This window comes from Oryx dammah, unplaced genomic scaffold (genome assembly GCF_014754425.2).
Source record: "Oryx dammah isolate SB20612 unplaced genomic scaffold, SCBI_Odam_1.1 HiC_scaffold_26, whole genome shotgun sequence".
NCBI lineage: Eukaryota > Metazoa > Chordata > Mammalia > Artiodactyla > Bovidae > Oryx > Oryx dammah.
The window spans coordinates 79,431,116-79,568,857 of record NW_024070210.1 but is presented as its reverse complement, the minus strand read 5'-3'; the positions used below and the strand labels follow the sequence as shown (position 1 = coordinate 79,568,857).

Below are 137,742 nucleotides of genomic sequence, written 5' to 3'. Positions count from 1 at the left end.
CGTGTGCACTGATGATATACCTCAGTCAGTTAATGTTGAAGTGATGCATTCTTTGAACTGATCAGATCTGACATTCATGTGGTCTAACCAGAGAACTAAATCTGAATAGGAAGAAGGGAAAGAAGAAAAGCAAATGACAGCCATAAAGAAACCCTGAAATCTTAATTCTTAGCTTCCTTGCCATACTACTATGAAAGTAATTTTGAAACTACATGCTGTGGAGTTCTAACGGTTCCTAGGAGCTCCTCAGAAATCGTGGGAGAAGTGGGCCATGAGAACATGAAGCTCTAGGAACCCTCATTCCCACTTCAAAGGAACCTCACTTGTCTTTTTCACAGGGTGAAAATCCAAGCAAAATTTTGTCAACAATGTTCTTTAAACATTGTTTGATAACTCTGGTGAAAATATTCTCAGAAATTACTCACGTTTTGGTTGGAAACCTCTTTCAAATAGCACCTGTCATCTAGAAGGCCAGGGATAACAAGATTTCCTGAGATTAAAGACTGGACTGAATTAATATAAGATCCACAAAGGCAGGGATTTCTGTCTGTTCAGTTCACTCCTATAACACAAAGAGGCCAGAACAATGTCTGGAACTTGTGATTTCTTTGAAGGCAAGGTCTTGAATAGAAATGGTACAGTAAGGAGAGAGCTAGAGGTCATAAATGACCTACCCCCTTTTTTTTTTTAAGGAAAAAAGAAGAAAAACAAAACCTTGAAGACCTTCATAAACCCAGGACACTTGGCCACCCTTCTCCTCTATTTACCAAAGCACAGGCTCTTTAGCAACATAACCCTGGACAAAGAACCCAAGTGTCTTAGCTGTCTCATTATGATGACATGTTTTATAAGAATTAGGTATAAAGCACTTAGTTCAGTATGTAACACACAGACAGACCTTAAAAAAAAAAAAAAAAAGAGCACCTCCTTTCCCTTGGTAGTTCCCACAATCTAAAAATCTTAAATTAGAAGCAAATGCAATAGCTGGTCCTAAAGGAGAAAGTAGTGGTCCTAACCTCTTGTCCGGTTAGCTCAGCCAGAAAGGAAAAAGGCAGGCTCTGGGTACATCAGGCTTGCTCAGACCTGCCAGGGACTAAGTCAGAGACCCCAGCAGTAAGTGCATCTTGGTATTATCCATAAGAAATTCCTCTAGGCGCCTTGGTTTGCAGGAAATCTCAGATTCAATCTAACACATTTATTTTTCAACTGAGGAAAACTAAAGGCCAGAGATGTCAAGTATTTGCAGAAGATCACATAGTTAACAGAAGACAGTCCTAGACTGTCTCTCTTAACCACTTTCTACCAAGCTATAGCTGACTGAAAGCAGGCCCTTCCCCAGACCAGTGTAAGTCCAAATTCATAGGACTTAGAATCAACAAGGTTTTAGTGATAGAGTGATCCAAATTATATCCCTCTCCATGACACATCATTAATTCCAAGGAATTATTTCTACAGACTCAACTCCCTTCCTATTCCTCTTCTCATTTTCTGTATTATCCAAGGCCAGAGGGATCTCTCACTAACAGAAGTCATTCTTTGAACTTAATATAAGATCTCAGATATATAACTTCTACCAGTCTCCTGACTTGGGCTGATGTCTGTGGGATTTTTATTCTTTTGGCCTGTTGGAGTTTTCTGCCTGCCTGCTCGTTGGCATTATTTCACAAGGTCTTTGTAACTGGCCTTTACTAACTGGTAACTGAAGCCTTTCTTGAAGGAGCATCAAGAAGTCAGAAAACCACAAGACTATCCTGATTCCTCACACTTCTCTTATTCATTCTGTTTTCTCTAGATATACGCTCTCAATAACTGACCTAAGGGCTGACCTATTTTCACGCTGTTTTAGAGAAAAGAAAAACATACAGAGAAGTGGAAACAAGAATAACTTGGTAGTGAGGAAAGGTTCCATTTAATAGTATTTGATTACAGTCAAAACCAAAGGTTTTCTGAACCACTAATGCCATCTGGTGGTCAGAAAGATACATTACCTGCGTGCACAGTCGTGACAGACTTTACCACCCCATGGACTGTGGCCCTCCAAGCTTCTCTGTCCATGCAATTTCTCAGGCAAAGATGCTGGAGTGGGTTGCCATTTCCTCCTCCAGAAGATCTTTCCTGATGCAGGGACTGAACCCCCATGTCCTGCATTGGCAGGCGGGTTCTTTACCACTGAGCCACCTGGGGATTCCCGTTAAGATACATAATAAATCTTAAAATGTCCATATATTTCAGATTATCTGTATTATCACTACAATAAATCATACAGGAACTTGGGGCAACATGGGGGTGAAAGAATGTATTACAATATTTTTTGACTAAATAGCCAACTTCTAGTTTCTGGGGAACATATTTATTAAATAAAACCATATGAAGCCAAACTTTCTTATTCCCCCCAAGATCTCCTCTTTCCCTTTTCCATCACCCTCTCACCAAAAATACCCACACCCAGAGGTTCCAGTCATATAATACATGTGCAAAAGGGGCTTGAATTTGTTAAGTAAAATCAATTTTATTAATAAAGATCTTTCCACATGTCCAGAGTATATGATTAATGAACTCCAAAGAAAAAACCTACATACAGTGAAATTAGAAGTGTCCCGGATGACAAAAATAAATTAAGTATGTACACCCATAATCACCGCCGCCTCCGAAAACCTGAAAGGAAGGGAAACCAAGAATGAGGCAAAGGACAGTTGGGAAAAACCGAAGAGACAGACAAAAAGACCATCTAGAGAAAAGGGCTCCTTAGGAGTGGGTCCCCGCGGCAGTGCTCTGTATCCTCCCAGGATGAAAGACTGGGAGGAGGAAGGAAACTGACACTGGATAGCAGTTCCTTCAAGTGATGCTTTTATATTTACATAAGCAAGCCTGCACAGGAGCTATGGGGATTCAGAGACAGAATCCAGAAGTCTCTTTTGTGAATGATACTGATTTTCATCTTGGAAAAGAAAAAAATAAGGCCCACATCTAAAGAGATTAATGCCCAGTATGGAAGATACACTATAGAGGTTGGTAAGAACTAGAATGGCAAATCCAGAGCCGTTATCTCAATTTATGAAGCCCATGCTGTGCTTGATCACCCAGGTCTGAGCCATTCACTCACCTTTCTTCTTCCGACCTTTCTTAGGTATCTTCTTCCGCTTCTTAGTAGGATTTTGATCCTGGAGATGCACGGAGAAGGGAAGGAATGGCTGTGCGCTTTCAAGTATTAGTGTCCCTTTCCAAGTTCCTCGTGGTAATAAGCCCACATACACTTAGCTGAAAGCATGAAGGTCACCTCCCACCACTGGATCAGCACCTCACCTCGTCAAGATGAGGGGTTCCTCCAGTCAGAGCACTGATGTCACTGAAGTGTGTGAGGGAATGAAGCTGTGAGCTCATGACATTTGCTCGTTTTCGCCGTCCTTTCTCCCGCTTGCTGACACTTAAACGCACCATCATGCTCTCCTCATAGTTAATCCTGCAAGAGAAACATAGACACTGTTTCCAGCATGCTCGGTCCACTGAAGCAGAAAGCTGCAGCCAAGAACCTGGCCCAGGTGTTTACTCAGCCATCATGTAGACAGTTCTCAAGAAATTTCACAGCTAGTCGCTATAGTATTTGCTGAGGTGATACTATACGCTCAGTACTCAATGTTCAATGAAATGCTCTTTGTGCTAAAACGTCCCTCCTCCCCAGAAATGAACTCACAGCCCGTCCACAGGAATATTTAAATTATTACATAAGAAAATCCTTTGTATTCCAGCTTCATTAACAGGATCCCCTACACGGACCCTCTCACTGAAATCTATCGACTATAGAGATAGTCACCTAGGCAAAGTTGGCAAATTTGCGTTCAACAACTGCTTTTCTACTTTTCTTCCCTGAACTAATCTAAAAACCTGATTTTCTTGCTTTTTTCACAAAATAAAGAGCAGGGATAGTGAAACAGAACTTTAGAGCCTTAGTCAGTGGCAATGCATATTTTTTTCTCCATGGAGCCTGGGTCGGGGGGGTGGGGGAACAACATTTTTCCCCTAGTCCCCATAATGTACTTCAAAACTCTAATTCTTAGAAATCATTAACCCAAGTTTAGTACTCCATTTCCTACATAACATGGGTTCTCTTGGAATCAGATTAATTATATTCATTCAAAACAAAAGGACAAGTCCCTATAGCATAGAAACAACTTCTAATGCACCTGTGTTGATCCTCCTGACTCTGGCGTGTAACATGAGGATGCCGAGCATCTCGGATTTCCTCTGGAGCATCTGAGTACTGCTCCTTTAGCTCACGAATGACAGAGCTGCTCAACGCCCGTCTCTTGGCTCGTTCTAGGCGCTTCTTCTCCCGCTCAGCTTCTGTTTCATCTATGTGATTAAAAATCAGCAAGGGTTATCCCAGAACAGAGAAGAGAAACACAATTCACACAGAGGAAGCAGCAGCCACAGTTCATACCATAATGAACTGGAACCAAGCGTGGTGGGACGTATTTCTTAGCTGTTCCTTTTCCAGATTTCTTCCCCGAAGCCCCAGACTGGCCTTCCTCTGCTTCATCTTCCTCCTCATCCTCAGAGCTCAACTATAAGAGGAACATAATGTCCACAAACTTAGGAAGAGTTAGTCAAATAAGTGACAAGGAAATCGAAAGCTGAAGTACCTGGGAAAGTGGGAATACAAACCAGAGGGACAAGGGGGAATCTCTTATTCAACACTCTTAGGTACAAGCTGGGAGTCAACAGTAATAAGAGAAATCCCAGGAGGTCCAAGAGCACCACAAGACTCACCCAGGTTTAGATCCCTCAGGAAAATCAGGGTACTGCAGCCTCTTACCTTGCTCATCATATTGCTGGGATGAGGCTTAAAACGGAGTGGGTCATTCTCACCTACAATATAAGATGCAAGAGATTTTACAAGACTTGGAACTTTTGAATGGTCCCCAGAAAACCTTACAATTTCCCCTACTTACTGAGGCTGCCTGTCACTGCAGTCTTGACCAGTTTGTCAATCTGATACTTCAATTTTTGGTCCAAAGGACGAAGCTTTTCCAAAACCTAAAATGTGGTTAAATTGCATTACATGATCTTCCCCTAAATAAGCACACATCAAAAGTTCCTATTTTAAGCTGCCAGATAAAGCCCCTAAAATATGCAAAAAGTAGAGGAAATGAAAACAAAAATGCTTTTTCTCCATTTGGTTTCCTCATTTAACATGAGAAAAATGAAAAAAATAAAATAAAAGTGTTAGTTGCTCAGTCCTGTCTGGCTCTTTACAATCCCATGAACTGCAGCTCACCAGGTTACTCTGTCCATGGAATTCTCCAGGCAAGAATAATGGAGTGGGTTGCTATTCCCTTCTCCAGGGGATCTTCCCGACCCAGGGAACATGAGAACACCCACTTAAATGAGAGCGATCATGTCACAGTCCTGGAGTTCAGGATTTAGCAACTTAGAGCCCGTAAGATGCCAAATGCTCTGTACCGTGCGAATCTCCACCAGTCTCAAAACTGCAGGATGTCCCTGAAGAGAACCTCCTGAGGCTTTGTCCAGGATGAGATGGCCCAAATCCATGAGGTACATGAGCAACAGCTGATCTTTTACCTCCAACAGGCTGAGACCCTGAGTTGAATCATAAGAGAAGCAGATCCAGTTTCAACCAGAGAATGAGGAGAGAGAGCCTAGGGAAAACAGGATAATTTTTCCCAAATTCAAGTTTTTTCCAAGCAGTTCATGTAAAGTATCTAGAGCAGTCTCAAGGAAGTGGCTATACCTACAACGGCCACAGAGAAAAGTATGCTAACACGATGGAAGCAAAGCTTACAGAATCATGGAAGACAGGAAGAGCAGGAAAATCAATAGTGTCCCCCAAAATCACTACAGCAAGGTTTCTCAAACTCAAGGGCTACTGATCCTTGGGGACAGATAATTCCTTGCTGTGGAGCACTGTTCCACCTACAGTGAACAGAGGAGGACTAGAAGGCGCTCAACAGCAGCCCTGACCTCTGCCCTCTGACCCCACCCCTCAAGTTGTGACAATCAAAAATATCTCCACACAGTGCTGCATTTTAAATTGATTTAACCAAAACAGTCACTATGATTTTATAGTGACTTTGAATCACTATAGTGAAAACATATCACATATAGTGAATACATGGTTTTATCCCCATATGATGAAATTATACATTACAGGTAAAAACAAGGATCTATACCTAGTGACATGGACCTGGTTCTATGTCAACACACTTTCTACCTACGTAGAAAGAGTGAATACTGTGGTTCAAATTGAGGAGGCGAGAAGCATGATACACATATTTTACATGTATAGAAAAATGAAAATAATACAATTAGCAACTGCTATCCCTGGGAATTGAGATGAGGAAAAGGAAGAAATGGAGTATACTATAAAAATGATTTTCCATCAAGCACATATTACTTTTATAACAAAAATTTTAAGTGTATCCCAGTGGTTATCTCAGAATGGTGATTACACTGATTTTTTAATTTTCTTGTGATTTTATGTATCTTTTCAACTTTCTAAAAATTAAAATGTATTACAGGGACTTCCCTGGCGATCTGGTGACTAAGACTGCATTTCCACTGCAGGGGGAACGGGTTCAGTCCCTGCTCAGGGAACTAGGATTTCACATGCTGCACAGGGTAGTCCACCACCAAGGAAGTGTATTACATTACACTGTATTACGATTTACTGATCATAAATTATAAGTGCATTCTTTTAAATAAAAAAGTAACTTGTGTAAGCAGACTTAAGGTATAGTTATAGGGGAAAAAAAAAGTCATTGTGACTACATTAAACAAAACTGAAAATCCACAGCCCTTGGAAGACCTACTTCAGACAGGTTAAATAAATAATCTCTGCCTAAGATAACATAGTAATAGGAGTAGAGCTGGGATTCAAACTCAGTCTGACTCCAACACCCAAGCCCTGGGTATCTGTAAACCAACATGCTTGAGGTCAACACTAGCATGATACAGGAGGACCAGCAAAGCATTTACAGACAGACAAGCTGAGCTCAACTTTTGAATTAGGCATTCAATAGTCAAACATCGGGTAAATTATGACCTTTGTCTCCTCATCTATAATACGTAACATGAGACTCAAATAAGATGGGAAAGTACTTTGTAGCCTATAGAACACCTGATAAAGGTCTTTGATTCTCAAAGTTACTAAATAACTGTTCAATGAATAAATATATAGTGATCTAAGATACATGTGAGCAGCTCATGTCAAAAAGGCATTAAAAGGCATAAAAGCATCATACCCAGAATAAAAACAGCCAAGAATGTGAGAAACAGGATTTTCTGACATGCTTGGGCATTGTCAAGCTTATGAGTTACAAGTGTATGGGTTACAAGCATATAAGACAAAAAAAAAAAAAAAAAAAACGAGAAGCGAAGATTAAAAATGAGAAGAGAACAAAAATGAATGAAGAGAAGGAAATGGCAAAAAGATACATTAAAAATTCATTTAGCTATCTTCCTAAAGCACAAGTCTGCTGTAAATCTCGTGTTTTAAAAACCCTCAATGACTTTTATTAACCTACTATAATGATTTCCATACTTCTGCTGACCTATGGAATGTCATGCTTAAATAATATCTTTAGAACAAAAGTTCAATACATAAAACAGGCAACACAGTTCAAGCAGGGATGAGGTTCCAGAAATCCCTCATTCCTTCTATACTGTCCTGCACCCAGTAATTCCCTTGGAAACTTCAAGACCTTAATTTGAAAATCACTGTATTTAAGATACACATCATTTTCATAGTCAGAATACATCTTTAAATCAACAGTATCTTAGTATGTCACAGATTAACAAGCAGCACTTTTTCTTAGTATACAAAGTAAGCAATATGCCCCCAATTAGCAAAATTTTGGATTAAATGAATACAGTAGTAACTCCTTGGTTGGTCTACAATGCTCTTCATAGAGTGACTACTTTTCCAGTCATATTTTCTAGCCCTGCCCCCAAAACACACAGAAAATGTACAAAAAAGCACACTACATGACCTACCTCCTTCGCAGAATATCATCACGTGTTAGGTCTTCGTGTTTCTGCACATGCTATTTATTTCCATCCCTCTGACCCTTGTTTATTCCTCACAATCCTGCTACCTCCTCTAAGACGCCTAACTCCCTTTGCTCCCTGCTGATCATTTAATCTCACTCCTCAGTTTTCACAGCCGCTCACCATGACTGCTACTGTTTATACCTACTGCTTTCACCTGCCTTCTCTCCTAGACTTCAGCATGGAAACTGCATCTTACTCATCTTCAGAGCTCCAGCACTGAGGACAGGCCACACACTCAGTAAGTCGACAATGGATAGAGCTGTTGAGAATATTAAGTCAGGGGATGCTTACTCTTCAATATGTCTTACCTTCTCTGTAGGATAAGCTTTAGCCTGAACTTTTTTGGTCAGAGTTTGCACTTGTGCTGTGACAGCCATCACCTGAAATTAATCCAAATAAAACCCCTGATCAGAATACAACCAAGTCATGTCTGTGAGCTGGGAAGGACAGAACCTAAACAAGCCACCTAAAAAATACTGATATCTGAGACACTGCCTAAAGTACACCATCATCTTCTTTTCAGTTCTGGGAAAGTACAGGAGAGGCTGATACTTCTTCAAAAAGAAGAAAAAACTGTCAACCTCTTCTTAAAGAGACTGACTTACCAAACCAGAGGTAGGGAATGGGGATGGGAAGTGGTCATGCGTGCACTGTGCCTTTGTGCAGCTGAACGTGCAATGGAGATCTATTAGTATATAACCGTGTATCAGCTGGGCACCCAAAGGGCAAATCACATCACCTTTCTCATCACTGGTTTCCTTATCTATAGGAATAAAGGAAACTGATTCAGATGCTTTTTTTCCCTGAAGTTTCCTATACTCCTTTGGATGCAGAAATCAATTACTCTGAATTGTTGCCTGAAAAGGTTTTCATTAGATCATCCTGCTCTTAAGGTATCTGGTCATGCAAATGCGTACTCAGCCGCTATGTCGTAACCAATTATTTTCGACCCCATGGACTGTAGGCTCCTCTGTCCATGGCATTTCCCAGACAAGAATACAGGAGTGGGTTGCCATTTCCTTCTCCAAGGGCTCTTCCTAACCCAGGGATCCAACCTGCGTCTCCTGCATTGGCAGGCGCGTTCTTTACCGCTGAGCCACCAGGAAAACCCCTTGACCCCAAATCACCAAACTTTAGAAGTAAGGCAAACAAAGTCAGAGCCTATCTGCAACTAATCTATTTCAAAAGGGGTGGCACTACTCACCTGCTCCTGGAGGCTTTTCAAAAGTGCCACAGCATTTGGCAGGTCTGACTCCAACACCTCCTATGAAGGGATAGTAAAGAAAAGTCATTTCTTTCCTCAGAATCATAAGACGGAAGCTGTGGGGTGGAAAAGTCCCCTCTCTCCTTCAAACAGCCCAGACTTCCTGCCTTCCCATTCCGAAGCCCGCGCAGCCTCGCCTCACGGCCGGCCAGCCTCTCACGTTACTGCAAAGGAGCGTTAACTCCAGTCCCGCCTCCTTACTACGGTTGTGGCTGGGAGGACGCCTCGGTAGAACTATTTTTATCACCATCCTTCCCTCGCGCCAATAATCTGCCTCCAGGCACCGAGGAGAAAGGAAACGTCCACAATATCAAGCCAAGGAAACAAACACACGAAACTCACCGGAGCCGCCATCTTCACAAAGCCTGCCCCTTCCGGAAATGTACTTCCTGAGAGCGGACGTTGTCATGATAGACTTGCGAGATCACCGCCGCTTGCAAATCTAAACCAATACGAAGAGGGGCTCTCTCATTTCCGCTCCAAACAGGATGTACGGAAGGAGGGGCCGGATCCAGCCAATGGAACAGAAGAACCGGCTAAACTCGTCAGACTTAGGAGGAGCTTTACCAATATAAATATGCTCTTGGACAGAGCCATATGATTAGTAGATTGAGTAGAATGGGTGGAGTTAAGCCAGTAAGAACTCGGCAATTGGTTGATTGACACTTTTAAAGGCCCAATGGGAAAAAGGAGTTAACTGAGCGAACTGAGAGCGTATTGGCTCTTGGATGCCGCAGTACCCGGAGTCTCTTTCAAGACACTTCCCTTGCGTTGCCTGAGCCTGCCGCTAGGTGACGGGCCTCAGCTTATCTCTGAGAAGGTGGCTACGTTATGGAGTCGCCTTTCCAGGCTGGTGTTCCAACGCAGGCCGTGCTAGATTCTTCATAGACCCGCAAGGCGTTTGTGTGATCTTGGAGAAGTCATTTGATCGCTGAGCTCTTTTCATCTATAAATAAGAGAGTTGGGCCAGAGAAGCCCAGAGCCAGAATTTAGGCACAGAAGATAAGCACATTCACCTCCAAGGTGACCACCTTGGGGCAACGCGTAAAGACCCCCTCAGCTGCCGCCCCCTACCAGTTAGGGGATGTGAAGGGGAGGACGTTTGACAAAAGAAGCCAGTTCAGATTTACGTGACTTGCTTCTGGTCACACAGATTCAAACCCAGCTTGTGCAGACGTAGTATTTCATTATGCGCTGCCTCATCTTTTCTTCATTTCATTTCAGTTCAATCGCTCAGTCGTGTCGGACTGTTTGTGACCCCATGGACTGCAGCACGCCAGGCCTCCCTGTCCATCACCAACTCCCGGAGTTTACCCAAACTGACTGCTGGAAAAACCGTAGCTTTGACTATGTGGACCCTTGTCAGCAAAGTAATGTCTTTGCTTTTTAATATGCTGTCTAGGTTTAACATAGCTTCTCTTCCAAGGAGCAAGTGTCTTTTCATTTCATGGCTGCAGTTATCATCTGCAGTGATTTTGGAGCCCAGGAAAATAAAGTCTGTCACTGTTTCCCATTGCTTCCCCATCTATTTGCCATGAAATGACGGGACTGGATGCCATGATCTTCATTTTTTGAATGTTGAGTTTTAAGCCAGCTTTTTCACTCTCCTTTAAAAAAAATTTTTTTTTTTAAAAATTGTGGTGACATTTATTTTGATAACAGAACAGGTCTCCACTCACCTGACCCTGAGCTAGACCCTGAGTAGGATGAAGCCCAGGTCTGGGTGGTGTGGAGCAGGAGCCCCACCCACCTGCAAATTCACTCTCCTCTTTCACCTTCATCAAGAGGCTCTTTAGTTCCTCCTACTCAATTAACCAGTAGTTTTTATACCATTTATCAAGATTTGTATTATGAAAGTTTTTCCATTTCAACATGAATTTATGAACTATTCAGATCCTCAGCCCATTTTTTAATCAGGTAATTTTTTGTTATTAAGTTGTATGATTTATATTTTGGGTAAACCCCTTATCAGATATATGATTAGCAAATATTTTCTCCCATTCTATAGGTTGCCTTTTCATTTTGTTGATGGCTTCCTTTGCTGTCCAGAGCTTTTTAGCTTGTAATCCCACTTGTTTATTTTTGTTTTGTTGCCTTTATTTTTTGTTGTCAGATCAAAAAATTCCTTGACAAGACTGCTGTTAAGAAGCTTACTGCCTATGTTTTCTTCTAAAATTTTTAAGGTTTCAGGTCTTCCGTTTAAGTCTTTAATCCATTTGGAGCTATTTTGTGTATAGTATAAAATAAGAGTCTAGTTTCATTCTTTTGGGTGTAGCTGTTTAGTTTTGGTAACACCATTTATTGAAGAGACTGTGCTTTCCCTATTGTAGTAAATTAATTGACCAAACAAATGTGGTTTTATTTCTAGCCTCTCTATTCTATCCCATTGATCTATGTCTTTGTTTTTGTGCCATTATGATATTGTTTGGACTACTATAGCTTTGTAATATAGTTTGAAATCATGGACAAAAATAACATTTAACCTATTATCTGGGCACTTTATGACTCAATCAGTAATTATACATGAAAATACACAAGCTCATTGATTCAAAAATCTATTTCTTTGAATTTGTTTTGAGAAAATCTTTCAAAAAAAAAAAAAGAAACTATGTATATATGTTTACAGAGATATTATAAGTTCAAAAACCTGCAAAGGATTAGAGAGTGATTGTTAATGGAAGTGGGATTCTTTTTGAGGTGATAAAAATGTTCTAAAGTTAGGTAGTGATGATGGTTACCAAACTATGAATATACTAAAACAACTGAATTGTACACTGTAAAAAGGTGAATTTTATGGCATATGAGTTATGTCTCAATAAAGATGTTATAATACTACAGGCAATCTAAATATCAAATAAGTAAAATTTCTTATTTATCTCTGTAGCCCACCAGGTTCCTCTGTCCATGGAATTCTCCAGGCAAGAATACTGGAGTGGGTTGACATTTCCTTCTCCAGGGGATCTTCTCGACCAACCCAGGGATCAAACCCTTGGCTCCTGCATTGGCAGGCAAATTCTTTACTATCTGAGCCACTGGGGGAGTTTATATTATCTCAGAAATAGCAAATAGCTCCATTTAATGAGTGCTTATCCTTCCCTGATGGCTCAGACCATAAAGAATTTGCCTGCAATGCAGGAGTTTGATCCCTGGGTTAGGAAGATCCCCCTGGAGAAGGAAATGGCAACCCACTCCAGTATTCTTGCCTGGTGAATTCTATGAACAGAGGAGCCTGTGGGCTACAGTCCATGGGGTCGCAAAGAGTCAGACACAACTAAGTGACTAAACCTTTTCACTTTCAGTTTTCATTGCGTGCTTATTCTATGCAAGGCATTATTCTGAACGCTTTACACATACTAATTCAATGGTTTTTCAAAGTGTGGTCCTTGATCTAGTAGCATCTGGAATACAAATTCAGGCCCCACACCCTGTCCTACTGAATCAGATCTCTGAGGCCAAGGCCTAAGACACAGTATTTTAATAAGCCTTCTTATTCAAGAAGTATGATTCTACAACATGGTCAAGGTTGAGTGTCTCTGTTTTAACTTGTTATTTAATACTCATAATAAACCCATAAGGTGGGAAATATGATTATCTCCATTTGATAGATGTAGTGGAATGTCTGCAGTCATAAAAATTAAAAAATTAAGATTGCAGAAATATGGAATTCTGATGGCTACAGCATGATAGGCAATGGCCGCCCACTCCAGTGCTCTTGCCTGGAGAATCCCAGGGACGGCGGAGCCTGGGGGGCTGCCGTCTATGGGGTCGCACAGAGTCGGACACGACCGAAGCGACCTAGCAGCAGCAGCAGAGCATGATTATGTACATACTGTACGTACACATAGCAGCCCTATATGCTATATATGTATTTTTGTATGTATATATAAAATAGAAACACAAGCACACCTTGGAAAGAAGTTGAGAATTGAAAATAGTTAATGTGAAACCTATATGCAGGTCAGGCAGCAACAGTTAGAACTGGACATGGAACAACAGACTGGTTCCAAATAGGAAAAGGAGTGCATCAAGGCTGTATATTGTCACCCTGCTTATTTAACTTATATGCAGAGTACATCATGAGAAATGCTGGGCTGGAAGAAGCACAAGCTGGAATCAAGATTGCCGGGAGAAACATCAATCACCTCAGATATGCAGATGACACCACCCTTATGGCAGAAAGTGAAGAGGAACTAAAAAGCCTGTTGATGAAAGTGAAAGAGGAGAGTGAAAAAGTTGCCTCAAAGCTCAACATTCAGAAAACGAAGATCATGGCATCTGGTCCCATCACTTCATGGGAAATAGATGGGGAAACAGTGGAAACAGTGCCAGACTTTATTTTGGGAGGCTCCAAAATCACTGCAGATGGTGACTGCAGCCATGAAATTAAAAGACGCTTACTCCTTGGAAGAAAAGTTATGACCAACCTAGATAGCATATTGAAAAGCAGAGACATTACTCTGCCAACAAAGGTCCATCTAATCAAGGCTGTGGTTTTTCCTGTGGTCATGTATGGATGTGAGAGTTGGACAGTGAAGAAAGCTGAGCACCAAAGAATTGATGCTTTTGAACTGTGGTGTTGGAGAAGACTCTTGAGAGACCCTTGGACTGCAAGGAGATCCAACCAGTCCATTCTAAAGGAGATCAGTCCTGGGTGTTCTTTGGAAGGACTGATGCTGAAGCTGAAATTCCAGTACGTTGGCCACCTCATGCGAAGAGTTGACTTATTAGAAAAGTCTCTGATGCTGGCAGGGATTGGGGGCAGGAGAAGAAGGGGACAACAGAGGATGAGATGGCTGGATGGCATCACTGACTCGATGAACGTGAGTTTGAGTGAACTCTGGGAGTTGGTGATGGACAGGGAGGCCTGGCGTGCTGCAATTCATGGGGTCACAAAGAGCTGGACACGACTGAGCGACTGAACTGAAATGAACTGAACTGAATGTGATTGGGTAGGAGATCTTGTGTGTCATTTCTGTACTTGCATAGTTTCAACAAAGTTTTGTTTGTGTTTCAGGAACAGCCCTGCTGAATTGAAAAGTACGTTCATAGAAGAACCACTGAGACCACTATATACAAAACAGATAACAAAGACCTACTGTAAAGCACAAGAAACTATACTCAATATTTTTTATTAATCTATACAAATATAGATTATGTATATGTATATATGTATTATTGAATCATTGTGATATACACCTGAAACTAACATGACATTGTAAATCAATTATACTTCAATTAAAAATGCAAATTAGAAAGAACCATCAGAGAATCTCATACATTCCATTAACATTTTTGTTAGTTATATATATTGTAATATTGCTGAATCTTTAATCAGAGCTATTTAGGCCTTTAAAACCTTGAATTTCCACATTTGAAAATGGAAAAAATATCAATATGCTACTCACTTTTGAGAGTCTACTGAAACAATGTATGTATAAGTAGATTATAATTTATTATGGGCTTCACAAGTGAATGATGTTTTTAAATGATTCTTGCATATATTGTTGGTGATTTCTCTATTAATAGTGGAATAGTTTTTCTGTTTGTTTTTTTGTTTTAAAAGAAGAGCCACTGAGCAGTGCCTGGAGAGGGCAGGCAGGAGAAGTTCCAACAACATTAGAGAGGTGGGAAGGTCCAGCCGGGGGTGAGGGTGCTATGGAGAACCAGTGAGACCAGGAAGTGAAGAGCTAAATTGGGACAATCTGGGGCCAGTATACAAAGTGTCTTTAGGTGCCATTCAGAAGTATTCAGGCTTTGTCTCCAAGACAACATGGAGCCCTGGAAGTTTCTATGAATGATAGATATATTAGACGTGGCACTTTAGAAAATTGAGACTGCCAGTCATTTGTTGAGAAGAGCAGCTAGAAGACTAGATAAGGTGCTATTGCAATTATCTAGACATGAGAAGGAAAGAAGGAAGTAGGACCTTCTGAAGGTAGAGTCTATAGATTAATAGAAATATTGTTCGGTGCCTTTCTCCTGAGCTCCCTTCCCTTTCTCATTTCTATTTCCCAGCTTCTCAAAGTAGTTCCCTGCATTCCCGTGACCACAAATCTAGAATCTCCTCTGCATATGAATCTGAAAACACAATGTCACTTTTCCCAAGAAAAATTATACCACCAATTCTATAACATCAGGTAACATCACCACCACCACACATGCCAACACCACCTTAAAACACATTAATGAGGCTCCATGCCTGGTTAAAATCCAAACTCCCTTGATTTGGTTTATAAGTTTCTTTTTGACCAGCCTTCACCCACCTCCCAGGCTCTTCTACTTTGGTGCTTCCCAGTTACTTCCATTCTTTAGCTACATGGTGCTCAGTCACTCAGTTGTGTCCGACTCTTTGCAACCCCATGGACTGTAGCCCTCCAGGTTCCTCTGTCCATGGAATTTTTCAGGCAAGAATACTGGAGTGGGTTGCCATTTCTTCCTCCAGGGAGAACCCAGGAATGGAACCAGTGTTTCCTGCATTGGAAGGTGGATTCTTTACCACTAACCTGGAAAGCCCTTAGCTACACTGAGTATGTTTCAATTCCTCTCAGGTTATTGGACAAGCTGGTCACTCTGCCCAGCTCCTCCTTTTCTTGACCTACTCCAGCTCAATGAGTAGCTCACTGAGCTCAGCTCATCCTTCAAGTCTGACCTTAAAAGTTATTTCCTCCACTGAACCTTTCCTGACCTCCAGTCTAGATTAGGTGACCTTGCTCTGTGCTCAAGGATTTCTTCCATCATAGTGCCTGCTACTTTCACTATTATAATACCTGACACGCTATTCTGTCACTGCCTGTTTCCCCTCCATAGTAATCTGTGAGCTCCTGAAGTCAGCACTGTGCCTGCCACAGTGGGTTGGGGCCTGAGATTCTGTAGTCCTAACAAACTCCCACTGATGAAGCTATATCAGTCCATTGGATCATGCTTTGAGTCGTAAGACTCTGCACAGTACTTCACTTTTTTCTAAGAGGGGTTAAATAACACCTAGGTCACACAGCTAGCCCGTAAGCCAGGGTTTTGACCACAGGCCTCTCTGGTTGAAACCAATGCTCAGAGCTTCCCTGGTGGCTCAGTGAAAGAATCTGCCTGCCAGACTTGGATCCCTGGGTCAGGAGGAACCCTTGGAGAAAGAAATGGCAACCCACTCCAGTATTCTTGCCTGGGAAATCCCATGGACAGAGGAGGTTGGCAGGCTAACATCCATGGGGTTGCAAAGAGTTGAACATGACTTAGCGACTCAACAATAACAACAACATATTCCCACTTGAGGATGTGTCAGTCCATGGATCATACTTTGAGTCATAAGACTCTGCACAATATTTCACTTTTTTTCTCAAAGGTGTTAAATAACTCACCTAGGTCACACAGCTAGTCCATAAGTCAGGCCTAATTGATGTCAAAACCTATGCTCTTAGTGATTAAGATACGCTGGTAAGTATGTGTGTACTCAGTCATGCCCAGTCTTTGAGACCCCATGGACTGCAGCCTGCCAGGCTCCTCTGCCCATGGGGATTTTCCAGGCAAAAATGGAGTGGGTTGCTATTTCCTTCTCCAGGGGATCCTCCCCACCCAGGGATAGAACCCAAGTCTCTTCCATCTCCTCCACTGGCAGGCAGATTCTTTACCACTAGCGCCACCTGGGAAGTCCTTTAAGATGTGCGGTCTCCCTCTATTTGCAGGAAACAGGACCCCCAGAGTCTGGGACTTAAGGGGGAAAATCGAATCCCTGAGAAGTAGGCAAGCACCAGAGAAACTAAGAGGGTTACCAAGACAGGGCCTTTGCCAGAGGGAACAAAACCAGGGCTCAGTTACCCGTTTGGGGCACAGGGTGGGGCCCAAGTCTCAGGAGCAAGATAGAAGCTGAGTTCCCAGAAGTACGGAACAGCGGGAAGGATGACTTGATAAGGACACTCCAAACGTGGGCAATGGCTTGTTCTACCTGCCCTGCCTGGAGCCGGACAGATCCTGCCTATGTGATAAGGCCACACAGGGGAGGAGAAAAAGCTCACCTCCACACTCTCCTCCCTGGGATCCTCAGCACGGCCTGGAGAGGCTAGGCCTCCCTAGGGCTCGCCAGCATCTTTTGGAACCACTGACCTACCCCCTGCATGCTCCCTTTCCACCTTCTCTTCTCTTGATTTCAAGCCTTCTTCCCACCTCGAGCCTCTACAAACTCCCTGTTTAAACGACAGGATGTTTCAATATTTCAGATCCTTATCCTATGGACCTTGTTCTGTCAGGATTCATAAAAGGTACCTTAAATTTTTCTTTTTCCATCACCTTAACTTTTGCCTTGCTCCCTTTGAATGGCCAGGGTATAGGTGTCTGGGAAGGGGCAGAGCCAGCGATGCTTAGAACTGGCTCAGTCTGGGGTGTTTGGTGGGGAATAGGGGGCCCGCAGGAGTAGCACAGAGCAGGGTGAGAATAAGTGCAGGGTATTTCGGATGCCTCTGGGCTTGTGTTTCCACAGCAGGAATCCAGCCATCCATGCCACACCAGCTGTCGGATCAAGGGCTGCATCACAGTCATCAACTATATTAGGATCTTGGTCAGAACTTTTGATTGGCTTCTGGCTAGAGGTCATTTCAGAACTTCCACAACAAGGGACAGGTACAAGTGTGACCTAAAGAATAGGTTACAGATCCCCCAAACAGAAAAACAACCAGATAAATTTCTGAGCATGAAAAATGTGACAATTCAGAATTGGCTTTGCAAAATAAGTGATCAGACATCATTACATCATTGCTACAGTTGTAGGGGGAGAAAATCTCTTTTTTATAGCAGAGACAGATATGGCCTCTGCTGTATTAGGAAATTTCTCATGACCCCAGAGTCCACCCGTATTCCTGTACTTCTGCCCCCAGGTGGAGTCCCTCTGTACAGTGACCCCTCTTCCAAGAGGAGGATATCCAGGGACAAGGATGAGCTGAGACAGAAAGGGGATGTTTGTTGGCATCGGTTACACATCCTCCTGAGCCTCTTGGATTCATTTTTTTAATTCATTTTGGTCCTTTTTTGAGAGTTTATTACTGTTTAGCTCTAGAGAGACTGGTACTCATTCAAAATGCAAGTTACTTGAAGAAGGACCCCCGGCATCATCCATGACCTAAGGAATCTCCAAAACTACAAACATTTCATGTTTTTATATCCCAGTAAAAGAAAAATCCCCAAACTTGTATTTTACACACATATATAAAAGTATATCTGGATGGATACACTCCAACTATAAACCATGGTTGCCTTTGCAGAATGGGACTGTGAATAGTGGGAGAAGCTTTACCTTGCTTGCCTGGTAGATTTATTGTTTGTATTTTTGAAGTATTAATAACAAGCATACTTTTATAATATGAGAGGAGGGAAAAAACAAGAAGGGAGGGAGGAAGAAATGAGAATGATTTGAGAGACAGAAGAAAAGTAGAAAGACAAAAAAAAAAGAGGGAAAGAGGGAGGGAGGAAGGAAGGAAAGGAGAGAAAGAGATTAAAAAAACAGGAACAGAAGAAAGAAAGGCCTCCTCCACCCTCTCCCTGAATAAGATCCAGGGAATCTCATCTATGTCCCTTATTCTGCAGGAGCAATTGGAGGCCTCATAGGAACAGAGAACAGCAGCTGTTCACCCTCTTTGGCACATTATTCATCATGCATTTATTTTATTTAGATTCATCACAGTTGAAAGAGCTCAAGATAAAAATATACATAATCACTTCTGGCCATTGAAAATATCAAAACAATGAACAATATTTACAGAGACCAGAGGCAAGACGGAAGACAAGGGGAAAACAAAAAAAGAATAGATTGGGCAAGAAAGAAGCAGTAGTTTCAAGTAAATATCGAGAAATAGCAGTCAGCCTAAAAGTCCTGGAGGCTGCTGCTCCCTGTCAAGCTATGACAACCTTGTTCCTTGGAGGCTGGGTCCAAAAGGTCAACATAGGAGACTTTGTCTCCCTTATTTCCCCCAGATGCACACAGCTCTGCACAGTGGCTGTGAAAGGGGTTGCTCAAGACCCAGCCCTTTCAGGACCCATGTCCAGCGCACTGGTAATATGCAGGAACCTTCCCTAATGGCCCTTCCCTCTCCCTGCCCTGCCTCTGCATTCCCACATTTGGAGACTCAAAACTTCAGCTATTTTACCCATGTTAAGTGTTGCCACTCTGGACCTGTGATCACATGGGCCGTGTGTTCATTGATCTGAAAACTCTGAGGACGAAAGGGCCTCTGACTTGCCTCTTTCCCCCTCGGAGCCTAGGTGCTGCCTGGTCCAGAGAGTGTGCAGTGACCTGACTGTCCTCCTCCCGCCACCTCTCCAAGCTCTTCTCCAGTGACAGTGCCAGAAGGCAGGAGGACTCTGGTTAGCAGATGACCATGCAGGCATGCAGGCATGTCTGTCTAATTCTAGCCAAGGGCACGGGGGGAAGGACAGAGCCCAGGGACCTGTGGCCTCTCCGCTAAGAGGACAGAGGGCTAAGAATAGGACAGGAGATTAGGGAGGGATTGGAACTGCATTGTTATCTCACAGGAATGGCGTTTGTTCGGGAGCATTTTTTTCCAAGCTCTTCTATGAGCCACCCCACTCTCTCCTCTGCCCAGTATCTGTAGGAGCACCACCACAGGTCTCTCACCACTTCTCTTTCCATCTGCTCCGCTCTGCGAAAGTGAAATCACTCAGTCGTGTCTGAGTCTTTATGACCCCATGGACTATAGCCTATCAGGTTCCTTCGTCCATGGGATTTTCCAGGCAAGAATACTGGAGTGAGTTGCTATTTCCTTCTCCAGGAGATCTTCCCAACCCAGGGGTTAAACTCGGGTCTCCCGCATTGTAGGCAGACACTTTACTGTCTGCGCCACTGTACTGAATGCCCATCCATTCCCAGCCCCTCTTCCTGTCCCCGGTTCCTCTCCAGCCCAATCCTAATTCCTCATCATAAATTAAATTCCTGCCCCTTCACCTATTTTCCCTCCTTCTCTGCCTGGATCTGCTTCTTTCCACCTCTTCCCATAAGTCCTTCCCATTCATCCTTTTCCCCACCTTTGTCTCCCGCCTGGCCCCTTTGCCCACCACCTCTCCGCCTAAGCTTCCTACACTCTTCAGCTCTGAGCACCAGGTTTTCCAGGCTGCTGGCCTTTGTCTCCCCTCTCCTAACTTTTTTGGACCAGTATTTTGTCCACTTCTCCCTCTGTCCTGTGTCCCCTCTCTCGAAGCTGAACTGGACAAGCACAAGTGGCAGAGGCTGAGGTGGGCGGACAGCCTCCACTCTCCTAACAGCTAGAAGCCATCAGCACCAGACACCAGGCAAAGGACAGCTCTGAGAACAAGACCCAGGACACGCAGGCCATAGGAAACACCTCCCCAAACTCAGCCACAGCTATTCTTAGGAACACAGTACCACAAAAGGGCCTTATGCTCTGTGTCACCCTCCCAACCCCCCCCACCCCACCCCCTACACACACACACACAAGGAGCTACTCTTGGCAGAGGTTGTAATCTCAGAGAAAAGGGGCCCAAGCACGGGAGGCTGGGCTGGAAACTCTGCCCCCTGCTCTGACTTTTCAGAGCCACGAGGCTCTGCCCTTGAGACAAGGTAACCTCCCACCACAGTGCACAGAAGCACAGCTCTGGCACTCTGCTCTCTCTGCAGTCTGAAACCCCAACAGAGCTGAACCTCATCTCTGCCGCCTCACCCCTTACTCCTCCATTGCCCACACACCCTTTCCAGGCTCTTCCCTACTCCCAGCAAACCAACTCCCTCCCCATCTTACTTCCTCCCCACTCTTCCTGCTCAGTAGGGGTCAGGCTCTTTTTGATCTAGTCAGTCCAAAGTCCCACAGTACCTGTCTCTTCTTCCCTTGCTGCAGGTGGAAGCTAAGACCCCAGCTCTGGTCCCTTGAGACATCAAGGAGCCTGACCAGCTCTCAATCCCTGGTCTGGTTCATGGATCTGGGGGGACCTGGCAGTCAGGTTGCCAGCTGCCCCTGAAAAGCTCCCTTGGGAGGAAACAGCAGCCAGGTCCTTTGTTGCAAATCAGACCCAGGGAGGTTGCTCACCACCCTCCCCAACCGCAGGAACCACCTTCTTGATGTGTGTACCTCTTTGTGTTCTTAATGAGTTTCTAATATTTGTGGGGTTTTTTTCTAATTTTTTTTCTAATATTTGGATAGAAGATTCGGGTGTATGTAGCAGAGACAGGAATCAAAGCCCTGCACTAAAACCCAGGCTTGCAAACCCAGCAGCAGGAATGCTGACCAGCATTGCACGGTGGACAGAGAGAGAAGGACTGGCCTCCACCTTCCATCCTCTCAGAACACCAGCGAGAGCCCTGCTCCCAGAGACCAGCCATTATCCCACGGCAGGTTACAGGTTCAGACAGGCAGGGGTACCTGTATTGTCAAGCCAGGAACATCATCTTTCCAGGTGAAATAAAAATTCTGAGGCATAAGCAAGCAGAAGCAGCTGAGTCACGGGTACTACTCATGTTTTCAGATCACTCTGTAGAGCTACACTCTGCCCTCCAGCCCTGGGCTGGTCCTCACACCATGGAACACAGGAGGCCCAGACGTTTCTCAGGCCAGTTGGGGAGGGCCACAGGATGAGAGTGTGACTGCCCCCATATTCCGCTGTGATCTCCCTGCATGCATCTCTGAGGATAAGGAGTGAGCTGGCTGAGCACCCTCCCATTTGCAAGCCCACTTCATGGAGGCGGGCACCTCAACCCTCCAAGTACTTCCGAACCACCCCTCTGGCTTCCAGAAAGAGAGAAGCAAAAAAAGAAAAACAGAACCAGAAAATGTAAAAGGGACTGGAGAACAAAACAAGGGTCTGTTTTATCATCCCCCTTCACAAGTACAGGATTGCCCGATTTTCAAAACAAAACAAATCATGTTATTTGGCCTTTTTCCCCTTCTGGTTTGCTGTCTAATCTCTCAGCTCACTGCCAAGCTCCTCAAATGCAGGGCTCACACCCACTGCCTCCACTTCCTGTCCACTCATCCTTTTCTTAATACCTCTCTGCAGCCTGATCTGTCCTGAGACTGCAGAAGGCGCTTGCTCCAAGATAACCCGAGTTCCTCCTCTCCGCCTCCCTGACATTCAGTCTGCCTTTGGCATCTGACACCATGGCCACCTGCTCCTCTTGAAGAACTTCTTCTGGTTTCGAGGAAACTGCCCCTTTCCTGTGCTCCTTGCCTTCTCCATGCTTTCCAGTCTGACAGCCATCCCCTGAGGCAGTCGGTCTCACGTACCAACCCTGCCCACCAGTCCCGTAATTCTGACTTCATACAAGAGTGCAAACCATCTTCATCAGATTCCCCACTGTTACCTCCAACTCCCCTGAACCAAATGCCCTGTCCTCTTCCTGCTTGTCTAAAAGCCCGCTCCCCTTTGCTGCTACTCCCATCCTTCCCAGGAACACACACTCATGAATCTTCCTTCCTCATTTCCTGCATCCGATCTGTCAGCAAGGCATTTGATTTCTTCCTTAGACACTACCATGTGTAAAACAGCTAGTGGGAAACTGCTGTATAATACAGTGATCTCAACTTGGTGCTCTGTGATGACCTAGAGAGGTGAGATTGGCAGGGGGTGGGGGGTGGGGGGAGCGGGTGGAGGGAGGCTTAAGAGGGAGGGGAAATATATATACATATAGTTGCTTCACTTTGTTGTACAGCAGAAACTAACACAACATTATAAAGCAATTATACTCCAATAAAAAATCAATTCAAAAAAAAAGGAAACTCTTCCAGCCTCGCCCTTTCTTTCCTTTTTGCATCTACTCTCCCCACTCTTCTCCTGACTTTGATGGTTATCCTAGCCTCCTCTCTGGTCTCCTTGCCTCCAGCCTCTTCTCCCTCAGAGGAAGAATGAGACAGGCTAGCAGCTGGGAGAGAGGCATTCCTGGTGAGTTCATCAGTCTGGTGAGTTCACTGGCTACAGATACAGCTCTGACTGTACCACAGGTGTTTTGCAGAGAGGCATACATACCCACCCTGGAGGAGGGGATGAGAACTCCCTCCAGTGTTCTTGTCTGGAGAAGTCCATGGACAGTGGAGCCTGGCAAGCTACATCCATGGGGCTGCAAAGAGTGACTGACAACTGAGCCATTAGCACATATACACACACACGCCCATGTTTGGGTAAAGTGTATAGGCACGTGTGCTTGGGTTCACTCACCTGTGTTTATGTGGGAGTGGAGGTGCGGAGACGGGTGACCGTCCCAGGGAGGCCTGCTGAAGGGGACTTCTGACCAAAAAACCTAGAGAACACATTTTTCCCTTGGGAAAGAGTGGCTGATTTCTCAGCCTTTTGGTTCCTCACTGAGAATTACCATCCACTCCTATTAAATGCTATGGTCTGTCTATATCCTGGGCTGATCCAGGCCTGACGGCCACAAGATGCTGCCCCAGAGATGCCTGTGATCAGAGCAGAGGGCCTTGAGTGGGGCAGTGGGGGTCTGTGCTGGGTCCCCAGCTGGGGTCTGGCACAGCGCAGGCAGCGTGCAGGGCTCCAGGTCTAACAGCACAGTGCTCAGCAGGTGCTGCGAGGGCTTTCTTTAGTTGCAGCGAGTGGGGGCGGCTCTCTGTTTCAGTGTGCGGGCTTCTCACTGCGGTGGCTTCTCTAGCTGCGGAGCTCGGGCTCTAGAGCATCCAGGCTTCAGTAGCTGTGGCAAATGGGCCTAGTTGCTCCATGGCTTGTGGGATCTTCCGGGACCAGGGATCAAACCTGTGTCCCCTGCACTGGCAGGTAGATTCCTAACAACTGGACAACCAGGGAAGTCCTGGTCTTAATAGCCCCTGACTATCCCCATGTTACAGATGATGAAACTGACTCAGGAGGTTCCATAACTGACATCAATCACACAGCTGGGAAACAGAGGGGTTGTGTTTCAAAGTGGACCTTTGTGACCGACTCCAAAGCTTGCCAGCGTGCCCCTCTTAAGCTCTCTGAGGCCTCCAGCCTGGATCCAAACTATTCACGCCCCCCAAGCCTCTCTTTTAGAGAGTTGTGCCCCTCTAAACACTCCCCGAGGGTAAGATCTACCTCTCCCAGCACCCCAAATTAAACAGGCAGGGCCAGCCTCAGCCCCTTCCTTCCAGCTGTCCACTGTCTGTCGGAAAGCAGAGACTCTGGACAAGGGGGTGGGGGCAGGGTGCAGAGGGGCGCAAAGATTTGGAAGCCAGCAGGAAGACAAAAGAATGACAAGAAGGAGCAGCTGTTTGCAAAGGGAAACCTGAGAAGAGCACAAAGCTCAGGCCCTAAGCCCAGGCTCGTGTGGAGCCAGGGTAGGGGTCTCCCCAAGGTCAGAGACTCTGGGGGCAGGCGGATTGGAATGCTGGGCCCCACTCCAGGGTGCGTCCCCCCTCCCATACGCGCAGACAACTGTGCCCTCTTCCTCTTCCTGGCTGAAGACACCTGCCTCTTTCTGCCGCTCTCCTGCTCCCATCCCATGGGTTTGGGGGCTCCTTTCTTATTTCCCTCCTTTCATGCTGAGGCCTCCTTTGACTTGCCCTGGTGCACCCCTCCTCCTCCCATTCCTGGTAGTAATTTTAGCAACTTTTCCTCTGAACTCCCGCTGGCATGTTCACAGCAAATGGCCCCTGCTTGGGCCTGACACTTGATCAGGGTGGTGACAGAGCCCAGACAAAGCAGTCACAATGCTGGGGAGGGGAGGGCAGCAGAGACAGATTACCTTCCTTCCACTGCAGGCCTTATTTGGTCTACCTTGGTGAAGCTGTCCGCCCTCCAGCCCCTCTTTATTTATAGCGTTTTGCTCTGCTCGCCTTTGTCTTATCTGCTATCACTCTAACACAGCCTACACTCTCCCCACGCACCCCCACACAGGGGGCCCCTGGCCCCTCACTCCTCCCACCAGGAATGTGCATGTGAGCAAAGGCACTGGCTCTAAGTTCAGGCCTGGATTTCACGTCTTCAAACAGTTGAGTAGAGCTGTGCGGAGGAAGGATCTTTATGTTGGTCACTGTTACATCCTGATCGACTAAAATAATGCCTGGCACATAGGTGTTCAATAAACACTAGTTGAATGAAGGAGTCAGCAAAGCTGCGGTCTTCAAACTGTAGTGAGTAGAAGGAAGAGAATCCTGATGGAGCTAAGTGTAGGTGCCAGAGGGCTGAAGAAAGAGTGGGGATATTTAAGGATGTCAGACCCTCCAATCTGGCTTCAAACTGGGGCACTGAGGCAACAAGCCTAGAGACAGGCGAGTTCTCTTCCCCCCTCCATAAGCTCTCTTGAGAAGAGTAACACTGTAACACCAGTAGACAGGATCCCCCCAACTCAGCAGGAGGGGAACAAAGTACCATTGATTTACTAACTGTAGAAAAGGCTTCCCAGTTCTAGGCCACAGACGCCCGTGATGAAGATACTGGCTTTGAAATGGCTCGGCTGGCTCCCAAGCATCCTCTGTGCATCTCAGTTGCCGGCATCTGTGTCCGAGCCCTGGGAACTCAGGGAGGGGCAGCCGCTTTAGCTTGGAAAGCTCGAGGGGGTAGATAAAAAGGAACTTTGCCCTTCGTAGCCAGTCCCTGAGGTCCCTACCAGTGGACCTAACCCCTCCGCACATGGCAGGGCCTGGTCGGGACCCTCAGGGTTTGTTCTGCTGAGCAGTGCCTGCAGGGGCTAGCTCAGCGGCTGCACACCGTGACACCTGGGAGCCGCGGCTGCACTGCCCCGCAGCCCCTGCGTTTCATGGTCGGCATCCCAGTTGCCAGCTCCTGCCCAACTAATGCCGCCCAGACTGTGTCGTGGTTACCAGGCAGCCCCCACCGAGGCCCCCACCTGGATCGCCCTTCCCTGCTGCACCCACCGCACCTTCAAAGTACACCTGTGCCCCATCCCCCTGCCTGCAGCTCTCCTTCCAAGCGGACAGTAATCAGATGGGTCAGCCCGCATGCGCTGAAGAGTTGAGGCTGGGAAGGAGGGGGAGCTTCATACCAAACCATCCAGTGGTTGCCTGGACACAGAGCCAGTGAAGCTTAAACACTGGAGGAGCGTGGCATCGGCTGTGTTCTGTGCTCACAGGCTGAGCCCCAACTCCCTTTGCTCCCCTCCTCTGTGGCTGCTCCTCAGGCCCTCAGGAAAGTGGGAGATCTTTCCAGTCCCTCTACCCACCTTGCCTGAACACTAATCTCACCAGAGCTGGAGAGTGGTCACCCCTACAGAACACAAGCCGGGTGCAGGCAGGCACAGCCCCTCCTAGACCACAGCAGCTGTGTTGTCTAGGCCCTGAGGTGGGGCATTTAGTGCCTGTGGTCAGGGCTAGGAAAACAGGCAAAAGGCTCCAACCAAGGACATCTGGAGCCAGCCTTCCGCACACAGTGGGCCCTGGGCTGCTCGGACCCCCAGCCCTCCTTCTCAGGCTCCTTCCCCAGGCTGGGCTCCATCCCCATCTCCTGAGCTTGAATCTTGCTGCCCTGACTGGCTGCATATCTCAGAGAAGGCTTTTCCTCTCCCCATGAAGTGAAGGACTTGGACACATCACTAAGGCCTGTCTGGCTCTGAGGCTCGGTGACCTCACACACTGCCTGGCTGTCCAAGGAAATCAGTGCCTGAGCCAGAGGCCCCATCTCTAAGCTCCCTGGTCGTACGTCTTGCCGTTTGGCTGGGAAGCCTCCTTCCAGCTGCCCCCACCTAGCCCCTACCCTCGGTCCAACTCTGCTCTGGGGTTGCTCGCTCTCAGCCCCATCCCATGTCACAGTTGGGTGCAGGAGCCAGGCCAGGGAGCAGGAAGGACACTAAGCAAGGGACCAGGCTGGTCCTGGGGGCAGGGTCCCCGAGGGCAGTAGTCCAAGAGGGCGTGGAGGTGGGGGACGGCCTGCCTGCGGTCAAGGTGGTCGTGGTCAGTTCCCCCTCCCACCAGCTGTGGAATGTGAGGCCTGGCCTGGGAGATATTTTGGCTGTACTTGGAGCCCTCCCCGCCCCCTGGAATCAGACCCTGCTCACTCCATGCCATAACAATGACGACCACTTCCAATTGTTTCCTAGCTGGAGGGGGGGGGGGAGGGGAGCACAGTTTGGGAAAGGAGGGGGGAGCCTGGGGGAAATGCTTCTAGTGACAACAGTCCTTTCTAAATCCGGCTGGGGACTGGGTGCAGGTGGGGGTGGGGGCGCCCTGCTTCCCCATATATACAGCCCCCGCCTGGCCAGGTCGGCTCCACAGCTCTCTCCTGCGCTCCAGTCTTCTCTCCTTGCTGCTCTCAGGTAGGGGCTGGGAGCTGGCGGCCCTCCTCTGGGATAAGGGCCCAGGTTTAGGAAGGGGCTCCTCCAGGAACAGCATGCTGCTTTCAGGGCTTCATGCAAAGTGTCAGGTCTGGTCACGGAGCACACACGGGCAGGTCTAGACATGTGTGTACATGCCAGGGGAAAGGGGGCTCATGTGTTACAGGGGGGATGTCTGTGTCTGACTGAACATGTGGGACCAGAGGGGTGTATGTGTGTGTGTGTCTGAATGTTTGGTGAGGGAAGCTATGTGCCTCACTGCCTGAGACACAGAAATATCAACTGAGAGAGGAGTTTATGATCAGGCCCGAGGACAAGTAGGAAGCGGCAAGAGGATGGCAGAGAACATTTCGGAAGTCTGTGCATAAAAGCTAGTTCTGTGAGGTTTGCACTGGGTGACTACCCACATTCACATACACAGGATGGCTCGTGTGCGCAGCTGGGAGTCGAGCAGTGGGAGTGTGTGTGCCCCCTGCAAAAGTTGTTCCCAGGGACAGGAACACGGCATCCTGTCTTCGTACCCTTGACACGGTTTCTGTGCTGGGCACAGACTGATGTACAGCTCGCCACATGTCTGTTGTGGAGCGCGTTCAGCTGTGCCATGGGTGTGTCTATGAGAAGATGCCCACGGGGGCTCCTCTCTGACAACGTCCACCACAATTGACCACAGAATGGGGACAGGATGGATGAGAACTGGCTCCGGAGTCATGAGACTTGGGTTCAAGTCCTGGCTCCGCCACTTACTGTGACGTGTTTTTGGACAAGCAAGCTCATGAACCTAGATTTCCTCCTCTGTAGAATGGGGTGAGGACTGAGGAGGAGGACGGGCATGAAAATGCTCTATAGGCTATAAAGCCCCAACAGTGTGACCACTGCTTGTATGTCAGGTGGCTCAAAAAGGCAAGCTTCACTAGATGGGGGAGGCCAGGGCAGGCCATCGGCCAGGAGCAAGGAGTGAGGGGCTTGCTGAGGTGACATCGGGAACCTGGGTGGGAAAAGCGAGAGAGAGAGCGGGACCGGAGAAGCCCGCCACCGCCTCCACCCCTGTTCAGGCCTTGGGGCGGAGGGGTGCCGAAGGGCGGGACTGGTGAGGCAGGGACACAGCCCTGACCAACCTTCCTTCTCTCCAGGCCCCTGCCGCCTTGAGCCCCTTTCCTCTCCAAGGCGCGTGTGAGAAGCCAAGGTAAGGCGAGCCGATCCGAGAAGATACACAACTCTAGTTTCTGCCTCGCCTTAGGGAGCACGGCCTGGTGGCCAGGAGTTCTTACTGGTGACTAGTGAAGGAGTCAGGTAGTGAGGAGGTTCAGAGAGGTGTGTAGTGTGTACAGTTAGGTTCCTGCTCCCAGAAGCCCAGGGCACTCTGCCCTCTGCTAGGAGGGCCCCAGGCTGGACCAAGTTAGCCTCCGCCTCTGCCCCAATAGATTTGCTGGGGCTAGGAGATGAGCTGAAGGAATGAGGGACTCTCGGTGACCCCTGCTGACCCCTGAGCACTGTGATGGGCTTTGGGGCTCCTGCTGCAGGGGAGAAGAGTGGAGGGGAGGGCAGTCAGCTTCTTCTCCCTCCCTTTGCAGCCGCAGCCATGGTGGACGCGGAGATGGCCGCGTTTGGGGAGGCCGCCCCCTACCTGCGCAAGTCAGAGAAGGAGCGGCTGGAAGCCCAGACCAGGCCTTTCGACCTCAAGAAGGACGTCTTTGTGCCTGATGACAAAGAAGAGTTTGTCAAGGCCACGATTTTGTCTCGAGAGGGTGGCAAAGTCACCGCTGAGACAGAGCATGGCAAGGTGGGTGGCGGGGCCAGCGTGAGAGGCCACCCTGGATGTCCCCCCATGCCTGGGTTGCCTGGAGGGGGGTGCCACCAGGATGCACCCCACAGAGTCCTGGTTTTCCCTTCCTCTGGGTAGGGATGTACTCTCTCCAAATAGCCCTTCTCATCCCCAACACCCCGTCTATCTTCTCTGGGCCCCTGGATTCTGTTCTCATGAACGTGGTTCTATAACCTGCCTAACTCCCATCCCTGTTCGTGGGCTGTTGCAGACAGTGACCGTGAAGGAGGACCAGGTGTTGCAGCAGAACCCACCCAAGTTCGACAAGATCGAGGATATGGCCATGCTGACCTTCCTGCACGAGCCTGCGGTGCTCTACAACCTCAAGGAGCGCTACGCCTCCTGGATGATCTACGTGAGTGCACCCCCGGACATCCCTCTGAATCTAGTGGCTTCCTGCTCCATGCATGTCCACCTCCTGGAGCCCAGCATGTCTGTCCTTTGTGCCCAGGCAGTACTTCACTCTGTCATAATCCCTACATCCTTGTGCATGCTAAGCTGCTTCAGTCATGTCTGATTCTTTGTGAGCCTATGGGCTGTTGCCCACCAGAGTTCTCTGTCCATGGGATTTCCCAGGCAAGAATACTGGAGTGGGTTGCCATTTCCTTCTCCAGGGGATCTTTCCAACCCAGGGATCACATTCGTGTCTCCTGCTTGGCAGGTGGATTCTTTACCACTAGCGCTACCTGGGAAGCTCACCTACATACTTGGTGCAGTTCTAATGACCTGAGGGCTGGGATTGCTCAGATGGACTGCGTTCATACAATTTGCTTTCTCTCCCTCTCCTAAGACCTTTCTCTAACTCCAAAAGCTGCCACCCCTCCCGCTTCATCACTGGCAACTCACTTCTTTTCCTCCCCTAGACCTACTCGGGCCTCTTCTGCGTCACCATCAACCCCTACAAGTGGCTGCCGGTGTACAATGCCGAGGTGGTGGCCGCCTACAGGGGCAAGAAGAGGAGTGAGGCACCGCCCCACATCTTCTCCATCTCCGACAACGCCTACCAGTACATGCTGACAGGTGACAGGCCCCAAGTGAAGGGCTTCTTGGGGGCCCCTCCTCCCGAGGGGTTCAGGCCTCTGGGAGAGATGCAGGGAGCTGGGGCAGGGTGGGGAGATGACAAAGCATCCTGAGCAACTCCTGACTTGTCCTCCCCATCTTCTCCCCGCAGACAGAGAAAACCAGTCCATCCTGATCACGTGAGTGTGGCTACTTCCTATTCCCTTCCACAATCTCCTTCAGCCCACCCCACATCAGGACCCAAGCCCCCAAGCACAGACCCCCAGTTCTCTTTCCCTCCACCTTCTGATGCCAGCTCTGATGTCTCCTCTGGCCTTGACCCTGGCCTTCTCCTTGCTCCTCCCCTTCCTTTCTCCTCCCCACCCCTCTTATTTTTCCTGTCCCATCTCCTTCACTCATGCCCCTCTAACTCATCATGCATCTATCCATAAGCCTGGGAACACCATGTCCTCTTCCCCTCTTCATTTTCCTTCATTTTTCCCTTCAGAAACCCTCCCCATTCTTCCAGCTCCACCTGTTCTTTTCCAAAATGGCCTGGGCCCATCTCCTTTGATTGACCTTGCCCAGCCAAGACCATATTGAGTTGTGCATAGTCACTCAGTTGTGCACGACTCTTTGCAGCCCCAAGGACTATAGCCCACCAGGCTCTTCTGTCCATGGGGATTCTCCAGGCAAGAATACTGGAGTGGGTTGCCATACCCTCCTCCAGGGGATCTTCCCAACTCAAGGATCAAACCCAGGTCTCCCGCCTGCCCAAATCCGCTTCTTCTAGCACATCCTTCCTAGTTGCTACCCTTGACCCTGTGTATGTCAGAGCACAGCTGTGTTGCTGGGATGCATATTATCTGCTGGCTTCCTGGTGCAGGGCTCTCCCTGCCAAATAAACTAGGCAATCTTTCCTGACTCGAGGCTTGTGTTCTCAAACAATGTCTGTTCACTGCCTAATAAGCCCGACTGTCCCAACAGTGGAGAATCCGGGGCAGGGAAGACAGTCAACACCAAGAGAGTCATCCAATACTTCGCAGTCATTGCTGCCATTGGCGACCGCAGCAAAAAGGAGCAGACCACAGGCAAGGTAGGCCTACTGTCCTCCAAGGGCCTGTGCCACAGAAAGGGAGGAGGAGGAGGAGGCCTCTCACCTGCCATCCTTGACCTCTGCAGGGCACCCTGGAGGACCAGATCATCCAGGCCAACCCCGCCCTGGAGGCCTTTGGCAACGCCAAGACCGTCAGGAACGACAACTCCTCCCGCTTCGTGAGTGGGCCCTGCCTTTGGACTTGGGATTTGGGCTGGTCAAGGGATGTGTCAAACAGCAGCCCTCCCTCAACTCATCACCACTTTTCTCCATGTCTCCAGGGAAAATTCATTCGAATCCATTTTGGGGCAACCGGAAAGCTGGCGTCTGCAGACATCGAGACCTGTGAGTGTCACAGATCTGCCAGGGCTCATCCTGACCCCGCCCTCACTCTAACTGTCTCCGACTCAGTCTCTCTGTCACTGGACCGCTCTGCCCCTCAGGCTGTCCTCCTCTCTCCCTGTCTCTGTGTCTCTAGTCTGCATGTTCCTCTCCCTTTGAGACTTCCTCTGGTCTGTCTCCATCTCTGTTTCTGCTTGTCCCTGTGTCTTTCTCTGGGACCTTCCTCTGCTCCTGGGACCTCGTCTCCATCTCCATCTCTGTGTGTGATCTCTGTGCATCTGTGGGTGCATCTCTCTCCCTCTCTTGTTTCTCCCTTTCCCTCTGTCCTGTTCTCTACATTTATCATTCCTTTTTCTCTATTTCCTTATACTTAAATCCGAACTTTTTCTTCTTCTCTTTCTTCTCCCCTCCTATTCACAGACCTTCTGGAAAAATCCAGAGTTATTTTCCAGCTGAGAGCAGAGAGAGATTATCACATTTTCTACCAAATCCTGTCCAACAAAAAGCCTGAGCTGCTGGGTGAGTCACAGCTACCAACTGAGACCAACTATTTCCATGGCAACCTGGTCCCCTCCACTTGCAGCTGCTTGTTGACAGGCCCTGGGTTTACTGCACTGCTGGATTCAGTTCTGTGGGATGCAGGACCCCATTAAGCCTTGTCATGTGCTCTTTTGCAGGTCATGTGTCATGGCAGAGAGCCCCAGGGAGGGCCAGAGATTTGTGCCCCCATTCTAACATCTCTTCCCCCACCCCCCAGACATGCTGCTGATCACCAACAACCCCTATGACTATGCATTCATCTCCCAAGGAGAGACCACTGTGGCCTCAATTGATGACGCTGAAGAGCTCATGGCCACTGATGTAAGTGTGTGAGGAACCAGCTGAGAGGCAAGGGGACTGGTGGTGAGGGGCAAATGAGTCCAGTTCACTGGCCCAGAAATAGAGCTAAGACCCTGGCTGTCTGTTGTTCCTTCCTGAGGGCTGGAATGTACCCTGTGACCTGGGTGTGCTGGGATATAGGTGAGATTAGACAGTGACTTGTATTTTCAATCAAAGCAAAGAGGGTTGAAAGCCATGGACAGAGAAACAGACAAGCCAAAAAACAAAGCATTACTAAGGGAAAGGGGTGGGTGGGGCCAGAGCAGGCTGCTAGGGGAAGAACAGGTGTAGACACATATGGGAGAGCCAGGCATGGATGCAAGGGAAGGGCCTAGAAGAGGGACAGCAGTAGAAACATGAGTGGGTCACCCAGAGCAGCTCCAGAGAACAGCCTAACCACTGACACCCGGCCAAGGCAGTCCACACCCACCCAGCTCTTATACTTCCCAGCTTAGTTTTGGGGTTCCCCACTGGGGATGGGAGTCTCAGCACCCATTCAGGAGATAAGATCTCGCTCAACTGCAGAGGGGCCTCATTTACCTTCCATATTCCCTTTTCTGGGGTCCACCACCACGGGTCCTGCCTACAGAATGCCTTTGACGTGCTGGGCTTCACTGCAGAGGAGAAAAACTCCATGTACAAGCTGACGGGCGCCATCATGCACTTTGGAAACATGAAGTTCAAACAGAAGCAGCGAGAGGAGCAGGCCGAGCCTGACGGCACTGAAGGTGGGAATCAGGGGTGCAGGGCCCAGCTATGGAGCCATGAAGCCTCTGTCTGGGAGGAGGCGTCCCCTTTCCAATTCTGCCATCGGCCCTTTCCTTCCAGAGGCTGACAAGTCCGCCTACCTCATGGGGCTGAACTCAGCCGACCTGCTCAAGGGGCTGTGCCACCCTCGGGTGAAGGTGGGCAACGAGTACGTCACCAAGGGGCAGAATGTCCAGCAGGTGGGTCATCTTCAGACATTAAATGGCAGAGGGGCTGGCCTGGTGTAGCCGGGGGAGCTTTGCAATTTACTCTTCCCACCACTCTCTCATTCGGGTTTCTCCCCCACCTTCCAGGTGGCGTATGCCACTGGGGCGCTGGCCAAGGCCGTATATGAGAGAATGTTCAACTGGATGGTGACGCGGATCAACGCCACCCTGGAGACCAAGCAGCCTCGCCAGTACTTCATAGGGGTCCTGGACATCGCCGGCTTCGAGATCTTCGACGTGAGTGGGGAGCCCAGGGTCTGGGAGAATGGGAACTCACTGGTTCACACAGGCAGCCACCGCTGGCCAAGCCCTGGGGAAGGCCGTGGGCTCCCCAGGGGTGGAGACAGCCACGTGTCCTTAGGGGGCGCTCCCTCCCTGCCCTGACTGGAGAGAGGCCAGCCACACCATTGCCAGGCTGGATGCTGCCCCGGGTCAACCCCTTGGGCCACAGAGCCCTGCCTGCCTGACCCACTCCTCCCCGTCCCCGGCCCGCAGTTCAACAGCTTCGAGCAGCTCTGCATCAACTTCACCAACGAGAAGCTGCAGCAGTTCTTCAACCACCACATGTTCGTGCTGGAGCAGGAGGAGTACAAGAAGGAGGGCATCGAGTGGGAGTTCATCGACTTCGGCATGGACCTGCAGGCCTGCATCGACCTCATCGAGAAGGTGCTGCCGCGGCCCCTCTGCCTGAACTCTCCATTCACGCCCCACACACATGAATGCCCCAGAAGAACAGCCGCCCCACCCTTCTGGGCATCGTGATCTAGCTAACAGAAGAACCCCAAGCCCTAGTTTCCAGAGCCTTGTGCTATCCTGGCCACCCAGGACAGGGTGGTCCTGGAGAGCTGAGTTCCAAAGCTTGAGAGTAGATTCGCAGAGGATGGACACTTCAGGGATGGCCTCCCACACCAGTGTGTTTAACGACCCTGGTTTACCCATCAAGGAGCAGGAAGTCTGAGGGTGGCATGGGGAAGCATAAGAGAGCACTTCTTTTCAACCGCAACATCTCAGGGATCTGGGTGACGGAGTAGGGTGTAAAGCACCTATAGCATCCGTGTTTCCAGACTTTCACAAAGGTCCCTTTGAAATCAAAGTGCCACCTTGGGAAGGTTTGAACAGGTGCCAGTCAATAGGTAACTGCTCAGAGCTGAAGTATCAGCTAACAGCCAAAGGGGCATCTCCATTGACACTAGAGCAGGCAGGATCCATCTCCATCTGCTTGAAGCAGGCTCAGTGACGCTGTCCCCTCTACCCTCAGCCCATGGGCATCATGTCCATCCTGGAGGAGGAGTGCATGTTCCCCAAGGCCACCGACATGACCTTCAAGGCCAAGCTGTACGACAACCACCTGGGCAAGTCCAACAACTTCCAGAAGCCACGCAACATCAAGGGGAAGCCGGAAGCCCACTTCTCCCTGATCCACTACGCTGGCACAGTGGACTACAACATCATAGGCTGGCTGCAGAAAAACAAAGACCCGCTCAACGAGACGGTGGTGGACTTGTACAAGAAGTCTTCCCTCAAGATGCTCAGCACCCTCTTTGCCAACTATGCTGGGTTTGACACACGTAAGTGGAGACTGGGACCCAGGGACTGGGAGCAGGTTTCTGCTGTGGTTCTGAGGCAGGTCAAGGGCTAGCCCCCACCACCACTTCCATGTCGGGCTGGGCCCCAGGGTTTACAGACGCAGTGAGAGAATTGGGTGGAGAAATTGGAGCACCCACAGTGAAGACTATGGCCTGCAACCAATTGTGGAGAGAGGTTGGGATTCCTCACCCGCTGCCCTGACTCCGCACATGCCCATTTGTCCCCTTTACTTGACTCTCTTCCACAGCTATTGAGAAAGGCAAAGGCAAGGCCAAGAAAGGCTCATCCTTTCAGACCGTGTCAGCTCTGCACAGGGTGAGTGTGTGATCGGTGCCAACCTAGCCCTGCTCCCCTGCCTGGCTCAGCCCTGACTCCTCCCACTCCCTCTCCTCAGGCCCTTCCTGACCATCTCCACCCTCTCTTCTCTCCCCTGTATCTGCTGGCCTCGGCTCTTACTCCTTTTTCCCCTGGCTTCTTTATCCCTTCCGCCTCCCACAGTCTCCTCCTCCATGTCTTCCCCTAGCCCTCCTTCACTCTCCAGCTCCTTGCATTCTCTCTTTCCTTTCCTTCCCCTCTGCTCCCTTTCTTACTTCTCTTTCACTTTCTTAACTTCTCCCTCTTGGGTTCTGGGTCACAGGAGAATCTGAACAAGCTGATGACCAACTTGCGCTCCACACACCCCCACTTCGTGCGGTGCATCATCCCCAATGAGACAAAGTCTCCAGGTGAGCCCAAGAAGCCAGGCCCAGCCCACCGCTGAGATGCACTGCCCCAAGGTCAGGGTCTTTTAGATCACCTCTTGGCTCCCACCTTGGAGATTTCCAGATCACATTCTTCCCCTCCCATTCCCCAGAGGCTCACACACAGCCTCCCACCCTGGCCCCAGCGCTGCCCTCCATTTAGAACGTGTAGCTCAGGGTAATGTGTAACTACTTTGATGGACATTCCCTCCTAAGTGCCTTATAGCCCTTGATGAGACATGTAAGGATTGTTTTTCCCTTTCTGAATCATAAGGAGATGGAGGAGTTCAGGTGTCTGGGTTCGGGTGCCTGGCTCTGCTAAGTTCAGTGACCTTGGTCAAGTCCCTTAACCTATCAGGGCTTAGAAAATGGTCTATATTGGCCCTGGCCACCACCTATGAAAACAGGCATAAACCATATAAAATAAGGACTGTGAAAGCCTTTTGGTTACTCTCAAATTTTATGGCAAGAAAAAAAAATACTGACTTGCTAAGGTTACAGGCCAGTCTGTGACAGAGCCAAGATCAGAACCCAGAACCCTTGGCTCTCAGCCCCATGCTCTCCCCACACACTTCTCTCCCTTCCCTCCTGCCGCAGGGGTGATAGACAACCCCCTGGTCATGCACCAGCTGCGCTGCAACGGCGTGCTGGAGGGCATCCGCATCTGCAGGAAGGGCTTCCCCAACCGCATCCTCTACGGGGACTTCCGGCAGAGGTGGGTACTGGGCGCTGTAGGGCTCAGGGCACAGGGGAGCCTGGGCAGCCTTGGCAGGACGCGGAAACCGCGAGTGGCCTTGGATTCTGCGGGCAGAGCCAATCACTGCAGAACATAGGTGACATGGGGCACCTCCCTCCCAGGTATCGCATCCTGAACCCAGCGGCCATCCCCGAGGGCCAGTTCATTGACAGCAGGAAAGGGGCAGAGAAGTTGCTGAGCTCCCTGGACATTGACCACAACCAGTACAAGTTCGGCCACACCAAGGTAAAGAAAAGGAGGAAACAAATGACGACAAGGAGACCTCTCTTGTCCTTTTACTTTGTGGCTCCTTTCCTTTTACCAACCCTCTCACAAGCATTACTGAACCACGTGCTAGCCCTCCCTGTGGACCAGACAGCCCTGCTCTCCCATTCTAGCTCCAGTTGCCACTGACCTCCTTCCTCCAGTTCTTCCCTGCCTTGTTACCCTCCCTAAGATAAGCCCCTCTTCGTCCCCCTCCTGCCTGTCCCAGTCATGTCCACACACAACTTCCCTGCAGGTGTTCTTCAAGGCGGGCCTGCTGGGGCTGCTGGAGGAGATGCGAGATGAAAGGCTGAGCCGCATCATCACCCGCATCCAGGCTCAGTCCCGAGGTGTGCTCTCCAGAATGGAGTTCAAGAAGCTGCTGGAACGCAGGTGAGAGAAGTTAAAGGGAGGGTCTCAGGCCTCTAAGGCCCAGGTTGGCTCAGAGCAGTAGAAGGAGAAAGAGCACCCCAGACCTTCAAGTGACAAAGGGCCAGAACACAGCAACAAACACCAGCGGTGGGCGTCGTGGTGGGGGGTGGTGCCTCGCTGTCACAGTGCAGGATGGATGGAGGAGCCAGGGCCTCTGGGCAGGAAGGAGGGAAGAGGCTGTCTCACTGACCTTCTCACTCGGCCCCTGCAGAGACTCCCTGCTGATTATCCAGTGGAATATTCGGGCCTTCATGGGAGTCAAGAATTGGCCTTGGATGAAGCTCTTCTTCAAGATCAAACCACTGCTGAAGAGCGCAGAGACAGAGAAGGAAATAGCCATCATGAAGGAGGAGTTTGGGCGCCTCAAAGAGGCTCTGGAGAAGTCGGAGGCTCGGCGCAAGGAGCTAGAGGAGAAGATGGTGTCCCTGCTGCAGGAGAAGAATGACCTGCAGCTCCAAGTGCAGGCGGTGAGACCCCCAGGCCTCTGCCCACATCTCCCACACACCCTGCACCTCCCTACCTGGGGGCTCCCCATCCTGTGCCCTCCCAGGCAGGGGATTCTGGAATTAACACTTCCACAGGCCTCCACAGAGGTCTCTAGAGAAAGAAAGGGAAGGGTAGAAAGCATTAACAAAAATACAGGTTTTCCATCAGGATTTAACCTGGATCCATAGCTTAATAATTCTGTGACTTTAGGCAAATGATGTGTTGTCTCTGGGTCTCCATGTCCTCATCTCTATAGACAGGGAATAAAGTTGCCCTTCTCACCAGGCTGTAAATATGTAAAGTGCTGGCATCAACAAATACAGTTCCCTCCCCTTTGATGGAGGAGACCAGAGGAAGAGGGCCAGATAAAGAGACTTCTGGTTCCCTTCCTCTCTGCTCTCATTCCCCAGTGCTCCTGTCACATTGCCCTAAAAGTCCTCCCCTCCCTATCCCTCTGAGGTTCTTCTCAGCTGGGGAGATCCTGGGGTTTCCCTCTTACAGTGAAGGTGGAGCCTGTCCCTCCAAGCTTTTGCCATCCACCCCATCCACCGAATAGCTTCTCCTCTGCACCTTGCCCTCAGGAACAAGACAACCTGGCTGATGCGGAAGAGCGCTGTGACCAGCTGATCAAGAACAAGATCCAGCTGGAGGCAAAGGTGAAGGAGATGACCGAGAGGCTGGAGGACGAGGAGGAGATGAACGCTGAGCTCACTGCCAAGAAGCGCAAGCTGGAAGATGAGTGCTCTGAGCTCAAGAGGGACATTGATGACCTGGAGCTGACCCTGGCCAAGGTGGAGAAGGAGAAGCACGCAACAGAGAACAAGGTGAAGGCAGCTCCCTTTGAATCCAGACCAAGTCTCAGGATTCCCAGACCTGAGTGTGGTCCTGGCCCTTGGCCTTGGAGGTCTCCATAGATGTCTCCAGGTTGGTGATGTCTGACCCCAGGGGGGATGGGGTTCTCGGCCAACAGGTGAAGAACCTGACAGAGGAGATGGCTGGGCTGGATGAGATCATCGCCAAGCTGACCAAGGAGAAGAAAGCTCTGCAAGAGGCCCACCAGCAGGCCCTGGATGACCTTCAGGCGGAGGAGGACAAGGTCAACACCCTGACCAAGGCCAAGGTCAAGCTGGAACAGCATGTGGACGATGTAAGTACACTATCACAAGGGTCTAGATGTACCAGGTCCGTCAGTGACTGTGTGCATATGTGTGTTTGGGGGAGTGGGGTTAGAGAGTGCTCATCTCCTGATTCCTTTTAGAAGGGAACTGGGGAATAGACAAGGAGAGGGGTGATCAATTCAGAGTTATGTATCTCATCTTGCTGATGTGATCAAGAGTAGAGATGGGCTTCTTTATTTTACTCTAGGTTCAAGCGTATATGTCTCCGTTCAACCACGGAATTTAGAGGGTTATCTCATAAGAACATGATAAATTTCCTTGGGAATTTTGTGAAGATCCTCAAGGAGGATCTTTGGACTTCTAATGCTTTAGCCAGGATCTGATCCTCAGTGATCACTGCTCCCATAGGTAGTCCTTTGAGTATATCTCTACTGAATCATTCTTTATCACTCTGTTATCATTATTGAAGTATTGGTCCCATCCATAGACTGGAAGCTGCCTTTAGGTGGAACTTGGTTTTATTCAGTTTGGCATCTGCAGTGCCTAGAATGGGGCCTGGAACCCAGTAGGTACTTACAGGATGCAGATGAAATGAAAGTAGCTTTGGGATTTTACCCTATAGTCATTCATTCAGTAATTTATCATAGTTACTGAGCATCCCTCCATGCTAGGCACTCTCACAGTGCCCTGGCCACATTTGGCCAATTCTGGGGAAGTATTCCCAAGTCTTGACACCTCTAAGGATCCCTCAACCCCAGAAAGAATGAGCTCCTAAATTATCAAGTCAGGATACTTCGCCTTAAGGTCACATTGGTCCTTCTCTTCATCAGCTGGAGGGATCCCTGGAGCAGGAGAAGAAGGTGAGAATGGACCTGGAGCGAGCCAAGCGGAAGCTGGAGGGTGACCTGAAGCTGACCCAGGAGAGCATCATGGACTTGGAGAACGACAAGCAGCAGCTGGATGAGCGGCTCAAAAAGTAGCGTGTTCCCTGCCCCATCACCCATCCTCCTCCCCCACCTGCAGCCTGGTCCACTCATGGAAGTACTAGCTGACCCAACAGATCCATCCTCAGAGGCAACAGCCTCATGCAGCTTCCATAAGGGGGTGCAAAACTGTGGGCAGAGCCTCCAGGAAGAGAGCTTTCCTCCCCCAGACACACACATCAAGGCCCAGCAGGCCTCCCTGGCAAAAGTCTAACCCAGATCCCTCCAGCCCTCTCTTCCTGCTGGGCACTCACCCCCTTTATACACAAGTCTCTTTGGAGACCAGTTGCATAACACAGAGGAAAGTTCCACACAAAAGCCTCTCAGGAAAGTCCTTTCAGGTCCTTCACAGAGAGCCCAGAGGACCACAGAGAAACATGGTCAGCCACCACGTGTGAGCAGTGCAGGGTCTGGCTACTTCTTTGTTCAATGATTTTGTGTTTCCAATTCTTATTGCAAGACCTTCCAAAATGTGTAGATCCACATTTCACACTTGGCAAAGAGTGAGTCTGTGCACATATACAGATAATCAAAGATCTTCTGTTGCTTTAGGGTCAGGATTCTGAAAGGCTCTGAGACTCATCCTGATCAACAGCCTCCCCAGAAAGTCTTCACACTTCCCCAGGCACAGTACTTGTTGAATGAATGAATATATGATCCCACTGATCCTCAAACGACCTTTTAAGAATGGTACTTTAACCCCACTTACCAAAGAGGAAAGGAAGGCTTGGAAAGGTTACCAAATTGCCCAAAGTAACAGACACAGAATTAAAGACCATCAAGAGCTAAAAGGTGCCTTTGAATTGGTCTAGTCCAATGCCCTCATTTTACGGACCAAAGAAGGGAGCATCTCGGAGCCCAGGTCCTGTCACTCCACCTAACAGCGCTCTTCCTGTTGTACTTCCTATTGAACTTCAATCCTCCAGCAGGTGTTACACTTTCAAGGACCCTACAACAGCCCTGGAAGCTGGTTGTTGTTTTTTTCCATGAAATCCTGCTCCTCATTTGTTTCATTACCATTTCCAACCACTGGCAGCCCCTCCTTGAGCCCGATCAGCCTTCTGTGCCTCACGGTCCCTTCTTCCTCGCAGGAAGGACTTTGAACTGAATGCCCTCAATGCGAGGATTGAAGATGAGCAAGCCCTGGGCAGTCAGCTGCAGAAGAAGCTCAAGGAGCTTCAGGTAAGGCCCCTGGGCTGGTCTTCAGCCTCCCGACCCTCTTCCACACCATTCTCGCCCAGCATCACAGGCACTGGCTCTGTGTCTGTGAAGGGAGATGCTGGCTATCACAAATCCCCCACGGAACACTTCCAGGAGGGCCGGCTGATCCAAGGATGACATAGGAAGAGATCTGGAAACACTCACCGGTCTGGGGACAGAAATCCCAGCTTCCTAGGTCAGCTGTGGTGTAGCTGGTGACCGTGGGGAGCGCGCTGCCAACCTCTGGATCTATGAGTCCTCCTCTGTTCCCCATGGCTTTTCAGGCCCCTTCAGCCCAGCTGGACTGTAACTTCAGTTCTTACCTCTAGAGTGGACACTGTGTTGGGTCTTTAGCTGTCTAGTCAGACAAACCTGGCTCTCTCATTCCAACTTCAATTATTTTTGCCACAAAACTGCCTAAGCTATCCCTGGAACTATCCCTTTGTCCTTCTTCAAGAGCAACCACTTTCCTTCCCATAAAGAAAATGTAGCATGTTTTGGCCCAAAGGCAGGCTAACTCAACTATCCAAACCATCTCACTGAGGTGATCCTTTTATTTCTACTTGTCCCCTGGGGGCACTAAGCTGACAAGCCAGGAGCCTTCTAGAGCCCTGGGAGGGGGCTCCGATAGAGGGGCCAAGGTGCTGGGTCTGAGCACCCCCTGTCCTGCCCAGGCACGCATAGAGGAGCTGGAGGAAGAGCTGGAGGCTGAGCGCACCGCCCGGGCCAAGGTGGAGAAGCTGCGCTCAGACCTGTCCCGGGAGTTGGAGGAGATCAGCGAGCGGCTGGAGGAGGCCGGTGGGGCCACGTCCGTGCAGATCGAGATGAACAAGAAGCGCGAGGCTGAGTTCCAGAAGATGAGGAGGGACCTGGAGGAGGCCACGCTGCAGCACGAGGCCACGGCAGCCGCCCTGCGCAAGAAGCACGCCGACAGTGTGGCCGAGCTGGGCGAGCAGATCGACAACCTGCAGCGCGTGAAGCAGAAGCTGGAGAAGGAGAAGAGCGAGTTCAAGCTGGAGCTGGACGACGTCACGTCCAACATGGAGCAGATCATCAAGGCCAAGGTGGGCCCGGCTCTCCTCTCCTCTCCTCCAATTCCCTCCACGCGCCTCTGCTTTCTGGCCACATCTCTCTTTGTCTTGTTCAGTTTCCTGCTTCCCTCTTCTACCCTGTTCTTGGACCCTTCCTTTATGCCTTCCTCTTTCCCTGCTCCTTTTAATTGCACCACTCGCACCCCATCAGCCCCCTGCATACACCGTATAACTCTCCTTCCCGTCTCAGGCTAACCTGGAGAAGATGTGCCGGACCCTAGAGGACCAGATGAATGAGCACCGGAGCAAGGCTGAGGAGACCCAGCGTTCTGTCAACGACCTCACAAGCCAACGGGCCAAGCTGCAGACTGAGAACGGTGAGCCCTACCCTTGTCTTCTGAGTTCCTGAGCCAGTCCAGGTTTGGGTATGCACACATCTCTCCAGAGAATGGGACCTGAGGGTTAGGGGAGGGGTGGGGGAGAGAGGAGTGACTGACCCTTGAGAGTTGAGTGTGCTTCGGTGCCTCTGCAGGTGAGCTGTCCCGGCAGCTGGATGAGAAGGAGGCGCTGATCTCCCAGCTGACCCGAGGCAAGCTCACCTACACCCAGCAGCTGGAGGACCTCAAGAGGCAGCTGGAAGAGGAGGTTAAGGTGAGGCCCAGAGTCAGGCCACTTGTCCAGCGTACTGGCTGGCCTTGCATCCACCACTTCTTTCCCAAGAATGAGGCTTGCTGTCTACCCAGTATTTTCCCATTTTCCAAAAAGAAAATGCCCAGACCCTACCATGTGCGTGTGTATGTGTGAGCACACTCAGTCGAGTCCAGTCTTTGCAAAACCACAGACTGTAGCCCGCCAGGTTCCTCTGTCCACTGGATTTTTCAGGCAAGAATACTGGAGTGGGTTGCCATTCCCTCCTCCAGGGGATCTTCCAGACCCAGTAATCGAACTTGTGTCTCCAGCATCAGCAGGCAGATTCTTTACTGCTGAGCCCCCTGGGAATCCCAGGCCCTACCATATGCCTCCTAATTCTACCTCCCATTCAGAGGCCTTCTGCCTTTCTGCAGCCATCTCTGGAGGGCATGGAGTAAGAGGTGGGGATGGGGGTGAGGGGAATGAGGTGAAGAGAGGAAATAAACTAGAGAGGTGTGATGGCCTTAGCTGGGCATAGGTATGGGATGCAGGAACTGTACAAGTGGTCCTGGGATTTGCAGGGCAATCTGAAAACTGGAGAAAGAAACTCAACTGGATCCTATTTTGAGCACTTTGCTGGGCTCATTAAAAAGGGGAAAGAATATGAATTTTTAAAAAGGTCAGGGCTCAAATCCTAATCTGCCTCTTAAGAGCTTGGTGATCTTGGGGAAATTGCCTAATATCTCTGAGCCTCCATCTCCTCCGCTGTAAAATGGCGGTGAGGATGATAAAGCCTACTGCGTGAGAAGCATGAGGGGGATGGGCACAAAGCCTTTTGTAAACAGTGCGGCACTGTATGAATTTTCTTTAACAGTACTCGGTAAACTGTTCCAGGTCCACTAGGGATTTAGAAACAGGTGAGAATGTGGGAGGATGTTGAAATTAGAGTGAGGAGACAAGCAGTGCATCACAGGGTAAGCTGAGCCCACCCCTCGGTGCCGCCCCTCCCAGGCAAAGAACGCCCTGGCTCACGCACTGCAGTCGGCCCGGCACGACTGTGACCTGTTGCGGGAGCAGTACGAGGAGGAGACGGAAGCCAAAGCCGAGCTACAGCGCGTCCTGTCCAAGGCCAACTCAGAGGTGGCCCAGTGGAGGACCAAGTATGAGACAGACGCCATCCAGAGGACAGAGGAGCTGGAGGAGGCCAAGTGAGTCCCGGGCGGCCTGCCTCTGGCAGGGGCCCCTGTGACAGCAGGCCGCAGCCCAGCCCACTGCTCACTGGGGCTGGCTGTGGGGATGGATGCTTAGCTAGCTTTTGACAATGCAGAGGACCCTGCCCCGGCCCCACCTCCTTCTCCTCTCAGGGAAGCTTTTTGCTCGCGTTATGTTTCTCATCCGAATATAAGACGAACAAAAGGTTTGTCTGAGGGCAGAGTGCACCCACCTGGGGCAGGGTGCCATGGCAGGTGAGAAAGGGGGGTGCTGGGACTGCATGTGTCCTCCAAGTCTGCAAGCCTAGAGGCTGGCCAAGGTGGGAGCACTGCCTCGCAGAAGGCCCCCTGGGCGCTGTGGGTCTTCACACCCTGTCCCCCAGACTCTCCAACAGCCTTGTTTTCTGCCCCTGGGCCTGTCCTCAGGCTTCTCCAGCAACACTTCTGAGCTTTCAAAGACTGTCTTCCACAAGACTCACCATGTTTCCCCTTGTCCAAATCCACACCCTCCATCCTCCCCACCCTCTCCCACCACTACTCCCCCGCCCTCACCAACACGGGCAGGAAGAAGCTGGCCCAGCGGCTGCAGGACGCCGAGGAGGCCGTCGAGGCCGTCAACGCCAAGTGCTCCTCGCTGGAGAAGACCAAGCACCGCCTGCAGAACGAGATCGAGGACCTGATGGTGGACGTGGAGCGCTCCAACGCGGCCGCCGCAGCCCTAGACAAGAAGCAGAGGAACTTCGACAAGGTGGGCCCGGGCTGCGGGCCACAGCCAGGGGGCAGAGCAGGCCGGCCGGAGGGAGTCAGGAGCATCCTCCCAGGAGGCTGAGGCTAGGGAAGGCTGGGCCAGGAGGGGGACCTGGGTCCCGGAGGTGGGGCCGGGGCTGCCCCTTGAGCCGCTTCCGTCTGTTGGGTCCCCACAGATCCTGGCCGAGTGGAAGCAAAAGTACGAGGAGTCGCAGTCAGAGCTGGAGTCCTCGCAGAAAGAGGCGCGCTCCCTCAGCACCGAGCTCTTCAAGCTCAAGAACGCCTACGAGGAGTCCCTGGAGCATCTGGAGACCTTCAAGCGCGAGAACAAGAATCTGCAGGGTGCGGGCGCAGGCCGGGAGGGGCGGGGCGGGGAGGGTCCGCACGTGGCGCCGCCCCGCGGCTCCTCCAGGCCACCCCGCACTGGCGCAGGCAGCCCCCGACTGAGCCGCCCGCCCCTCCCACAGAGGAGATCTCCGACCTGACTGAGCAGCTGGGCTCCAGTGGCAAGACCATCCACGAGCTGGAGAAGGTCCGCAAGCAGCTGGAGGCCGAGAAGCTGGAGCTGCAGTCGGCCCTGGAGGAGGCCGAGGTGCGAACACCGGAGTGGAGGAGGTGCAGGGGGTGGGAGAAGCTGAGGGCTAGGCTATGGTCCCTGTTCTCATCTCCCCTATCTTTTGTTCACGGGTCCACCCTCAGAGCCTAGAACAGTGCCTGACACTTAGTAGGTACTCAACAAATATCGTGGAAGGAACGAACGAACCGGTCACTCACTTCCCTTCACACAGACATTTTACCTATTACATCTTAGACAAGATTTCCTGTTTCACTCCCCCTCTTTTCACCCCTGCCTCCCTCTTTGAGCTTTTACATTCTGTGCCTGATTGCCTCTGTTTCCTTGGCAACACCACTCTCTTCATTTTCTTCTTTGTCTTTATAGCTCACTCTCCTCTGTGAGAGCCTGAATCACCTTCTCTTAGGCCTTTTTTTTGCCTTTCAAATTCTCTTTTCTTCTTCCTCCTCCTGCTTCTTTGACTGAAGCACTTACACCACTCTTGAGCTCACTTTGTATCCAGGATTCATGGACAGCCCCCTGGCCCCATCCTGTGCCCTGACTGCCTCAGACCTTCTCTTCCCCAACCCCCTCCAGGCCTCCCTGGAACACGAAGAGGGCAAGATCCTTCGGGCCCAGCTGGAGTTCAACCAGATCAAGGCAGAGATGGAGCGGAAGCTGGCAGAGAAGGACGAGGAGATGGAGCAAGCCAAGCGCAACCACCTGCGGGTGGTGGACTCACTGCAGACCTCCCTGGACGCGGAGACGCGCAGCCGCAACGAGGCCCTGCGGGTGAAGAAGAAGATGGAGGGTGACCTCAACGAGATGGAAATCCAGCTCAGCCATGCCAACCGCTTGGCCGCCGAGGCCCAGAAGCAAGTCAAGAGCCTCCAGAGCTTGCTGAAGGTATATGGTGACTTTTGGAAGCAGGAAGTCACCTCATCCAGAGAGGGGCAGTGGCATCCCATCATCACAGCACCAGCTCCCTCCGGCCCCTGGGCCATCACTGACCCCTCCCACAGGCCCTGCCCAAGCCACCACCACAGGGTCACTGCAGCATCCAGTTCAGCTAACAGCCTTCTGATGGGTTGAGCCCAACTCCCTCTCTCATGCGAACTCTCCTGATGCACAGGACACCCAGATCCAGCTGGACGACGCGGTCCGTGCCAACGACGACCTGAAGGAGAACATCGCCATCGTGGAGCGGCGTAACAACCTGCTGCAGGCCGAGCTGGAGGAGCTGCGGGCCGTGGTGGAGCAGACAGAGCGGTCCCGGAAGCTGGCGGAGCAGGAGCTGATCGAGACCAGCGAGCGGGTGCAGCTGCTGCACTCCCAGGTGAGCAGTGCCCTAGGGCGGTCCCAGAGTGGAGCACGGGCAGGTCTCCGCAGGTGAGTTTCAGGAGACATGCGTGGATGCTCAGTGCTGCTTTTCCTGCTCTGCCCACCCCTACCCTCAGAACACCAGCCTCATCAACCAGAAGAAGAAGATGGAGGCAGACCTGTCCCAGCTTCAGACTGAAGTGGAGGAGGCAGTGCAGGAGTGCAGGAACGCTGAGGAGAAGGCCAAGAAGGCCATCACGGATGTGAGTCCCCCTGCCTGGCCTGCCTACAACAAGCCAGGGTTTTCTTGGACTGGAAGACTTAGACCTAGTATCACTTCTCTCCCGTGTGCAGGCTGCCATGATGGCGGAGGAGCTGAAGAAGGAGCAGGACACCAGTGCGCACCTGGAGCGCATGAAGAAGAACATGGAGCAGACCATCAAGGACCTGCAGCACCGGCTGGACGAGGCGGAGCAGATCGCGCTCAAGGGCGGCAAGAAGCAGCTGCAGAAGCTGGAGGCCCGGGTGCGGGAGCTGGAGAACGAGCTGGAGGCCGAGCAGAAGCGCAACGCGGAGTCAGTCAAGGGCATGAGGAAGAGCGAGCGGCGCATCAAGGAGCTCACGTACCAGGTGCGGGCCCAGCAGCTGCCCCCAGACCGGGCCTTCTGCATCATGGCCTGAAGCCAGGGTGACAACCACCCCAGAGGGATGAAGTGTTCTCTCTTAGCCTCTTAGAGGGCAAAGAGCCAGAGTACAGCCTATGGCTACCCTGTTTCTACTCTGCCCAGCCCTGTTCTACCCTGAATACCCCTGGCTCAGGGGGCAGTCTCTGAGCCTTCTGGCCTTCAAGCTCCCCATCAACATTCACCATCAACCTGTCCCTTCAGGACACACCTGGAGCTCCAGCAGAGCTCACCCAGCACAGATGACCAGAAAGCAAATATGTAACCACATCTTAGCCTGGCGTCATCACCACCAAAATACACCAAAGCCATTGGAATGAATCTCAGAATTTTTCAGTTACTCAGGGAAGCATAGACTTTAGCTTTTGCAGTGTTTTCTAGAATCAGGCTATCAATTAGATTTTGTTTCCATTCCAGTCCAGAAAGTCGCCATCCCTCTATGCATACTTGTCCTTAACCTAGATCAAGTCTATGTCATTTCCCAGCAGTCCAGGAAATCCCATCAGGCCTGCAGTCCCAGAGTTCCTGCCAGCACATGCTGGGTTTATCCTCCGTGGGGCTCCAGGACCCCCCAGGGCCCACTTCCAGAACAAGGCCCATGCACAATTTTGTGTGCAATTTCAGGAGGCCCATCAGCTCCCTAGACTGTTTCTTGGCACATACTATTAAAAGTATGCAAATGTTTTTTTGGTAAGAAATTGTAAGGAGAACACAAGTGTTTGGTGAGGATCAGGAAGTTGAATTGGGTCAGGATATTACCTTCAGGGTAAAGCCGATGAATGTGGGAGGGGCCATACTGCTTCCTATGACCATGCCATATTCACTGCTGCCCCCCCCCTTCCCCACGACCCCCAGACAGAGGAAGACAGGAAGAACCTGCTGCGGCTACAGGACCTGGTGGACAAGCTGCAGCTGAAGGTCAAGGCCTACAAGCGCCAGGCCGAGGAGGCGGTGAGTGATCCTGCTGGGGTCCAGGCCTGGAGGAGGGGACCAGGCAGTCTCATAACCCCTGGCTCCTCACCTCATCCTCCCATCCCCCCAAACCCCCACAGGAGGAACAGGCCAACACCAACCTGTCCAAGTTCCGCAAGGTGCAGCATGAGCTGGACGAGGCGGAGGAGCGGGCGGACATCGCTGAGTCCCAGGTCAACAAGCTGCGGGCCAAGAGCCGCGACATCGGCGCCAAGGTGAGTTCCCCCCACGACAGCAAGCCCCCAGCCCCTCAGACATAGCCCCTCACACCAAGATTCCTTCCCTTCACATACTCCTGCAGCCGAACCCCACAGCCCCAGAGGCAAGGTAACTCAGTCCTCCATGATTTCTAAGGTTCTTTCCCCTCTCACTTTCAATGATTTTGTGATTCCCAGCCCTACGGTGGTCAGCAGAAACCCTAATTGACACATATTCAGTGTGTCCCGACCTCCCCCAACTGCTGTTTCCCCTTCTCTTCCACCTGCTTTGGCCTTCAGTCTTGTAACTCCCACCTAAGATGTACGTCCCAGAGGGCCTTGTCCTTGTTGAGGAAGCATCCCTCCGTTTGACCCCAGGGCCCTTCCCTCCAGAGCCCTCCCCTCCACACTTACCCCTAGGACCCATCTCCCACCACCTCAGGGCCTCCCTTAGGCCACACTGTGGTACTCCCCACCTCAGTGCCCATCTCTGCTTTGCTGCCTGTGCCCATCCCTGCCCAACACCCACCTCTCCGGAGCTAGCGTGGACTGTGTTTCCTTCCCAAAGGGCTTGAATGAGGAGTAGCCGTGCCACATCTTCTTGGTCTGCCCTATCTTGAGGGTGCAACGAAGCTCCCAGTCCCGGGGCCTGGAGAGCTGCCCCTTTGGAAGAAGCAGAATAAAGCAATTTTCCTTGAAGTGAGATCCTGCCTCTAGACTCTTCTTCACAGCCTGCCAGCCACAGGAACATGAGGACATGACCACGGGACGGGGAGGGGGGCTCCAGGGGAGGAGGCCAGACCCAGGAGGCCTCCCTGGGGAGACTGGGAGGCTCCGAGCATCCTTGGTGCAGCACTGCCATGGTCTCCCGTCGCCTCCTCAGCAGATGACACCTCTCCTGTCAGCCCTCTCCCTGGCCCAGAGACGCAGGGGGTTAAAGGAGATTTAGAGAAGCCCCTGAAGCTCTCCTAGAGCACGTGAGCCCATCTGTGCTGACCTACGCCCCTGATCTGAGCAACACTGCCCCCCACTGCTGACAATAGCCGGGCTGGGCCAAGGGGAGGAGGTTTAGTGTGCAACGGTGCCCTCCAAGGCATGACCCACTTAGAGTAATGACCCCCCAGTCCCCATTCGAGGTGAGTGTCTGAGAGGGCACAGGACTGGCATCTGTAGCTCCTCCCCCTTCCAGACCCAGCCTCCACTGTCTCCAACTACCTTCCCATCATGACCAGGAGAACTACACTCCAGCCCACCTCCCATCTCCTCCTGGAACCTGGCCTGTGGTCCAAGACACTCTATTCTTCTCCCTCATTACTTCCTACCATAGCTTTTGGCCTTGCTGGAAGATGGAGGTTCTTTGGCCTGTTTAGAGCAGGTCATCTGAGGGGGAGGCAGGCAAATGAGGGGCTGGGGAAAGTCACGGTGAGCAGGACCCTGGGGAAGGAAGAGGCTGGGGAGGAGCACCATAGGGCTGGAAAGTGGAGGAAGGAGTAAGCTCCCTCTCAACTAAACAAGCCCAGTCCTGCACCTCCCCCAGACTCACTGCCACACCTGGGCTGCTTAGGGAAGGCCTGGACCACGGAGCACGGGGAGTGAGGAGGCCCTGGCCTGAATCCTCCCCAATGTGCTACACATGGCCACTCCCAGCCACCCTGGGCTCTGAGCTCCCAATGCAGCAGCTAGAGTAAGTGCCTGTTCCAGGGAGGAGAGGAAGAGGAAAGAAGGGGAACAGGGAAGGAAAAAGGAAAGACCTAAGCAGGTCTGCAGTGGAGAGAAAGGGAGAAGGTTCAAGAACATGGAGGATGGTGAACAAGGAAACCAACAGAGAGAGAATATAGAGGAAGTGAGATGGGTGCCCCTGAAAGACCCACAGGCTGTCCCATCATTCTCTTCACCTCCTCCTCCACTCTCCCTGCCTAGCACCAGTCTTCCTAGGAAAGACTTGGAGAACAACGAGGAAATACCTGGAGGAAAGAGAGGGACACGTGTGAAAAGGAAGATGTGGGGGATACTCAGAGAATCCAAGCTTCCAGAGCAGAAAACAGAGGCAGAGAGAACAGCCAGCGCCCACGCAGCAGACGGGCCCCCGAAGGAGGGTGCTGAGAGGGGATGGGAGAGGAGACAGAGAGGGCGAGCCTTGGATAGAGAAGCTGGAAGAGCCAAGGGTCTGGTACTGGGCACAGGAAAGAATCCTGGGTCACCCTTAGACGCCGGCAAAATTGAGAAAGCGGAGAATGGTTAGGTTCAAGAGGAGTGGATGAAGACCCAGGAGCAGAATGTGCAGGCTGAGATGGGACAAGCAGAGGGTAGCAGAGGCTGGGCTCAGAGAAAGGCAGAGACGTGTGGAAATACAGGCATGTCAGACTGTGTGATGGGCAGAAATATGGCGCCAGGGAGAACGGGAGCCCAGCTCCAGCTTTGAGACAGGGAACCAGGTAGAGGGGAAGGGAGACAGACACAGAGAAGGACAGACATACAGGGAGCCAGGCAAATGCAGGGCTTCTCTCCTCGGCCCCTTACCTGCGGCAGGAGTGACCAACCGGCACGCTCACCCTCCAGGACTCCTGGCAGAATGAGGAGCTGCTTTGGGAGGACAGAGAGTAGGGATAGATGTGAGAGGGGGGCTCGGATAGGGAGAGGATGGCAAACCAGACCAGACGGGTGGGGCAGAACCCTGGAACCGTGTTAAGCCCTCCCCTCTTCCCCCTTCCATAGGAGACAGTGGGAACCGCCTGCCTACCCCTCACCACCCCCCGACTCCATCTATACTCAGTCTGGCTCGCTCAGAACATAGGGTTCCCTGAGGACAAAGCCTAGTCTTTGTCACCTGGTTCTGACCCAGCCTGACCTGATGTTCCCAGCCCCTTATCACGTCCCCAGGGCAATGGGAACTAGGCAGTGACGCACTGGGCCGCAGACTAAACCCCCAGCTTGCGTACTAGGTCCTCGAGTGACCTGGAGATGGGGACAAGTAGCTTTCATCCCAGGGGGAAATGAGTTGGCATATGCACCTGCAGGAGATGGGAATGTGGGGTGGACTACGGTCCCCCCAAGGACATGGATATAGGGTACAAGTCCCCTGGAGACGGATATGTATTCCTGAGTCCAACAATGGGGCAGTGGAGGGCCCTAGGGAGTTGGAGACCATGGGGGAGAAACCACATAATTGGTGGAAAGCAGAGAAGTCGACCCCCATCCGTCCTACCCACCTCCACACTCTAGAGCTATATTGAGAGGTGACAGGAGATGGTTTAGGAGAGGGAGCTTGGGAGCATGTTCCTGGGTGTGAGGGTGTAGGGAAAGCCGGGGCAGCGGAGTCTGGCTTTGTTTCCTGAACACAATGTCCACTTAGTCATAACAGGCACGGCTACTGTCTCTGAGAGGTGGCATCACTGGAGGCGGGGAGGGGGGCCACGAGGGCCTGAGGCGCTTGGGGACACTCTCCAAGAAGGACATGTGAGTATGAGCCCCACGAGGGTTGAGAGGCGACACCAGGGTTCTACCTGGGGAGACGGGAGCGGACTGCAGAGCCCCCACCCTGTGGAATGCCGAGCTTGGGGCCCAGCTGGTGTAAATCCCGGGGATCGCCAGGGCCCCAGTCAGCCTCAGCAGCACCTGCACCCTCTGGCAGCCCAGGGAGGCGGAAGGGAGCACCCCCACCCTCACCCCTCCTGCCTCAGGCTCCTGGGATTAACGCCTCTCCCACCCCCATCCCATCCCACAATGGGAGCAGAGGGTGGCAGTGAAGGGTAAAAGCTTCTGTGTGCAAATGTGTGTTTGGGTGTGCAAAACAACGCAGAGGAAAATCTGCAAACTGAAGTATGTAAGAGTGGAAAACCCTCATGTGTGTGTTAAGACTGGGCATGGACCCGTGGTGGCCAAGTCTGGACAGTAGATGGCTGGACTGCGGATCTGTGCGCACATCTGCCACGGTGGCATGGGGGAACTCCGTCTTCTGCTTGACAGGTCAGACAGTGGCCACTGTATCAGGAGCGTCCGGGAGGGGCTGGGGGCTCCGGATGTGTCCCTAATGTAATGCAACCTCACGTTCCCAGGAGGACACCTGCCTGCAGACAGGGGAACACACAGAAAGAGAGGGCAGCACGAAATTCTTTTCCTGACAAAGGGAAACTGAGTCAAGCACCCGGCAGTAGATCCCCTCCCTGGGCATCCTGGCTCCAGCTGCCAGGCCCCAGCACCATGGGGCTCCAGGTCCAGAGAGGGTGGGGAGTTGCTCCCAGCCTGGGGCTGTGTGAGGACAGGCCAGGGAGGAAAGCAGGAGGGGAGCCTGTGGCTGGGAGGCAGGGGACAAGCCTCTGGTCTGTAGAAGAAGGTGGCCCTCACCCCGTGTGCTCAACTCACCCTTCAGATTAAAAATAACCAAGGTAAGGGCTTGATGGGGTTGGGGGGGGACAGGGGGGAGGTGGTGTGAGAAGTCCTGTCTTGCCACTATCTGCCCATCAGTCTTTTGGAGGGGAGGAATGTGCCCAAGGACTAAAAAAAGGCCCTGGAGCCAGAGGGGCTGGGGCGACAGACCTTTCATGGGCAAATCTGGAGGCCCCGGGTGTCCTCTTGTCACCTCCAGAGCCAAGGGATCAAGGGAGGAGGGGCTGGGAGGAGAGAGGTGGAAGGGAGGGACCCTCCGGAAGGACTCCAAATTTAGGCAGGGAGTGGGGGCAGCAAAATATAAAGGAGTGTGCTCCAAGGACAGACTGACACTCCTCTGAACCAGGTAAGGTGGGGCTCAGGGTGGGAGCCCCCATCTCGAAGGGAATGGGGTGAGATCAGTCGGAGGCCCAAGGGTTCTGCTTGAACTGTCTTGCTCCAGCCCTGGGAAGTTGCCCCAGACAGAGGGGGAGGTTCCCAGGGGAAAACCAGAAACCTCTTTTCTTCTCCTACCGGCATGTCCTCCCCGGCTTTCGTCTCTTCCATGTGCTTTCTTCCCCTTTGTCCCTCCTTGGATGTCTTCCCTCTTGCAATCCAGTTTTGTTTTTTTTTTTTTTTTTTTTTAAAGGGAGGATAGTTATAATATTGTGATGGTTCTTGCCATACATCAACATGAATCGGCCACGGGTGGTTCAGTTTTATTTTTCCTCTTGGTTTTTGTCAGCACTTGTCACTATCGTACTTCCTGGTCTGTCTCTCTTCCTGCCCCTCTTGGCTGTGTGTTCTAATCTCCTTGCATCTCTGTTTCAAATGCAGATTCCATACCCCACTCCTTGCACTTTGACTAACTCTGCATCTTCTCTTCCCTGTCTCTCCGCCTCTCACCTGCCCCTGGCTGCCCCTTTTAGTCTGTCCCCGCTCGGGTGACTCTCTGGCTTGAGACTCGCAGCTTACTTCTCCCCATGGGCTGCCCCCCTTGTTCTTCATTCTCCTTGTCTCTTCTCTCTGCTCGGCTGTACCTCTGTGGCTCATGGTCCAGGGTCTTCAGGATTCTCTGTGAAGAGGTCACCAGGTGAGAATCACCTCAATTTTCTCCTGGAAGCCAGGTTGCTGGACCAGGGGCCCCTGTCTCTCCTCTGAGTGGCTTAGCACCTTGCCTTAGCAATCTCCAGTCCATTCCACCCCACACAAACCCCTCACCAACTTCCCTTCAGCCTCATATCAGAGGGCAAGAGGGGGCTGGATGCAGGCCAGATGCTTCTCAGCTGGGGAGGTGAGAGTGACAGGACCCAGGTGGTGAGGAGATGTGGCAGGGAATGGGGGCTGCAGAGGGCAAGGCCACCCACTGAGGCCCGGGCCCTCCTGTCTCGGCCGCAGAGGAGCAACAAGATGACCGATGCCCAGATGGCCGATTTTGGGGCGGCAGCCCAGTACCTCCGCAAGTCAGAGAGGGAGCGACTGGAGGCCCAGACACGGCCTTTCGACATCCGCACCGAGTGCTTCGTGCCAGATGACAAGGAGGAGTTCGTCAGGGCCAAGATCCTGTCCCGGGAGGGAGGCAAGGTCACTGCCGAGACAGAGACTGGCAAGGTGCGTGGGACACAGCACAGGTCGTGGGTGAGGGGCAGAGCCACATGCAGTGGGAGCTGGGGGGCTCTGGAGAAGAGCCAAAGCCAGCCAGGGTCCAGGACGAGTTCCCCTCAAGGGGCCCAGCATCTGGGTGAGAACTGACCATTCTTGTTGGATCTGAGCAAGTGTAACCAGGCCACCCCAGGGATGCCCACCCCTTGCCAGGGAGGATGCTGCAGGCAGGGAACCTCAGCTGGTTTCCTCGTCAGAGGGGTTATGTAGCTAAAGAGGGCCCAAACACTGCATCAAATGAAGCTCCCTTCTCAAACCTGCATCCCTCCACTCTGCACCTTAGTTTTCTCCACGGACCAACTCTCCCCAGTGCTCCCCAACCATACCAGGAGCAAATTTTACAGGTGAACACAAAGCAGGAACTCTTGAGCAGAATACTCAGTCCAGGGCTGATGACTAGCACTCAGAAGTCACAGGCCCTGGTCCCTCATGCCAGCTATGAGAACTGCCACCGGTCAACAGTAGCGGCTCTGAACGATGCGCCTGGTAGACTGACTGTCTGCGAGGCCGACTGTCTACACTGGCTGACTGTCGCGTCCCCTTGAGGTGTGCAGTAACAGGCCACAACCACTGGGGGCTTTAACTATGACCCCAACTCTGCCACTAGCAGCCACCATATACTGGCAAATCATTGATCATTTGCTCCACTGTAAAAAAAATGCTGAAATACTTACTCACAGGATCTCATGGTGCAAGGGCATGACAAACTGGCCAGTGGCGGCCAAACCGTTTGACAGTGACCAATGAAGAGTGTAGAGTAGGTGGGTGAGATGTTTCTCCAGCAGCAGCAAGGTTTGCCCTTAGCAACTGATGCCCTCAAGCATGCCCCCAAGAGTCAGGGTAAGATCAGAGAGCTTCTGCCCCTAGACTCTCAGGCAGGGACTGAAAGGTGATGCTCATGGGCAGAGTCTGGGGAACTGGCAAGACACAGGGACTCTAGGGTAATCCATAAGAAGGGACAGACAGCAGGCAGGTAAATTATCTGGCATCATGGGAAGCTATGGGGTAGGGCCCAGGCACTATGAGAAAAGAGCCAGGGGAACAAGGCCAGGTCACAGCCTGTGTTCTGGGAGGAGGTAAGTGGGCAAGGCTAGAGAGGGTCCTGGTAGAAATGTCTGTCCTACTGCCCCTCGCCCCCACAGACGGTGACCGTGAAGGAGGACGAGGTGTTGCAGCAGAACCCGCCCAAGTTCGACAAGATCGAGGACATGGCCATGCTGACCTTCCTGCACGAGCCTGCGGTGCTTTTCAACCTCAAAGAGCGCTACGCAGCCTGGATGATCTACGTGAGTGAGCCCTGCACATGCCAGGCAGTCTTCTGCACAGGGTCCAAAGTCGGCCAGGGCGACTTTCTCAAGGGGAGGGGACTGGAACTCTCCCTCTGCTCCCTCCCCATCCCTGGTTAGCTGCAGGAAGACAGGAGCCAGCTGGCATAATGGGGGACACCTCTGCCTGGCACCACTGCCCATCCCAGGCTCTCCCCTCCAACTTCTCGTGACTGCCCTGTCTCTTGCTTCAGACCTACTCAGGCCTCTTCTGCGTCACAGTCAATCCCTACAAGTGGCTGCCCGTGTACAATGCCGAGGTGGTGGCTGCCTACCGGGGCAAGAAGAGGAGTGAGGCGCCTCCCCACATCTTTTCCATCTCCGACAACGCCTACCAGTACATGCTGACAGGTGGGCTGGCAGCCCTGACGTGTGCCCCTCAACCCAACACCGTAGACCGAGGCCCTGAGCCCTGACCCCTCTGCCTCTCCTCTTTTCTCTTCCAGATCGGGAAAACCAGTCCATCCTCATCACGTGAGTGAGCAGGACCCATGCACAGAGGGGCCTGGTGTGGGGGAGGCCGAGGCTGATTCCTGGGGTGCTAGAGATGGTTGAAGGCTGTGGCTGCCAGGAGCTGGGTACTCTGAGGAGAGCCAGAGTGATCTACGGCGATGGGCAGATTCTGCAAGGAGCTAGGCCCTGGGGGAGGAGATTCAATGGCTAGGACTCTGAGGGAAGAGGGTGCAGTGCTGAGCTTCGAATGGAAAACAGTGGGAATCTGGGTTCTGATGGGTCCCTGTTGCCTCCAGTGGAGAATCCGGGGCAGGGAAGACTGTGAACACAAAGCGTGTCATCCAGTACTTTGCCAGCATCGCAGCCATAGGTGACCGTGGCAAGAAGGACAATGTCAATGCAAACAAGGTGCGAGGTGGGCCGCAGGCTCCGCAGAGGGGTTAGGGGGCAGGCTGACCAGGTGACGCCTAGCCCTGACCTGGGGAACAGTGCAGACAGCATCCCCGAGCCCAGTGCCCGAGACCTTCCCGGCAGGAGACGCATGCTCTGAGGTCTGAATATGGCCCTCTCGAGCTGCAGACCACCAGCAGTCCATCCCATTCCACCCCCACCTTCCCCACCACCGCCTGAGGTGAAGCCCCGCGCTCTGCCCCCTCTGCAGGGCACCCTGGAGGACCAGATCATCCAGGCCAACCCTGCCCTGGAGGCCTTCGGCAATGCCAAGACCGTCAGGAATGACAATTCCTCCCGCTTCGTGAGTGCACCTGACCACTGCCCACAGGCTTCATGCAGCGTTGATGAAAAGAGGGGTGGAGGTGCAGTTTTGCCAACAGTCTCCACACCTGGCTGACCATCCTGCATTTGGTTTTGGGATATCAAGTAACACACACGCCCACTCCAAACCTTCCCCACTCAGCCTAGCCCCCGAGTTCTGAGAACTCAAGGAAAGAGACCCAGAGCCACCAGAGCTGTTCGTGGCAGAACCAAGTCATCAGGCTGACTTGGGTCACATTCTGTGTTTTTTTAATGACTGTTCCCAAAGCTCTTCCACGCTGTAAGTGGAAGAGCTGGAAGGAGGACAGCAGGGCCAATTCCCCAGCCTTCCATCTGTCCAGCAAGACCCACCTCTCCCAGAGCCCCAGGTCCTTCATCTGTGAGACCGAGGTAGTAGTCTTTAACCTTGCTGGTTATTGGGAGGATGACGTGAGATCATATCAGAGGCACAAACAGGATGCATTCTACTTTGTTTATGATACTAAACTGGGGCTCCAAGGAAATCATTTACATTTCCAAAACCATCCAGGGCATTCTGGATTGTACTGAGGTCCAGGATCTCCATCTGTCTCTTTTAGCCTCCTCCCTCACTCTTTGTCCCATCTACCCTCAGGGAAAATTCATCAGGATCCACTTTGGAGCCACTGGAAAGCTGGCTTCTGCAGACATAGAGACCTGTGAGTATGCAGGGAGCCTGGCCCCCTCCTCCAGAGTCCTCCACCTCTGCCTTTACTCCTCGCTGGGCACCGTCTTCTGTCAACATTTTCCCTCCGTCTCCTGTCTCTGTCTCCATTTGCCTTCCGGCTTTATCCTTCTTTTCCCTTTAAACCCAGTCTTCCCCTGTCTCTCTCCACTTGCCATGGGAGCCTTTCACCCCTGACCTCCACGCTTTCGCTGACTGGTTCTCTTCCTTCCCACCTGCCCTTCCCCTGCCTCTCCTCCTCCAGATCTCCTGGAGAAGTCCCGCGTGATCTTCCAGCTGAAGGCTGAGAGGAACTACCACATCTTCTACCAGATCCTGTCCAACAAGAAGCCAGAGCTGTTGGGTGAGCCCCGTCAGGAGTCCCTGCTGCCCCTGGCACCCCCCGCAAGCCCAACAGTGCAGGGCGGACCCCTCCTCCTCCTCACCCGCCCTGCTCCTGCTCACCTGTCCCCTCCCTCCACCTGCACAGTACCTTTCTCTTCCTGCTTCACCTTGGACCCACCTGTGTCAACTCTTGCCTCCCTTTCACACCCTTGTCTTCTTTCTCCTTCCCTTTACTTCTTTTCTCCTTCTCCTGTGTTTGTCTGCCCCTCTCGCCCCCGTCACCCCCCACCATCCTCTCTCCCCGTGTCCGCACCACCCCCCTTTCCTTTTCTTCTGGCCCCCCTCCTTGGCCTTTGCTGACTGTCCTCCTCTCTACCTGCTCCTCCCTTCTCCCCACCCCTTCCCCCACTGCGCCCCACTCCCGTCCCCTTGTCCTCGGCCCTGCCCCTCGCCTGGACAGACATGCTGCTGGTCACCAACAACCCCTACGACTACGCCTTCGTGTCTCAGGGGGAGGTGTCCGTGGCCTCCATCGACGACTCCGAGGAGCTCATGGCCACGGATGTGAGTGAGGAGGCAGTGGGAGGGCTCCGGGGGCTCCTGGGCCACCCGCCCCATCACCCGCTCTGCCTCTCTCGCCCTGCCCCAGAACGCCTTCGACGTGCTGGGCTTCACTCCTGAGGAGAAAGCCGGCATCTACAAGCTGACAGGCGCCATCATGCACTACGGAAACATGAAGTTCAAGCAGAAGCAGAGGGAGGAGCAGGCGGAGCCGGACGGCACCGAAGGTTCGCAGACAGGAGGGCAGGCTGAGAAGGCCGGGGGGCAGCGTGTCTGCCTCTCATGCAGGGACAGCGCTCTGGGAGCAGAGTCTCCTCCATGTCACGTCCAAACGGGGTGCCTTTCAGTGATCCTTAAGGAGCAACATTCACAGCAGCAATGTTGGGACCACGATACAGAAAGCGGGAGGAAACAGAGCAGGAGAAGCAGGTGGTCGGACGGTGGTGCCTTTTCCCAGGGGTGGGCTCTCCCCACCTGATCTAGACTTGAGGCTTTCTGTTCCATTATAACCTAGCCAGACACCACCTTCTGTCCCAAAAGGCTGGATCCCAGAGGACCTGAGGCTTATGGGTGTGCGAGGGCAGGGACACGGGAGAAGTGGGAAGACAGGAGGCACCTCACAGTCCCGCTAGTTTCTCAACCCCAGCTGGACCAAGCAGAAGTGAAATGGAGAGGTTTCCTCCTGTGCCCAAGACTCCACCAGGCCCAGGAAAGCATGGACCTGAGTGCTGAGTATCCCCATCACTAAGGCAGTGTGTATGTGAGGGTGCCCAGCCCTCAGGAGAGCCCCTCACAGGCTCCGTGCCATATTCTGCTGGGAGACAGGAGGCCAGGGGTCAGGACCCAGCTCTGGGCGCTGGCACATCTCCCACATCACTGGGCCTCACCTTCCTCCTCAGTGGAATGGAGCAGTAGCCCTTCCCATCTCCCTCTGAGGCTGATTCGAGAATCCCTTGAGAAGGAGACGTGAAGGTGTAAACAGGGCTGGAGAAACGCCTGAGAATATTCCTCTTGACCTACCTTCAAGGATCCCTTCTCTGTATCTATCCAGATCAAATGCCAAACCTGAGTTTCACAATAGCATGTCACCAGTTATCATAAAACTCTAAAAATTAAACCAAGTAAGTCTCCTCTAAATAGAGATCATGGGGCTTTCCAAGTGGTTCAGTGGTAAAGAATCCACCTGCCGATGCAGGAGACACAGGAGCTGCAGCTTTGATCCCTGGGTCGGGAAGATCCCAACCCACTCCAGTCTTCTCACCTGAAAACTCCCATGGACAGAGGATCCTGGTGGGCTATAGTCCATGGGGTTGCAAAGAGCCAGACACAACTGAGCATGCACACCCACATACAAATAGAGTTCGCAGGTTGGATAGCACATTTGGAGAGCTGAGGGTTGGTGGGCTGACCAGCACACGGTTAGGAACCCTGATTTTCCAGCGAGTCAATTTGGTAGACACATAGATTCACTGTAGAGCATGCCCAGTCCCGGGCTAGATCCTGGGACTGGGGACAAAGACAGCAAGGAGCAGAGGACATCATCAGCCACAGTCCCTGCGCTGAGAGAGGAGAGGATGCATGAGGGCAGGGGGCACGCCTACAGGGGTGCTGGCAATGGGCCGGGTGCATGTAAAGATGGAGGTGAGCTGGCAGCATGGTGGGAAGTCTGGGGTGACGGAGGGGCCTCAGGCACACACTGGCTGTGTCACCATGGCAAGCCCTGTGCCCTTCAGGCCTCAGTGTGCAGCTCTTTAATGAGAGGGTTAGGACCTAGTGGCCCTGGGCAGGGAAGGACAGTCTATGGAAAGTGCTTGTTTCTCCCTTTCTTTCCCCACCAGATGCTGACAAGTCCGCCTACCTCATGGGGCTGAACTCAGCCGACCTGCTCAAGGGGCTGTGCCACCCTCGGGTGAAGGTGGGCAACGAGTACGTCACCAAGGGGCAGAATGTCCAGCAGGTGTACTACTCCATCGGGGCTCTGGCCAAGGCAGTGTACGAGAAGATGTTCAACTGGATGGTGACGCGGATCAACGCCACCCTGGAGACCAAGCAGCCTCGCCAGTACTTCATAGGGGTCCTGGACATCGCCGGCTTCGAGATCTTCGACGTGAGTGGGGAGCCCAGGGTCTGGGAGAATGGGAACTCACTGGTTCACACAGGCAGCCACCGCTGGCCAAGCCCCGGGGAAGGCCGTGGGCTCCCCAGGGGTGGAGACAGCCACGTGTCTTTAGGGGGCGCTCCCTCCCTGCCCTGACTGGAGAGAGGCCAGCCACACCATTGCCAGGCTGGATGCTGCCCCGGGTCAACCCCTTGGGCCACAGAGCCCTGCCCGCCTGACCCACTCCTCCCCGTCCCCGGCCCGCAGTTCAACAGCTTCGAGCAGCTCTGCATCAACTTCACCAACGAGAAGCTGCAGCAGTTCTTCAACCACCACATGTTCGTGCTGGAGCAGGAGGAGTACAAGAAGGAGGGCATCGAGTGGGAGTTCATCGACTTCGGCATGGACCTGCAGGCCTGCATCGACCTCATCGAGAAGGTGCTGCCGCGGCCCCTCCACCCGGGCCCCTGCACCTGCCATCCCAGACGAAGTGGCAGCCCTATCCCTCTACACCCAGGAAACTAGTCCCCAGATCTCCCAGCCTCCCTCCAGGCCCTGCTTCCCCTCACTGTGACATTGTGGGCATACACAGGTCCAGCCTTTCCTTCTCTCCCAGCACCTAGGACCTTGTCCCATATGGTGGACCTGAAGAGAGAGATGTAGTGAAGGAGGGGACTCCTAGCCCCCCTGACGCCCCATGAGAAGCATCATTCGTGGAAAGGACCTAGGCTGAAACTAGACACATTGGCTTCCCATCCTCTCCCAGTTGGCTGAGGATAAGCCTGTCTTCAGGCCCTCTTGTCCATGGAGCTTCCGCAGAGGACACTCCTTGTCCTGACTTGCTTTCAGTGAGCCTTTGCGGAGGGAGGCAGAGCCCGCAGCAACTGATGGCCCCCCAGCCCAGCCACGACCAGTCAGAAATAGGGGCCTCCTCCCCAAAGCTTTGCCTAGTGATCCAAGGCCCTGCTCTTCTGGAAGCCTCGGATTCCCCTGAGATTGTATGGAAAAACATGTGTGGACTGGTGGGATGGGGTGCATACGCAAGCGTGTGTGTGTATGCAAGTTCTGGGGAGGAAGTCTTGGGGTTCACCAAATTCTCAGTAGGATCCCTGTCCCAGGAAAAGTCAAAAACTGCTACACTTTCTGAAGTGCAGGACATCGTGCAGAACCTGAATCCCTCTAACCATTCCTTGGAACACTGTTCCCTGACATACAGGCACAGGTCTGGCCTGCCCTGCAGTCTGACGCCTCCCATCCCTTCTGTCCTCATCCCTCTCTGGGGCAGGGACATCCAAGAAGAAGGGGCTGTGCTGTGAGCCCTGGGGGTAGGGACTGGGAGTACAGGGCTCTTCTTTGGGTCCACTGGGGCAGGAAGAGGTTCCTTAGGCCAGATCTGAATGTACTCAGATTTAGGTTAACTTCAGGAATGTTAATGGGCTTCCCTGGTGGCTCAGAAGATAAAGCATCTGCCTGCAATGCAGGAGACTCGGGTTCGATCCCTGGGTTGGGAAGATTCCCTGGAGAAGGAAATGGCAACCCACTCCAGTATTCTCGCCTGGAGAATCCCATGGACAGAGGACCCTGGCGGGCTACAGTCCATGGGGTCGCAAAGAGTTGGACACGACTGAGTGACTTCACTTTTGGGAATGTTGGCTTCCTGTACCAGGACATGAGGTGGCCACACGGGCTCTCTATGGCCTGCCAGCTACACAGCTGCAGTTTCTCCTCAGTCAGGGTGTGGGATTCTGCAAGCCTGGGGATGTGTTCCGTGACGCTCTCCTCTCCCCCCTCAGCCCATGGGCATCATGTCCATCCTGGAGGAGGAGTGCATGTTCCCCAAGGCCACCGACATGACCTTCAAAGCCAAGCTGTACGACAACCACCTGGGCAAGTCCAACAACTTCCAGAAGCCGCGCAACATCAAGGGGAAGCCGGAAGCCCACTTCTCCCTGATCCACTACGCCGGCACGGTGGACTACAACATCATAGGCTGGCTGGAGAAAAACAAAGACCCACTCAACGAGACGGTGGTGGGCTTGTACCAGAAGTCTTCCCTCAAGCTCATGGCCACACTCTTCTCCTCGTATGCCTCCGCTGATGTCGGTAAGAGGGCAGCCCTCCACTGCCAGAGCAGTTCTGGAGGTGCAAGGGGCCAGGGGCCCACTGCTTCAAAGCACGTGACTCCAAAGGCAGGAGGGGGACTTCCCTGGTGGTCCAGTGACTAAGACTTCATGCTCCCTGACAGTGAGGGGTGGGAGTTCGATCCCTGGTCAGGAAACTAGATACCACATGCCACAACTAAGAGTTCAAATGCTGCAGCTAAAGAGCCCACATGCCACAACTAAGACTGGCACAACCCTAACCCTAATTAAAGAAATAAAGGCAGGAGGGAGCCTTAAGAGGGGGGTGTCAAGAGAGCCCACAGCATCCCATCTGTGCTATTTATGTGGGAGTGTGATTTTCCCCTCTGGGTTATGGATGTTGGTATACGTGTTCTGTGCCTCTTCAAGACTCAGAGCAACTGAAGATCAGTGCCAGAGGCACCCGCGTCACTGCAGCAGGCCTGGCATAGAACTATCCTCTGCAGGAGGCCGCAGTGAATGTGAGAGCATCACTGAATGTACGGTAGAACAAATGAGCCTCCCCTTCAGAGAAGGAAGAGAAAGGGTGTGGATTGAAATGAGGAGGGTAAAATACAAGAAGAAAAGTAGAAAGGGGAAAAATGTAAGCATGGAGAGGGAGGAGAAAGCACTAATGTTATTTTAAGACCTACTGTGTGCCAAACAGTGGAGAGGCAGACTGAAGCTTTGATCTTTTCTAATCTTCTCTATTCCAGTTAAAGGGAATGACTCTCCTCCTCGTGGGAAAACTGAGACTTGGAGATAAACTGTCCAAAGTCACACAGCTAGTGAGCAGCAGAGCCCTGCTCCTGCTCAAAGGGTCTCTGATTTTAAGCCCTGGTTCAACATTCCTTCTCTTGTTATTAGGGGACAGCAGTAAAGGCAAAGGAGGCAAGAAAAAGGGTTCATCATTTCAGACAGTGTCAGCCCTCCATCGGGTAAGAAGGGCCCAGAGATACCAACAGACTTGCGGTGGGCAGACCCAGCCCAGAGCATTTTGTCTGCACCACCCTTAACCTGATGCTCTGAGTCTGGGGAGGAAAGAAGCTAGAGTTATGTGGTTGTTTTGGGCATGTAAATTCTACACAAGCCTGAATTCACATCATAAGTTATGTATCCCCTCCCAATCCCTTAGAGGGTTCTGGTGACCGGTTGTCTGGGGCCCAGGGTCAGGGACTAAAGGGATGGCACTGCGGCTCCTGACCTCCGCCTCTCATTTGCCTCCAGGAGAATCTGAACAAGCTAATGACCAACCTGAGGACCACTCATCCTCACTTTGTGCGCTGCATCATCCCCAATGAACGGAAGGCTCCCGGTGAGCGACGCACAAGGGTCTAGTCTGGAGAGGGCATTTGGCAGCCACTTGTCCTGAGGCTGACCCCCTGCCTCTCCCTTCCTGCTGCAGGGGTGATGGACAACCCCCTGGTCATGCACCAGCTGCGCTGCAACGGCGTGCTGGAGGGCATCCGCATCTGCAGGAAGGGCTTCCCCAACCGCATCCTCTACGGGGACTTCAGGCAGAGGTGAGTACTGGGGTGCCGCAGGGCTCAGGGAACAAGGAAACCCTGGGCAGCCTTGTGGGGAGAGGAGTCTGCAGCTGGGCTCAGATTCTGTGAAAGTGAAAGTGCTCGTTCAGTTGTGTCTGATTCTTTGCAACCCCATGGACTGTAGCCTGCCAGTCTCCTCTGTCCGTGGAATTCTTCAGGCAAGAACACTGGAATGGGTAGCCATTCCCTTCTCTAGGGGATCTTCCTGACCCAGGGAATGAACCCAGGTCTCCAGCATTCCAGGCAGATTCTTTACTGTCTGAGCCACCAGGGAAGCCCCTTGATTTTGTGGGCAGAGCAAATCAGTGCAGAACATGGGTAACTCCAGGCACCTCCCTCCAGGTATCGCATCCTGAACCCAGCAGCCATCCCCGAGGGTCAGTTCATTGATAGCAGGAAAGGGACAGAGAAGCTGCTGGGCTCCCTGGACATTGACCACAACCAGTACAAGTTCGGCCACACTAAGGTGAGTCTGGAGGCCCTTAGGGTGGAGGTGTGGGATACCCAACCACACTGAGTGAAACAGCTAAGAGTTCAGAAGGCAGACCCTGACTCCTGGCTTCCCGTGTCAACCAAGAGTTGGGACCCAGCTTCTTTTCTGTCTTGTTTTTCACATTTCACTCCCAGGTCTAGGGTATGCAGGTGATGGGGCCCTGGGAAGCTCAGCCGGGGTCTCCCACACTCTCTCTCCCCCTTGGCTACCCTTCTCTGAGGCTGCGGCCCTCTTGGCTCTACCCCTTGCCCCCAGGTGTTCTTCAAGGCGGGGCTGCTGGGGCTGCTGGAGGAGATGCGGGACGAGAGGCTGAGCCGCATCATCACCCGCATCCAGGCCCAAGCCCGGGGTCAGCTCATGCGCATTGAGTTCAAGAAGATCCTGGAGCGCAGGTGAGGCTGGAGGGAAAGGGAGACACACTCTCAGAGATGTAAGAGGCAGACAAGCAGAGCCCAGAGGTGTGGGCCAAAAGACCTAAGTTCAATCCTGGCTCCATCACTCATTAGCTGGTCTGGACAAGTGACTTGACCAGTCTGGGTCTCATTTTGAGTTCTTTTTAAAAAAAGAAAATTCCCCATAGGGAAATGAAAATTAAAACGCCAACAAGATACCATTTTAAAACACTAGACTGTAGCCTGCCAGGCTCCTCTGTTCATGGGATTTTTCCAGGCAAGAATACTGGAAAGGGTTGCCATTTTCTTCTCCAGGGGATCTTCCGAATCCAGGGATCAAACTCGGGTCTCTCACATTGCAGGCAGACTCTTTACTGTCTGAGCCACCAGGGAAATGTGTGCAATCTCTTTGGAAAACAGTTTATCATTTTCTTTGAAAGTTGAACAGTTACATAGCTTTCCACTCCTGAGTGCATTCCCACAGAGAAATACCTGCACGTGTTCACAACATGAGACAAAAATGAATCTTTATAGCAGCATTGGTCAAAATAGCCAAGATCTGGAAACAATTTGAATTTTCATCTGCAGGAGAATGGGCAAATAGTAGCATACTCATTTGGGGAATATTATCAAGTAATGAAAAGGAGGGGACTACAACTACATGGTACAATACATTGGAGCCTTAAAAGCATATTGCTGAGTTAACAGAAGCAAGTCACAGAAGAATACATATAGTGTGATGCAATTTTTATAAAACTCAGTAATAATTTTAAAATAGCATCTTCCTGCAATGCAGGAGGTGCACAGGAGACTTCCCAACCCAGGGAAGTTCCCTGGGTTGGGAAGATACCTCATAGGAGGAAATGGAAACCCACTTCAGTATTCTTACCTGGAAAATCCCATGGACAGAAGAGCCTGGCAAGCTACAATCCATGGGGTCACAAAGAGTCGGAAGTGACTGAGCATACATACACATTGTTTAAAAATACATACACATATGGTTTAAATATTTTTGAAAGAGTTAGGAAATGAAAAACGCAAGATTCAAGGTAGTGACTACTTCTGGTGAAAGGACCGGAAAGGGGATGGAGTGAAGTCTACAAGTAGCATCAATGAAGGCAATGCTCTACTTCTTCTCTGGGTGATGAGTTCATAGATAAATCATTTTGCTTCATTGTTCATAACTTACACGTACATTATAGACATTCTTAAATGGAAAATACCATGTTCTTAACATATTTGAGGTTCTTAGGGGATTAGAAACACTGAACACAGTAGAGATGCTATAAGTGGTCGCTTCCATAGCTACTACTACCCCAGTAAGGAAGATATAAAGTGCCCTTTTGTTGAATTGATCAATTAATAAACATTTATGGAGCAACTCCATGCTCAGTGTGGTAATGTTGGGGTGGGGTTGCCTATTAAGGCTGCGAGAGCAGGTCCCTGCCCTCAGGTGCCCAAAAACTTGTTCAGATGTGCTGGGATCCCAGTGCAGCTGGCCCCATGACTGGAAAGTCCTCCTTCACAGTGCGGCTCCCTGCCTCCATGTTCCTTTGCCAGGGATGCCCTGCTGGTAATCCAGTGGAACATTCGGGCCTTCATGGGGGTCAAGAACTGGCCCTGGATGAAGCTCTATTTCAAGATCAAACCACTGCTGAAGAGCGCAGAGACAGAGAAGGAGATGGCCACCATGAAGGAAGAGTTTGGGCGCCTCAAAGAGACACTGGAGAAGTCGGAGGCTCGGCGCAAGGAGTTGGAGGAGAGGATGGTGTCCCTGCTGCAGGAGAAGAACGACTTGCAGCTCCAAGTGCAGGCGGTGAGACCATCTCTCTTTCCCCCTCCCCTGGATCCTAACCCATCTTATCATCAGGGACTATGAGTCTCCAAGCTTCAGCTCTCTTTAAGACTCTGGATCTCTCCTCTCTTTCATCACCAGCTCTCCTCTCTGTCCTGTTCTCTCAGGAACAAGACAACCTGAATGATGCGGAAGAGCGCTGTGACCAGCTGATCAAGAACAAGATCCAGCTGGAGGCAAAGGTGAAGGAGATGACCGAGAGGCTGGAGGATGAGGAGGAGATGAACGCTGAGCTCACTGCCAAGAAGCGCAAGCTGGAAGATGAGTGCTCTGAGCTCAAGAGGGACATTGATGACCTGGAGCTGACCCTGGCCAAGGTGGAGAAGGAGAAGCACGCAACAGAGAACAAGGTGAAGGCAGCTCCCTTTGAATCCAGACCAAGTCTCAGGATTCCCAGACCTGAGTGTGGTCCTGGCCCTTGGCCTTGGAGGTCTCCATAGATGTCTCCAGGTGGTGATGTCTGACCCCAGGGGGGATGGGGTTCTCGGCCAACAGGTGAAGAACCTGACAGAGGAGATGGCTGGGCTGGATGAGATCATCGCCAAGCTGACCAAGGAGAAGAAAGCTCTGCAAGAGGCCCACCAGCAGGCCCTGGATGACCTTCAGGCAGAGGAGGACAAGGTCAACACCCTGGCCAAGTCTAAAGTCAAGTTGGAGCAGCAGGTGGATGATGTAAGTAGGAACAACCATGCTACCTTTGTGTCTCTCAGGTCAGAATTTTGCAGGCAATGCCAATGGCAAGGGGTTTGCAATCCCTAAAAGTAATTTCCATCCCATCCGGGGCCCTTTTCTTCCTCCCCATGCTAAGTCGCTTTAGTTGTGTCTGACTCTTTGCGACCCTATAGACAGTAGCCCACTGGGCTCCTCTGTCCATGGGATTCTCCAAGCAAGAATACTGGAGTGAGTTGCCATGCCCTCTTCCAGGGGATCTTCCTGACCCAAGGATTGAACCTGTAGCTCTTGCATTGCAGGCAAATTCTATACCACTGAGCCACCTGTGAAAGCCCCTTTCTTTCTACAGTTCTTCACTAGGCTGGGTCTCTGAATCCTTCATGTCTGCCGGGATGACCCTGCTGGCTTGACTTCCAGTCCCACTGGACTTTGGGTTTAGAAGGGAGCAGAGGGGGATGTATTGTGGACCTCAGGTTTTCTACACCCTGTTCATTTTTACTTTTTCCACCAGCTGGAGGGATCCCTGGAACAGGAGAAGAAGGTACGCATGGACCTGGAGCGAGCTAAGCGGAAGCTGGAGGGTGACCTAAAGCTGACCCAGGAGAGCATCATGGACCTAGACAATGACAAACTGCAGCTGGAAGAAAAGCTCAAGAAGTAGGAGCATACGGAGGCCGGGAGGGGGTCCTGGGGGTGTCTGGCCTGACAGCTAAAGCTCAGGGTGCTGCACGGCCTCTGGCCAAGGCTGCCCAGGGCACAGTGGGAGCAAGCAGGTCAATCACAGCCCTTCCCCTGCCTTCACTCTTGGGGGCCAGAGGAAGAAGAGTGGTCCTTGCATGCAGAGGCAGGAGGAGAGGATGAGGGCAGAGAAAAGAAAACCACCTGTCACCTCCTTCTTCTCCAGGAAGGAGTTTGACATTAATCAGCTGAACAGCAAGATTGAGGATGAGCAGGCACTGGCCCTTCAGTTGCAGAAGAAACTGAAGGAAAACCAGGTGAGGTTCTTCTGGGTGTGGCCACCGGGGAGCTCAATGGTGGTGAGATAGGTAGGACTGCAGGAGCTGCTTAGGGTTCTAGACAGTATCTAGGACTCTGAGCTACCCAGAGGCCCTGTGAGCCCTGACTTCCAGGCACCTGGGAACATCAGCCTTCCCCCATTAGACCAATAATGTCTTATTTCATCTGGGCTATTTGGGGAGGTGGGTGGGGATCATACTTACTAAAACAGCTTCTCTTGCTGAGCTATACTCTGCCTAATGGGTTTTCTTGTGCTTAGTAGCTCAGTCATGTCCAACTCTTTGTGACCCCATGGACTGCAGCCCACCAGGCTCCTCTGTCCATGGGGATTCTCCAGGCAAGAATACTAGAGTGGGTTGCCATGCCCTTTTCCAAGGGATCTTCTCAATCCAGGGATTGAACCCAGGTCTCCCACATTGCAGGCAGATTCTTTACCGTCTGAGCCACCAGGGAAGCCCAATGGGCTTTCTGCCCTGGGAGCATTGGTAGGGCTTGGTTCTCTTCTAACCCTTCCTCTGGTGCTGCTTTCCCCTTGTGGGGGTGAGAAAAGCCTTCATGGAGCCCCTTCTCACAGGGAGTTCTGTTCTTATTCTTCCCAGGTACTTGCCTTGCCACTAACTGGGGCTGAATCCCCACAGAGCACTTGAGTCAACTCCTGAGACCTTGAGCAAGTCACTTCCCCTCCTGCACCTCAGATTCTCCTCTCATCTGTAAAATGGGACTAATGATCCCTGCCTTGCAGAGGACCGGAAGAGATACTGTATAGGAACACACTTTGCCAACCAAGAGGCTATATATACATGTGATTTTAGCATAGCTCAGGTTACAGAAGTCAGCCAGCCCCTTGCAAGATGTTCTTTTGTCTGCCCATGGCTTTCTTATCCCTCTGCAGGAGGAGACTGAATTAACAGCCAGAGTCTCCCGTGCCTTTCATGCACCCTGAATTTTAATGCACTTTTAGTCCTGTGTTTGTCAGAAGAGCCCTGGAGGCAAGGGAGGCAGGTACTCTCCTCATTTCAAAGTTGCATGACCACATCTGGACACAGTGACTCCTAGGCCAAGGGGACTCAGCTATTGACCCCCTCATTTCCTGAAGAGATCGCAGCTGGTGGAGAGGGCCAATATCCCCTCCGCATTCAGGCTGAGGGTCCAGGCCGCAAGTGACACGTGAACACAGTTCCACTCCTCTGGGGGCTGCTCAGGGGCTGTCCTGCCTTCAGTGATGCTCTTGCCTCCCATCTTCCTGGGTGCCCTTTCTGGGTTTTAGCCAGAATATTAGAACATCCCCAGGTTCTTCTACCCTGGGTCTGGGCAGCCTCTTGGACCCAGAACAACAGTGCAGTTATCCTCACCAGATCCCGGCAATGCACTGTGGCTCCTTCTTCTTCCTGTCCAAGCTCTTGCCCCATCCTGGGAGCAGAGGTATGGTGGTCCTGTCTCTCTTGCTCCCAGGAGCACCCCCTCCCCACACATACACATTCCATCAACACCACTCATAACCACAGGTGAAAGGACCCCACTGAACCTCCCTTTTGCTCCTGGTTAGTCAGATCAAAAGGTAGATGGGCCAAGGCTAAGGCCAAAAAAAATGAGGTGGGAACATGACATAGAAGAGGGCATCCTGCTAGCACTCTCCTGGCCTGGAAGGGAACAATCAAGCTGGAACCCAGCCATGGGCATAAATACAGTAAGCTCCAGAGAGCTAGGAATAGGTTGATTAGACTTGGTAGTTAACTCAGAAGATTATAAAAGTTTTTGATTGAGGCATACTGTAAATATTTGTAAAACACAATCACCAGCTTTCCCATCTTATCATTAGCAGTCTAGTGAATCTGTGGAATTTCTGAGATTCAGGATCTCACGGGATCTCAAGATCCCTCTCTGAACACAGATTCTCAGGATTCAGGGCAAGAGATGCTCAGATTGGGTCTGAGATGCCCCTCCAGGAAATGCCTTAAAGGTATGACTTCACCCAAACTCTTATTGGTAGTCTGTGCATTATTAGATGTTTAGCAGCCTCCCTGGCCTTGCCCACTAAATGCCAGTAGCAACACCTCCTCTCCAAGTCATGACAATCAAAAATGTTTCCAGACCTTGTCAACTGTCCTCTGGGGCACAGAATGTCCCCTGGTGGGAACCACAGCTCCGCAGGACCTGGGCATCTTGGCCAAGAGCCTTCTAGAGCCCTGGGAGGGGGCTCCAATGGAAGGACCCAGATGCTGGGTCTGAGCCCCCCTTGTCCTGCCCAGGCACGCATAGAGGAGCTGGAGGAAGAGCTGGAGGCTGAGCGCACCGCCCGGGCCAAGGTGGAGAAGCTGCGCTCAGACCTGTCCCGGGAGTTGGAGGAGATCAGCGAGCGGCTGGAGGAGGCCGGTGGGGCCACGTCCGTGCAGATCGAGATGAACAAGAAGCGCGAGGCTGAGTTCCAGAAGATGAGGCGGGACCTGGAGGAGGCCACCCTGCAGCACGAGGCCACGGCGGCCGCCCTGCGCAAGAAGCATGCCGACAGCGTGGCTGAGCTGGGCGAGCAGATCGACAACCTGCAGCGCGTGAAGCAGAAGCTGGAGAAGGAGAAGAGCGAGTTCAAGCTGGAGCTGGACGACGTCACGTCCAACATGGAGCAGATCATCAAGGCCAAGGTGGGCCCGGCTCTCCTCTCCTCACCCTCTCCTCCCTCACCGCAGCGCAGGGTACCTTCCCTCCATTTCCTCTCTCTGCCATCGCTCTTATTCTCACTCCCTTCATCACCCTCTGGTCTCTCTCCCTCTCACCCTTGCACCCACCTTGCCCTCCCTCTGCGTCTCCGTCTCACCACCTCTCCCTTCTTTAATTCATGCACCCTCTTCAGATTGTGCCCCTCCAGCCCCACCCGTCGCCGCCCCATCCCCCCGCCTCTGTGTTCTCCCCCACCTTGGCCCACCTGTCCTTCCTCCAATCCACCCAACCCTCCCACATTCACCCCTCCTGTGTCCCATGCCATCTGAAGGCCAACCTGGAGAAGATGTCCCGGACACTGGAGGACCAGGCCAATGAGTACCGGGCAAAGCTAGAAGAGGCCCAGCGTTCCCTCAACGACTTCTCCACCCAGCGAGCCAAGCTGCAGACGGAGAACGGTGGGTGCCCCTCACCAGGCCTGTGCCTGCCCCGGGACAGAGCATCAGTTGCCCCCCTCCCTAGCCCACAAACCCTCCTTCCCACCTGCAGGTGAGCTGTCCCGGCAGCTGGAGGAAAAGGAGGCACTGATCTCCCAGCTGACCCGAGGGAAGCTGTCCTACACCCAGCAGCTGGAGGACCTCAAGAGGCAGCTGGAAGAGGAGGGCAAGGTAAGGCCAGCTGGGTGGGCAGTGGACGGGACTGAGAGCCACCCTGGGCAAACAACCTCAGGAATGGAGGCTGGAGTGAGGCTGGAGACTACAGATAGGCCTCTGAAATAGAAAGACTTTCAGGCCAGGTTCTTCTACTCTTCAGCTAAGCCACACCCAAACATCACTCCTTCCCTTAAAAAAAAAAAAAAAAAGTATTTGGCTGCACCAGGTCTTAGTTGAAGCATCTTTACTTGCGGCATAGGGAATCTTCTTCTTTTTTATTTTTTGCATGTGGAATCTTTAGCTGTGGCATGTAAACTCTTAGCTATGGCATGTAGGATCTAGTTTCTAGACCAGGGGTCAAACCCAGGCCCCCTGCACGGAAAGCACACAGTCTTAGCCACTGGACCACTTGGGAAGTCCCCCTCCGTTCTTATATGGGAAGAGGTGGGCAAACTGGGAAGGTACCTCAAGACGTTGAGATTCCACGACACCAGCCCTCACCCTGAAGGAGGCTGAGATTTGATTCAAGGTCATAGATATGAAAAGATCCGAAAAATGGGGAGAGGGTCTTCCCTCCCACCTTCCCAGAAGCTGAGCCCACCTGCTGGTGCCACCCCTCCCAGGCAAAGAACGCCCTGGCTCACGCACTGCAGTCGGCCCGGCACGACTGTGACCTGTTGCGGGAGCAGTACGAGGAGGAGACTGAGGCCAAGGCCGAGCTACAGCGTGTCCTGTCCAAGGCCAACTCAGAGGTGGCCCAGTGGAGGACCAAGTACGAGACGGACGCCATCCAGAGGACCGAGGAGCTGGAGGAGGCCAAGTGAGTCCCGGGCAGCGCCCCCACCCCAATTCTAAGACAGGAAGGAGCAAGCGGACCTTGGTGGAGACAGGCAGAGTGGGCGTGGGAGGCAGATTTAAGAAGGAAGACAAGAAGTGGGGAGAAATGTGGTGGGCAACAGAGGTGCTTGGGAGGGAGCCTGGATCCTGCACTCTGGTGACCCCTGGCTGGCCCCGACTCACATCCTGTGACGGGCGAGCTTTTGGCCCGGGTTATACCTGATGCTCACGTATAAGACGAGCAAAAAGCTTGTTGGTCAGAGGAGCTATCGCCGATCAGCCTGGGTGGGGAGGGGTGGAGACTGCCACCCAGAGGCCGCTGCGGGTAGGAAGGAGACTGTTCTAGGCACCCGCAACCTTGGCTCCCTGGAAGCTGGGCTTCCAGAGCATCCCAAGGAGCTGTGGGGAGGGGCCTGGTTCTTCTCATCTGGCAGTTCTGGGAGGGGTGGTCCCAAGGCACCACCGTTCCCAGGTAGAGTCACACACACACACCCAACCACCCTGGGCAGGAAGAAGCTGGCCCAGCGGCTGCAGGACGCCGAGGAGGCCGTCGAGGCCGTCAACGCCAAGTGCTCCTCGCTGGAGAAGACCAAGCACCGCCTGCAGAACGAGATCGAGGACCTGATGGTGGACGTGGAGCGCTCCAACGCGGCCGCTGCCGCCCTGGACAAGAAGCAGAGGAACTTCGACAAGGTGGGCCCGGGCTGCGGGCCACAGCCAGGGGGCAGAGCAGGCCGGCCGGAGGGAGTCAGGAGCATCCTCCCAGGAGGCTGAGGCTAGGGGAGGCTGGGCCAGGAGGGGGACCTGGGTCCCGGAGGTGGGGCCGGGGCTGCCCCTTGAGCCGCTTCCGTCTGTTGGGTCCCCACAGATCCTGGCCGAGTGGAAGCAAAAGTACGAGGAGTCGCAGTCGGAGCTGGAGTCCTCGCAGAAAGAGGCGCGCTCCCTCAGCACCGAGCTCTTCAAGCTCAAGAACGCCTACGAGGAGTCCCTGGAGCATCTGGAGACCTTCAAGCGCGAGAACAAGAATCTGCAGGGTGCGGGCGCAGGCCGGGAGGGGCGGGGCGGGGAGGGTCCGCACGTGGCGCCGCCCCGCGGCTCCTCCAGGCCACCCCGCACTGGCGCAGGCAGCCCCCGACTGAGCCGCCCGCCCCTCCCACAGAGGAGATCTCCGACCTGACTGAGCAGCTGGGAGAAGGAGGGAAGAATATGCACGAGCTGGAGAAGGTCCGCAAGCAGCTGGAGGTGGAAAAGCTAGAGCTGCAGTCGGCCCTGGAGGAGGCCGAGGTGAGGGCCTGGCTCTGCCTGGACCCCTGCCTCTGACCCTCTCCTGCCCACCTACCATCACCCTCCTGTCTCTGACCCCCTAGTCTCCCTCACCTGGGGGTGATGGTGACCGAAGACAAACTCTATTAGATCATTTTCTTAGTCCGGAGTCATATACCCAGTACCCACTACTACCTCCAAAGCCAGAGTCTGCACAGAGGAAAATGCCACAGCTTGATCATAGGTTTTTCTTTCCCACTGGGTTTATAAAGTTGAAACCTGGCCATCATAACAACTCCTCAGACAGGGGGTGGGAGTGTCAGCTCCAGAGTTAAACAAATCTGAGTTTGAAACTTGGCTTGAGGACCTCCACTGTGTCATTAGGCAAGTTCCTTAACCTCTCTGTACCTGTTTTCACATCTGTAAAATGGCATTAATTGTACATACCTCGATCCCTGAGTTAGGAAGGTCCCCCTGCAGAAGGGAATGGCTACCCACTCCAATATTCTGGCCTGGAAAATTTCATGGACAGAGGAGACTGGTGGGCTACAGTTCATAGGGCCACAAAGAGTTGGACAAGACTGAGTGACTAACACTTTCATATTTTCATAACATTTTCAGTTCAGTCACTCAGTCGTGTCCAGCTCTTTGCGACCCCATGGACTGCAGCATGCCAGGCTTCCCTGTCCATCACCAATTCCCAGAGCTTACTCAAATTCACATCCATTGAGTCAGTGATGCCATCCAACCATCTCATCCCCTGCCGTCCCCTTCTCCTCCTGCCCCCAATCCCTCCCAGCATCAGGGTCTTTTCCAATGAGTCAGTTCTTCGCATCAGGTGGCCAAAGGATTGGAGTTTCAGCTTCAGCATCAGTCCTTCCAATGAATATTCAGGACTGATTTCCTTTAGGATTGACTGGTTGGATCTTTTACGCATGACTGTTATGATGATTTAACAAGGTAACGCACTTAAGAATTCAATATATATTAGCCATTGTTTACTGTTCATTTTTAAGAACCTGGGACTTCCCTGGTGGCTCAGACGGTAAAGAATCTGCCTGCAATGCGGAAGACCTGGGTTCAATCCCTGGGTTGGAAAGATCCCCTGGAGCATGGCAAGCCACTCCAGTATTCTTGCCTGGAGAATCCCCATGGACAGAGGAGCCTGGCGGGCTAAGGTCCATGGGATCACAGAGTCAGACACAACAGTGACAGTATAGCACAGCGCAGGGATAGCCCTGAGATTTGGGGCTTCTGACTTTTTTCACTATAGGGTGAGGGACTTGGGAAACAAAGAGAAACGTTTGAATTTATAGTTGTAGAAATCCTTTTCTATGCTATTTTAGATGGGTCAGGAACATGCAATGTTAATGTTGGAGCGTCTTGGCAATTGTGAGGTCAAAACATTTCCTTGATGAAGGAACCCCAGGGTATCCAGCATGTCCTCCCCCACAGCACCCAGGTGGCCTGGGATGCAGGTCCTGCCTCGCTGCCTCCAGGTGACACCTTGCACCCTCTCGGCCTCCCTCCCTGACGTGCCCTGTGCCCTGCGGTCCCTCTCCCCTCCAGGCCTCCCTGGAGCATGAAGAGGGCAAGATCCTCCGGGCCCAGCTGGAGTTCAACCAGATCAAGGCAGAGATTGAGCGGAAGCTGGCAGAGAAGGACGAGGAGATGGAGCAGGCCAAGCGCAACCACCTGCGGGTGGTGGACTCACTGCAGACCTCCCTGGACGCGGAGACGCGCAGCCGCAACGAGGCCCTGCGGGTGAAGAAGAAGATGGAGGGTGACCTCAACGAGATGGAGATCCAGCTCAGCCAGGCTAACAGGACAGCCTCAGAGGCCCAGAAGCATCTGAAAGTTGCCCAAGCCCATCTGAAGGTAACAGAAGTGAGGGCTCTCAGAAAGGGATAAGTAGGGTTGCTCACAGGAATGGTGAAGGCCCGAGGAAAGGGTCCTGGGCTAACAAATATGAGAGTATGGGGGGCACCAACCTCCTGGATTTGGAGGCTTGAAGGAGGAGAACTGATCAGGCCCTGGAGCATGTTTTGGACCAATCCCGCCTGTGGGCCTGGAGACCTGAATGTGTTTCCTGAGGTTAACACGAGGTTTGTCACTATAGGGAGGGATGTATCAGATCCCAAATGGAGAGGCCCTGATGGGGGCCTTCCCACATCACCCCTATCCCCGGCAGGACACCCAGATCCAGCTGGACGACGCAGTCCGTGCCAACGATGACCTGAAGGAGAACATCGCCATCGTGGAGCGGCGTAACAACCTGCTGCAGGCCGAGCTGGAGGAGCTGCGGGCCCTGGTGGAGCAGACGGAGCGGTCCCGGAAGCTGGCGGAGCAGGAGCTGATCGAGACCAGCGAGCGGGTGCAGCTGCTGCACTCCCAGGCGAGGAAGCTAGGGGAAACCTGCTGAAGGCCAGAGACAGGGTGTCTAGTGAGGTTCTGAACTAGATGCCCAGAGAAAGCATATGTCCAGCCAGGATCATACACTATTTCTTCTCTTGGACCAGCTTACATCTGTCAGTCATGGCTGCAGAACTACTACCTTGAGAAAGGGGTCTAAACGTAAAAGCCAGCCTCAATTTGCTCTATTAATGGGATTTTTGGAGTTTAAAGACAGCTTCCCTTGTGGCTCAGACAGTAAAGAATCTGACTGCAACGCGGGAGACCGAGGTTCCATCCCTGGGTCAGGAAGATCCCCTGGAGAAGGAAATAGCTACCCACTCCAGTATTCTTGCCTGGAGAATTCAATGAACAGAGGAGCCTTTAAGGCTAGAGTCCATGGGGTCACAAAGAGTTGGATGACTGAGCAACTAACACACACATCTATTTGCAAGTCAGATTCTCCACAGAGCACCATTTTTCTGCAATCCCATATACACTGTTTTCAGCTATATTCAGCAATGAGTTTTTATGTCCATCTTACTGCACTGTCCTGTGGAATTCTGTTCCATAATCTAGTACATATGGGAATGACATCACCCACTGACATCCTCTCTTCCTTACCTCATTACATTCTTTCTATAACTACAATCTCTTCCAGGATACAGTCCTTTTAAAACAGTTGTACCTGTTTTTCTTGGAACTCCCTGCAGGGAGGGATTCCCTGGAATTTCCTTTCATTCCCCTACGTAGACATGTTACTAAAGAGCTCAGGAGTGGAACTACAGACCCTTTCCTGCTTGAAGTCTTTAGAGCTGAGTCATTTTACATATAATGTCTAGAGTACATATATTTTCATTGGAAAAAAAGAAAGCAGGTACAAAACAAGGAAAATACTAAAAGCAAGACATGTTTTTTGAAAAATGACTAGTTCTAATTTTCTCTGGATAAATGTGTAGAATCATGTAACAAAGTATATACATCCAACAGTTTTCCTTACCCTTATCTAGAACACCAGCCTTATCAACCAGAAGAAGAAGATGGAGTCAGATCTGACTCATCTCCAATCAGAAGTGGAAGAGGCAGTTCAGGAGTGCAGGAACGCTGAGGAGAAAGCCAAAAAGGCCATCACAGATGTGAGTCACTGCACCTTCCTGCTTCCATGAAAGACTCAAACAAGGGCTCTGGATTCAGGCCAGGCCACTGTGCTGTAACAGCAGTTACTCTGCCCTTGTGTGGGCTTGAGGGCCTCCAGGACCAAGTGTCAGGATGAGAAAGAGGTGGCCCTTATGGGAAAGAAGAGGCCCCCCAACCCCGGGCCCTGTTCTTTTCCACTCTCTCCCGTGTGCAGGCTGCCATGATGGCGGAGGAGCTGAAGAAGGAGCAGGACACCAGTGCGCACCTGGAGCGCATGAAGAAGAATATGGAGCAGACCATCAAGGACCTGCAGCACCGGCTGGACGAGGCGGAGCAGATCGCGCTCAAGGGCGGCAAGAAGCAGCTGCAGAAGCTGGAGGCCCGGGTGCGGGAGCTGGAGAACGAGCTGGAGGCCGAGCAGAAGCGCAACGTGGAGTCGGTCAAGGGCATGAGGAAGAGCGAGCGGCGCATCAAGGAGCTCACATATCAGGTGCGGGCACTGGGGCCACGCACTCAGAAGTAGACGTGAAAACGTATCCCTTGCCCCACCCCCTGACCTACACAGGCCCCACGCAGAGCCCCCCTGCCACCTGCCTCTTGAGAACCTGTCTTGGGATTAGTTTTCTTTCACATTCTCTGAAGACAGGTTGGCTTGAGTCTGAATTTTTTTTAGCAAAGGGAGAATCTGCTTCTACTTCTTGAAAACTCCTGAACCAGCATTTTCCCAGATGTTTAATAACCTGAAGTGCTACCATGAAGGCTTCAGAACCGTCCAAGGCATCTTTCCACCAGCCTCAGAGGCAGGGGCGTTGTGTGGCATTTAGTGATAAAATCAGGGATGGGAAAAGACTCAGATCTTCCATGGAACTCCTAGGACAACAGATAGAAGGCCTTAGAGAAAGAAAATTCCAGAATGGTCTAAGCCTTCCATCTGCATAGCTCAGAGCTTTTGTTCTTGACCTATTACTTCCCAATATGCCTGGGTAGGAAGGACAAAAAAAAAACGAGGTGTTGGTTCATTTGACAGCTGGATATGAGAGGCACGGGAAAGAGGTACAAATGAGAACTGCAGGTGTGTTGTGTGGGTGTAAATAGAAACAGCATCCTAGCAGAAGCAGTGATCAGGAGTGACCAAGTGACATACGAACCATTGATCCTGGTGCTCAATACCTGACCAAGAACAATATATCCTGGGTTATGATAATTAGAATGATCTGGATTATGATAATCCCTTCTTTCTGCTTTCCTCCTGAGTCCTCTCTGGTTACTCTAGACCCACTGCCGAGAGCATCTGTGGTGCTCCAGATTAGATCTGGAACAGCCCTGACGTCTCCACATTATCAAATGAAGAAATCTCGTTTGGTTCCAAGCCTTTCCTCCTGTTTCTCACTTCAGGGCCACAGCCCTCTTTACTTTTTAGATCCTGGTGTGAGAACTCTGCCATGCCCTTTGGCCTATACGTCTCCTCAGAGATGAAATTTGTGCACAACCTCTTTGGCCTGGCCCATGGGAGGGAGGGGCAGCTGAGGCCTGGGAAGAGAATGGGGTCGTGAGGGAGGGAAAGATGATTGCTCTTGCTCCTTCCCCCAAACTGGCCTCCTCCACCCATCTGCCCCCAGACGGAGGAAGACAGGAAGAACCTGCTGAGGCTGCAGGACCTGGTGGACAAGCTGCAGCTGAAGGTCAAGGCCTATAAGCGCCAGGCCGAGGAGGCGGTGAGTTCATGGTTTTCTCTACTTCCTATGTATCAGAGCCGACAAGGGTCCACCCCAGTGTGGGACCCGGACGGAGGGATTGCTGTTCACTTTAACTCTCAAACTCAGAGCTGTGGCAGGCACTCCTGAGTTAACAAAAGCAAAGCTTATTCGACCCAGGACCTACCCACAAGCTGCTTATAATCCACCTAGCAGTGAGCCCAAGAGAAGGCAGTGCAGCTGCTAATGCAGCTTAGAGGGCCAGCCAGTGCTGAAAGCTGGATGGTGGCAGGGGAACTGGGCCTGGAAAGGGGCCTGAGAAGGTACAGCATGGTGGGGAGGACATCGGGTGAGCACGGAGGTGCAGACATGAGTTGCTGATGCGCATACGTGTGCAAGAACCCTCAGGGGTCGGGGAGCATCTGTCCGGGTCGCAGCTGGACAGGGACGGTCAAGCTGGATTCTGAGGGGGGCGGACCAGGCAGCATGGGATTCCTCTTAGGCAGTGGGTAGCCTGGATTCTGAGCACTGGGTAAGGTGCCAGGCATGTTTGTGGAGGGTGCCAAGCCAGGAGCAGGACACTTTTGTTGCAGGAACATGGGTGATAGATGACAGCGAGCCCCTGGATTAGGAGCCTGGGTACCCCCTCACCTCATCCTCCCATCCCCCCGAACCCCCACAGGAGGAACAGGCCAACACCAACCTGTCCAAGTTCCGCAAGGTGCAGCACGAGCTGGACGAGGCGGAGGAGCGGGCGGACATCGCCGAGTCCCAGGTCAACAAGCTGCGGGCCAAGAGCCGCGACATCGGCGCCAAGGTGGGTCCCTCCCCAGGCCCTGCTACTCACCCCCATGGCAGCACAGCCCCCACACCTGGGCATCCCCCTCCTGCTCAGAAAAGCCCCCTACAGGCTGGAACCTCCTTAGAAAGTCCAGTCCCACCCCGCCTATACCACAAAGACCTCTAAAGGGAACCCCAAGATTCCCAAGGCCTGAACCTCTCCCCCTAAGGGCATCTCCCTTTAGGCCCCTGAAAGCCCTGGAGATTTCTCCCCACACCCTTCCTTCCTCTCACCAGCTGCTCCCTCACACCTTTTATTCTTTCTCAGCAAAAAATGCATGACGAGGAGTGACGCTGCCTCCGAACCTCACTCTAGCTGCCCTCCAATAAACATGAATGCCAGACTTTGCCTGAGCCCCTGTCCTTCCCGCCGGCTGGCCAGGAGCCGTCCTGGACTCCTTGGGGGGAGGGTGGCCTGGCCCCTGCATCGAGCTGGAGGAACCAAGACACCCCACATCTCCAGAGGAGGAACTAAGGACCAGAGGGGTACGGCAGCCTGCCTCACCTGAGTCCCCATACTGCTCATCAACCAACCACCAGGGACGAGAGGGAGGAATTTCACAAACGAAGAGCACAAAGACACCAGAGGGTGATCCCATCCCAGATGCCTAGACACAGAGTTGCACTGCTGAAACTGAAGCCCTCCTCCACCTACCCCGCCTCTGAAGCCACGGGGGTTAAAAGTGTCCTGTTCCCTCCAAAATGAATTCCCCATTGATGCTAGGAGAGGCTCAAAGCTGGCTGGGGATGGAGATAGGATGGCACAGGTGGCTGGAGCCCGGGTGTGTGGGCCCCCCTTCCCATAGGGCATCCTGGAGCCAGCTGATGCCAAGCTGAACTGAAGTGCAGTATGGACCAAACCTGGGCCTTACGTGCCTCACGTTGACCCCTCACACACGCGAGCAGAGCACACGCAGGCCCACACCACAGGGCACGTCTCTGCTCCTTCCAAGCTCCCACCAGGGACAGGCTGGCCTGGGTCACACAACTGCTCAAGGGACAGGGTGGGTCCTGAGCCCCCTCTGCTACCAAACCCCTGCCCCCTGCTGTGCTTTACAGTCAGGCTCTCCTGACCACCTTCTCATTCCCATCACTGCTCCCCTATCTCCTGGACTCCCCAGCTAAGCCCTTCTGATCCCTCCTCTGAGGCCTTCACCAACCCCTGTCCAGGATGTCCACCACCACGTCTTGAGAATGGCCTGTACAGAAAGTCTTGAGAACCATGGGCAAAGACCAAAGAAACACAAAATTCAGTCGGTTCTAGCCCTAGAAAGGCCACCAGCCATGGTGAGGAGCCAGGATGTGAGGACAGGAGAACAGGACGTAGGGGCAGGAAAAGCCAGACCAAGAGAGGCAGGTGGATAGCATCGAGGGGAGCAGAGTGCCTCTACCAGAGCTCAGGTTTAGGCAGGTTTTGGGGCCACGGCCTGCATCTGGACAGAGCACCCGAGAAGAAGGAAGACATTTCAGGGCAGGAACACACGAGTGTTGGAGAGGGGCTATGAGCAAGTCAGCTTGGAGGAGCTAGGCCATTTTGGGATCTGCAAGGCTGTGCAGAGTCATCCTGGCCACACTGGGCTCTCATGGGCCAGGAAGGGCTGACTCCAAACTCCCCCTGAGCTGTGACTGCCCTTCACTAGCTGGTCTCCTTTCCCATCTGTGAGGCTCAAGGAGGGGGGAGTCTGCCAGCCACCTCTGAGTCCCTGGGGCCCAGCACAGGGTCTGCACATGAGATGTTCAGGAAATATCCTGTTGGGGTGCTGGCAGCCTGGGAAGGTGGCCCTACTGACGGAGAGAGCTGGAAATGAAGCTGGGCCGTTTTTAATGAGCGTCAAGGGGTTCAGTATAATATCCAGAACACCTGTTTGGGCGTTAGAAGTGCTGGGCTCCAGCCCTGTGTGTGCATGGTCAGTCATTCAGTCGTGTCCAACTCTTTGCGACCCCATGGCCTGTAGCCCTCCAAGCATCTCTGTCCATGGGATTCTCTCAGCAAGAATACTGGAGTGGGTTGCCATTCCCTTCTCCAAGAATCCTCCTGACCCAGGGATTGAACCCGGGTCTCCTGCATTGCAGGCAGATTCTTTACCGCTGGGCCACTGGGGAAGCCCGGGCTCCAGCCCTAACTCTGTCACAAATAAAGAGGTCACGTCCCCTAACTGAGCATGTCCTCTCTTATGTGAAATGAGGGCATTGAACCAGGTGATATCTGAGGGCTTGTCCAGCTCCAGCAACAATGGGACTCTCCCTCTTACATTGGATGCAGACCTCTCCCTGGTGACCTGGGGGGTCAAGTCCTCCCCACACCACCAGGGGGAGCTCTACACATGCCCCAGGCAAGCAACCCACTAGAAGGGCTGGACAGGTGGGCCTTCATTCACCTGGAGAAGGCTTGTGCTTTTTCAGACACAGGACCCGGGGTGCCCAGCCACCAGGCTCACCGCAAGGTAGCCTTGCACCCAAGAGTCATGGCATGGATATTCTGTGTTGAAGGACATCCTCTGCATCTTCAGTCTAAAGCCCCACTTGCTCATTGTTCAGACCTGGTCCCAGAGAAAGGACCATGACCTGCGCCATGCAACATTCCCATGAATATTCCTAGCATTCCTGATCTGCCTAATTTCTGAGGAAGAAAGAGATTCACCAGTAGGATTCCAATCTTTTAATTTGGGAATGACCAGCTTCCTCCTGCACCCTCCCCTTAGTCCCTAAAACCCCCTCCCTGGCCGAGCTTCATCAAATACCAGACTAGCCCCCACAGACAAGTCCACGTGACTTCTCAGGCCTGGTTCCATCACTGTAGGCTGGGGCAGTAGACAGTAGGCTAGGGAGCTAGTGAATCCAAAGGAGATGAGTCTCGGCTCCCCTGTCCCACGTTCTGGCTGGGCTCAGAAGCCAGGTATCCCCAGGGTCACTGCTGGTCCCCTGTGAAGATGGAGCCAGGTGGGATAGGGCATGGGGGGGTAGCTGGGTTGGGGGGCAGGGGGCATCTCCTCTCCCCAGAGGATAGGCACTCACCCTGGGCAGCCCTGGGCACCATCTCGGTCCGGTAGATCTTGAAGGCATCGTAGGCAAAGACAGAAACCAGGATGATGCCAAACACCTGTGAGAGCAGGAGGGGGATGCCACAACAAAGGCCAGCGAGCCACTGGACACCAGGGAGAGGGAAGTGGGTGATACAGGGCAAGGTGTGAGCCAGCCCCTGGGCACTGACTTGAGCTTGGGGGGGACAGAGGCACAGGAAGGGTGCGACCATCAGCCAGAGGTCCCTGGGGGTTGGGGAGAGCTGGAGAATTCTGCGGGTCTGGACTCACAAAAGCAGCAATGGCAGCTCCGTCCCGGGAGGTCACAGCCGCGAAGGAGACCACCAGGAAGATGATGATGGCGCTGACACAGCGGAGGAAGTCCTGGGGGTTGGGGATGCAGGGTCAAAGGGAAGCAGAGGGCAGGCGGCATCAACCTGAAGTTTTCCAGGCTAGTCAGCGGCTTGACCCTCAGGTACTGGGAATCCCTACACGGAGATATCCTTGGACACAACATAAGGCGCTTGAGAGACAGAAAGCAAGAGAGAGCTCACACAGCTCCCCAGGGGAGGGACGCAGATGGACGCAGAGGGACAGGAACCAAGACAAGAAGCCAAGGGGCTGGGCTGGGGCTGGACTTGCATCAGGAAGTGGTCTGAAGGATGGGGTCAAAGCCATGTTTGACTATAGGACATGGGGGCTGGATTCCTTGCTTACCCAGGAAAAGGAGAGAGGCTGAAAGAGGAAAATTCAATGTTGAAAGAAGAAAGGGCCCAGAATGGGGTGGGGGAGGCAGCATGGGGTGGGGACCCTCACCAGACAGGGCCAGTTCAGCCGATCGAAGCGCTGGTAGTACTGGGTGGCATAGAGAAAGAGGAAGGCTAGTGTGATGAAGAACTCCAGCAGCGCGGCAGCCATGTAGGCAGAGATGGAGGCCGTGAAGCAGATGAAGATGATGAAGGTCAGGGCCTGCAGGGCCGAAGGTGGGAAGTTTACCAGGAAGGGGACACAGGCCTGGACAGGTCTTTGCCTCCCTCTTTTCAGGAAGCTCCCCCAGCCAGCACACCACCTGCCCTCGGAGGTCTTGCCAACCCTGGTGGCAGGAGCCATGCCCAGGGCCTTTGCCCATCAAGGGCTGACTCCAGCCTCCCACCTCTGCCAGCCCAGGCTCCCCCTGCTCCGGGGCCCCAGCAGCCCCAGCAGTTTAACCAAGCTTCATGGCTCTGGGGAACAACACTCTATGAAACCCAAGAGAGTGGGTCCCCCTTTAGCACTGGGAACACCAGCCCCTTGAGTGGTGGGACATCAGCCTGTGCCCCCAGGAGGTACCCCATGCCCCATAATAATTCCAGGATGCCTAAAACTCCTCTAACAAGGACGAGAGCCCCTGGTTCCATGCCAAGAGGCAAGGATCAGAAGGCAGATGCTCCAGAATGGATGTGCGTCCCCTCAGCTCTCAAATGTAGGACGAGGTATATGCCGAAGACTCGGGTTTACACTGAGGTCTTGCTAAGTGAATAAGGGAAGGTACTTTCCTGAGGACAGATGTTCACAGGGAGCAGGCAACAGATAAAGCGGGGCTGCAGAAAGTCTGCCCTTTTGGGTAACTGAACTTCTTGGATATGCCGAGAAGCAGCCATCTAAGGCCCGGGAGGAGGCCGGCTGGTGTTACCCCGTCCCATCCCATCCCTGTGCCTCACACTCCCTCAGTGTCCCAGAGAGTGGTCCGCTGTCTAGCTTCAATCCTTCCTGAAGACACTGAAAACTGCTGTTGCTGCTTCCAGGTGGAGTAGCAGCAAGAAGGCAGGGGAGATGTAGGGAGGGTCGCTGGGGCAAGCGGGGTGTCCGAGAGGCGGGGGAGGGAGGCTGCTGAGGGGTGAGCCCTGAGGGGCCTGGGGCTGGGAGGTGAAGCTCTAGGCTGAGGAGGCGGCTGTTACCAGCTCAGTTTCCAGCAGGATGCCTTTGAGGGAGGAGAGGAAGGTCTTGTCCACCGCGAAGCCCTCGAGCCCTGCAGCTGCCCCCTCCTCAGGGGGCCGGTCCCGACGACTCCAAGCATTGAACATCTCCACGAGGCCCACCGGGTACAGCCCCCCACTGCCACCAGCCCAGGAAGGAAAACAGGAGGATGGGAACCTGGCAGGACGGGGAAGCAGACAGGAGCAGGAAAGGCACTTCGAGAAACCTCAGAGTGAAGCGGGCAGGGCTGCCGTGGGGGCCCGGAGAGGGCGGCCGCGCGGTGGGGCGGGGGGGGGAGGGGGGCGGCTTGCCCAGATAGGCCTTCACCCAGCTGCCCAGAGCGCCCTGCTGGTGCCTGCACTGGTTCCCAGGAGGCACGTGGAAGAGGAGGGGCGGGGAAGAGGGGAGGGGTCAGCTCTCCTCTTACTTGGAGCCTGACCCCGCCCACCCGCCGAGGGTGGGCGAAGGGAGGAGGAGAGAGGGGGCGGACTGCGAAGAAACCCGGAGGAGCTGGGAGGTGAGCCGAGAAATGGGCTAGGAGCCCCCGAGAACCCAAGCCTGAGGAAGTTTGCGTCCTCCCTTCCCTAACCTTAACCCTCTTCCTCACCATCCTTTCTCCCTTTTCCTTTCAGGGAGGGTGGGAGCTGGAGCCCGGCCCAGGCAGCGCCCCTCAGGACCAAGCTGTAGCAGCCAAAACTGAGGACAAAGGCAGATTGTTAGGGGGACAAGGGGGCGCTGTGTGCCTGCTGCAGTGCCTCAATGGGCCTCTGTTTCTCCAGTATGCCAGGAGGGCAGCCTGACCCCCACCCCGGTGTTTAGGGCTGGGCCAGGGAGCCAGGGAAGGGGAGGGATGGGGGGACCACAGCGGAAACTCTGGAGGGCAGCAGGTGGAGGCTGACAGTGGGGAGGAAATGGGACCAGGCTGGGGAGGGACCGCAAGATGCTCAAGCACCAGGGATGCCAAAGACAAATTAGGCCACTTTTAAGTACAGATTATTTATTTGAACAATTCTCTCCCTGCTCAATAACAGCCTCTTCCTTAGCAGCATTCATGTCAAAAGACTAGCAACTCCACCAGGAGGTTTAAGAGCTCCAAAGTCGACGCTCACCAAGCGTTTGATGAATGAGGGAAGGAGCGAGCAAACTACTGGACTGAAGGGCTCTCCACTGGGGAAGGGAAAGATCTGAAAGTGCCTGTGCGGCACCAGGGCAGCTGGGAGTGGCAGGAAAGAAGAGACACACAGAGCAGAGCTTTGAAGACCTTTCCCAGGAGGAAATGACAGGATGCCCGTTTCCAGGGACCGTAAACAGCCACTACTGCCTTGGATTTGCCCTGCATTTCTCACCCACTCCAAAAAGTGCAAAGTGCGCTCCCCCATGGTCCCCCATCCTGTCCCAAGATCCTGCTGCTCCGGGTGGCCCTTTGGAGGGGCTGTGCCTTCGGGTGTCCTGGTTCACCACAGCAGGTGGCTGTCCAACCAGGGACCAGCCACGGTCGGCACAGCTAGGCCATCACACGGGGCCGCACGCACACGCAAGCCAAGGAGACACGGTAGAGCCTGCGTTCCAGGCAGTAGCCATGGTGGGCGCCCTGCTGTCCAGGGCACGGCCGCCTGTAGAAGACGGTCTGGTTGTGGTAGAGCAGCTCTGAGTTTCCCAGGGGGTCCATGTGGGAGCCCGTCTGGAGGCTGACACAGTGTGGACACAGGCAGCGTGCGTGGTACAGATCCTGCGGGAGCCGGTTCAAGTCTCTGTCCAACCTGTGGGGCGGCAAGAGTCAGGTCCTGGAGGGAGGGGCCGGCCAGGGGCAGTGAGGCTCCGGGCTGGAAACGCCAGGGCTGCTGTCAGTCCTGTGGCTTTGGTTCCAGCTTGGTGCCCACAAGCCAGGTGGCTGTGAACAAGTCACCCCCTCTCCCCTGGGATTTATTCTCCTGAACTGTGAGGGTCGGGGATGGAAGAGTGACTTTCCAAATGGTGCCAGAGCCCTGAGGGGGGTGGGCCAGGTGGGGAGCTCCACTGGGGCCCTACCAGACCAGCTGTGGTTCCGTGTGATCCATATGCTGGGTTCTAGCATCAGGTTTCCTTGTGTGATTGTCAGTATATATGTATTTTTTTAAATTTAAAGTAAAAATTGCTTTTATATCCAAGTATAAGAAAGCATGAAGTGAAGGCTGACAGTCTGCCTCTCACCAGCCCCACTCCCCTGAGGGAGCCACTGTCTGCCATGTCCTGCCCGTCCTCCAGATTCCAACTGTGCATGTATAATAAGCACATGTTCGGGTGTATGGTAAGACTTATTGACTTATTCTGAAAAGGTTTCATAGCCCCCAGAAGATGTGAAAAGTCAGTGCTCCAAAGGTCTGTGCTCCAGAAGCCCAGTAGGAAACAGCCAATAGGTTGGAAAACCATCCCCCCAACAGACAGGCCTTTGCAAACTGGGGCTCAGCTAGTGTAGCATTTCCCAGAGTGGATTCCCTGACAAATGCGCTGTAGCAGAAGGGGTCTGTGGTCAAATGATTCTAGGAAGCGTTGAGTTTAATGGGCTCTTCTCTGCAGACTTCTCGCTGTGAATGTGCTGAGCACGCTGAGAACCTCTAAGGGGGTGGGGACTGCAGCAGTTTTCCCCCCATTTACTCGACATCACTTTTTTTCTGAGGAGCAGCTTTTGCGACACATGTTGCAAAGCACGTGCTTCAGGGAAGACCAGCCCGAGTGGTTATCAAGGGTTCACAGTCCAGGTGTCTAGACCCCAGCCAAGTCAGCCGTCTGGTACCCAGCCTCCCCAGAGGGGTTCCCAGCCTCTTTAGATTTAGTCTAGAAGCTAGCCAGCCTACTGAGACCACTTCAAAGCATAGTGGCCTGGAGTCTCCACCCTGGACTTGGTCTCAATCAAAGCTGGCCCCCTCCCTAGCCAATGACCTTCTCCTTTCATCCCCAAAGCCAAGGCTAAGCCAGAAATAGACTTACAGTGGGTGGAAACACAGATACCCCATGAGAATGCAAAACGGGAGAACTATGTTTGGCATCCTTACGGTACTAATTTTTAGTATTTTAATTCATTGTCCCAATTTCAGTACTTTCTACTATTTGTTTACATCATGACATAAATAGAGAATTATAATATGTGGCAGCACATGGAGAAAAAATAAGACAGGCCATGATCAAAGACAACCAGCCTGGAGGTCCAGCCACCCAACTGTCCCCCCAGAGCAGAAAGAGGGTATAATTAGAATCCATTCATGGCTCAAAGCACTAGCATTTGGGATTGGGCTGCTTTGTTCCTATATTGTACATTATTCCCTGATATTTTTGTTAGAAAAACACAGCCATTGTAGGAGAAGGAAAAGGAGAAGAAAGGAGAGGAGGAGGAAAGATAGAAAGGGAGGAGGAGGGGAAGAAGTAGAGGAAGAAGAAAGGAAGGAAACCTACATTTTCTGTACTAAGTTTAGATTTTTCACTGTTTCATATGATCTGCATCATTAGGCTATAGAATATCATTTCACTTTACAGATGAGAAAAACTAAGCTTTGAATCCTTGAGCAATGATTGGCCCAAGGTCACCAAAAATGTGTCAGGGCTAGACCTTGTCTAACACCCAAACTTGATAACCTCACTGAGGTAAAAGGGGGGCATAGGCTGGAATTGGCTGGAACTCCCCTGGTCCCTCACACACATCCTGACCAGCACATGAGCAGGCGTTTAGGAGGGGGCAGGGGCTGGCAGACTCACTCATATCTCCAGGGGGCGATGGAGCGGCTGTTGAGGGGTCCATCCTTGCTGGAACTGCAGGATTCTGGGTGGTGGGCAAGGCTGGTGGTCTCTGGGGGAGGCATGAACACACTGTTCCACTTCAGCCACTCCTCAGTGGGGTTCTGTCCCTTGCTGGGGCAGCAGCCAGGCCAGTGGGTGCAATGCCTCTGGGACCCCAAACAAAGGGTGTGGGTTCCCATGACCATTGCCAAGAATGCCATCGCCTGTAGGAAAAGGCTGGTGAGAAAAGTGCTCCCAGCTAGTCTGCATGCCCCCTCCCCAAGCTGTGCTCTGAGATTCTAATTCATGTCCCATCTGGTCCGCAGCCCCAAAGCTGAGAGCTCCCTCCATCCCCAGCCACATCTCTGCTCCTGCCTCACTCAGCACCGTCCTGGCCAGGCCCCTGCAACTAACCTGGTACATGCTGGATGCTGCTTGCCAAGCCTCAGTGCCACGCTGGCTGACAGCAAGGCCTTGTGGAAGCTGTTTGACTGGAGCAGTTTGGGAGTCCTGGTTTTATTTTCAGCAAACCTGTTTTGTTTATTCAAATTTATTTCCACTACCTTTTGGAGGGTGTGACCTGAGATTAAAAAACAAAACAAACCCCCCCCAAAAAAAAAAAACTTGAAAGTCTTTCCAAAAGCTGCTTTAAATGCTAGACTCATGGAAGTTGTGATTAACATCGTCGTAAGCCTATTGAGTAAACTTTGTTCTTTGCCCTTTTCTGGGCGTGGGGTCAAAGTAATAGTATCCTGTTATTCTGTGCCTTGGGAAACAGGCATTGTGAGAATTCTGATGGGTCACTTGATACCCGATATTAGGGAACATCACTTGGACTCTCTCCAAGAGGCCTTGCTGCTATAATCCCTGATGCTCCCACCCAGGGTCTTGTCTCTTCTCTTCCCTTTCTTCTCAGATATCCTCAGGATCCTCCACTTTAGTAAACATTTCCCTCTGTCTGCTTGTTCTCTGACCCCTTCCTCATCCTCCATGACCCCAACTTCTATAACCACAATCATCTATGATTTCTCAATGTCCATTATTTCTCCCCAACTTCCCCTTGCCCTCCCCAAGGGCCACCTACTCCCATTCCTGTACATCCCCTGACCTCCTCTGGACTCAGGGTACAGGCTTAACCCCATAAGCTGCCAGGAAGGCCTGGACTACAACAGTTTGTTGGCTGGATGTGCAGGGTCTAATGGAAGAAGTGGTGGGTGACTGTTCCCATGGCACAAATGAGAAGGCAGAGCCAAGAAGAGAGGCAAGGCGACAGCCTTAGCTAAGAGCCAACAGAAGCACTCAGCTCCCAGATCAGCCTGCCCCACCCCTACTCACTAGCTGAGGAGCATGGCAGGGGCATCTGCTACTCTCAGGCCATGGGGTAAGGTCTTGCAGTCACAGGTCCATAGACCACTGTCGGTCAGGAGAGGATATGTGTGCTCTGGCAAGGTTCCAGCTGGGCCTGGCTGCAAAGACACAGGTCAGTCAGGGGCCACCCATCTGGGGAACTCTCTGCCTATTTTGCTCCAATCTTTTTCTCTGCATCCTTGTTCAACAACTCCCCTCATCCCCTCACCAACCCCCCTCCACTCCAACACACTCATATACAGACACCGTCTCTAGAGTGATATTTCCTGATTTGCATGTGCTTTCCCTTAGAAAATACTCCTTTGGTAACCAACGACTCAGGAAATAAACAAAGGGAACCAGGAATAACTTAAATGGCAGAGCGATAAGGAATCTTTTGAATGCTTTAGGGCAAAGCAGCCCTAAAATAGAGGCGTGATGAGGTCAGAAGTCATTCGGAAGTGGGAGAAGCTGATCTGGTGAGTTCTGAGGGGCCCGGAAGTGAACGGGCGGTGAGAGCTTAGGGTCAACAGGTGATGGCTAGGAGAGCAGGGCCACTTAGGAAGAGCACTGGGGCCAGGAATACATTGCCCCACTCTCACTGGCCCACTCTCTGGCCCTGTGCTCCCAGGCACCCTCTCACTTCCATCCGCCCCCTCAGCTCCTGAGATCATGTGCCAGGATGGTGCCAAACCCTGCACATGCATCAGCTCGTTTTACCTTCATAATAAAACCATAAGATGGAAATTACTGTCCCCATGTTAAGATGAAGAAATTGAGACCCAAAGAAGTTGAGTAACCTCATCAAGGTTGCAGTTAGGAGGAAGCCGAACTGGTTCCCTCCCAGCCCTGAAAAACTCCAAAGCTAAGCAAGCTCCTGGTATGGAAATGCCACACTGTGGTGACCTCTGGATGGAAGGGAAGCCCCTGATGTAAGGGATTTCCTACTCACCCAGGTGTGGGCTGGACAGGTCTCACCTAAACCTGCCTGAGGCCACAGGGCATTCCTGCCCACTCAGGCACAGCCCGGCTGGCTGGGATCCACGGCTCCGGCTACCTCTCCCTCAGCCTCAGTTCTGCCCCATGACCCCCAGAGTGGCTTCTGGTGTTCCCGAACAACCCCCAGCCCAGCAAAGGCTTTGCGGGGACCTTCCAGAAGTGCTGGATCCCTCGGGTTTCCCCCAAACCGAACAAAGTCTCAGAGGCTGACACAGGCCCAGACCTCTTGATCTTGGCCCCCATCCAGGACAGGATGCTTGAAAGAGCTGGAAGGGATCCCAAACACTTGTTTCACTTGCTGACGCTGCAAACGACCCACACTGATTGCATGGGATGTTTCCTCCAGGAGAGGCTTTTGCGTTGTCCCCCTGCCTCTGTACCATGATTTCCTCTGAGAAAACTGCTGAGGGGCATTCTCCCCTGTGATGACCAGGCCTGACACAGAACCTGTCCTTTGAGACACACACCCCTGCCCCCCGCGCCCCCGCCCACTCCTTGCAGTTGCTCAGCCTCCACCCTTATCTCAGGAGCAGCTGTGGGTCTCTTCAGGGTGACTCCCTGCCATGAGACACATTTTCCAGAGGGTTTTCCTCTTGGGGTGACTAAGAATCCCTGAGTCACTTCAGCTTCCAGGGAATCCCTGGGGGTGTAGAGAGATGGGGGTGGCCATGGGGAGAATGTGGAGGTAGAAGCAAAGTTCGTCCAGTACCTGATATCAAGGGTGCCTCCCTGCCTGGGGCTGACCTGGCAGCCACAGGCGAGATCTGAGCATGCCACCCCAAGCCACTGACACGAGGTCAGCCCCTAGCAGGAAAGAACAGGGAAGATGTGAAAAGGGGCATCCCACCTGGGCCAAGAAAGCCTGAAAGATGCTACGATGGTTGTCCTTCCCTTCCTCAGAAAGTCATTCGAGTTCTCATCCACTGTCTTGAAGTCCTGCCCCTGCCTCTGATCAGCTCTTCACCGAGGGCCTTCTCTTCTCCTTGTTCACAGAGATGGGCATGCTTGGTGGGGAGGCTGAAGGGGAAGCAGGCAACAAGGATGGCCGCAAAAGTATCTTCCTGGTGGCTCAGACAGTAAAGAATCTACATGCAATGTGGGAAACCCAGATCCGATCCCTGGGTTGGGAAGATCCCCTGGAGAAGGGCATGGCAACCCACTCCAGCATGCTTGCCTGGAGAATCCCATGGACAGTGGAACCCAGTGGGCTACAGTCCATGGGGTCACAAAGAGCCAGACATGACTGAGCAACTAGCACAAAAGGGCCAACCAGCTCAGCAGCCCCTGAAACAGTGCTGGAACCACAGGGCTCAGCAGGGTCGTGGATGCTCAAGTGCATTCACCTGAGGGGCCCGTAGGGCGGCGGGGTGGGGCTGGGGGGTCAAAATGCAGAAATACTTCTGCCCCCTGCTGGTAAACAGATGCTGTCCTCAGCCCTGGAGCACCCCTACACCACAACCTCCCTGTGACCCCACAACTGACGGGAGACTGCCTGGCCCAGATGGAGGCCTTCAGAACAGACTCCCATAACCTGATAGGGACACCATGATGGCACCGGTTGCTAATTATTTATAGGACCACCTTTAGTTACAAAGATCCCCCTCCCTTCAAAAGGAGCCTGCCTTCAAACAGAACCCATTCTTGTCTGGGAGACATGCAGAGAATCAGAGTGAACAGGACAAAAAACAGCAACTCCCACCCCTAGCCAAGGGCTGGTTCCTCCCCAGCTGGGCCTTTGCCTTTCTCAGTCCTACAGTCATGGCTGTAGGATTCATCCATTTCGTTCATCCTGTTCATTCATCCATTTGCCAAACATTTATTGAGCACCTACTAGATGCCAGACAACATTCTAAATGCTAGGAAGGCAGAGGAGGCCAAGTCAGATAAGGCTCCTACCTCATGTCTTAGGAGGAGAGGGATGGTAAATAAGGAAACAAGATAATTTTTGATAATAGTAAGTGTTATGAAGAAAGTGAGACAATGTTAAGAGATAAGGAATTACTCGGGGTGGGGGATTGGTGGGGGGAAGAGGGCAACTTTAACTTAAAAAGTCAGAGAAGGCCATTCTGAAGATGTGGAATTTGACATGATGATGGAAAGGTTCTGGGGAAAAAGTGGTCCAGGCAGAGGAAACAGGACAACAGAGTTCTAGAGGTGGAAAATCTTGGCACATTTAAGAACAGAAAGGACAATGTGGTTGGAAAACAAAAGCTAAGGAAGAGTGTAGAATAAGACAAAGTGAAGAAGCGGGCAGAGGGATTTCAGTAGCTAAGACTCCTTGCTCCCAGTGCGGGGGACCTGGGTTCAATCCCTGGTCAGGGAACTACATCACACGTGTCACAACTAAAGATCCCAAGGATGAGGATGAGATCAGCTGGGGGGCTCTGCTGGGAAGGGACATGAGTGGGAGAGAAGATTGGGACCCAGAAAACCCAATGGGGGAGTTCCTTCCTTTCTACCCTGTGAACAGTGGCAAAGGCAAGCCCCGAAGTCAAGGGCCCCCATCTGAGGCAGCCGCCCACCCAGGGTCTTAGCTACCCATCCAGTCTGGGTTTTTTTCCAACCTAACCTGGGACCCAGAATCCTCCCTGAACAAGTTAGAATCACGTTAAACCTCTGTTTGCAAAGGAGAGGGCAGAGATGAGTCATAAGGACAAGGAGAAGACTCCAGCTGCCATTGACACAGAAATGCTTGGAGCTTTCCTGAAGGTACAAGCTGGGGGTGGGGGTGGGGTCATGGGGAGCCAAGGTGAAGAGGGAAAGTCATCGCGCTAAGCACTTCACATGTATTCACACCTCACCAAAGTCACTATTCCAGATGAATAACGGAGCTTCAGAGATGTTCCAGAACTTGACAAACTTCACATAGCTGACAAACCAGGATTCACCCCCAACCCCCACCTCTCCCCGGGGCTTCCCAGGTAGCTCAGCTGGTAAAGAATCCTCCTGGAAAGCAGGAAACCCCAGTTCAATCCCCGGGTTGGGAAGTTTCCCTGGAGAAGGGATAGGCTACCCACGCCAATATTCTTAGGCTTCCCTGATGGCTCTCAGACAGTAAAGAATCTGCCTGCAATGTGGGAGACCTGGGTTCGATTCCTGGGTCGGGAAGATTCCCTGGAGAAGGGAATGGCTACCCACTCCAGTATTCTGGCCTGGAGAATTTCCTGGACAGGGGAGCCTGTCAGCCCACAGTCCATGGCCTCAAAAAGGGTCTGAGACGACTGAGCAACCTTCCACTTCACTTCACCTCTCCCCGAGTCTGACTGACTCCATTCCCTGCCTGGGCACTCCAGAAGCACAGATTCATTTTCCTGCCGGTTTGCACTCTGCTCCCCTCACCAGGGACTTCCCTGGTGGCTCAGATGGTAAAGCATCTGCCTACAATGCGGGAGACCCGGGTTCAATCCCTGGGTTGGGAAGATCTCCTGGAGAAGGAAATGGCAACCCACTCCAGTATTCTTGCTGGGAAAATCCCATGGATGGAGGAGCTTGGTAGGCTACAGTCCATGGGGTCCCGAAGAGTCAGACACGACTGAGCAACTTCACTTCACTTTCCCTTTTCCCTCACCTAGCTACAGGCACTAGCTAGACCCTCAGCTACAACAAAGGCAGTGAGCCTTCTTGCCCACCTCCCAAACCACCATTCTGCCAGGTCCCAGCACTTCCTTCCTGGTTAGTCTTTTCCAGTCTCTATCTATTTCCTGTGCACCAGTCAGAGCATTCATCTTTAGAACTGGGTTTCTTGCCCACCTCCATCTTGAGCCCCAATTTGCCTTGGCAGTCCTCTGGGCAGAGATTATACCAGTCACTCCCTTCCAGGCAGCTAGGCCCCTAGGGCTGGGATCTGAAAGAGGCTGGACCAGGTTGGAGCTGGAAAAGGGAGCTCTCCCATCAGATGCATCTGAAAATTTAAAAGTTCCTCGCCCATCCCAAAGGAGTCTGAGTTTGTTCATAGGTGCCCAAGCAATAGGGAGAGGAAGGCGCTGGAGCAGGTGTCTCTCCCTCCCCTCCTGGCAAATGCCTGGACTTGTGGCCCTGTGGAATGTGGAGGTGGGGTGGATGGGAGGGGAGGTAGGGAGCCTCTATCCAAGGCCTCAGGTTCACAAAGGACCTTAAATTAGACTTCAGATGTTATCTCCAAATGAGGCTATGCATAGAGCCATTGTCTCTTGTGTTTGAAGTGTTAATGCGTTAAACGTAAATATTGAAATATGCTACAGCTTTTCGATCCAGATTGGCATCTCATTTTTTTAAATCCTAGAAACCTCAAAAACAGAAGGCGGCTTCTCCAGCGCCCCTGAGGGGGCTTTGAAGTCTTCTTTCCAAGAGAAAGAACGCGGGGAGAGAGTGGGGAGCTGGAGAGATGCCGGCACGCGAAGGAGCAATAGGGCCGACAGGTGTGGGGACCAGAGCCTCGTCCTTTCATGAAGCTCCTGGGGGTCCAAATCCCAGCTTCTCTAAAAGAGTCCTGCCCTTTTGTGTCCGCAGTGCCCACTTCTACTCTACTCGGCAGCAGGAGTGAGCCAGAGTGTGGGCAGGGGACAGGCCTAGACTGGCAGAGGAGCGTAAGAGGCGCCACCATCCGCCAGCTCGCCCGCCCCCGGCTCCGGGACCAGCAGCTCTGGCCTCACGTTCCCTCGCCCGGGCTAGAATCTGTGTCAGCTCCAGACCCCCGGCCGGCCATCCCTGCGGAGGCCACGCCAAGGGAGCAGAGAAGCTCCGCGGAGGACCCCAGAAAGGCGGAGGGAGCGCGCTCCCTCCCAAAGGAAAGACAGTTGTGGGGCTGATGAAAGGGAAGCAGAGAGGCGCGGGGCTGGCGGGCGAGAGCGGGGGCGTGACGGGGAGAAGAAATCTCCGGGGAGGGAGAGAACCGCACCACCTGGAGGTCCGCCGCGACGTCGGGCTGGAGCTGGAGGGGGAGAGGAGCCGGGAGGGGGCGCGCAATTTAGCCCGAGGATCCTGAGCTGAAACTCAACACCCGCCTTTGGAGGGCTCGTCCCCCTTTCTCCTCCGCCCCTTCCCTTCCCCTCCCTTATCCCCTCCCTCCTTTCTCTTAATCCCCGGGACTGAGCCCCGCGCCGGAGCCGAGAGGGCCCGAGGGGAGGAGAAAGGAGCTGCACCCAGCGGGCGCCGGGAGCCTGGGAAGGGGAGGGAAGGGGAGCCGCGAGGGGGTGCTGAGCCTGAAAGCCGCGCGCGACCCCCGGACCCTTTCCAGCCCTCTCAGTGCCCGCCCCCCCCCGCCACTTCCAGGCGAGTCCGCAGGACCCTAGCCGCTGCGCCTCCTTAGTCTTCTGTTTGCTCCTTTTGCTTTGTGGCCTTTCTCTCGGTTCCCAGAGACACCTGGGCTGCCACGAGCCCTGGGGCGCTCAGAGGGGCCCCGCCAAGGGTGCGTGTAAGCGGGGCGGCGGGGGCGAGCGTCCTGGGCCAGGGGACCGAGGGTGGGAGCGGGAGTGCTGGCACCGAGGGTTGGAGGGGGGCGCGTGGGGAAGGCCGTCCCGCCCCCTCGAGCCCGGCCCGCGTGCGCGTAGCGAGGCACGGTCCCGGCGCCCCCAGACCCCTAGGCGCGCTGCGAGCAAGGGTGCGTACTCGGGAGCCCGCCTTGGGGGCTTCGAGCGTTGGGGCAGAAAGCCGCCACTGGGGTCGTCCAGCCCAGCCGCCCTGCTCTCCGAGGCCTTTGGCCTGGCCTCCGCTGCCAAGTCGGGCGACTTTGAAGAGACACAAACTTCTTGATTTTCACTGCCCCCGCCCCATCCCTCTCAGCCGGGCTGCTGCAGAGCCCCGGACGCCCGAATCTCAGCCCCAGGAGCACCACTCTCCGGCGCGGCTCCGGGTGGGGAAGGTTGGCCCCTAAACTCGCTCGTCCAGCCCGACCGCCCCGGCAGCTTCTCCCTGCCCTCGGGGCTGTCCTGAGCGCCCCGGAGAGGCGTCGAGCGCAGCCCCAGCTCCCACCTCCTCGCCCGTCCTGGCACTGGAAGGGAGCTTTGGGCCCATGCGGACCCGGCGTACCCCCGCGGCCTAGGACAGGCAGCTCCGGGGGCCTGGCCCACCCTGCAGCCTCAGGGAGGCCGCGGGGACGGGGCAGAGCGCACGCCCTTGGATGAGGTCCCGCAGCGACGCCCCGGCCCGCCCCGCTCCTCCTCCTGCCCGGCCAAGCTGCCTCCCATTTGGGAAGTTTTGTGGGTTTTCTTTCTCCTCCAACCTCCGGGGAGGCCACGATTCAGGCGCCGCAGCCGGGGGCCGCCTCCATGGTGCGGGTCAGCCGCTGCTGAAGTCAGCGAAACCGAGCCTGGCCTGGAGCTGGCCGCGAGGAAGGCCAAGGCCATGGCCATAGCCACGTCGGTGAGTCCAACCAGAGAGAGGAGGCTGATGGGCAGAGACCGCCACGGTCTGTCCTGCACTCCTGTCACTTTTATTTCTGCCTTCTCTTTGTCTGGCTCCTTCGTCCCTTGCTTCTTCAGGAGACTGTGTCCCCCTTCTGGCACGTTGGTTTCCCTTACCTCCTCTCGCCTCTCATCCCTAACTCTTACTGGGTCTGGCCTCCCCTTCTCTCCTCCCCTTCCCATTCTCCTCTCTTTCCTTCTGGAGGTTGCCCCTGGAAGGAGGGGAGGGGGCAAGCTTGAGTCCTATCTCCTCTTTTGTGGGTGGGAACCGATGGCCACTGGAGGTTGGCAGGGGTTTGTGATTGGGAGGGCAGTAAAAGGTTGGAAGGGAGCTGAAAGAATGGAGGTGACTCCAGGAAAACTGGAGGGCAAAAGGCCCAAGGAAGCCCTGCTCTAGAGGAGGGATGGAGGAAAGGAGGGGAAATAGAGTAAAAGATGGAGATCAGACAGGGAGCAAGGGAAAATAGAGGAGGGGGAGGTGATGTCACCCAGCCTCTGGCCACTTTCCTGGGACTGGGGACAAAGGGAGGAGACAGCTGGCATGATGGGACAGTGGGAGGAGGCCTCCCAGGGAACGTGTGGCTCACTGCCACCCCTCTTTAAGGCAGCCACTCCCTCACAAGTCAGCTGGGCCCCTGAGGAGGGAGTAGAGCTGGGGTGGCCACACCCATCATCAATCAATCTATCAGCGACTCTAGTTGGATTCCCGCAATTGCACGGGAGGTTTGATCCCATTGGACAGAATTGAAATTGAACACAAGGAGGAGCTCTTCACAGCCCCGCCCCTGCTTTCTGTCTTGTACTCCTGTAGCCTGAATCCCAGCAAATGTATCCTCTTTCTACCCTTCCCTAGGCCTTAGGATGCCCAGGGAATTCGAGGCTGCCTCTTGCTTTCTGGACTCCTCTGAATGGGCATTCTGGGAAGGAGGATTGTGACGCTGGGAAGAGAAGCATGGCTGCTCACCTCTTCCCACACCCCTCGAGGATGAGTTAGATTTTCACTCCTTCTCAGACCAAACTCCTCTTAGCTTCTCAATCTATATGATGATGAGAAGACTAGTTCAGAGCCAGAAAGGGGGAGGTGGGGTACTCCGACATAAAGATGCTGCCTCAGGAGCCAGCTGATCATCTTTATAGTTCCAGGAGGTAGATCTTTCTTTTTGCTTGAAAGGGGAAAGTGTTGGTATTTATACTCGTGAAACACACAGGACCCTGATAACAGCTAATCTTCGAGTATTTACTGGCCCTAAACTTTGTCTTGGTATGTCCTGGTTCTTTGATGCATTGTCTCATCCAGTACTCACAACAACTCTGAAGCTAGTACTGTTATTATCTGAAAGTGGATATTCAGCTATGGATATGGAATTCTACAAAGGAGGAACCTGAGTCTGGCAAGGTTAAACAGACTGCCCAAAGTCACCCAGCTCGAAAGCAGCAGAGCCAGGACTCAAAACTCAGGTCTGTCTGCCTTAAAAACAGTGCTCTTAACTGCCTCCCTAGATCCAAAACACTGATTTCTAATTTATAGTTAGAAAGAAAAGTGCCAAGCTAACCAGGAATTTGTGTCATCTGGCTAGCATGTTTGCTTTCTGTGGCACAATTGCCTTTAGAAGCCAAAATGTAATCAGAAAAGGGTTTGATGAATTTGGAATCAGGCAAGAAGTCAGTTTGTTGTTAATCTCATCCAGCCATAAAGGGCTGGACAACCTCTCCAACTGAGGGAAATATCAGTCAAGAGGAGCATGCACTCTCTCTGGCTGAGCAGGCCATCCTTCCCCCAGTGTCTATTGACCAAATGCAGCCTACCCGATATCTTGAGCTTGAGAAGTTTCACCATGTTAGTCAATCCACATGGATTACCTGCTCAGTACTAACTACTCAGCGCCTAACTACCTGTTTTCTACCATCACTGTGTAAGCCACTAGCAAACATATCGGAAGTGGAGTATATTTTGATAGCGTGAGTGGCCTGATTCTACCAAACGACTTGGTGGAACCAGAGTCCAGTGATGAGTGACTAGTAAAGGGAACCCGGACATCATGAAAACTTCCTATGAACTTAAATCATGTTTGAGCTATGGATCGTCTTTTTTTTTTTTGAAGTGTAGTTGATTTACAATGATGTGTTAGTTACTGCTCTACAGCAAGGTGATTCACTTATACATATACACGCATTCCTTTTTAGTATTCTTTTCCACTATGGTTTATCATACAATATTCAATATAGTTCTCTGTGCTCTACCCTAGGACCTTGTTGCTTATCCGTTCTATATATAAAAACTTACATCTGCTAACCCCAACCTCCTATTCCATCCCTCTCCCAAACCCTCCCCCTTGGCACCAGCAGTATATCCTTTATATCTGTGATTCCCTCTCTGCTGCACAGATAGGCTCCCTTGTGTCATATGTTAGATTCCATGTATAAGTGATGTCATATATTTGTCTTTCTGACTTCCCTTAGTATGAAAATCTCTAGTTGCATCCATGTTGCTGCAAATGGCATTTATTTATTCTTTTTATGGCTGAGTAATATTCCATTGGGTGTGTGTGTGTGTGTGTGTGTGTGTGTGTGTGTGTGTAGTTTATGGCTGAGTAGTATTCTGTTTCATGGCTGAGTAGTATTCCATTATAGTAGAATTCCATAGTATTCCATTCCATTCCAATACTGAATAGTATTCCATGAGGATATATACACCACATCTTTATCCATTCATCTATTAATGGACATTTGGCGTGTTTCCATATCTTGACTGTTGTAAATAGTGCTGCTGTGAATTTAGGGGTGCATGTATCTTTTGGGATTATAATTTTGTCCAGATATATGTCAGAGGCCCTCTTGACTTTACTACTGTTACTATACAAGAAGAAAAAAGGAGATCCTTTCTTTTTGGCCATGCCACACAGCTCACAGGATCTTGGGTTCCCTAACCAGGAACTGAATGTGGGCCTCGGCAGTGATAGTCTGGCATCCTAACCACTAGGCTACCAGGGAACTCCCCAAAAGTAGATTCTTATGCTTGTGGTTGTGAAAAAGAGTGTGAGTGCAGCCTCTGGAATCACACAGCCTGGAGTTCAACTCATGTTGCACCAGCTGTATGTCATTGGGCAACATACCAAGCTCTCTATTCCAATTTCCTTTCCAAACAGGGATAATGATGGCTCCTCCCTTATCAGGTTGAGGATTAAATGAGATGAGATGATTAGTGCAAATACTTGTTCAGTGTCTGGATATACAATTCGCACTTGGTGTCTGTGATTCACCTGAGCCTAGCAGTGTCCAGGTGGCGCTAGTGGTAAAGAACCTACCGGCTGATGCAGGGGACACAAGAGATGTGGGTTCAATCCCTGGGTCGGGAAGATCCCCTGGAGGAGGAAATGGCAACCCACTCCAGTGTTCTTGCCTGGAGAACCCCACGGACAGAGGAGCCTGGCGGGCTATGGTCCATAGGGTCGCAAAGAGTTGGACGCGACTCAAGTGACTTAGCACGCATGCACATAGCTCTCAAAGGAAAAAGCTTAGATATCCCCGCCAGGAGAACTGGAAACAGTCTGGCAAATCTTTGCTCTTGGTTGGTCCACCAGCCCCCCCTACGCAAATACACACACACACACACATGAGCGTATATACTTTTCTCTTCATGGTAACGTCAGCCTCTGCTGGTAGAACCTTACTTGCTAAGACTGAGAACAAAACAATTGCTTTGGTTTCTGTTTTCTTCCCTATTATGCCGAGGCTCTGTCTGGGCTGGACTTCTCACAGTCTCTCTCAGAATGAGGTATCTGCAGCTGCTTAATCTAACCTGCTTGTAGGGGATACTGACCAGGAAACAGGGAAGGTGATGGAGATTCTATGGGAGACCTTTGCAAGATTTCCCTGTGTAATTCATTCAGCATACATTCATGGAGAACTGATTCCAGGTCAAGCCTATTGCAGGGGCTAGAAATATAATAGTCCCTTTTCTCACAGGGCTAACAGTACAAGGGAAGAAATCCATTTTTAAAAGTATGTAGACAAATAGTATGGGCTTCCCTTGAGGCTTAGCTGGTAAAGAATCCTCCTGCAGTGCAGGAGACCTGGGTTCGATCCCTGAATTGGGACGATACCTTGGAGAAGGGACTGTCTACCCACTCCAGTATTCTGGCCTGGAGAATTCCATGGACTGTATTGTCCATGGGGTCGCAAAGAGTCGGACATGACTGAGCGACTTTCACTTCACTTCACTTCAGACAAACAGTATAAACTAATGTGAAGGAAGTAATAGATGGAGATAGACACAGAAGGAGGTGGGGAGAAGAGTGGGAAGGAGACATTATTTATTTTTTGGCCATGCCCTGCAGAATCTTAGTTCCCTAACCTTAGTTAGGGAACCTAACCAGGGACTGAAGCTACATTATCTGTATTGGGAGCATAGAATCTTAAGCACGGAACCACCAGGGAAGTCCCAGGAGAAGGAGACATTTAAGAAGAACTGAAGGTGCTTCCCTGGTTGCTCAGTGGTAAAGAATCAGCCTGCCAATGCAGGAGGCTTAAGTTCAATCCCTGGTCTGGGAAGATCCCACACACCTCAGAGCAACTGTTGAGCCTGTGCACTAGAGCCTGGGAACCTCAACTGCTGAGACCATGTGCTGCAGCTACTGAGGCTCGTTCACATGGAGCCTGTGCTCTGCAGTGAGAGAAGCCACTGCGATGAGAGCCCCCCGCACCACAGCTAGATAACGGCCCCCGCTCCCCGCAACTCGAGCAAAAACCCTGTGCAGCACTGAAGACCCAGCACAGTAAAACATAAAGGAATTGAAAAGAGGAAGAACTGGAGGATGAAAAGGTCTAATCAACTGAAGAGTTAGGGAGGGGTAAAGGAAGAGCAAAGGCCCTGAGGTGGGAAAGAGCTTGTCTAGATCACAGGATAGAGAGCGAGAATGCTGGGAATGGCACTGAAGCCAGGCCGGGCCCATTGGGAAGAGCTGAGTCGGGAGGTCACATGTGTAGCTTGAGGAAACCAGGGAGCTCTGTATTTTGAGCAGGGGTAACGTGACCTGATGATGTGTGTGAAGACCCCTCTCCCTGCTCCCACCTCACCCACCAGGCCCAGCTGGCCCGGGCACTGTACGACAACACTGCTGAGTCCCCGCAGGAGCTGTCCTTCCGCCGAGGGGATGTTCTGCGGGTGCTACAGAGGGAAGGCGCTGGTGGGCTGGATGGCTGGTGCCTCTGCTCCCTGCATGGCCAGCAGGGCATCGTGCCTGCCAACAGAGTGAAGCTCCTTCCCGCTGGCCCAGCACCCAAGCCTGGCCTCTCCCAGGTGCCCCCAACCCAGCCAGGCTCACCACATCCGGCCCCGGAGCATGGCAGTGAGGACCAGGAGGTGAGCACTGGAGCCCCCCAACCCTGATTCTGGACAACCCATTCCTCTCTGCTGCTGCAGAGGGGACAGAAAGAGCCCTGAGACCCCCAGCCCTGCACTGACTCTGCTGTTCAAATCTTGTCTGCCAAGTCTTTCTGGGCTCTTTCTCCACTGGCACAGGGAGGGGGTTGGAAGGTGTTTAAGCTCCTCCCAGGCGCACACTATGATTCCCTGCTCCCCACTCTACCTGACCCACCTGCCTGTCGTCCCCCAGTTGTACGTGGTGCCACCCCCAGCTCGACTCTGTCCTACCTCGAGACCTCCAACTGGACCCTGCCCAGCCTCCCCTGACCCCATCTACAAGGTCCCCAGAGGCAGTGGGACCCAACTGGTTGCCCCTGGAGCTGCCTTGGAGGTGAGGGCTAGGGGTTCATGTGTCTGTTGGACAGGTGACAGATGGCTCTCGGAGATGGGTTAGGGGAGTGGGGGCCCCACTGCTGAGCCTGAAAGTAACTAACTTCTTCCTCTGCAGGTCTACGCCGTGCCTCCCACTGCCCTCCGAGTCCCCTCCAATGGCCCCTATGACTGCCCGGCCTCCTTTGCCCGCCCTCTGGCTCAGGCTGCCCCCCAGTCCCTTGGAGAGGATGAAGCTCCCTATGACGTGCCTCTGGCCCCAAAGTCACCATCAGACCTGGAGTTAGATCTGGAGTGGGAGGGGGGCCGGGAACCAGGGCCCCCCCTCTATGCTGCCCCCTCCAACCTGAAACGAGCATCAGCCCTGCTCAATCTGTATGAGGCACCAGAGGAACTGCTGGCAGATGGGGAAGGCGGGGGCGCTGACGAGGGCATCTATGACGTCCCCCTGCTGGGGCCGGAGACACCCCCTTCTCCAGAGCCCCTGGGAGCTTCGGCCTCCAGTGACATGGCCCTCCTTCTGGCCAGAAGCCCCCCAGCCCCACACAGGCCCCGGCTGCCCTCAGCTGAGAGTCTGTCCCGTCGCCCCCTGCCTGCCTTGCCTGTGCCGGAGGCCCCCAGCCCTTCCCCGGCTCCTTCTCCTGCTCCGGGCCGGAAGGGCAGCATCCAGGACAGGCCCCTGCCCCCACCCCCACCACACCTGCCTGGCTACGGGAGCCCCAAGGTGGAGGGGGATCCGGAGGGCAGGGAGGTGGAGGACCACCCAATAGGACACCACAACGAGTACGAGGGCATCCCAGTGGCCGAGGAGTACGACTACGTCCACCTGAAGGTGAGCTTGCCTCAGTCAGCCACCCCAGAATGCCTCCAGGAGAACGGGGGTCAAGACCTGAGGTCCCAGAGGCAGAGCCTGGCTTCCTCCGTCCCCTTCTCCCCCTCCGCTGACCCTGCACCCTGTGGCCTGTGACCCTGTACTGGGCCACATCGCTTGTATCAGTGCTGCAACCCAACCTGGGGTCCCCAAGCTCCCTGGCCTGCCACTCGGGCTCTCCCAGACCCAGAGTCAGGAGGCTGTGGATCCGATGGAAGGAGAGACCTTCAGGAGGACGTGGGAGTGGGGAGGAGCAGGAAGACCACGGGGGCTGCCTTGCCCTGCTCCCCTACCCCTGCACTGAGGCCCTTATCCCCTACTGCAGGGCATGGACAAAGTTCAGGAAGCCAGGCCTCCAGATAAGGCCTCCCCAGGGGATCCTGAACAGCTGGAGAGGGGGCCGCCAGAGCAGCAGGTAACCCGGTGCGGTTGGTGCTAGAGAAGGGGGCAGGGGAGGAGGCGCAGGAACCTGGAAGAAGGGGTATTCTTAACAGAAGCATCGAGGGAAATCTATTTAGGAGGGGGTAAGGGTTCGATGAAACGGGACAGTTGGGGTGGAGACGAGTTAGAATCCAGAAAGGAGCTGGAACTTCGAAAAGGATATCAGGAATTCAGAAAGAGAGGAAAGAATGTGTTGGAGAGGAGTCAGAAAACCGAGCAGTCAGGGGAACAGAGTTTCTGGGCCGGGTGACTTCTGAGGCTCCTTCCAACTGTAAATTCCTGGGTTCCTAAGAGACCTGGCTCTTAATTCCAGCTCCACCACTAAGAAGCCAGGGCCTCCGAAGCCACCAGTTAATCTCTCTGGGTCTCAAGGAAATGAGACTGTCTCCTCGATTCATGGTCTAGAATGGTCCTAATCACCATAGCTACCATCTGTCACGTTCGTACCAAGCGCCAGACCCTGTGCTCAGTACACTGCGCCTGTCAGCACTGATCATAGCAATAGTTAGCACTCATACGGTGCTTACAGTTTGCAGTGCTGTGTTCTCAGCTCTTTTTGTGAAAATCAACTAATCTTCACTGCAGCCTTAGGAGGCAGAAACAAGAACTGCATGATCCAGTGTGGTGACCACACGGCCACATGCAGCTACTGATCCCCAAGTGTGACCAGTCCGAACTGAAATGCACTGTAAATATAAAATGCACACCAGACTTTGCAGACTTAGCATGAAAAGCAATTTCAATAATTTTTATATTGATTACAGTGTTGAAACTACACCATTTTTAATATATGGAATTACAAAACATGTACCAATTTCTTTGTAACTTTTCTAACGTGGCTACTTGGAAATTTGAAATAGCATATATGGTTGGCATTATGTTTACACTGGACAGTGTAGTACTAGGCTCCCTGTAGATAAAAAAGATAAAGGAAGATGAAGATAAAGGAGATAAAGGAATGATGACGTTCAGAGACTTGTTTTTGAGGTTGTTTGAATCCAGATTTATCAGACCTCAATTCTGGGCATCTTCCTGTCACCCGCTAAGAGAATCTAAATTGTCTGATAAGCGAAGGTACAGTTTAAAGGGGTTGAGCTCAGGGAGAAATGAAGGCATGAGGACCAAAGGGAGGGAAGGAGAAAGGAAATAAGAATGGAAGTGGCACTGGCCAAGCAGTCCCGCTGAACCCTCTTCTCGCCCTTAGGAGGCCCTGTCCCCCGGGGAGCCACTGGTTCTGCCCACTGGAGATCTACAGCTCCTGCACTTCTACGCTGGGCAGTGCCGGGGCCACTACTCAACACTGCAGGCGGCCGTGGCGGCCCTGATGTCCAGCACCCAGGCAAAGCAGCCCCCACGCCTCTTTGTGCCCCACGGCAAGCGGGTGCTGGTGGCCGCCCACCGCCTGGTGTTCGTTGGGGATACCCTGGGCCGCCTGGCAGCCTCTGCCCCTCTGCGAGCACAGGTCGGGGCCGCAGGCACAGCACTGGGCCAGGCATTGAGGGCCACCGTGCTGGCCATCAAGGGGGCCGCCCTGGGCTACCCATCCAGCCCTGCAGCCCAAGAGATGGCGCAGTGCGTGGCGGACCTGGCAGGGAGGGCCCTGCAATTCACCACTCTGCTCACCAGCCTGGCCCCCTGAGCGCCTTGTCTCTGCTCTGCCCTCACCTGCCTCCCAGAGCCGCCTCCAGTCCTCAGGTGGCTGGAGGGCTCTGTTTTCAGGACTAGGAGACACTGAGGCATCTTTCCCCCTTACTGCCCTTTCGAGGCATCTGAGCCTCTCACTGAGGCCCCTCCTCCCCTACCCCACAGCTTTTTGTACGAGACATTTTGTATAAATTATTTATATTTAATATTATTCCCTGTTTTGTCAGGGGCAGGCACCAGGCCCTCCAGGGACCTTCCTCCTCCCTCAGCCTGGGGTGGAGGTTCTTGGGCACTGCAAGGCCAACCCCTCTGGAATCTTAACCCCACAGAGAGCCAAGTAGCTGAAACCTAGAGCCACCAGGAGCCCCTTTTTATGTCCTGTGTCTTAGCCCTGGAACATCAGCACCTCCCTGTTAGCCGCGAGTGAGGGCAGAACGTTGGCAGCCCGGAGTGGGAAGGTCTGGGAGAGGCCAGAGGACTCCTCCACGCAGAAGCAGGAGAGCTGGGCCTCTGACATGGTGCACCTCAATAAACCGGGCTTTCTGGTTCCCCGACTCTGCTTCCTGGGAGCCTGGGGGGCAGGCCCGGCACCCTTGGCCAAACTGTTGGGACACACACTGTGGGTAGTCTGCCTTTAGGGTTTGTGGAGAAATTCTGCTGTTTCTCCAGCTGTTCATCTAGCAGGTTCTCAGCTCCCATGATGTGCCAGGCACAGTTCCGAAGGTCCATTGTGGGGGTGAGCTGGATAGAAACAAGTCAGCTGAAACAAGTAAATAAAAAAAAGAGGAACCTGCCACAGAGTTGATAGTTGCTGGTAATGGAAATGAACAGGGTGATATGTGACTGAGCAGATGGGGAGAGGACATTGGAGACTTTAGACAGGATTGCTGGGGAGGTGGTATCAGTGCTGAGACCCCGAGGATGAGAGAACCAAGAGTAATCTGCAACGTAGCATTCTGGGAAGGCAGACCCTGATTCCTGCCCAAGGCCTCTCCTCCAAGACCTATGTCAGATGATGTCATTAGAGAGGTGCACACGTGGGGAGGGAGGCCATGAGAGAGCTTTGATGGTGCCCTGCTGAAGAGGTCACCCCAGCTGTCCTCAGCTTTGTGCCATAGGGCAGCTCTGACCCACTGGAGAGGACTGCTGGCCTGGATGCCCTCTCCCTTAGGTTAACCCAAGAGGGTCTAGTCCCTTAAACTCCCGTTCCCAACTTCCTGCTGACTGTCCTTCCGGACACACCACCTTTTAGAGGAGCTGAGAGGCCAATGAATTCAATGTGTTAGAAGTCCATAGTCCACAGGGCCTTGGTGAAATTTATGGGCCATGGCCTAGACAGGGGATCACTTCAGCCGTTTGCTGCAAGGGAAGAAGTCCAAGCCACAGATCCATTGCTTAAGCTCCGCTTTCCCAAGATTCTACTTTGGCACAGTGACTGGACTAGAGGTACCCCAAAATTCAATCACAGTCAGTCCCTTGGCCCTCTCCCCATGCATTTGCCTCCTCCATTTGAGGTTCTTCATTCTCATTTCACTCTCAAAAGAAACTCATTTCCAGAGGCTGGGGCCACCAAAATTCACTCCTAGGTGTTGGCATTAAAGACATAACAGAGGCCATCCTCCACCACCTTCCAGAAAGAATTTCAAGAGATCAGCCTGGAATTAGAGTCAGAGGTCTCAATGCAAGTTTCTGTGTACCTGTGTCTGCAGGTAAATCCTGTCAGATCCTCAGAGTCCTAGTTTCCTCTCTAATATGAGAAGGAACATAGTGATCTCCCAGGGCTGTTGTGAGGCCCTAACAAGATAATGCGTGTGAACAGCCCAGCAACGCAGAAAGTTACATGGATTATAATTCCAGGACAGACATGAGGAGACTAGCAAATAAATCCCCAAGGAATGTTGCCTGTGACAGCACCAAAGTAAATACTGAAGAGATGCTGAAATGGGTTGGGGGGTGGGGAGAGGCTGCTTATTGCATTAGAAGACTTTCCCACATCTGGAAAGTTTCTGAACAGAGGGGACAAATTAGAAGTGTGGTTCAGTGGAGAAAAGATGGAATGAATTTCCATCTTGAGATTGACAGGACATCCTTTTCAACACTAACCTGGGATAAGAGATAAAGAACCTATTAGAAATCAAGTCTTAAAAAAAAAAAAGAAATCAAATCTCCTTGAGAAGTGCGTTTCTAACTTTAATGTACATATACATGGGGATCTGGTTAAAAATGCAAAGTATCCGAAAGCAGCCTTCAATTCTACATTTCCAGCAACTTCCCAGGTGATGTGGATGTTCCTGGTCTGTCAATCATACTTTGAGAAGCAATTCAAGGAGTTAGGGGAGACTTCTCTGAGGCAAATATGCTTGAACTGACAGCTGAAGGGGAACTTGACTAAAGCAGAGCAGACTTCTAGGCACAAGGACCAGCTTATGCAAGGGCCCTGTAGCCCTGGAAAAACTGGAAGAATGTCAGTGTGACTGGTGTGCAGAATTTGGAGAGAGAGAGAGCTGCAGAGAGTATGGGATCACTATGAGGTCTAGAATATTGCATTTACCTTGATGGTAGAAGACGCTGATGGTTGTTAAACAGGAAAGGAACACAGACATCTGCCTTTTGAAAAGATCAGTCCATCTGCATTATGAACAGATGGGGGGAAGGGATTGGAAACAAAGCAGATACAGAGCACCGGTTAAGAACTGGGAGGCTAAAGCAGTCTGCACAACAGGTAGCTTGACTAGTGGTGCCAGAGATAGATGGAAAGAAGCAGAATATCTGAGAACTACACAGGAAATAAAATGGATAGGATTTTGTAGAGGATTTGACATGGGGTGGAGAGCGGGGGTAAGGAAGAGGGCACTCTAAGGGCTTTCACCTGAGCATCTGGCCACAATTGGACAGTGAAAGTGCCATTCAGTGAGGAAAGAAGAGCTAGAAGACAACCTCATTGGGGGGAGGGGGGAGATATGACCATGAGTTTGGTCTTGGACGTATTGACTGAGATCCTTGTGATTCATCCAGGATAAGAAACCAAATAAGAGGTGGCTTCAAGGGTCTGGGGCTCAGAAGAGAGTTGGGAACTGGAGACGTAAATGTGGGAATCAGGTTTATATTGGCTCATATTATTTATACTGAGGGTGATGGAAGCTGTGGGCATAAGTGAGATTCTGAGGCGGAGAGAACAGTAGTGAGATGAGAGGAGGACCTAGAATCAAGCTTCCAAAGATCACAGGCACTGACGGATGGTGAGGAGAATGAGTCTGTGGTAGAGAAAAGAGTAGCAAGAGAAAGAAAATCTGGAGAGTATGGGACGTGGCAGCCAGGGAAGAAAGAGTTTAGAGGAAGGGGTAGCCAACAAAGCCAAATGCTGTTGAGAAATGATGGAGACTCAGCCAGGGTGGGGTTGTGAAACCAGAGAAGTGGTCTTGTAGAGGACTAAAGCCAAGGCTGAGTGCAGTGCCCAGTGCAGTCCACCATATGCATGCATCCTTTCCAGTATACCTGTCTCTCTCCTCAGTAAGCCACTCCGATATCAGTCTTGTCCATCCTGTTACCCCCAAAGCCCAGCACAAGGCCAGAATATAGCAGACACTTAATAAATTGTACTGATGAGTGAGTGGATGGATGGATGGATGGATGAGGAGGAAGAATTGGAAGCAAAAGAGGAATCACTGGCACCTGCCTGTAATGTACTATCCTTTAGTTATTCCCTTTATACCGCAATGGCCCGCAGACCCAGGGAACAGAAACAGAACCCCATCTTCTCTCTCCCCTGGGTCCTGGCCCCCCTTCCTCTCTCTGACGAAGAGTCTGGACCGAAGGTTCTGCTGACGTTGGAAGGGGAGGAGAGTCTGGAGGAAGGGGTGGGGAAAGCGGCGCAGAGATCGCAGAGACGGAGGAGGCGCCCGCGGCTGCAGAGCTGCAGAGCGGGATCTCTCGGCTTCTGTGTCCGGGCAACGGGCACGCCACTGGGCCAGAAGACAGCGCATCCTTTCCGTGCGGGCCGCCTGGGCCCCTGCGGTCGGCAAACTGGCTCCCCGGGTGGCCACCGGGACCCCCGAGCCCAATGGCGGGGGCGGCAGCAAGATCGACAGCACTGTAGAGATCACCCCCAGCCCCAACGGAGTAAGTGCCCGCGCCCTGGGGGCTACGCCATCATCTCCCCGCACCCCCGGACAAGCGCCTGGCATTTTCCTCTCGCGCATCCCCCGCGGCAGACTGCCTTCCTCCCGCTCGCGCCCGCCCTCTTCCCTTACCCTGCGGTTTTCTGCGCTTCACCCTTCTCCCGCCACCCCTCCAACCCACATTCCCACCCCCAGCAGGTCGGGACCCTCGGAGATGCGGTGCCCACGGAGCAGCTGCAGGGTGAGCGGGAGCGCGAACGCGAGCGGGAGGGGGAGGGCCACGCGGGCGGCGACGGGATGGGCAGCAGCCTGTCGCTGGCCGTGCCCCCCGGCCCCCTCAGCTTCGAGGCGCTGCTCGCCCAGGTGGGGGCGCTGGGCGGCGGCCAGCAGCTGCAGCTCGGCCTCTGCTGCCTGCCCGTGCTCTTCGTGGCGCTGGGCCTGGCCTCCGACCCCATCTTCACGCTGGCACCCCCGCTGCATTGCCACTACGGGGCCTTCCCCCCCAACGCCTCCGGCTGGGAGCAGCCCCCCAACGCCAGCGGCGTCAGCGTCGCCAGCGCGGCCCTAGCCGCCAGCGCCGCCAGCCGCCTCGCCACCAGTACGGACCCCTCGTGCAGCGGCTTCGCTCCGCCGGACTTCAACCACTGTCTCAAGGACTGGGACTATAACGGCCTCCCGGTGCTCACCACCAACGCCATCGGCCAGGTGAGGCGGCCGGCTGGGCCGCGGGTCTGGGGGCGGGCCGCGCGCCACCAGCCAGGGGTCTCACACCCGCTCCTCCCTCTCGCGTCCCCAGTGGGATCTGGTGTGTGACCTGGGCTGGCAGGTGATCCTGGAGCAGATCCTTTTCATCTTGGGCTTCGCCTCCGGCTACCTGTTCCTGGGCTACCCAGCAGACAGGTGAGGGCTCAGCAAGTAGAGAGGAGGGCTTGCTAGGGAGGCTGGTCCAGGCAGCTAGCCTTCTCAAGAGGCTGAAGAGGCTTTGCTCAACTCTGCAGTGTCCTCTGGATTTCTCCTCTTCATTGATAGGCGGCCCCAGCACTGTCTCAGCTTCCCTCCCCACCAAGAAATACTCTTACCATACCTCTTCCAAACAGAGGATAACTCTCCCCCCACTGCCAGTCCCACATCCATGAATCAGTGGCCCCATCCCTCCTGACCAAAACCCCTAGGTCCACGGAAGTCCTAACTCTTCCTCTGTTGTCCTATTACCACCAAGCTCCTCCCTTGCCATCCTCATAGATTAATCCTTGTTAACAGTACTGTCTACCTGGACTGTTAGCTCTGTCTCAGTGGCCTCATTCCTAAAGATCATTATGTTAATTTCTAAATATCAACAGCCCCATTCACACTGACCAGTAGCTCAACTCTTCAAACAAATGACTACCCTCTTGGGGAGGGTCCATAGTTTAACCACCATGGATCAATGACCACAATAGCACCCCTCACCCCAGGCTAATAGTCCCATCCTCATGGATCATTAGTGCTCTCAGATCCTCTCAGATCAAAAGCCTCATTTCCAGGAATCAGTGGTTTCATCTCAAAGATCTACAAACCCATCCCCACCAACCAGCAGCTCTTCCAGGGGTCAAAACTCCATCTCTGATCCATGACACCATCACCACTGACCAGGTGCTCCATCCCTGGGGATTATTAGACATCTCCACTGGTCTACAGTCCCATCCAAATGGCTTTATAGTTCAACTCCCATGGCTCAAAGGCAACCCACCATTCAATAGTCCAGTTCCCTAAAAACAATACCTATCCTCACTGCCCAATAGTCATACACCCCTGTGGGCAAATGATCCTAAACCCATAGGTCAATAGCCCATCCTCATGCATCAGTGGCCTCGTACCCACAGACCAGTAGCATCATTCCTCTGGACTATGTAGCCTCATGCCCAAAGCCCTAAATTCAATCTCCTAAATTCAGTAGCCTTAGCCAATAAGCTCAACCCCATGGAAAATGGTCTCACCCTATTGGGTCAGTAGTTTCACTGTCAGGTATCAGTGTCCCCTGCCCAATGACCAGTGACCCCAGTCTACCTCCACATTACACCAGTGCTCTTATCCCTAAAAACCAGTAGCCTACCCTCCAAGGATCAGGAACCCTGTCCCCACTGACTCACAGTCTGTGACCATCACCACTGACCAATAGTCTCTCATTTCCTCTGCTCTGTGACCCCATGCTTACTGATAATCCATATGGATTAATAGATTCATCCCTACTGGCCAACAGTCCCATCCATCTTGACTGAAATCCCTACCCCAGGAATTAATAGCTACATCCCCAAAGATCAACTGTCCAATCTTCAGAAGTTAGTGATCAGCCCCACTGATTAATAGTCCTATCTCATGGATTAAGAGCTCCACTCTCATGAATCAATGGCTCCATCTTCTGGTCAGTGACCCCATCCCACTGACCACTCCTATGGATTAGTAGACCCATGTCCCAATCCCATGGAAAAATGGCTTCGTCCCCCCAAATCAACTACTCAGTTCCCAAAGATCAAGAGCTCCATTTTCACTGACCAATACCATCCCCACGGACAAGTGGCCAATGGCCTGCCTCCTTAGATCAGTAATTCCAACCCTGTATGTCAATGAACCCATCTCCTCTGATCAGTCTGAGCAAGACAAGCTCCATCCCCACGGACCAGTATCTGTATTCCCAAGGCCTCATGGATCCAATTCCCCTAAGCAATATCCCATCCCCACTGGTGGCTGGTCTCACTTCCATGAAGAAATGCCTTCATCTCTGACCAATAGCCCTGAGAGTCAGTGGTCCCATCCCTCACCGAACAATAGCCATACCCCAGTGCCCAGTAGCCAGGGTCCCCATCCTTCCCCATCTCCTGTAGCCTTAGTCCAACCCTTGTTCCCTGGGCCTCATCCTCGTATCTCTAAAGTGAGCAGCTGGACCCCACCCAGCCACTCCTCCCTCAGGGAGTCTGGGTGACCAGAGGCTCTCCCTGCTTTCCAGGTTTGGCCGACGTGGGATTGTGCTGCTGACTCTGGGACTGGTGGGCCCCTGTGGAGTGGGAGGTGCTGCTGCAGGTTCCTCCACGGGTGTCATGGCCCTCCGATTCCTCCTGGGCTTCCTGCTTGCTGGAGTTGACCTTGGTGTCTACCTGATGCGTGAGTGGCACCCTTCCAGAGCTCCTTCCCTAGAGGCTCATGCCTGCCTGTTTGTATCCCCAGGTCATTGCCACTGCTCCTTGGGACCGCCTCAGTCCCTTCTTCAGCTGTCTGGAATCTCGGCTCTTTCTGGCCAGGCCTTTAAAGGATCCAGGGGTCTTGCTTCTCATACGCCCCTCTCCTTCCATGATCTTGAAAGCTTTCCTTGCCCTGGACTTACTGCTGTCAGGGAATGAGCCTTATTTTAAAAATGAAATCCTGAGTAGCTGTAGGAGCTTGAACAATGGTTAATGTGAAGGTCAAATAAGAGGTCGGATGTGAAAGGGCCCATAAACTGGGAATGCTGAGCCCCCGCAGGGACTCTGAGCCTCAAGCCCTCCCAAGTTTGAGCAGGAGAGAGGAGAGGTCCGAACAGCCTCTCCACTCTGCCTTAGCGGTTAGTCTGTGGGAGGCAGTGGCTGCAGCCTCCACGCAGGGTCTGACCTTGCTCTCTGTCCTCCTCCCTCCCTCTCCCCTCCTCTCTTCCCACGCTTCCTTCCTCCCCGGCCTCTCCTCCCTGTCCCTGCTGTATCTCCAGGGCTGGAGCTGTGCGACCCAACCCAGAGGCTTCGGGTGGCCCTGGCGGGGGAGTTGGTAGGGGTAGGGGGGCACTTCCTGTTCCTGGGCCTGGCCCTTGTCTCTAAGGACTGGCGATTTCTTCAGCGAATGATCACCGCTCCCTGCATCCTCTTCCTGTTTTATGGGTCAGTATCACCCTCCACCTGTTGTCTGGCCATTCCCATCTCTACCTCCTACCTGTAGCTCTAGCCTGCAGACCCATCCTCTTCTCCACTGCCCCTCGTCCAGGCCTGCTCCAGCCCCAGCCCCTCAGAGGTGGGAGTTTTCCATTCTGGGTCAGGAGACGGGAAGCCTCACAGTACTCTCCTTTCCCCCTCCCCCAGCTGGCCTGGTCTGTTTCTGGAGTCTGCACGGTGGCTGATAGTGAAGCGACAGATTGAGGAGGCCCAGTCTGTGCTGAGGATCCTGGCTGAGCGGAACCGGCCCCATGGGCAGATGCTGGGAGAGGAGGCCCAGGAGGCCCTGCAGGGTAAGAGACAGGGGTCCCACCCATGTAGGAGGACCCTGAGTGCTCAGCTGTTCCTTCTAACAGCTCCTCTCTCTCTCCCAAGACCTGGAGAACACCTGCCCTCTCCCTGCAACATCCTCCTTTTCCTTCGCTTCCCTCCTCAACTACCGCAACATCTGGAAAAATCTGCTTATCTTGGGCTTCACCAAGTGAGCCTGGGTGTCGGGGCCAAGGGCCAGGCCGGTAGCTAGGATGGGGGCTGGTTGGGTGGGGAAGCCCTGAGGACCCCTGCAGAGTGCAACCAGGGTGGTGAAAGGCTGCAGGTGGCAATGCAGACGCCACAGACGCTGTCCTGTGCCTCCCCGCCCTGTCTCACAGCTTTATTGCCCACGCCATTCGCCACTGCTACCAGCCTGTGGGAGGAGGAGGGAGCCCATCAGACTTCTACCTGTGCTCCCTGCTGGCCAGCGGCACAGCGGCCCTGGCCTGCGTCTTCCTGGGGGTCACCGTGGACCGATTCGGCCGCCGGGGCATCCTGCTTCTCTCGATGACACTCACTGGCATTGCATCCCTGGCCCTGCTGGGCCTGTGGGACTGTAAGCTCCCTCCCTTCCCCGCAGTGTGGGCTCAACCTAGGAACCCCAGCAGAGATGCCCCACATGGACTCAGCCACTGCTTCTGGCTCAGGCTTCCCAGGACCAGACCAGATCCTGCCCAGATCTTTCACAACCCTCCCCCTGGCTGCACACTCCAGTCTGTTCTCCCAACTGATCAGTGAAGGCCCAGACACACCCGGCTAGGGATCAGAAGGGGTGACGGCAAAGACGAGGCCAAGCACTATCTGCTGCCTCCACTCACATGCCCCGTCTTGGCCCTCCAGATCTGAACGAGGCTGCCATCACCACCTTCTCTGTCCTTGGGCTCTTCTCCTCCCAAGCTGCCAGTATCCTTAGCACCCTCCTTGCTGCCGAAGTCATCCCTACCACGGTCCGGTGAGAGCAGGCGTGCTGCCAGGGCGGTCTCCAGGCCTCTATCTGAGGACAGGGCCTGAGGGGTGCCGGAGGAGCGGCTGCTGGGGAAGGGTGGGAGTGAGGCCCATAGCCGCAGGCTCAGTGCCTTGTCATCTCTCCCAGGGGCCGAGGCCTGGGCCTCATCATGGCACTGGGGGCGCTCGGCGGGCTGAGTGGCCCAGCCCAGCGCCTCCGCATGGGCCACGGGGCCTTCCTGCAGCACGTGGTCCTGGCGGCCTGCGCGCTCCTCTGCATCCTCAGCATCCTGCTTCTGCCGGAGACCAAGCGCAAGCTCTTGCCGGAGGTGCTCCGGGATGGGGAGCTGTGCCGCCGGCCTTCCCTGCTGCGGCAGCCCCCCCGCAACCGCTGCGACCACGTCCCGCTGCTTGCCACCCCCAACCCCGCCCTCTGAGTGACCTCTGAGCACCCTGGCAGGAGGCTGGCCCATACCGAAAAGTGGCACAAGGCCCTGGCAAGGAGAGCGGGAGGACTGAGTGAGAAAGGCAGGGCTGCCCACAAGGCTCAGAGGCACCTCGGGCCAGACAGGAAGGGGCACTCAGGGGGCTGCCCTCACCCCATCTCCCCCCGCTGCTGCTTGGTGTTCCCTCCCTTGGCTAGAGTCAGGGGGCAGGGAGAGAGCTCCACACTGTACCACCAGGTCTGGGCTCCATCCTGTGCCCAACCACATCCTCCCAGACCTCATTCTTTCTTGCTCTATCACTCTGTTTCAATAAAGACATTTTGAATAAATGAGCATACCATAGCCTGGACTTCCCTCCCTTCTGTCGTCCTGTCTCTCGGGGGAAGGTTTCTCTCAGTGGAATCCAAACCGTTAACCATCCCCTTCTCCTTCCCTGTGCCCTGCCCTCTCCTCCCACCCTGGCCCCACCTCCATGTTAACTTACAGACAATTACCACCCTTACTGATTGCTTGCTCTGCTGCTAGGACTGAGCTAGGCACTTCACAAACTTCATTTAATCATTTAATCCTCGCAACCTTGCAAGGTAGGTGTCTGGATCTATTAAAGTTTTTGTTGTTGTTGTTGGTTTTGCAAGCAGTAATAATTGACTGACTCTAATGAACTTAGAGCAACAAAGAGAATTTATTAGAGGGATTCGGTGGGGCAGGCTATGGTTCTACCCTATGGGAAAGCTCATGGGGTAGAAGGAAAAGCAGAACTAGTTACAAAAGGCCAAGAACCAGAAAGGGCAAGAGAGTCACTGACTGGCTAGCTTGCCTATCACAACCACCCCCACCGCACCCCACCCCCATTACTGCCAACTGCAGAGGGGAACAGGACCTGAGCGCTGCTGGCAGAAGGCTGGATGATGTACAAATCAAAACGGCCGATGCCCACCACAGTATTCTTTTACAGATGACAAAACTGACACTCAGAGACTCAGTAACTTGCCCAACATTACAAAGTTAAGGAGTGATCGCTGGGGTGTAACTAGATCCTGGAGCTGGTGCTCTCTAGTGATGCACACTGCGGCCACCTTCCCAATCCTTCCAATCTCTGTACACTACCCTTGGAATCGAGGAGTGAGTCTCTAGCCCCCGCCCCGGGAGGGGGCAGTAGGAGACGTCTTCCACCTCAGTGCTAGGGCCTGCCTCTGATTAACCCTGGCCTGGCTTTGGGCCAATCTCTCAACCTCCAGCCTCCTTCAAGGGCTGCTATGAAGATTAAACAAGATAATATATTGTATATGCCTCAAATTATCCCACTAGATGGTAAGTTCCTTGAGGACAGGAACTTTGTCTTACTCAACTTTGAAACACCAAAGCCTGACCCATGATAGGTGTTCAAAAAGTTGTATTTGTTCATTCTTTTGGCAAATCTTTCCTGTGCCAGATTTACAGACCAGTACTATCCTGGATATTAGGATTTCCAGGAGCTTGAAATCCACCTAACACTGGGAATATTAATGAGGAGGAAGACAGCAGTGTTTGGAGCATCGGAAGTCTGCCTCTTGAAGGAAGTGGGACTCAGAGAGGCAGGAAGACCTCAGGCAAAGACCCAGGAGACAGGTACATTGTTCCCAATTCAAAAGCCATAAAGCAGGAGGCTTCCCTGGTGGCTCAGTGGGAAAGAACCCGCCTGCCAATAGCAGGAGACATGGGTTCAATCCCAGGGTCAGGAAGATCCCCTGGAAAAGGCAATGGCAACCCATTCCAGTATTTTCGCCTGGGAAGTCCCATGAACAGAGGAGCCTGGTGGGCTGCAGTCCATGGGGTTGCAAAAGAGTCAGACACAACTGAGTAACAACAAGGAGAGCAGAGGCCTGGAGGGAGGAAAGGGTGAGGCGGTCCTAGAGGAGGAATTCTTAGGAAACCAAGTCTTGAAACCAGCCTCTTCCACATGAGGCAGGCCCATTACCCAGATTCCTGCAGTTATCTCCTTCCCCTTTGCCAGTCCATGTCCCAGGTCCAGAGTGCTGGAACTAAGCCACGCTTCTGAGTTCTCAGCCTCTGCAGAACTCATGGGAATCCTTCTCATTTAATCTTCACAGTACCCTGAAATAGGTATTACTAGTTTTATTCTATTTAGCTACTGAGGGAATGGAAATGAGAGAAATGGAAGGAACTGCTGTGAAAGGCAGAGCCAGGACTTAAACCCAGGCCTTTTGACTGTCCTTTCTACCATAGTTTCTGCACAGCTAGACATTCTGCATCATACGTTCTGTTCAACAGTGTCTGCGCCTTCTGAACTGACTCCAATGTTGACTTTTTTTTGGCCATACCGTGTGGCATGCAGGGTCTTTGTTCCCTGACTGGGTATATCAAACCTGCACCCCCTGCAGTGGAAGCGCAGTCTTAGCCCTGGACTGCCAGGGACGTCCCAATGTTGACTTTTTAGCTCTGAGTGGTCAATGATAACACAAGACAGCATACTCATCGCTGCCTCCAGAGATTCTGAGAGAACCAACAGACTGGTAGGTAAATACATTTTGGAAGATCCAATGTAAAGCTAAGGAGTTACTTATATGCTAATGACACTCTCCAAAGCACACTGTGAGGAACAGTGTCAAAGAGGCATTTCAAAGAACACATTCTTTGCATACCGCTAGAAAAAGGTCCAAGTAAGGAAAACAAAAATACTCAGGAAGCTAGCACAGCTCCTGTAGCAGGGCAGGTAAGAGAGAGCAAGCCTCTCTGACTTCAAGCCAAGAGGTAAAGGCAAAAAAAATGGCAGCATTTGGGAAGCATCAAGGAAGCACAGGGAAAGATACAGTCCCTCCTCCCTAAGCAATTCATGGTCTATGTGGAAAGGAACACTGTGTGTCGCTGCAACTGGCACCTTGTCAGTTGCTCTAAAATTCACCAACCACAGGATCTCTCCTTGGATCCATATCAATACCCCATGAAACGTTATTTTCACGCTTTTTCAGATGGGGAGACTGAGGTTTGAACCTCAGTCACTTTTGCAGTGACTGGTAATTAGAGTAGCTAGATCTTGAGAAATGAGAGCCTGAAATCTTCTTACTGCATACTTTACTTCTTACTGCATAGTAAATAATTCTAAACACCATGAAAGAAAGTATTACTTATCCTGTAATATTAAGTTGAGAAGTTACCCCCAGGAACCTGGAGATCATTTTCAGACAAACAAGGAAACAGCTACTTTCCCTGAAAAGGCTGTACTGATGAAATATGAACTGCTTTAGAAATGTTTTAGTTGTATGCACAACTAAAAGCCACAATGGATTATTGAGGGAGAAACTGAAAGGATATACAGGTTGACATTTCTAACCTTAAAAAGTTACATAAAGTGGTATGAAAGCCACTTCCATTCTTCATTCTGTCAACCTAGCCTGGCTACCTTGCAACTGATTTTTACTGATTATCCACTACTTTCTGGTGCTGCCTCAGGTCTTGGGAGCATGGTCCTGGCCTGCAAGAGCTCAGAACACTGGGAGATAATTACTGTCCTATACAGAACATACACAGAAATGGAACAAGTGCTGTAGCACCTCAAGGAGGATTGGATATATCCTATTGGAGGAAGTCAAGGAAAGCTTCTCAGATACCTGGATTGGACCCTACAGGTAAAGTCTTGAGCTTGCCAAGGACAGAAAGAAAGAAGAAACAGTGCAGACTAGAGACATGAATGACAGAATATGGTATACATGGAGAACAACACAGAGTGGAGAACATGGCATACACAGGGAACCACGGAATGAAGGGCAGCTGTGAAAACCCACAGCTAACACTGTACTCATCAGTGAGAGTCTGAAAGCTTCTCCCCCAGAGATCAGGAACAAGACAAGGATGTCTGCTTTCACCACTTCTATTCAACGTTGTCCTGGAGGTTCTAGCTGGAGAAATGAGTCAAGAAAATGAAATACAGGCATACCTCGAAGATACTGTGGGCTCAGTTCCAGACCACTGCGACAAAGCAAGTTACACAATTTGGTTTCCCAGTGCATATAAAACTTATGTTTACACTGTATTGTAGTCTATGAAGTGTGCAATAGCATTCTATCTGTAAAAGACAATATACATACCTTAATTAAAAAATACTTCCTTGCTACAAAATGCTAACCATCACCTGAGGCTTTAGTAAATCGCAATCTTTCCATTGGTAGAGGGAGTGAAATATTGTGAGAACTGCCAGAATTGCCAAGATGTTACACAGAGACATGAATTAAGCAAATGCTGCCTCAAACTGGTGCCAACAGTCTCATTTAAGGCAGGGTTGCCACAAACCTTCATTTTTTAAAAAAAAAGTAATTATCTTCAAAGTGCAAAAGCAAAACCCAATAAAATGAGATATGCCTGTAAAAAGCACCAAGAAAGGAAAAGATGATGTAAAACTATATTTGCAGGTGACATGATCTTGTATATAGAGAATCCTAAAGAATCCACACCAAAAAAGAAAACCACCAAAAACCTTTAAGAACTAAATAAACAAGTTCAGCAAGGTTACTAAACTTGAGATTGAACTTGGAGAACACAAGATCAATATACAAAATGAACTGGAGTGTTTTGGGTTTTGTGTGTGTGTGTGTTTTTTTTTTTTTGCCACACCATGCAGTTTATGGGATCTTAGTTCCCCAACCAGGGATTGAACCTGGGCCCCTGGGAGTGAAAGCTCGAAGTTCTAACCACTGGACCACCAAGGAATTCCCAAGATCAGTTGTATCTTTATTTTTTTTAATTGTATTTTTATAATAACTGCAATGAACTGTCTGAAAATGAAATTAAGAAAAGAATTCCATTTAAATAGCTAAACCTCAAATACTCAGGAATAAATTTAATAAAAGTGCAGGACTTGTACACTGTGTTCACAGATTGGAAGACTTAATATTGTTGAGAGGCAACCTTCTACAAATTGATCTATAGATTCTACAGAAATGCATTTCTCTGCATTTTCTGTATAGGATAGTAATTATCTCCCAGTGTTCTGAGCATTTGCAGGCCGGACCATGCCCCCCAGACCTGAGGCAGCACCAGACAGTAGTGGATAATCAGCAAAAATCAGTTGCAATCCCTGTTAAAATCTTAGCTATCATTTTTGCAGAAACTGACCAGCTGATTCTAAAATCCACATGGAAATGAAAATAACCCTGAATTGTTAAAACCACCTTGAAAAAGAGCAAAACTGGAGAACTCATACTTTTCACTTTCAAAACTTGTTACAAGGGGCTTCCCTGGTGGCTCAGTGGTAAAGAATCTACGTGGCAAGGTAGGATACACGGTGTAGATCCCACGAGGTGTGGAGCAGCTGAGCCTGTGCTCCAGAGGCCGAAGACAGCAACTACTCAGCCCGTGTGCCACAAGAAGCCACTCACTGAAATGAGAAGCCCCTGCACTGCAACAAAGTGTGGCCTCCATCCACTGCAACTAGAGAAAAGCCCTGCAGCAACAGACTCAGTACAGCCACAAGTTAAAAAAAAAAACTCCAGTAACGAAAACAGCGTCCTACTGGCAGACATATAGATATGAGACTCCAGAAATAAACCTGCACACTTACAGTCAACTGATTTTCAACAGGTGTTAAGAGTATTCAATGGGGAAAGAATAGCCTTTAAAAAAAAATCAGTTGTGTGCTTATTATTTTTGGCTGCACTGAGTCTTCGTTGCTGCACGCAGGCCCTCTCTGGCTGTGACAACTGGGGGCTGCTCTCTGGCAGCGGTGCAGGGGCAGAGCGAGGGCTCTAGGTGTGTGGGCTTCAGCAGCTGCAGCACATGGGCTCAGCAGTTGTGGTGCAGGGGCTTAGATGCCTCATGGCGTAGGGGATCTTCCCAGACCAGGGATCAAATCAGGGTCCCCTGCATTGGCAGGCGGATTCTTAACCACTAGACCACCATGGAGGTCCAGAATAGCCTTTTTAATAAATGGTGCTGGAACAAATCCATGATTTGCATGCAAAAGAATGAAGTTGGCCCTCTACTCATACCATACACAAAATGAATTCAAATGGATCAAAGGCTTTATATGACAGCCAGAACTATAAAACCCTTAGGAAAAAAACATAAGCATAAATCTTAGGTACTTTTGTGCTTCAAAGGACACTATCAAGAAAGTGAAAAAAAACCACCCACAAAATAGGAGAAAATATATTTGTAAATCATTTATCTGATAAAGGTCTAGTATTCAGAATATATCAAGAACTCTTACAACTCAACAATAAAGACAAATAACCCAATTAAAAGGTAGGCAAAGAATTCTTACTAGATGTTTCTTCATAGAAGATATACAAAAGGTCAGTAAGTACAGGACAAGATACACCCAAGAGAAATGAAAACATATGGTCACACAAAAACTCATACACAGATGTCTGGAGCACACATTCCTAATGGTCAAAAAGTGGGAATATCCCAAATATCCAACAAATGATGAACGGATAAACAAAATGTGGTATATCTATATAGTTGATCCTTGAACTTGGGGGTTTAGGAATGTCGACCCTCCATGTGGTTCAAAATTTGCAAAATTCTTACAGCCTACCCTCCATGTCATAGGTAGCTCTGCATCCATGGGTTCAACCATCAACCATGTACTACTCTAGTACATATACTGAAAAAACCCACATTTAAGTGAGCCCATGCAGTTCATGATCAACTGTATAATGAAATATTCAACCATAAAGAGGAATGAAGTATTGCTAAACGCTACATAGATGAATCTTGAAAACATTATGCTAAATAAAAGCAGCCAGGCAGAAATGGCCATGTATTATATGAGCCCATTTACATGAAATATCCAGAAAAGTCTTATCTGTAGATAAAGTATATTAGTGGTTGCTTGAGACTCAGAGGGAGGAAAATTGGGAATGCTTGCTAACAGGTATAGGGTTTCTGTTTGCTGTGATGAAAATGCTCTAATTAGGTAATGCACCATTAGGTAATGGTGATGATTATACATATGTACATATATAAATAATATGGTTACTATAAATACATCTACTAAACATTGCTGAAATTTAAGTACACTTCAAAGGCAAATTTTGTAAGAATTATATCTCAAAAAAAACACAAAGACATCCATAGAGCCTTCTGGTGGGATGAAAGTCAGAAGTCAGAAATATTGCAAGCTTTCTTCAGCAAATAACACAATTTCCTTAAAAAAATTTTTTTTACATCTTTTTAAGAATTTTTATTTATTTGGTTATGTTAGGTCTTAGTTGCAGCACTCAGGATCTTTAGTTGTAGTATGAGGGATCCAGTTTCCTGAGGTGAAGTCGCTCAGTCATGTCCGACTCTTTGCGACCCCATGGACCGTAGCCTACCAGGCTCCTCCGTCCGTGGAATTCTCCAGGCAGAAGTACTGGAGTGGGTTGCCATTTCCTTCTCCAGGAGATCTTCCCAACCCAGGGACTGAACTCGGGTCTCCCACATTGCGGGCAGATGCTTTACCATCCGAGCCACCAGGGAAGACTGACCAGTTTCCTGACCAGGTATCAAATGCAGGCCCCCTGCACTGGGAACGTGGAATCTTAGACACTTAGACCACTCAAGTTCCTTAAGTGTCCTTTAGTATCTCCTTTTTCTGTGACAAATTTGAGCACCTAGAACAGTGCCCAGTACTTGGTTAAATATTCAAATGTCTGTTGAATGAATGATTACCATAGGTATAAAGGGGAAAAAGGCATTAGCTGGGTCAACATTTTAAAACTAGGTAATTTGAGAAAGGCTACTCATCTAACCATATAAAACCGAGGAAAGCTATGGCATTATGGAAAAAACCCAGCCACTGCTTTTTTCTATTGCTGGTGACAAGTTGGGCAAATTCTGAGAAAGCACTGGGCTGTCCTCATTCATTTTGTATCACACATTGCCTCTGATTCAGACTCACTCTTAGACTGGCTTCCCTAATCTCTCAAGGACACTTCCTGCCTACAGAATCCAAATGAGATTGGATTTATTCCTGCCCCTTGCTTAAGACAGTTTACTAGGAATGACTGACAGAAAACCAACCAATCTTTTTCAAAGAAAGCAACTTGCTTCTCAAGCTACTTCCTCTAAAATCACTGAGGATGATACATGAATAATGAAGAGACCAGGTAGAACAGGAAATTTAATTCTTGTAAGGATATGAATCAGCAGGTCCAGGATAAAGGGACCATCCAAGGTGAATTAACACTTTCTGACCACCTAAGTGGCAACTGCTGTGAGGCCATACAAAGGCACAATCCATGCCCTTGAATTTTTAGTCTACTGGGGTAACAGGGATGGAATCATTTAAATTATGAAACCATTAAGTTCCAAAGAGAGGAGCAATTTGCCCTGAGTACAGACATGATTCTTTCTGCCCAGGAAATCAAGTTAGTTTCCTGGCTGTGGTATTTGGCTTATACACCTTGGCTTCTGTCGACAAAGTAGATGTGGTATGCATAGCAGGATAAACAGCAAAGAGCAATACATGAAAATAAAGTAAAAACTCAACAGGAGTGCACAGTGTATCAGATGTGCAGCAGGATGTGGCAGGAAAAATCAATCAGGATCAGAATTGGAGAAGCCTTAGTTCCACACCTAACAGCATATGGGCCTTTCCAGAAACATGAACTGGAGCCACCCATCTGCCATACCACTACAATGAAGGTAAGAGTTGTTCAAACAGTTAAAGCAGAAGACATACAGGATATTGAGAACTTGACTGAACACAGAACTATAAAAACTAAGGTTCAAAAAAGCAACTCACCCTTCCAAGATCAAACAAGTTTATAGAATTTATACATCGACTTACTGCCCCCTGGTGGATAGACAATACCCCCCCAGCATTAGGAACATCAAGCATTAGGATGTCGCACATTTTCCTAAGTTACTTATCCAGTCTCTTGCTAATCAGCCTCTGAAATTTCCATACTCAGTTTACAAGACATTGTTCTAGTTCAATCTAGATAGAGAAGACTCCCAAATATCTAACAAAGGATATAACAGGTAGTACAAATGATCAAATGCTCAATTACTGGTCAATACTGACCTGAAATTTCAAGCCATTTCAGAGGCAGACAAAGGCTCCATGAATATGGAAAGCTGTTCCTTTAACCTAAGATTATCAAAAAGAGCATCTACATCAAAGTTGATCATGAACAAAACATCGTAGGAACATAAGTGAATGGTTCAGTAAAACAAGAGGTTTAAATATTTAGAAACCCTGTAAAGCAGCCTACAAAGGGTTGGGGGGTGGATGCAGCACCCAAGGACTTTTACTTAGAATACAAAATGGAGAAATCAGGTTATTAATATGACCAAGCAGCTGAACTAAAGGATATTCAATGACCAGTTGTCCTAATGGAACCACCCAAAATAAGTTAGCTGAACATGTAAGCTTTGCAGTTATCATTAAACATTACTTTTCATTTTTTGAGGGTACCTTGGGGTAACCAAGAAAGGCTACCCAGGCCCCAATGTAACAATCTAATGCTGGTATGGGTAATTCATTTGTACATAAATCTTACTAGCCATTCTTTTATATTCCCAGGCTCAGTTAATTCACCTCTCAAATGCCAATCAAGACTGCATGATTTTTCAGAAAATTCAAACTAAACACATAATGTTCCTGCTAGTTGTAATTTTAACTCCTGCTCCTTAATTTAGGTTGCAATTTCCCCTCCACACCACCAGCATTTCCAGAAATGAGAATTAACAGCCATCTGGGACTTAAGAAAGGACAGGTAGATAAACAATCCATACACCCAAAAGGCCAAACATTTTTTATTTTCAAAAACAACTTTATTCATGACACATATTAAAAAAAAAAAACTCCCACCCCCTGGAAATGAGCTAAAAAAATAAACAAAATCCACCTCCCACCTCCCTGTTCCCACTTCCTCCCATTCCCTCCAAATAAAAGGGAAAAAAAAGGCAAAGAAAAACAAAACAAAAAAACTGAAAAACAAAAAACACCCCAAAACCCCCCAAAACAAGGTAGTGCATTCCCCAGGGGAAAGGGGAATTTACACTGGAGCCGCTGGGAGCGGAACGGAGATCTTCCGGCTACAGAAACCTGCAAAGAAAGACACTCAAAACAGAAAAAGAAACACAAAAGGAAACAAAATAGATCACCAGGCAATCTGGAGGGGCAGGGAGCCAGAAAGAGGGGCAGGGTGGGTGGCAGACCTGGCAGGACAGGAGCAGGCAGGAGGGGACTGTGAAAGTTAGGAAGATGGAGGGAAGGTAACAAGCAGAACAGTTTGGTGTCCTTCCAGAGCCCTGGGTAAAAAAACCCCTCCTACCTCCCATGCCCACCTACCCTTGAGCAGCCCCCAAGGGGGCAAAGGGGAACAGGGAAACAGGGGGAGCAGCTTGCGCGATTGAGACGTGTCCATGGCGAATCCCCAGAGTGAATGAGCAGCCCCCTGCCCCACTCCCTGGGCCTTCCCCTACTCCCCAAAGCAGGTCCCTCCTCAGCAGTTAGTTATGGGATTCTCCCCCCTTCCACAGTATATCTTTTTTTAAAAAATATTTTTTTTCCATCAAGGTCATCTTCTGTTTTTCTTTTTTTTTTTTTTTTTAATTCTTTTTTTTTTTCCTTCTTTCCTCTTTTTTTCCTCTCTCTCCTCCTAATACACACTTTTTTTTAGTAAGGGGAATACCATGATGTCGCTCTAGCCCGGCCCCTGGAAGAAAGAAGGAGAGTTAGGTGTTAACATGATCACTAAAGAGTTCAGCACAAGCCCCTCCCCCGTGGGCCCTCGCCCCAGTTACTGTGAAGGGAAGAGGGGAAAGAGGTTGCCAAGTCCTAAAACTGATCCCCACAATCCCAGAAACAGTGACACACCTGGCAAGTGAGAGGGGAAATTAACTGTTATTACTTCGCCAAACAGGGGCAATAAAAAAATACATCTGAGACACAGGGGCAAGAAAAAGGACTACTTGTTTATCCAGTTTTCAGTTCTCCACAGCTCTTAAATGCAAGGCTCTCACCAACAGATCTTCCCTAATTCCTCCATGGAGCAGAGAGGCAAATCTTGTGAAAAGCCAATATCTATCCACCTAATCCCTCTATTTAAATGTATAAAGATGGAAGTGCAGAACCAACATGGATGCCACACCAGGCCCAGCATGCATGTTAACCTTGCAAAAGCCTGGCTAGTTATTATAGTAGTAAGTATCTTGATCCTCCCACGTAGCGTTCCAGGAGGATCAACTAGCCTCTGGTTTTCTTCAACCCTTCCCTATCTCTGGGAAACGAAGCAAATGTCCAAGCAGTACTTTCACTGCTCTGAGGCCCTGTTCTTCCCGGGCCTCCTGTGTAAACATTTTCACTGCCATCAACTTTCATGGGAAAAAAAAAAAAAAAAAAACAGGCTGGGAGAAGCAGCATCTCTCAGAACAGGGTGGAGAGATCCAGCCCTTATCACGAATTCCGGCTCCAGAAAAAAGATGAGACTGGCCGCCTGGCCTGCAACTACCTTCCTCACCCTGCACAGGCAGGAGACCAAGTCCCTGGAACCAAGGGGGAGGGTAAAGGAGGGAGGTTCCTCAGGTGAGGAGAAAAGGAAGGGTTCATGGGAGGCGGGGGAGAGGAGCAGCCCATCTATCCTGACCTGTAGACGCGACCCCGGGGCCTGCTGTTAAAACCACTGTAGAATCGAGAGCGGGAACTGTTGTAGTTGGTGGTTCGGGCACGGTATCGGGCTCGTGGGAAACCTCGGTCTGTTGTGCTGATGCCTGGTCTGTTGGTTCGTTTAGGGATCACCTGAGAGTGGCAAGCACAACAGAAAGCCTTAGAGTCAACCCGGGGAGTTTACTGAGAACCAGAACGATGGGATGGGGCTTACCTTGATCTGTCTTCCTCTAAATAAGGATTCATCTAAGGCCAGGGAAGTCCTCACTGACTCTTTGTCTGAGAACTCTATATACGCAAACCTGAAAAGAGTACCTGTCACTTCATCTGAGGTCGAAAACAGGAGCTCATAGGTAAAATCCAATTTGCAAGCATGCTTTGAGTACAATGTGTTCATATTTTTAACTACTTGTCCAAAACAATTCTTAATGGAATTCTTTAATCAAAATTTGCACCTACTCCTGGAAAATTATAAAATAGGATACAGAGGGCCCTGGATTTCCAGAGGGTGGAACAAGGTGAAGCCAAGCAGAAGCCACCCCTCCATTCTAGCTCATGATCCCACCCACACCCAGCCCTCATCTGTTACCTCTTGGGCCTCTGAAAGCAATTTTAAGTATAATCCCTGATACATAACACTAATACTGTATCTTAAAAGATGAAGACTACTTACTTTAACATACAGTTAACTTACTGCTCAATGTAAAGCATAATTTACCTACTTTTTAACTGTGATTAAAATGACCTCAGCTTCCCCACACTTACCCTTTGGGATGGCCACTAAATTTGTCACAGAGTATAGTAACGCGGTTGACTGAACCACAGCCATGGAAGTGTGCTTCTAGCTCTTCTGCTGTTGCACCATAGTCCACCTGTTGGGGGTACATTTCACAGGCAATAGGCAAACTCGCATCTCAACAGACACCCTGCCAAGCCTTTGGGCTGAGCCATCTTTGCGACCCCATGGACTGTACCACGCCAGACTCCTCTGTCCCTGAGACTCTCTAGCCAAGAATTCTGGAGTGGCTTGACATTTCCTTCTCCAGGGGATCTTCCCAACCCAGGGATAGAACCCACATCTTTTGAGGCGGCAGGAGGACTCTTTATCACTAGTGCCACTTGGGAAGCCCCCAATATACACCAAAGCACATCGAATCTAGCTCTCTAAGGAACTCTTCTCCTTCCAACCCCAGAGCCTCTGCTAATCACCATTAACTCTCACCTCATTCTAACCTTCCCTCCACTCCTTAAATCCACCACCTATCCTGAAAAGAGTTTCCATCAAGACTGCTATTAAATAATCTCCCCAGCTAAGAGCTCCCCCAACCCCAATGAAGGCCCTCATACATACATTGCCAACATAGATGGAACGGGCATCAGCCTCCATCTTCTCCTCAATGGACATGATCACTGGGCCAGCTTTGAAGAAAAAATAATCAGAAAACAACCCTTGTTTTCTACTTGGGCAATATATGCACCACCACCACCATCACCACCATTAGTAAAGGCAAAGATTTTGGTCTGTTCAGTTCCCTGCTGTACCTATTACTTAGAAAAGTCTAGCACACAGTAGGTGCTTACTAAATATTTGACAAGTTATTGAACAGATGAATACATTCTTAAAATTCAAAGAAAACAGTAGATGAATCCCCTCCTGCTCCCAAATCAAGTCCCTATTGTACCCTTGGTTGAAATGATTTGAAAAATGAACAAAATTAAGTGGGCTGAGACTGGACATTTTGAGATTAGAGGAGAAGCCCCCTGCAGCTGGGCATTTTCTCTTAGAACTCCTAACTAAAGGGTCTTCGACTGAACGAAAAACTATTAGACTTGAAGGTCAAACACCAGCTGGCAACCTCCACAAAGAGTAGAGGAAGACTAAGAACAAAGAGCAACACATTTGTAACAAGGACAAAGGGAGGCACAAGACTACCATCACGAAAACATAGGCCTTGTCTCACAAAGGTCAGAGAAACGCACAATGGACTATGACCACGGCAACTGCCCAGTAATTGCTCAGACGAGCAGCTCTAAGGTTCCGAGTATCTAATTCCATATAAACCGTACTCTCATAACCCTTCCCACCCGAGGACCTGGGCTCCGCGTGCAACCGCCAGTTACTCACCATTGCCCGGAGGTGGACTCATATTCATCTGCTTCTCTACCTCGTTCTGTAGCTCCTTTAGCTTCTCAGCTTCTTCCTCCATCTCCCTAACTCGAGCTTTGATCGCTTCCAGCTCCTACAATGAGTGGGGAGGGTATGGAGAAGAGCTTAAGAGGAACCAACGCAGGGGCTCTGCCCTGCGCTCGATCCGCGCGCGGCCCCAGCCATGCTCGGCCATTTCCTTCGCCCCATGCGAGGGTCGTGAAAAAAAGAAAAGCAAGCTACCTTCTCTAGTACAACACTAGGCACCCATGACGCCGGAGTCAACCCGGCTGGGCCCCTTCTGGCGGTCGAGGCTGCGTCCCCGGCCCGGCCCCAGCCACGTTATTCCCCGCCCACCCCCACCCCCTCCCGCCTCCCGCTCGCCCGAGCTCTGTGCCTCCCGTGACCCGGCCGGTCGCCGGCCTCCTCGCTCGCCCTCTTTCCCTCACCGGGTCCTCAATGGCGCCGTCCCCCGGGTCACCCTCGACCAGTCCCGGCTCCTCCTCCTCCTCCTGGTTGCCGGGGGCTCCCGAGCCAGGCCCAGGGCCCGGAGCTCCCGGAGGGGCGCGGGGCCGGGGCGGCTCCTCTTCGGGCTCGGGCTCCGGCTCGGGCTCCAGCAGCAGCTCCTCAGGCTCCAGTTCCTCAGACTCCAAGCCGTTCCCGTAGTCCCCAGCGCCCCCCGGGGCCCCCTCCCCGGCCTCCCCACCGGCCCCGGGCACAAGATGGCGCCGCCGCCCCGGCCCGGAGCCCCGACCGCCCGCAGCCCCCGCTGCTGCTGCCGCCGCCGCCGCCGCCGCCATCGCCGCTCAGACTGGGGCCCGCCGCCCAGCGATTGGAGAGCTGCGCCGGCTTCGCCGAGGATTCATTAGTCAAACAGCCTGCCCGTCACCACGAGCTAGGGCTCCATTGGGGGATGTTACTTGGCAATCAAATAAGACCCCACCCCTAAGGCGGGGAATTGCGCCAAATTCTCAAATCCCGGTAGGGGAAGTCGGTCTGTCAATCAACACACGTCCCACCTCCTCTCAAGTCCTTAGGTAACAATAACGCCAAGCTGTGACGACGTTACTGCTTCTCCCCCGCCTATGGGAGGATCTGCGAAGTATAATGCTCGGTGATTGGCCGCTGGCAAGGCGACGGGAAAGGAACAGCCTTCCGATCGCCTCGCCGAAGTGGCTCAGTCTCAGATGCCAATTGGCTCGCGAGATTCGAAGAGCTGACACCCATTTCGCGACAGGTGAACCTTGCCCCCGAACGGACTGCCGGGCTCCCATCGAGGGAAACCCGAGGTCACATGACTAGTCTTTAGGAGGCCGCCATCTTGATGCTGCTGGTCGCCAACTAGTGAGCTCTTGGAAGGTAGAGGCCGGAAACTGCGGCTGTTCCTGGAAACCGGTCTTCTGTCAGGAATGCACCAGTAGACGGGATGTTGCAGCAGAGGGTTCTAGACGGCGCTGTCCAGAAAGGAGTTTACCTTTCCTACCTAGGTTATTGGCACCACTATCTATCCACCATCTGTCAGGTCTCCCCAAACCAGAAAGCAGGGAGTAATCCTCACTCCAGTACCAGTCATGAGTCTTCTGTGTGCTGTCTTTCTGCACAGGCATACTTTCCAAGCATTCTGTTCATGCCCCAGTTTCAGCCTGTTCTGCTTATTTACAGCCCCTTAATGGATCAGCTTCCAATGGGTCACGACCCCAGTTCACACCAGATAAAATCTCAAAACTCCTTAGCTAGATCTTAGAGAACTCCAGACCAGGCTACTTCGTGAATGTTATTTCCATGCTTCTCATTCCAGTGGGCGTATCTGTACCCAAGTCTGTGCCTCTGCATATGCAGTCCCTCTTCAACCAGAGCAAACCTCATCATCACCTCCCCTCCGAAGCCTTTCACTAGCCTCCCCCTCCTCTCCCATCACAAGCGGGCCTACCTCCTCTGAACAGTTCATCATTCTGTGCAGCCTTTCCTAGCTAGTGCTTGTGAGAGCTTGGAGATGAAAGGCTGGTCTCTAATTATATTTGCATCTCCACCTTAGGGCAATATGCCTAGCACAGAAGTGTCCAGATAAATGTTTGTTGACCAGAAGATACATTGACTGGGGATCTGGATGTCACCCTTCATTTACCACGCTTTCCGAGACTTCAGACCTTGGTTCAGACCCCAGAGGAATTCCACCACACCATTGCACTCTGAGATACCAATGATGAAATCTAGCCCTGCAAGACAGGGTTGCCATAGTTTAGTGGTGCTCCTATACATTTATTAAAAAGGACGGAATGGCGGTGCTAAGTTGGCAAGAGGGATAGTTATAGCCAGACCAAGCTACAGTTTGAAAGCCAGATTCACCTGAGCCTAACCAAATAGTTACTGAAACAACCTGGAGAGGATGTGCATAGCTTGGTAGTCGGTTTTGGATAAAAGGAGATTCCTATTAGCAAACCAAAAAGTCAGCTTCACAATATACCCAATTCTTCCCCTCACCCTCAATTTCCTCCCTCCCCCACACACAGATCCTTACCTCAGGAACAGGAGAACTTGGAGCAGAGTCACAGTTGCTTAAAATTTCACCGAAAAATACTTCATGAGCCATCTCAGCTTCACTGGTCTGGGAGAACTAAGCTTAGCCCCAAAGATAAGCTCTAAAAAACTGAGTTGGCTGGAAGAAAAATCTTTTCTACTGATTTTAACCAAGTCAAGACTTGGATGTTCATTGGTACCTAGTTTAAGAAAGCCAATTAAGGGAAATGGGATTTTTAAAATAATGCCTTTAAATCCAATTTTGTTAAGAACTTGATTTTGTAACAGGCACCATCCTAGACTCCTTGTTATGTTATCTCATTGGATTCTCAAAACAACATTATGAAGTAAGGAATCACAAAACCATAGTCTTTTTTAGGGATGAGAAAAGAATGAAGTAATTTGTCCAAGTCATGGAACTAATTAGAAGTGAGCAGGGAATTCAAAACCAGATTTAAAAGCTCAGACCAAAATTACTGTTTTAATATACAAAGAGAACATTATGTACGATGCTGAAGTTGGGAAAAGACTAAATTCCAACAATAGACAAATGTTTAGGCAACCTATAATTACATCACAAGATTATGCACTGGTTTTTTTGAAAAAGGTTTACACTATGATAACTTGCAAAAATTTTTGTTAGGCCAAAAAGTAGAATGTAAAATTGTATATAAAATGTGATTAAAGCTATGTATACCTAGTTTAAAAAAAAAAACAAAAAACTTGGGCATTGAGGGGAAAAATGAATAAGAACCAAGACAATCTTTTCTACGGCAATATGCAACATATTTCTTAAATACTGAAAATTTTAACCCAGTAATTGTGTGTCTTCTAATCTGTTCTAAAGAAATAATATAAAACCTAGATAAAATTTTGAGACTAATGATGTTCATCAAAGTGAAAAAAAATATAAACAACTTGATTGTCCAAAGTGGGCATTTTTCAGGAAAATTATTATACAAGCATATATTGTAATTTTATATAGTCATTGTGTCTTCAAAATGTGTAATGACAAGGAAAATGCTCGCAATATAATGCTAAGCAGAATGGCAGTATACAAAATTATATATACAGTATGATCATAAAATATAAGCACAGACAACAGAAAAGAAATATACCAAAATGTTAATAGTGATCCTCTCTGGATAGTAGGATTATGATTGATTTTCTTTATAATTTCCGATGTTCTATGATTTTTCCACAATATCAATTATTATTTTTATTTAAAATTTAAAAAACACTCCAACTTCCCAACTTACTCAATAAGCATTTACTTTTACAAACACATTTCCTAAAGATATTTGAATGGTGATTTGTAAGATACTTTCCTATTAGGCTGTAAACTGTAGAAGGCAGGGACACCTTCTTAATTATCTTTGCATTGCCATTGGCTATCACTGTGCTCAATAGGTGCTAACTGAATGGATGATCTGTAATAATCTTTTTAATATATATTTAATTGGAGGATAATTGCTTTACATGTAATAATCTTATATCATGCATTTGTTGATGCATAGAGAACATCAAAGAGATGTTTTCCTCTGTGAATGAATTTTTAAAAAATTGGTATGTAATGATACAAGGTTCACCCATTATAAGTATACTTTTCCTTCAGTGGAAGTGAAAGTGTTAGTTGCTCAATCCTGTCCTACTCTTTGCGGCCCCATGGTCTGTCCATGGAATTTTCTAGGCAAGAATATTGGAGTGGGTTGCCATTCCCTTCTCCAGGGGATCTTCCTGACCCAGGGATCAAACCAGGGTCTCCTGCATTGCAGGCAGATTCTTTACCTTCTGAGCTACTAGAGAAGCCCCCTTTCCTTCAGTAATAACCTATAAATAGAAGGCCGTGGAGTTTCAGAACTGTAACTCAGTGATGTTGTGCCCTAGGAGGAAAAATGCGTTAAGGAAAGTGAATGGTCAGTCTAGTTGAGAAAAGAAGAATTAAATCCATAAAAATGGATGCGGGCATGTCCAGTTCTGTCCAGAAGGGAAAAGTTTTCTCACTAAACATATAAATACTTAGGTTCCTAATATAGTTTCATCCCTATTTTTAACTCCTGCTTTGACAATTTTACCTTGACTGCTCAATAATTCCCTCTCATCTGTAAGTACATTGTTTAATATGGTAGCCACCAGTCACACATGGTTACTCTGAGCACTTAAAATGTGAAATGGTCTGAATTGAGATGTGCTGTGACTGTCAGATATACACTGAATTTCAAAGACTCAGGATGAAAAAGTGACTAAAATGACTTAATAATTGTTCAACATTAATTACAGATTGAAATTATAGTAGTCTTTATATACTGGGTGTAAAAAATACTATTAAAGTTAGTTTTACCTGTTTCTTTTAGCTTTTTTTAATGAGGCTACTAAAAAAGGTAAAATACCTATGTGGCTTGCATTCTATTTTGACTGGACAGTGTTGACACAAAACCTTGGAGCCTTGATCATTTACTTACCTCTGTTTTGAGTCCATTCCAATTATTTTCTAATGCCGAGTCTGCCCTGGCCTACCTTAACTCCCTAGGTCCAACCTTGAGAGGAAGTGGGGTTGCCATTAGTGAGAAGGAGCCTCTGTTGGGCTGCTTAATCTCCATTCTGCTAGGTTAACTTTTAGAAAACTTTGTTCCCTGAAAATCTTGTTTTAATATGCTGTACCTTATGAAATGTGTTCCTTATCAAAATTTCCAAAAATACTGATAGCAAAAAAAAAAATTACCCATAAAATCCACCATCCAGAGATAATCACTGATATTTTGGCATCTGCTCTTCCTCAAACTTTCAATACACAAATACATATAGAGGTATATATATGTATGTGTGTGTATACATTTTTTTTTTTTTTGCAAAATGGAATCATACTGTATATATTGTTTTCTACTCTATTTTCTTTTTTACCTAATAAGATACAGAAACACTCTTCCATGTCAATAAAAATATTTTTCCAATTTCATTTTTCATGACTTTATTCAGAAGTTACCTTAGGAATGAGGACTTTTCTGATCACTCTATTTATCATTGAAACCTATACATCTTCCCAATCCTACCCTAATGAATTATTTTTTCTCCATAGCATTTGCCCCTAACATGAAATGTTATATTAATTAATGCTGTGAAATTTATTTATTTATATAGGTAGATAGTTATTTAGCTTTATTTGTTTCTATTGCTAGAATACAAGTAACATGAAGGCAGAAATTTGTGCCAGTTTGTTCACTTCTCTAGCTCAGTGCCTAAAACTGTCCTCGGCACACAGAGGGTGCTTGAGTGTTTGCTGAATGAATGATTGGATTAATAAAAAACTATACATATTCTATTATCTTTTTTGGTTGATTTAAAAAATGTTAAAAAATTAAAATATTATTATTTTATTTATATCTCAACTGTATCCACATTTAAGACAGCTTTTAAAGTTTTCAAAGGATCTGCTCTCAACTAAAAACAGAATATCTATAATCCATCCATTTGTTAGTATAACTAAATGTTGCCCAATTTTCATCAGAAGTGGCATTTGGAGAAGTAACATTCACAGAGAACTGTGTGAAGAATAAACCATTCATCTGTCCATTTAGATAGTCTGAAATTGAGCCCTATTTTAAACTGTGGCAGCAGAGAGCATATTTGGGCCTAATGGTGGTGATTCTGATAAAACAAGCTTAGGACCTACTGAATCCTCCTTTGGTGTTTCTCCAGGCAACAGTAGTGTAAAACTCAATATTGTATTGATATTAGGTGTTTAGATGGTCATGTCCACTAATGGCACTGTCTTCTCAGAAGAGCCACAAAAGTTTGCTACCTTGAGGAACTGAAAAGTTTTATAAATCCTAAAAGGGATGTGAATCTCATTGTTTACCAATTTACCTTAGCTGCCAAGAAGCTCAGAGTTGAATTCATAGCCTACCTTTAGTATCTGGCAATACTGCGTATAGAATGCTTTTCTGTGTTAATTTTCCTTTTGCTGTCATTTTATTATAATATTTCAATTTTCCCTTTACCCTTACTTTAAAAATCTATATTTTCCTATTGTTTTGTCTGTTGTATTATAGTAAGATATTACAAATGCTTTTTGGAATTAGGCAAATTATAAACCAATCAAACCACAGTAGGAATAAATGCACTAGCTAATATAGCCGGGTGATAGGAACCGTTAAGACCATCTAACTCCCTTTTCCCAAAAGCCATGCTCACTAAGCCACTTTCTGATTTTAATGGCTTGTCCTGTAGATTTTTCTATACAGAGAGAATAGAAATGCAACAGTACATTCCTCTAAGCAGTGTATTTCTCACTGCAATTTAACACATAAACTAAATACCATGTTATTGCATTGGATTATAGAAAGACTAGAAACTCCCACTTGTAATTTCAAATTAAGATATTATTCTTGTCAGACATGACTTTGATATGGTCCTAGACTAGAAGTACAGAGGGATGGGCTAAACAATTCTATAGATCCAATCCAGTTTAGCAGTTCACATTAAAATGGCTGAAACCAAATGTCTAAGGGGACCAGGAAAGTAAACAAGGGCTCCATTTTTGCCAGACTTAAGTCTGAAGTAGGTAGCAGGATATTGAGAAATGTTCATCATCACACACTTCTGATCAGGGGCTAAACCACAACTGGGGATTTGATTCCATCATAAAGATTTTTGATAGGTTTTCTTTGTTTCGTTTTGGGTTTTGTTGTGGCTATCCCAAAGCACCATATACACGCACCCTCTCAAGGCTTGGGTTGGCACAGATGCAGTTCTTGGCTTTGGCATTTGGCCGAGATAGGGGGGTGGAGGAACAACTCTGATTTTTTTTTGGCCCGGCTTTCAGGATCTGAGTTTCCTGTCCTGGGATCAAATTCAGGAACTTAGGCAGTGAAAGTATGGAGTACTAACCATTGGACTGCCAGGGAATTTTTTTCTTTTTTTTAATCTCAATATTTTCCCAAATCCCTATAATCTAATTCTTGGCCTTAACAAGGTCATGATGAAATGATTAGATCAAGAAATGTCCTGACCGCAGGCTATACAGTATAGAAGTCACAAACCCTGCTCAGTCCTTCTCATTAAACTTCTGGGCTTTATTTATTTTCTTAATACGACCATTACATATTACACAAAAATAAAAGTCAAATGAACTTGGTATTTATAAATTATTAAATAAAAATACAGGAATATATATTTATATTTAT

General features: G+C 51.3%; 8 protein-coding genes across 25 annotated transcripts in view; 4 read left to right on the top strand and 4 right to left on the bottom strand.

Moving 5' to 3' along the window:
* Nucleotides 1–2,484: 2,484 nt before the first annotated feature.
* On the bottom strand, nt 2,485–9,818 carry NGDN (neuroguidin). The gene is made up of 11 exons (XM_040227278.1): nt 9,674–9,818; nt 9,272–9,331; nt 8,376–8,447; nt 5,461–5,598; nt 4,950–5,034; nt 4,814–4,866; nt 4,439–4,562; nt 4,182–4,350; nt 3,304–3,460; nt 3,104–3,161; nt 2,485–2,655 (listed from the first exon to the last, which is right to left on the bottom strand). The coding sequence occupies exons 1-11, from the start codon at nt 9,683–9,685 to the stop codon at nt 2,636–2,638; spliced, it is 948 nt and encodes a 315-aa protein (XP_040083212.1). The 5' UTR covers nt 9,686–9,818; the 3' UTR covers nt 2,485–2,635.
* A 17,617-nt stretch (nt 9,819–27,435) lies between these two features.
* Nucleotides 27,436–49,258, top strand: LOC120853439 (myosin-7). The gene is made up of 40 exons (XM_040227262.1): nt 27,436–27,533; nt 28,682–28,734; nt 29,123–29,331; nt 29,585–29,728; nt 30,237–30,393; nt 30,545–30,572; nt 31,360–31,468; nt 31,555–31,647; nt 31,750–31,813; nt 32,231–32,329; nt 32,568–32,671; nt 33,279–33,417; nt 33,518–33,636; nt 33,751–33,900; nt 34,159–34,329; nt 34,922–35,231; nt 35,498–35,565; nt 35,888–35,975; nt 36,588–36,705; nt 36,849–36,972; nt 37,247–37,383; nt 37,634–37,889; nt 38,490–38,732; nt 38,879–39,055; nt 39,857–40,002; nt 41,101–41,191; nt 41,884–42,273; nt 42,491–42,617; nt 42,773–42,891; nt 43,882–44,078; nt 44,646–44,829; nt 45,005–45,170; nt 45,296–45,420; nt 45,979–46,287; nt 46,514–46,717; nt 46,839–46,964; nt 47,056–47,331; nt 48,240–48,335; nt 48,437–48,571; nt 49,122–49,258. The coding sequence occupies exons 3-40, from the start codon at nt 29,131–29,133 to the stop codon at nt 49,137–49,139; spliced, it is 5,808 nt and encodes a 1,935-aa protein (XP_040083196.1). The 5' UTR covers nt 27,436–27,533; nt 28,682–28,734; nt 29,123–29,130; the 3' UTR covers nt 49,140–49,258.
* A 5,058-nt stretch (nt 49,259–54,316) lies between these two features.
* MYH6 (myosin heavy chain 6) lies at nt 54,317–93,702 on the top strand. 3 transcript variants are annotated; one of them, XM_040227259.1, is made up of 37 exons: nt 54,317–54,529; nt 55,723–55,866; nt 56,100–56,256; nt 56,352–56,379; nt 56,655–56,766; nt 57,020–57,112; nt 57,746–57,809; nt 58,080–58,178; nt 58,620–58,723; nt 58,809–58,947; nt 60,559–60,827; nt 61,086–61,256; nt 62,612–62,921; nt 63,806–63,876; nt 64,166–64,253; nt 64,344–64,461; nt 64,828–64,951; nt 65,234–65,370; nt 66,931–67,186; nt 67,333–67,575; nt 67,721–67,897; nt 68,409–68,554; nt 68,802–68,892; nt 71,164–71,553; nt 71,901–72,027; nt 72,119–72,237; nt 72,846–73,042; nt 73,569–73,752; nt 73,928–74,093; nt 74,219–74,343; nt 75,892–76,200; nt 76,514–76,717; nt 77,724–77,849; nt 78,065–78,340; nt 79,470–79,565; nt 80,227–80,361; nt 80,653–80,733. In XM_040227259.1, exons 1-37 carry the CDS (start codon nt 54,329–54,331, stop codon nt 80,674–80,676), a joined length of 5,820 nt encoding a protein of 1,939 aa, XP_040083193.1. In that variant the 5' UTR covers nt 54,317–54,328; the 3' UTR covers nt 80,677–80,733. The 3 variants fall into 3 exon arrangements, with proteins under 3 accessions (XP_040083193.1, XP_040083195.1, XP_040083194.1); XM_040227261.1 differs by lacking the exons at nt 79,470–79,565; nt 80,227–80,361; nt 80,653–80,733 and adding an exon at nt 93,690–93,702; XM_040227260.1 differs by lacking the exons at nt 79,470–79,565; nt 80,227–80,361; nt 80,653–80,733 and adding an exon at nt 93,580–93,648.
* Nucleotides 83,029–85,632, bottom strand: CMTM5 (CKLF like MARVEL transmembrane domain containing 5). Its single transcript, XM_040227277.1, has 5 exons — nt 85,342–85,632; nt 84,221–84,373; nt 83,696–83,788; nt 83,400–83,484; nt 83,029–83,306 (listed from the first exon to the last, which is right to left on the bottom strand). The coding sequence occupies exons 1-5, from the start codon at nt 85,465–85,467 to the stop codon at nt 83,293–83,295; spliced, it is 471 nt and encodes a 156-aa protein (XP_040083211.1). The 5' UTR covers nt 85,468–85,632; the 3' UTR covers nt 83,029–83,292.
* On the bottom strand, nt 86,338–97,467 carry IL25 (interleukin 25). Of its 2 annotated transcripts, XM_040227276.1 has the most exons (4): nt 97,406–97,467; nt 90,446–90,576; nt 89,090–89,334; nt 86,338–87,120 (listed from the first exon to the last, which is right to left on the bottom strand). In XM_040227276.1, exons 3-4 carry the CDS (start codon nt 89,329–89,331, stop codon nt 86,865–86,867), a joined length of 498 nt encoding a protein of 165 aa, XP_040083210.1. In that variant the 5' UTR covers nt 89,332–89,334; nt 90,446–90,576; nt 97,406–97,467; the 3' UTR covers nt 86,338–86,864. The 2 variants fall into 2 exon arrangements, with proteins under 2 accessions (XP_040083210.1, XP_040083209.1); XM_040227275.1 differs by lacking the exons at nt 90,446–90,576; nt 97,406–97,467 and adding an exon at nt 89,525–89,684.
* Nucleotides 97,468–97,586: 119 nt separating this feature from the next.
* EFS (embryonal Fyn-associated substrate) lies at nt 97,587–107,341 on the top strand. Its single transcript, XM_040227274.1, has 6 exons — nt 97,587–97,795; nt 102,920–103,198; nt 103,452–103,592; nt 103,710–104,423; nt 104,788–104,877; nt 106,108–107,341. Exons 1-6 carry the CDS (start codon nt 97,778–97,780, stop codon nt 106,540–106,542), a joined length of 1,677 nt encoding a protein of 558 aa, XP_040083208.1. The 5' UTR covers nt 97,587–97,777; the 3' UTR covers nt 106,543–107,341.
* A 106-nt stretch (nt 107,342–107,447) lies between these two features.
* On the top strand, nt 107,448–120,595 carry SLC22A17 (solute carrier family 22 member 17). Of its 10 annotated transcripts, none has more exons than XM_040227269.1 (13): nt 107,448–110,666; nt 110,861–111,370; nt 111,462–111,565; nt 113,649–113,803; nt 114,381–114,546; nt 114,745–114,890; nt 114,973–115,078; nt 115,248–115,465; nt 115,750–115,861; nt 116,003–116,884; nt 117,733–117,908; nt 118,527–118,813; nt 119,751–120,595. In XM_040227269.1, exons 2-10 carry the CDS (start codon nt 110,963–110,965, stop codon nt 116,289–116,291), a joined length of 1,704 nt encoding a protein of 567 aa, XP_040083203.1. In that variant the 5' UTR covers nt 107,448–110,666; nt 110,861–110,962; the 3' UTR covers nt 116,292–116,884; nt 117,733–117,908; nt 118,527–118,813; nt 119,751–120,595. The 10 variants fall into 10 exon arrangements, with proteins under 10 accessions (XP_040083203.1, XP_040083200.1, XP_040083201.1 ...); XM_040227266.1 differs by having other exon boundaries at nt 117,256–117,908; XM_040227267.1 differs by having other exon boundaries at nt 116,003–117,422.
* Nucleotides 120,596–126,846: 6,251 nt separating this feature from the next.
* Nucleotides 126,847–137,742, bottom strand: part of LOC120853435 (bcl-2-like protein 2) — a 19,194-nt gene continuing 8,298 nt past the window's right edge. For 3 of the 6 annotated variants that reach the window (XM_040227252.1, XM_040227254.1, XM_040227255.1), the window contains exon 4: nt 135,874–137,742. This exon is cut by the window's right edge and continues 2,778 nt beyond it. Coding sequence is in view for 2 of the 6 variants with exons in the window: in XM_040227251.1 (XP_040083185.1) it covers nt 126,907–126,946; nt 127,877–128,028; nt 128,111–128,198; nt 128,662–128,768; nt 129,248–129,315; nt 130,022–130,136; nt 130,492–130,842 (921 nt within the window). In the remaining 4 variants the exon portion in view is untranslated. Of the gene's footprint in view, nt 126,947–127,876; nt 128,029–128,110; nt 128,199–128,661; nt 128,769–129,247; nt 129,316–130,021; nt 130,137–130,285; nt 130,393–130,491 lie in introns of those variants that run through there. The other 3 variants (XM_040227251.1, XM_040227257.1, XM_040227256.1) reach the window with 3 other exon arrangements.

Excerpts from the sequence above, each read along its gene's own strand:
- SLC22A17 (XM_040227268.1), top strand. The coding sequence starts at position 110,963 with ATGGGCAGCAGCCTGTCGCTGGCCGTGCCCCCCGGCCCCCTCAGCTTC. Across the intron at positions 114,547-114,744 it reads ATCCTCTTCCTGTTTTATGG|CTGGCCTGGTCTGTTTCTGG; the intron begins GTCAGTATCACC and ends CCCCTCCCCCAG. Across the intron at positions 115,862-116,002 it reads GTCATCCCTACCACGGTCCG|GGGCCGAGGCCTGGGCCTCA; the intron begins GTGAGAGCAGGC and ends CATCTCTCCCAG.
- LOC120853439 (XM_040227262.1), top strand. The coding sequence starts at position 29,131 with ATGGTGGACGCGGAGATGGCCGCGTTTGGGGAGGCCGCCCCCTACCTG. Across the intron at positions 29,729-30,236 it reads ACGCCTCCTGGATGATCTAC|ACCTACTCGGGCCTCTTCTG; the intron begins GTGAGTGCACCC and ends TTCCTCCCCTAG. Across the intron at positions 46,288-46,513 it reads GCCTCCAGAGCTTGCTGAAG|GACACCCAGATCCAGCTGGA; the intron begins GTATATGGTGAC and ends CCTGATGCACAG.
- CMTM5 (XM_040227277.1), bottom strand. The coding sequence starts at position 85,467 with ATGTTCAATGCTTGGAGTCGTCGGGACCGGCCCCCTGAGGAGGGGGCA. Across the intron at positions 83,789-84,220 it reads GGCTGAACTGGCCCTGTCTG|GACTTCCTCCGCTGTGTCAG; the intron begins GTGAGGGTCCCC and ends CCCAACCCCCAG. Across the intron at positions 83,485-83,695 it reads GAGCTGCCATTGCTGCTTTT|GTGTTTGGCATCATCCTGGT; the intron begins GTGAGTCCAGAC and ends CTGCTCTCACAG.
- EFS (XM_040227274.1), top strand. Across the intron at positions 103,199-103,451 it reads ATGGCAGTGAGGACCAGGAG|TTGTACGTGGTGCCACCCCC; the intron begins GTGAGCACTGGA and ends GTCGTCCCCCAG. Across the intron at positions 103,593-103,709 it reads CCCCTGGAGCTGCCTTGGAG|GTCTACGCCGTGCCTCCCAC; the intron begins GTGAGGGCTAGG and ends CTTCCTCTGCAG.
- NGDN (XM_040227278.1), bottom strand. Across the intron at positions 8,448-9,271 it reads TGAAAAGCCTCCAGGAGCAG|GTGATGGCTGTCACAGCACA; the intron begins GTGAGTAGTGCC and ends GATTAATTTCAG. Across the intron at positions 4,563-4,813 it reads CCAGCAATATGATGAGCAAG|TTGAGCTCTGAGGATGAGGA; the intron begins GTAAGAGGCTGC and ends TTCCTCTTATAG.
- MYH6 (XM_040227259.1), top strand. The coding sequence starts at position 54,329 with ATGACCGATGCCCAGATGGCCGATTTTGGGGCGGCAGCCCAGTACCTC. Across the intron at positions 64,952-65,233 it reads ACAAGTTCGGCCACACTAAG|GTGTTCTTCAAGGCGGGGCT; the intron begins GTGAGTCTGGAG and ends CCTTGCCCCCAG. Across the intron at positions 73,753-73,927 it reads AGCAGAGGAACTTCGACAAG|ATCCTGGCCGAGTGGAAGCA; the intron begins GTGGGCCCGGGC and ends GGGTCCCCACAG.
- IL25 (XM_040227275.1), bottom strand. Across the intron at positions 87,121-89,089 it reads ATCGCCCCCTGGAGATATGA|GTTGGACAGAGACTTGAACC; the intron begins GTGAGTCTGCCA and ends GCCGCCCCACAG.